The 144,179-nt window shown below is 40.2% G+C and overlaps 2 protein-coding genes across 2 annotated transcripts; both read right to left on the minus strand.

The window, feature by feature from the left end:
* Positions 1–1,744: 1,744 nt before the first annotated feature.
* Positions 1,745–24,081, minus strand: IGSF22 (immunoglobulin superfamily member 22). The gene is given in 25 exon segments (XM_061999674.1): positions 1,745–1,860; positions 2,577–2,733; positions 4,826–4,958; positions 4,960–5,029; positions 5,032–5,064; positions 5,491–5,494; positions 6,170–6,220; positions 8,348–8,388; positions 8,877–8,965; positions 8,967–9,069; positions 11,020–11,045; positions 11,047–11,103; positions 11,105–11,144; positions 12,231–12,383; positions 13,367–13,596; positions 15,197–15,370; positions 16,525–16,616; positions 16,700–16,832; positions 17,368–17,527; positions 18,582–18,652; positions 18,654–18,784; positions 19,128–19,345; positions 22,829–22,870; positions 22,873–22,956; positions 24,060–24,081. Coding segments are annotated over 25 exon segments (2,430 nt in total).
* Positions 24,082–30,196: 6,115 nt separating this feature from the next.
* PTPN5 (protein tyrosine phosphatase non-receptor type 5) lies at positions 30,197–85,453 on the minus strand. Its single transcript, XM_010202133.2, has 14 exons — positions 85,428–85,453; positions 83,049–83,062; positions 63,241–63,407; positions 62,216–62,335; positions 60,887–60,970; positions 56,195–56,433; positions 53,124–53,313; positions 49,167–49,251; positions 45,914–45,993; positions 45,337–45,474; positions 41,891–42,001; positions 37,540–37,700; positions 34,045–34,158; positions 30,197–30,290 (listed from the first exon to the last, which is right to left on the minus strand). The coding sequence occupies exons 1-14, from the start codon at positions 85,436–85,438 to the stop codon at positions 30,197–30,199; spliced, it is 1,608 nt and encodes a 535-aa protein (XP_010200435.2). The 5' UTR covers positions 85,439–85,453.
* Between the last annotated feature and the right edge of the window lie 58,726 nt (positions 85,454–144,179).

Genomic DNA, 144,179 nt, shown 5'->3' on the forward strand with positions numbered 1-144,179 from the left:
CAGCAATCAGATGTCTGAGAGGAAAGGACCAAAAGCTGCTGTGATGCCCCTCAGGCCTGCCCTCACTGAGGCGAGGTGAGCAGTGCTACCAGGGTTCTGCTTGTGTCAGTCTGGCTGGCAGGGATGCAGGCCAGGGAAAACTTCCACTGATTTTAGGGACTAGGAAACTGACCTCCAGCTGTGGCTGGAAACTGTGGCTTCAGGGAGGAGTGCATCAGGGATTCTGGGAAGTGGGAGTCCTAATAACACCGGGTGTTCTTGAAAAATAGTAAAGAATTGTTTTCAGTCTTTTAGAGGGCAGTGGCTGGCTTCAGTGAAAGAAGTGTTGTGTGTACCTGAACAGACAGATGAGTTTGCTTGAAAATCAGAGCAGGAAACCCAGCATGCACATCCCTTCCCTCCCCTGACCCACAGTGAACTACTTCTGCATTAGCAGAGAGAGCCAAACCCAGGGGTGGAGGGGAAGCTCAGCAGTTGTCAGCAGGCTGTCCAGAGGCAATGATCACAGACAAAAATAACCTTAAAAGATCTTTCCAAATATAGACCCTCATTATTGGTGCTGTATCAGTTTCATTTCAAGCTGCGCCTGACAGTGTCTCACTCTTCTTCCTTTTAAAAAGAACACCAGCAGGTCCTGAGGCACCAGGGCCTTTCTCTAGAAAAGGAGAATGGAGGAAATATACTTCAATGACATGACAGACAAAAGGATCAAATGTTTTAACCTTGAAGGCTTCCTAGTTAATCAGTCATGAGCAGGGTGAGCTTACCAAGAGCTGATGAAACTCTTGGGACGCAGCTTTTTCAAGGCACTGATGTGCATGTTGCAAGACCACTCTGCACTAAGTTTGGGCATGGTAACACTGGGAAATCATGTGTGGGTCACACACTACCATCAGTAATAGCTCACCCCATGCACCTGGAAGTGTTCACAGTCTTACAGGATCAATTTAAGCCAGCTGAAACTAAGCTGTGTGTTACAACCTGGTTGAAAGCTTCACTAGGTGGGAGCTTCCAGCAGGGAAAAAAAACAGGGAAAAGAGAATGGGATATTAAATGTCTGATTTTCTTCCTTTTATGTCATGGAAATTTTTACTAGCTTTCATACAATGTTGGCAAAATCCTGCCATTTCAGAGAAAGAGAACATATTTACTCAGTGCAGTGTCTGTGGTATCTGCAAAAAAAGCATAAAGCTTTTGTCAGAATGCCTCAGTTGACTGCTTGGAGGTGCTAAGTATGCCATGGGCGCAGGGCAAGCTGGCACGAAACTGACAAGTGGCCCGATTTGCTTTTGAGCCATCTGGGGGATTCAGAAGACCTGCTAGTCAAAATATGTCATTTTAAGGGACCCAATAATGCCTTCAATCAACTGAAGACAAATCTCAGTCACTTCAGAGGAAGATAAAGTCAGAGTTGGTCTGTTTTTTGGATATGAAGGTAAGTTCTTTCAATGTGGCCTTTGCAACTCCAGTTGCAGTACCTACAGACTGAGCAAGCTCTTCCTCTGGACATGGATGAAAGCCAAACTGTCCCAGAGAAGTGTTATCTACAATGCCAGTCCCAGTGAGTGCACAATAGCTGGGTGTAAACTATACTCAGACATGAAATCTATTGTTGCTCAACCTGGAGAGAATCACCTCAAAACAAATCACAGTGGCGGCAAATCTGACTTAACACAGATAATCAGCTTGCAGCAGCAAGTTGCAGGGATCATAAGCAGACAGATCAAACTTGTTGAACCACAACTTAAGACTTAGATGTGATGCAAATATTACTCTTGTACAGGGTCACTGTTGGGTGGTGGTTGCTGATGAAAGCACAGCTCATGGCATAGTCCTTGCCATGGCTCATGCTTGTGGTTCCTCAGTGGAGTATGAAATGGGAAGCACGGTCCTTCCTGGGATAACTCAAAGTCAAAACACTCTGTTGATGACAATGCTACCACAGGCCGCTCCACACTGCACTGTCTGTTGAACATGCACAGTGCCAACACCGTCAAGACAGAACCTTCTCCTGCATGAGTACAAATCCAAAGAGCTTGGGTATGATGTTTCCTGACCTGGGCCTTCTTTCCCACCGGGGAAAACTCAGGGAGGAGGAAGAATGAACAATAAACCATACTACTCTCAGCATCTAACCAGTATACCTATATCAAACAAACACAAACTGGAAAGCAAAAGAGGAAGGAATCTGAAATCTCACTCTCCCATTAGTCTGCTGTGCAACTGTAAACAAGCAATTAATTTATTTGTTTCTTGCTCTGTAAATAAGGTGTCGGGTTTCTGCTCTGTGGGAATATATTGATGCCTTCTCTCACATTTAATGCCACAAAATTGTAAAGTGCTTTTGGATATTTAGCTCCCAAGGCACTTTAGGAATGTATCATTAAATTACACCCAATTATAAACCAAAGCAGGTGATCTCGTAGAGGAAGGGATATTGCTCTGAGGCATTAATAGTCTATGGAATGCTCTGGGGGAATTAAGGGGAACTGCATGTGCAATTTAATTTCCAGTGTCCACTGAAAATATTCCATTTTTAGCCAGTATTTAAAAACATTTCTTGAAGTCTGTATTACCTCCTTTTGCATTGGCATGAAGTCTCACCAGGTAAATCCCTGCACTATATGGCAAAATTCTCTTATGAGACCTCATTTTCAGAAAACAGCTTATCTCCTTATTCTTCAGAGTTTTTGTACCATCTCTCAGGTTTGTGCAAACAAACCTTGTGACTTGCTGTTTATAATGAAGAATAGGATATCAGTTCACATTTCTTTGTGTCCTGTTGTCCTGCCTGAAGACAGGTAGGCTGTTACTAAAGCAATATTCAAGGGAATGCACTGCAAGCCACAGCCGACTCATCTTTCCTCCATTTCCTACTCTCGTGTGCTCACTGACATACACAGAAGTTACCGAAGTTATTTCAGGCTCTGTAAAATCCATGCCTAGAGTATTTCCATAGAGGAACATGACTACAGCCATGTAACTGGAAGTGCTCTCAGCTGCACATGTAGCCCAAGTAACATACCTATGGTCTAGTTATGTCACTCGAGGAAGGCTGGTTATAAAATACAAATACACAATTTGACACCCGATTACTCATTTCAGTGTACTACTTATTCTGTTATTTTAAGATATTGTCCATTACTATTGACAAGATTAGAAGACTTGTAGCAGCACATGCAGAAGCTCCTAAAGAAATAGATGCAGTCTGGTAATATGTATTAATATATATTTTATATTACTATATTGTTTATTACAACAGGCAAAAAAAAATTACTTTAATCAGAGTAACTGTGTTCTGCATTGACCCAGACTGAACAGAAGGACAACTTACATCACTTTGATTTGATGAGCTGAGGCATGTTCACTTTTGTCTGGGAATATTGCTAATGAGGCATCTTTATTAGTGATTAGGCCTACGCAGGGAGTGACTGAACAAAGGTGTTTACCTGACAGGATGACTTCTGAGTGTTTAATTTCATGTGCCTTTAGGGACTTCTCATAGTCTCTTTCTGGTCCAGAAAGAATGTCATGCAGTCTCCTACATGTGACAGATTTGTTTGCTTTTCATTTATGAAACAAATCCCAGTCAGATTGGAAATATGCTGAAAGACAAATGACTTTGTAATGCCAATCTTCTGTTATGTCAAGACATGATAATATTGCTCTTCCTGCATATGGATGGCCTTTACTGTCTTGTATTTTAACCTAAATGATATCTGTATGAACTGCTATGTAACATGCTACACATACATGTAAGTAAAAGGAAACATGGTCCTGAAGAGATTGCCAACAAACAGATGGGATAGGGCAGGAGGTGTTCTTTTGTCTGTTCCCCAGGTGCAGAACAGATCAGTGATATATCTGTTGGAAGCACAAAACAGTGGGTAAAAATACAAAGCTCAATATGGCTGATAAACATCCTGTGCTCAGAGCAGATGGGGAAACTGGGTGAAGATCCTGTGGTCTGTGTTCTCATGGCCCCGAGGAGGAATGTGAAGTAGGGTGGAGATTGTGAAGTCCCAGTCTTTTTCTTTTCACAGACTACTAGGGGAATGTTTTGTGCCACATACTAAGAAATAATTTGAGCTGCTGCTGATGGAGGGACAGTTGTAACAATTTTGCAAGGAATGACAAGTTTATTTTGCAAAAAGTGACAATATGACCACAGTACCACCCACACACTCTGCACAATAGCAGAAAACACTGGTATATCTCCCTCATTTCATACCCAACTTTGGGGACAAGGCTTCCACATCAAGTCACAAGGATGGAGCAACAGGTTTGTCTTCCTTGCCCTCCTCTATAAGGGTGCCTTTTGGCAAGATTTGTGACCTTGGCCATGCTGAGTGCTTCCCCAGGAAATCCAGCGTGTGGTTGCAAGTGTATTTAGAGCTATAGAGCCATCCTGCAGCTTAGTGCACTTATCATTGGCGATCTTAAAGAACCTATATGTGTTGTATATGGATAACCCATACTATTAATGCACCTGACCATTTCCTTTGAATCCTTTCCTACAGCAGACATGCTGTTTGTGCACCTGGTGTTGGGCCTATAGTCATGGCAATAACTGGCCAACCTATTAGGTGACAAGTCCAACCACCCCTACCCCCTTCTCATCTCTGAGGACTGTCTAGAATACAAAGTGATTCATCTCTTACCAAATATATCTGACACTAAATGTAACACTATCCAAGGCCACAGAAGGAGGTTGAGCTTAGCCCACAGTCTTGTATACAAAAGCACCCATCTTCCTGCCTCCCCACTGTCAAGAATATTTACACTTACCTCTGTCTTTCAAGATGTAGCACTGCAGCTATGAAACCAGAGGGTTGGGGTCCTCAGCGTCATTGCAGGCAATTACTCAGAAGTATTTCCTCCGTGGGGGCAGGCCTATGATAGTGTAGTTATTGCTGTAGACCTCCTCTGCAGCTGTGAACCACACAGTGGTACTGACCATATTTCAGGACATCATAATCATAGTCGTCTTCTACAGCTGAGCTATGATTTAGGCTCACAGTGTTAGGACTTCTTCAACCAGATTAGCAGGTGGTCAGGGGAAATCTAAGAATTAATGAACATATTTAGGTACTGGTTTCTTCTGTTTGGGACCCTCCCTTCATCCTTTCTGGGGAAATGTTTTTTTCACTCCTCTCTTTTTCAGCTCCTCTCTTTCAAAGCCCCCGTGTTTATAGGAAAGTACTTATTTTCTTGATTTCTCCTATCCTGAGCAACCTGAGGATCAATTTGCCCTGTGTGTGTAATTCCCTTCTGATTAAAAAAAATAAGGTTATTAGTTTTAAAAAGCATCCTGAAGAGATGACAAGCACTAATACACGGCAAAGGTCCCTAACTCTCAGTAGATTTTGAAAGTAATAGGAATCTCTAAGGAGAAAGTCTGCCTGCCTTCACTTGGCTGTCATAGTCCTGCTTGCAATGAAAATGATGTCACCAGACTCCTGAAGGGACAGACAGTTGTGTTAGTGCTACCTGCCTGATAAATAATTCAATGAAAAGCAAGGCAATAACTGTTTCACCTTTTCCCTCCACCTTGGAGAGAGTGAGCAATGTCCCAGCAGTACCTTCCTTATCCCTCCTCTCTAAACCATGCTGTTTCCCTGCTTGCCTCAGCTAACAGGCTCTGGCTCTGAGCTAGTATAAATCACTCCTGTGCCATTTTTTTGGATAAGAGGTGTGTATGATGGAGATTGTTTTGTTTGTTTGTTTGTTTTTTTTAAAGAAAAAATTCCAACCTTCTCAACTCTAGTACTGGTGCAGAAATGGTGCGACATCTTCTAGCAGAGGAATACCTCCTGTTGATACCCAGAGGTGACTGAGATGCTCAAGTTTGCCCTATACTGTACCTCCAACTTGCACGTGCTTGTGGTAAAGGTTTTCTCCACAACTATTCTTGAGGATTCTATTTGAAGAGGACACTAAGGGGTGACCTCATTAATGTTTACAAATATGTAAAGGGTGGGTGTCAGGAGGATGGAGCCAGGCTCTTCTCAATGATGGCCAATGATAGGATAAGGGGCAATGGGTATAGACTGGAACATAAGAGGTTCCAAAGAAACACAAGGAAGAATTTCTTCACTGTGAGGGTGCCAGAGCACTGGAACGGGCTGCCCAGGTGGGTTGCTGAGTCTCCTTCTCTGGGGACATTCAAAACCCACCTGGACGAGTTCCTGTGTGACCTACTCTAGGTGGTCCTGCTCTGGGAGGGGAATTGGACTAGATGATCTCTCGAGGTCCCTTCCAACCCTTAAGATTCTGTGAGGATGATCTGGTACAGGTCAGAGCAAATTGCTTGATGCTGTGGATAAGGACTGGAAATGGTTCTTGCTTTCTCTCCTGTTGATATGCTTTCTTCTTGTCATGTCACTGGTAGTGGGAAACCCTGGCCAAGACAAACATGCGGCTTTAATGTTCTGCTTCCTGATTTGGGTGGCAACAGAAACAAACCATGTCTTTGAGCACAGAAGGGATATCAGTGTCTGCAGGAGCCACTTGTACAGGATCAGCCTGATACAAAAAAATATTTCAAGGACAACATGCCTAAAGACTGCTTGAAGCTGCAAAGGCAACAGCAGGCTCTGTCCCCAGCTGGCTTGGCTTGGGAGATACCACATAAACCTTATGCTACAATTCATTAGTTTGATCATCTTGAAAGCTGAGAGAAAACAGCTGGCATGATACAGAAAAACTTGTACAATTTACACTGATACATCCTTACACTGGGGCTGATTCTGCAAAGTACTACAGAGCTTCAGCTTGTGCAGTAGTCCAGGCCTAAAACAAAAGGAAAGCATAGAAGTTGCCCTTAATCTCTACAGAAATTAGCTCAGCATCCATGCTAACAGAACCTGTACCTCAGAAATGACAATGTTGGGACCTCAAGCATTGTCTTTACAATGCAATCACTCCCCTAGGTCACTCAAGGTTTAATCAAGAATGAATTCACTTCAGTTAGCATGAACCGCAGTTGCAGGCTTGTAAAATTCTGCTTGTTGTGATGAATCAGAGAGCTTCCCCAATGTTTTATGGTTTGCTGAACACTATTGCTCCAGCTGCAGAGTGCTGGGATGTGCAGCTGCCAAACTTGCATGCACACAAGTCCCTCTACCCTGACCACCACAGAGAAGCTTATAAAAAGCCTAGCCGTAAAAACAGTGAGCAGTCATGCAGAACGTCATGAACATAAAGCACTGCGTGAGTGTTTTCCAACAGTCAATTTCTTTTAAACCACAGTGACAAGTCGTGATAAAGGCCAAAGGACAACTACAGCCTCTGTAGCCCTGCAGCTGTATTTTACCAGATGCCCAAGAAAACCCTAATTGTAGGATTTCCCCTCTTACAGGCTTCAACATACAACATCTGAATGATGCTGTCCCAGCACAAACCACGATGTGGCTCTTCAGATTTACAGTCAGATAAAACCTATGGGGGGTGGAGGGGATAAAAAAGCAGAGAGAGAAATTAAGAGTGAGAGATTGCACTGAAAAGTAAAGCCATTCTTCAGTTTGTCGAGTCATGCCTGGAGATTGGAAGAAGAAACCTTCAAACCGCTTCAGGCGAAGGCAGTTAGTGTAAGGGATGCAATGTTGCCAGCAATTTTCCTAATACCTATAACCTCCTGAGGTGAAACACCAATGCCTCAGCAATCAACAGCTTAATGATGAGTATTCTATTGAGGACAATTTCAGGTGAGGCAGGTGAAATGAGAACACTTAAGAAGAGGCATCTTTAACGCCTTGATGATTTTACTGTCCACCTTCTGCCACAAGCGATTTTCTATGTCTGTTCCTTACAGGACTTATACTCTTCAGAACAGTACTGCATGTTGCCATTCCCCACCAGAAAGGTTTGTCTGGAGCCTATAGCCTCTCTGGGCTTATTTGGTGTTTCTCTGTGAATGTGGTAACAAAGCTGTGCTGCATGGATGGATGGGTTGTGTAGTTCCAAAGTAGAGACTGAGAACAGAAACAACCATTTTTCCTATTGGCCATCTGGATGTTGCCTTCTGACACTTCCTCAATCAAGCCTGGCTGTCCTACTGCATAGAAATCAGTGCTACAGAACGTGACTCACAAATTATGCAACTTTTCTTGCTGGCATTACTGCTACTGAAGGCAGCCAGGACCATGTGTTGTTACTTGCAAGGATCTTACTACATAAAAAGTCAGCATTTCCTAATTAATAACTGAGCAATCATAAGTCCTAGAAAATATTTTGTTACCTCAAATTGTAAGCTATCTAGGGATTTCATGACAGGTCATGGTACTTTCATTCTCAAGACATAATTAGTGTCTTTGAGCATGACCTCTAATATTATTTCAAACTTTACCATGCTGGTGCCTGACTCTTCATTCCAGTCAAACTGAGCGCCTGAAAGAATTATAATCCTGTGTCAGTATCACCGTGTTTATAACAAACAGGCATTTCAAATACAGTTGTTTATTTGCTGGAGTATCTACCCTCCTAAACCCTGCCTAGACTACAGTATCCATGACAGAAATCAAAGAATCTTCCAACAGTGACCTTTGTAATTGACATGTGAGGTGAGATGTGATGTGAGAGGTCACATAGTAGAAGAAACAAACTGCCATGATACCTGACATACTCATTCAGGAGATGGCTCAGCAAGAAGGATGCAGAATGATTTTAGTTTGGTTCAAGGACCACATAACTTGTGCTGCTCTCTGACTCCTCTCAGCACCTCTGAAAATGCAGCAAAATGAAGCAGACCTGTGATGCTAAACGTTCCTTTTGTGTAAGATGAATTTGCTAGTCCTTTACAAAATATGGTATACGTTAAAAACAAAAGAAAGTAATGGCTGACAGAGTTCTAGCTGGATGGACATGGCAGGTCTTACCTGAAGGTGGCTTTACTAGAATTTTTTGTATCTCCACTGCTTCTCCCATACCAGCTTCATTCACAACTCGCATTCAGATGTAGTATTTGTCTCTCCTGCAAACCTCCTACAGATGAAGTGGTATTAGAGACAGGAATCTTTGTGCATTTTGTTAATTTCTTGGTGTCCTCAGCTCACACCTCTAGCATGGATCCTGACAGCACATGAACTCGGTTTGGCTCTTGCCAGGCTAAGAAATTGCTGAGCTGGAAAACTCCACCACTTTCTGCAGTACTTGAGGCTCTGTGACAGCAGGAGAGCTGTGATTCACTAGTGTACCCACAGGCCTATGCTTGCATATGTGAATACAGAGCTGTTCCTACTTCAAGACGCCAAAACCTGCAAGGTTTTAGGGTAAAAGGAATCTTAATAAACAGAGTAAATTCTGTCCAACAAAACAATGCAGTTCCTAACATGGCACATCCAGGTAGACCCTATTCCAAGGTTGGCCATTTAAGAAAAATCCTCATAATGTTTGACATGAGACCATCTGAGCTCAGCTTGGGAAGGCCACCTTCTATGAGAACTGATCAATACTCGTTCTGCACATGTATTTGAGAGAATGAGTGTCTTACATTGCTTGCTTCTCTCTCTTCCTAGCTGACTGGTGAGCTGTGCAGTACAAGAGCCTGCCTTGTATGGCTTTGAGTAGCTTGTGTCTCTTCTTGTTTAATAAATCCCTCTTACAGTCCTGTGTAAAGTAGTCAGCTGCTATCTGGACTGCATGGATTAGTGAATTTGCTTACAGGTTTGCAAGATCCTGTCAGTGTTCTTAGTTTGACAAAGATTACAGTACACCTAAATGACAGTCATTTTTGAAACTGCAGATCTTGCTTTTCATTCTTTAGTCCACCTTGCAGCAGTCTAGCTCATCTCCACAACCCGTAAGAAGAGCAAAAGATGGAAAATTACAAAATATCTGTATGTTTTTAATCCAATGAGTGGGGAGTTGTGTATCCAAATCCAGGTTCTACTCTGAATGTCTCAGCCAAGATGCAACAACCCTCCACCCGACGCAAACTAAAAAAGTCAACCAGTGCAGCATGCTGTGACAAACTTGATGCCAATGGCTTTTACACAGAACACTCGTAAGCATGTAGGATTGTAAGGAACATGGTGCACATGGACAGTACATATTCTCCTAGGCCTATTGTGAAAAAATGCAAAAAAATTCTTCAAATAGAAGAATCATAGCTTCAGGCTTTAAATTGGTTTTGTGCTTTCTTCTCATGCAAAGGAACCTGAACGCTTTCCTATCTGAGTAACTATTTAACCTTAAGGCTCTCATCTACCACATAGAATTCTCTCACTTTTCAGCTGTACTGACTTCCACACTTGGCCATTTTCTTTTTCTAAATTATGTGCCAGTACTAAGACCAATGCCTGTATCTATTACAAGATTCCATCAATAGTTTAAACTATTTATTGATGGCCTTTTGTTTTTAAAATGCTTTATATAGTTATATAGAGTAAGAATTCTCTATAACTGGCACAAAATTAAATCTGCCCATTTCAGCACGTCTGAGGCTATTGTAACCCTTTGCAGTTTGTCTGTGATTTTGATCAGTCCACAGTTAGGCACAGATTCTTTACTACTAAAAATCCAGTATTAAAATAAAAGAACATAAGCAACTTTCAGGAACTCTGCAAGAGTTTTCTCTCCATTTAAAAGAATTGATGGGGATCTGATGAAAGGAGCATAGTAACATGCATAAGAAATTATTTTGTCATACATTATAGCCTTTGGCAATCTTTATGTGAACAGCAGGTATCTATACCTCAGAGCACTTTTATCATGTTGATCTTTGCTGTTTGCATATACTAAATTTCCCCCAGGTAAGAATATCTTATTGTGTTCTTATCTTAACGGTTACACATTTTAAGTGCATAATATTACATTTTCAGGCTGTTCTAATATAACTACATTTATAGCCAACAGTATTAAGGCCTTCCTTAATCTTTAATTAAGCTGTAAACACATTGAAGCCCAATATATTGAGCCAGGCTGGAATTGCCACATTCCTTCATCTTCATAAATGCATAGATCCGGTCTTTGTCTACATGTTTAGGAAAACTAGACAGCAAACAGTGGGATACTGTTTACTGATAGGCTCCTTTGCAATGAGGAAGTGAGGGCAGGCTGAGAAGACCAGGGCCTACACAATTGACAGCTATCACATGGAACTCATTCTGTATCCTCTGGAAAACCATCCACTTTGAATCCAGTACCTAGAGACACATAAGTTGCAATTACATAACTTTCTGATCACCCAAATCAGTGATTGTTAATTTTTATAATTGCTTTTGGACTGAGATAAAACAAGAAATTTAATCTCTCAGACTGCTGGAGAACAATATCAATTTCAGGGGTTCAGGGAGCCCCTTCACTAGGTCTAACTTCTACTTCTCCAGTGGTCTGTTTCATTTTCACATCTCTCACTAAGGAAGAGATGAAATGTTGATGCATACAGTAACAGAAAAATGCATAATTTGCCTTCCACTAGATGATGGTCTATAACCTGGTACAATCATACATGCTGGGGAAAAATACCTCTGTGTCTGGCTCCACTGACTTCAGTGGGATTTCTCACAATCCAATGAACTCAACTGAGTGTCCAATCCTCCCATACTCTAGCCTTCAAGCAAGGTTAAACCCCCATTGAATTTCGAAAAGATACCTCAGGAAGTGAATAATTTGCCTTAAAAAGGGTTTCCATTATTTACCATGAGTAATGCTGGTGCCTTAAGGAAGACAGTTTTTGATAATGTTATTAATTGTAACTGAATTAATATGGAAGTCCAACATTTTGAATGAAATAGGGGAAAGAATCCAAGAAAGAACCAAAATATTAACAGAAGAGGAAAAGCAAAAATCTCGTTAGTCAGATGCTGCTGCTGATAGAAACACTTCCATGTGTTACACAAGCTGTGTTAAGCATGGATCATATGGTTGCTATCTGATGGATACAACAAAACCAGCCATTTGTTTAATTCAGTTCTGGTCTAAGTCTGGGAAAAGCAGTCAAATTTAGGTAAGGGAGGAATGTAAAATATAGATGCTTGAAATCAGGCATCCAGATCCATAGATGTGACTTTCAGAGGTACTGAGTGTTCTGCCCTCTCATTGGTGCTCATGGATATCAAGCCATTTCTATTTGAATGCTCAATATCTCACTTTGAAGCATATGTCAAAATATGTATCCTGCGAGATATCATGATGAAATTTGCTTTGATTCATCAATACTCCACTCCGTATTCAAAGCTTATCTAACTTTCCCCCTATCTACACAAAATAGATAATAATCTTGAGCTGACCTTGGGCTGGCTCCTTGGTGACAAGAACACAGAGATTGCTACCCCTTTTCCTTTTTTCTAGGATGTGACCCTGCACTGGGGAGTTCCAGGTGATGGTGACAACTTCTTTCCTGACATCTGCAACTTGAGGCTGACATACCTGTCTCAGAGGCTCTACAAAGAAGAAAATCAAATTAGCATAGTACAATCAGAATTCATTGACTCCAAACTGTGTATGTGTGTTATGTGCGTGTATAAATACATACATACATATAGCGAAACTTCAAGGAGCGTAACTGGTAAGTTTAGGTTTATTCATGGCCACGGACATTTTGTAAAGACTCTTTCCTTGCCATTTACTTCCCTTTGCCGCTTCAAATGTTGAAATATTTCAATTTCTGCATTTATGCAGAAAATGAGCTTTGTCTATGATACATTAAAGAGCAGATCAGAAATACCTTCCCTAATCCTTAAGAAGTTTGGACAAAAGTGCAAAGTTTCCTATGAAAAATTATATATATATTACTTCAAGTTGGTAATTTTCTTTCTGAAATGTTTCACTAGGCCAGACTTGCTGTTTACACTCTATCTTTTGTGATACACTCTGGTCTTGGGGAAGGGGACTGCTAAACCCTTTTCACTAAGGATCCCAGTCCACAAAGAGAAAATATAACAAGAGGTACCTAAACTGTAACTCCTAGAAGACAGTTCAGCAATGTTTTCTAACCAAGTTAGTTTTTGGCAGATGTATTTTCTTTTTTGGATGCAAAACAAAATGTTTTTAAGCAGTCCCTTTTAAATTATCTTCTCTCCTCCCCCACAATACTTTCCAGAGAAAGACATTTTTCATTTCTGTCATATCTCACTAAGCTTTCATAAATGACAGCAGAACAGTGTACTAGTCAGTTCTTTCTTGTGGCTAGTCCACATGGAGGGGTTTCTGAGTCCAAAAACACTTGCAGTGAAAGGACTTGGGTATTTGTTTGATCCTGGTTATCAGCATAAGCACAATGAAGTTTCTAAGCTCTGTCCTTGGAATTTGTATCCTGAAGTACAGGGGATAGTGGTTTTTTTTGGGGACCGGCAAAGAGGAAGATAACAAAAACGATGGGAAGTGGGATTGTGAAACTATATTAAAACCAATTGGCTAACAGGGCCCTCAGAAAAAAAAATTTCTTCTGTTTTCAGGGGCTTGATGAGGTCCTCAGAGTTGATGGCACAGATTCTGAATTAATAGGCTTTCCCTTCCTCCACTTTCTCCATAGCAAACGTGGTGTAGTTGCTCTCCACTCTCCCTGCTTTGATCCATGGATTTTTTTCTTCAACCATTCTCTCAATGATCAAGTGAGTCACCTGCTTTCTTCCATTGCCTTTGAGTGCTTTCCATCTCATTTTACAATTTGCTTATGGCAACTCTGCTTTCCCTGTGGAGGTTTTGGTTTGCCTGCAGTGTGAGCAGCTGACTAGAGTGACACCGAGGTCTGGTATTTAGACTCAGAATCATAGAATCGTTTCAGTTGGAAGAGACCTTTAAGATCATTGAGTCCAGCCTTTGTCCCAGCCCTATCAACCACTAGACCATTTCCCCAAGTGCAACATCTACCCGTCTCTAAAACATCTCTAGGGACAGCGACTCCACCACCTCCCTGGGCAGCCCAGTTCCAATGCCTGACAACCCTTCAGTAATGAAATTCCTCCTCATAGCCAGCCTGAACCTCCCGTGGTGCAACTTGAGGCTGTTTCCTCTTGTTCTATTAATTGCTACTAGGGAGAACAGACCAATTCCTGCCTCCCTACAACTTCCTTTCAGGTAGCTGTGGAGAGTGGTAAGGTCTCCTCTGAGTCTTCTTTTCTCGAGGCTTAAACAGCCTCAGATCCCTCAGCCCTTCCTCATCTAAGATGTGCTCCAAATCCATCACTAGCTTGGTAGCCCGTCTCTGAATCCTCTCCAGCATGTCAGTGTCCTTCTTGTAGAGAGGAGCTCAAAACTGGAAACAGTATTTGAGGTACAGCCTCACCAAAGCTGAGTACAAGGGAATGATCACCCCCCTCCTCCTGTTGACAACACTGTTCCTGACACAGGCCAGGATGCCATTGGCCTTCTTGGCCGCCTGGCACACTGCTGGCTCATGTTCAGCCCCTGTCAATCAACACTCCCAGGTCCCTCTGCCTGGCAGCTTCCCATCCATTCCTCCCCAAGCCTGTAGTGCTGCTGGAGGTTGTTGTGGCCCAAGCGCAGGACCCAGCACTTGGCCTTATTGAAACTCATGGCATTGGTCTCGGCCCAGCCATCCAGCCTATCTAGATCTCTCTGTAAAGCTTCCCTACCCTCAAGCAGATTGACACTTCCACTCAGCTTGGTGTCACCTGCAAACTTACTAAGGGTGCACTCTATCCTCTCATCCAGATCATCACTGAGCACTGGGGGACACCACTTGTGACTGGATTTAACTCCACCACCACGCCTCTTTGGACTCGACCACCTAATCAGTTTTTCACCCAGGAAAGTGTCTGCCCATCCAAGCCAAGAACAGCTAACTTCTCTAAGAGAACATTGTTGGAAACAGTGTCAAATGTCTTACTAAAGTCAGGGTAGACAACATCCACAGCCTTTCCTTCATCCAACAAGCATGTCACCCTGTCTCTCACAGTGTAAATCAGTGTAGGTTACAGCAAAACTAAACTGACTTGAATCACTTGACTTGATAAGAGTCTGCCCTACTGCAAGATTTTTAAAGAGAACAGCTGGAGCACAGTGTCTGTAACCAAACATATCTATATCAGTGGTTGTCCTGTTATAAAATGATTAATTCACAACTTATCAATGAAGTTTGAGGTAAGGATTGTCAGAACTCAAGCCACAGAGATTTTTCAGATTCAGCACAGTGGCTCCATTGTCATCTTGACACAGGTTTTAACTGCAATGCAGTCACTGCCTTTCCCCATCACCACTTTCTCTCCCTCAATGCTATCTTTCAATCATTGGCTTTGCCTTGAAAGGCTCCTTGATGCTTGCTGTTTTCTTAGTTTTCATAGTAGTGCTATGTGCAGCAAAAAGCTCAAGGATAGATTGTTCAATAACAAGAGAATTTGCAAAGAAGATATTTGAAAGCTGCAGCTGCAAATACAGCTTGACATCTTTTCTGTGTTGATAACTTTTCCTGAGTTCCCAGAAAAGGTAGTCCAAAGCTTTTATGCTTTCTGTTTTTACTACAAGAATTATGTACTTTGTGAAAGTCTTCAAGGACACTCAAAATCTTTAGTATGTTTTGATTCAGTTAATTTAGTCCTGTCTCTTGAACAACTAAAGGAGGGCAGCTGGCTCCCTGTTCAGCTCAGCAGAAAAAGAGAAACCTCTGGGAAATGGAAAGCCCTAAAACACTTCCCTGGGGCCTAGAGATCTGATTCCAGGGAGCTTCTCAGTTTTGCAAGGCACAAGAAGCAGCCTTTTGTGCTGTTCTTTCCTGAGGCCCCACTGGAATATATATTTATGACTATGATAAATATAGTTGAATCAAAGTTAGGTAATGCTTGTAAAGAAAATGCTCCCTCATTTGTTACAGAATAATACTGAAAAATCATAAGGAGGTCTTGCACACAAAAAAGACAAATAACCAGGTTCCTAAACATATTTGCTGGTTCTGCTTTGAGTTTTGTCACACATGTGTATGTTTAGAAGTAACAATCTGCTGAAAGTCATAAAAAAGCATTCAAAAATATACTTGAATGCAGGAAAACCAACCCTCCCTGTACACCAAAGCTTTGCTGTGAGTAGGTTTTTTACTGCAACACAGGTGTAAGAAGCATTCAGTGTTGCAGCTGCAGCACCCTTCTTGCTGCCGAGCAGCTCCTGGCGAGGGGGGGACAGCTGGGCTCCTTTCCTCCCTGCCCAGTCCACCGGGCGCCATCTGGCTGCCAGGACCCGAGTAAGACCAAGATTCCTGTGTTTTGTTACAGAATTTTAGGAAGAGTGTTTTGCTTGTTGCTCATGACAACAATGTTTGAAGCAAAGGCTCATGCCAAAATTCTTGATCGTTGATTTATAAACACAGAAACCTATGCTTAGGCACTTAAAATCAACCAATACGACTGCTGAGTTTTCATCCCTTGGGATCAAAGCATCAGAATGAAGAGGTTTTTGCTTACACACATAGATGAGCCTGTAAAATGGTACAGGCCTAGGTAAGGAGCCCTAGTGAAGCACTGATTCTGCAAGTGTTTGTGTGCACCTGGTAAAGAGCAGTAAGGAGATGAGATGGTGACCTCCAATGGCAACTGTTGCTTCACTCCCTGCCCCTTGGCTCTGAACATCTACTTCCCTTCACTCTCCTCTCCCATTCTGTTAGTCATGAGTTTGTGGATGGCATCCTGCCTCACTATCCAGATACTCCTCACGTCTGTAATATGACAAGAAGATTGAGGCAGGAAACAACCCACATTGCAAGCACCATCTCCAACCCTGTCCCTGAATTCTCTGGTCATTGTACCTACTTACTGTCCCTAAGCTACATTCCTTCCACCTTTGCATCACTCAGGACAACACAGAGCTTGGCAGGATCTTTAGTTAGAGCATGAACATCACACACATACCCTTCATGGTTGCAAATGTCTCTTGAGGATATCCTGGTGGAAGCATGTGAACAAAAGAACTGGGCAGAATGACTGTCAACTGAGCAATTCAAATGCCAAGAAGGTATGTAATGGCAGGGAGACTGCCTGACAATGGACAGGCCTTCAGAGTCAATGTAGCTTAGTGACTCGACATCTCAGGAAGAAGGGGAGATGGACAAAGGCTCTTCCTAAGTAGTTTTTGCTCTTCTTTATGTGTTCACTGGAGGGAATGTAGCTATAAGAACCCAAAAGCTGAAGTAGAAAACAGCCTCTTGCTATTGATTGGTCCAGCCCCTTGGTTGGACCAGAGGAGCTATTAAACCAGCTAAACACTTCTCTGCTGCCTACATAATATTTGTATCTGAACCTGAACTCTGCATGGGGAAAGATGAATCTGTAACTAAGGCACCAGACTGCAACTGCAGTGTGCATAGGAGTCAGAGGCAGCTCAGTCACGGCTTTCCAGGTTATCTGTGGCATGAGTGGTTTCTGTCCCAGAGGAGTGGTCACAGAAGCCCTCTGCCCCAAACTGTCCCTTTAGGCCAACCTGGCAATGGCCCATAGAGGGCACTCATGTACCAGGCCTGGTATCCATTCTCCAGCAGCCAGGGCTTCCTTGCTCACTGGCAGCCACAGAATCCTCACCAGGCTGCACACCTGGAAAGCCCAGTGTTGGGGATGCCACTGGGAAGCCACTCCCTTCTGGCCTGTTTTGGGCCAACAAAATGACAAATCCCTGGCCAAAATGCAACTAACGGAGTGACCTCATCAGAATGGGGTTTGCAGGGCATTATCTGACACAGAAATAGCAGGAATACTAGCAAGAGATCAGCCTCACAGAGATTGTTAGGGCAGGGGATTGGTGGTGCGGTAGTCACTGGGGCAGATCAACCTTACATCTGAGAAAATCTGTCTGACTTCACAGCTGAGCTTCTTTTGGGCCCTGAAGTTTCCTTCATACCACCCTACCGAGTATTCATTTATTCCTGAATTTGTGAAGGATACACTAGTATTTTACCCTCCTTCCATATAGTTCATTTTAAAATGGTCTTAAAATGCTGCACTTTTCGTTGAAAGCACCTAGGCATAGTTCAAAACTAGTCCACATCTAACAAAAGTCATCCCAAATAATAACAGCCACTAAAATCCACACCCTACCTTTGAAAATCTTCTCCAGTCTATGCTGAGAGCATGAAGCTAAGCTTTCCCACTTGGCTTCCTGCTCTTAACAGCCTTGTGTCTTTCCATAAAGAAGCTTACTGCATCAATAATACTACTGCAAAATTAATTCACAAAACAAATATGATATTAAATATTTACCAGCCTCATGTTGTGCTGCTGGTCCTCAGCAGAGTGCAATCTTCCCATGGGTCACTTTAAAAAATCAGGATAAGAATTCATTAGGAGAACCCTGATTAAAATAAAAAACATGATGGTACTAGTTTAGGTGACATGTACAAGGACTTAAATGGAAGATTTACTGCTTTATGCTTTTACTACTTCATACAGCAAAAAGAAGTCCTTCATGCTACCAAGAGGGGGCACAGACTAACAGCTTATTTCATGTTGAACAATAAACTGCAGAGCAGTGTTACTTCACATCACTTTCCCTGCTGTTATAGCAAAGCAGCACTGCCTCTCTGCAGAGTTCACTGAATAGTAGTGTAAAGACTACTATTCCTTCTTCTCTTGAGCCATTCACACTTACCTGCCAGTTGCACTGACACTACTGTACTGTCCATCAGGGTCATTGTCTTGTGCATCCTGCAATTGCTGTGCAATCTCCTCAGTCACTTAACTCAGCAGCATTAACAATAAACTCTGCTCTCTTCATGTTTCATGATGTACTTAGGAGACCTCTCAATCACTCCTCCATTCTTTATCCCCTTCAAGGTGACGTCTTCAGAAGTCAGCACACACTGCAGGCAGGCTTTTCTCTACTTTTTCACTCTGGTGTTTGGAGTCTGTTCAAAAGGTGATGGGGTTAGCAAGAAAAAATGGCACATACCAGCAAGCATCGAATAAATCAAACAAGTGTCTTGCCTTTGCAGGATAAAACATGAGCTTCTGGAGGGGAGAGTTTCCAGGCTTGGGCCTTTAACCCACAGTGTGAAAACAAGATCTTGACTGCAGCTTCCAGTTTTTTCAGTCCAAGCTCTGTTTTTTTTGTGTTTTAGCTTTATGGATTTTGCAGCTCAAGCCCTGCTATTTTGCATTTGATCCACTCACTATCCAAAGATGCTTACTTTGTCTTATTTATGGATCAATGAAGGGCAGAGTGTTTTCCAGTAGATGTCCACTCTCAACACTGAGTTCTTTAAAGTTACTGGACTGAAGACCCTTAGTTTTCATAGTGTGGGCCAATCCATCACCAGATGCAATAAATTCATACTCATCACCCCCGTTGAACTTCTCTTTCCCATTGAACTTCTAGGTGAAGTTTTGCAGTTTCTTTGGCAGGCGGGTTTCAAACACTGATGTCTCTCTTTCAGTCACCTTCAATGGTTTCAGTTCTGTCAGGAATTAGAGGCCCATCTGTGAAACATCAAAAAGACAAATATTCATTCCATTATTTTTAGTTTTTCATCTCTGATTTCCTACACTAAATAGCAAGTCAGTGAAGTAATTTTGATTTCTTTCTTGAGTGGTGGCAGAAAGATCAATTAATTCAAATTCAGTGGAAATTCATCTAACTACACAGTTCATAATGTTCAGTAAAAGTTGCATGTAAACCCACAAAGCTGATTACCAACCAACACCCTGCTTTTCTGATCAGTTCTTCTGTCTTAGCTCTGCTTTTTTTCTCTCCTTTACTGGAGGTCATTGTAGAGTAAACAGTTTCAGGCAATTGCAGAAGATATACGCAAGCATACCTGGAACCATTTGGCAAGTTGAAGAAGGATTGACATCTTCCTGCATTATCTCTCAAGAGAGCTGCAGTGCCTGGCACGGGCTCACTATTTTGTTTAAGTGAGATAATCTACCACACTACCAAACAGCCTGTGCCTAAGCCCTGCTGAGGGCTTTTTCAAAAAGATAAATATTATACTTAAAAAATAGCACTTATGGCAAAATTATCTTTAAGGGGTGGTCCTACTGCAATAAAAGGTAAGGCAAGTGAGCAGATTCACTTTTACTTACCATTGATTTAAAGCAAGTTGGCTGTACAAAATGTGGTTGGTTTTATTTCAAACAGCAGGCACACATTTGGCTAATTGTAGGAAGCATATGCAGATGAAAAAGAGTGTTCTTATCATGCCAAGGCCCACCCATTCACTCCCAAGTCTTTTAACATTGTTTGAACAAAGTTCACTTCCACTAAAAAGACAGTGACAAGGCACATTTTGTCATTCCCCTCTTTTCCACTAAACTGATCCAAATTCCTTAGTGACTCACACCCCTGCCATGTTGACATGAGCGGAGAATTTGGCTTATTATGTGTCACAGCTAGGCTTCAAACTGAAATCTGCTATCTTATGAGAGGTGTTTTCACATGGGCATTCTGGTAATTGCGGGTTGGGGTTTTTGTACCCTGTTTTTTGGTTTTGGTTTTTACTTTGTACAATTTTTACACTGCTAGATTTCTGTTTGAGCCTAGAAAGATCAGTAAACCGTGAAGGTTGTAAAGGCAGAAAAGAGAGGAGGTCACAGTTTAGACCACCAATTTTGACCCTCAAATGTTTGTCTGCAGATATTGACATTGTACACAGAAACTGATATATCTGAGAACAAAGACTATCCATCACTCTTGGCATAAGAAAGTTTCTTAGCCGTCTGCAAAGAGGGCTGTAGGTGTCTAGGTCTGTCCCATTCACATTGGTGATGAGCAGCACATATTTCATATCCATATGTTGTGTGTCATTTTCTCCTCATGGAATACAAGCAACACAAAGGGTCTTCCTAAGAATAGGAACAATGCTTGCACTTCTGGAAACACATTCTTCTTGTGCAGTGGACACACAGGGCAAGACAAACAGTGCTCAGTCGTGAGTAGATCCTTTCATCCTGCTTCACCCCACTCTATTTGCAGCAAATCTGCCCTGAAAAGACTAACTTTTGCTTAAGTTTAAAATTCTTCCAAGTGTAGTGGTTAGTAACCATTCCAGTCACTAGTCAAGCCAGAACTCCAGAGCTTGCCTTTAGTCATGACCCATCTACCACGTAGATGGATCAGTGTGGGTATTGGACACTACACACCTGTAGTTATCCCCTTGGAAGAAGCATTCATATTAGAAAGAAACAAACAGAGAAAGCAATACGCAAAAGTGTCACATAGGTTGAGGCAGTGGGGAGTGAATATTGCAAATGTATTAGTGAATCACTCTTTCCATTTGTGTTAATCACTAACAGAATCGACCTGTTGAAAATCCACAGTCTCTGAGGGCAGAAATTTTGAGTCCAATGTTCTGTGCTCCCTAAACATCTCCTATAGCCTTCCCAAAACCCCAAAGCCAGACAAAAGTCCTTCCACTGACAGTGATGCGATTTGAATTAGGTCCATTCTTGGCCTAAAGCAGCAAAATGATGCCACATTTCTTCTCAGAGATATACTTTTATTCTGGTGCTGTGCACTGGAAGTGAGTATCACTCCTGAACTACATAAGCAATACAGGCTAGAGGAGGGTGAATGGAAGCTGTCGGACTTTAGACTTCGAAGACCTATAGGAAAAGAAAAAGAGTTTGACCTGCTCTGTCTGTCAGACTTGTAATAAAGGACTGCCTGAGAGAAGATGAGAATTAGAGTGGACTAAGAATTAAGGAAAGAGGAGAGAAGCGGACAGAGCAAGAGAAGCTAGGGAAAGAACAGAAGAGTTAAACCGGGCTGAACTGGGACATGTGTTCTGAATAAACTCATAAATTAAGATTTAGCATTGCTTTTGTGTGAATGACACACGAGGGATTAGGGCCTCACTATGCTACACACAAAACTAAGAAACAAAAATCATCACTCCTGCTCTGATGCTCTTTTTCTCTTCATTAGAAACGCTGCCCTATAAACACACAGTATTCGAAAATAGCACCATTGCAGTAGGCCAGGCTGCAAACATGGACATTTGTATTGCTGCTGAGGAATACTAGAGTGCTTAAGTTTTTCTTTTTTTACAGTTTTTATTGTAGGAATAAAAAAATAATGAGCTAATGGCAAGAAAAATCGGTGTGTTACCTTAACATGTACTTAAAAAATACTGTCACAAAATCTTGATCCTTCTTGTTTTGGTACTCAGTCTCTCTTTTCCATATTACATTTAGCTCAGAATATTGCTTTGTCTCCTAAAATTCAGGAAGAAACATTGGAATGAATGAATGAATGAGTGAAATGGAACAAGCTACTTTTCTGTTTGAGTTTATTTTAAATGCATGGTTTCTTTTCCTGTCTGCTTTATAGAGGAGATGACATTAACCTTGCTTTGCTTTACTTACTGTACTTACTACAACTTTATATCCATCACAGACACCACTGTGGGATTTAAGTTTGTTCATTAGGAGTGCTCTGCACAATGACAGAAATGATTTGTGATATATAATAAAGACTCATATGATCTTTCTGTCACTTTAGACAGTCACAGATCTGTCACAGGCGCGATTATACATGATGGAAAGACTTATTTACTTACACATTAAAGGTCACATTCTTCCAGCCTCAGCCAAGTAATTTGATCACAAGTTTTGCATAAATAAGAACTGCTGTATTTTAATCAATAAAGACAAGGTTCCAGGAGCTGAAATGAACAGCAGCTTTCCTGCTTAATTTGACTGATCCATGACAAATCTCTAAAACCAGTGAGGATAGGCACAGGCAACTGCAGGTTGGACCTATTCTTGTTTACCACTGTTCTAGTTGTAGAAGACAGAGGACCATATTTCCTTGCATTAGGTGGGTGAATATACCTAAGAGCCCCTGAAAATGCAGTCAGTTAATGGCATAGTATTAGTACGAGGTACTAGTTATTATCTAGTATTGGTACTAGGTAAAGAACTGGCTGTCACCAGAATTTTTTGTTACTCACCCTCAGGTGTTGTCAGTAGACAAGGCTTTTCCACAAATTCAGAATGCTTTCTCCAGCAAGGATCTCAATGGAACACATCACCATGCTAGAGGCCTCCAGTAAGACAGAAGACTTCCTAGAAACAAATTCTTCAGTTGTGGAAAAAATATGTTAATCATTCAGAACAGAGAGGCACTGGCTGAAGAATATTTTCCATGAGTGGGAAAGGGTGGATACAACAACAAGCCCTGAAAAAAAGTTACACAGAGAATTGCCCAGTCAGTTAAAGTTCTTGGGAGAGAACAGTTTGTGCAGCAGGAAGAGTGCTAGCTGTCTGTAGGAGATTGCTGATCAATTCCTTGCTTCTTTCCCATCTTTTTGCAGGATTTTGGGCAAGTGTCTGTATTTGTTTTGTTACTTACACAATGGGAAAACTGGGCTGACTTGCTGCATAAGGACGCTACAAGGTGTTTTGATGTCAGGTGTCATTCAAGAAAGGTATCAAAACTGGACATATCAAAAGGCCCATTAGGACTTAGTCTGTTCTGCACAAGCTGTACTAAGCTCCCAAATGCTGCTCATGCCCCGTGTCTAAACAAATGCCCATAGTTTAAGACAAATTCTGCTCCTTTGAAGTGTTTGCTTCAGGAGGCTTCAAAGAGCAGCATTTTTCTATCAGAAATAAGCCATTTACTTTGTTTTTATAAGAACTAGTACTTCAGTACTTTTCAGTACTTTTTTTTTTTCATCCAGGCTGACCAATACGGGGCTGGCCTGGAATACCAACTTCTAACAGCTCCATACAAACGCCTCACTGGGACTGAGATATTTTGCTGTGGTTAACATCAAAAGGTCTCTGTTTTACACCAGGAAAATTCAATATCTCTACTGTCAATTTGGATTATTTCAGTTTATTAATTTAGACTATTTCATTGCACTTCCCTTTAATGAAGGACCTCCCCAGCCCTCCTAAATCTATCACATATAGTGGGATACGTGAACGCTACAAGGGCTTGTGCATGTGTCTGGGAACTGTGTAATTATCTTCACTGCAATGCCTAGACAGTAAGTGGTTGCTTTAAGTCAAGATAATCAAACCAAGACAAAATGCTTCTAATCAAAGGCAATAGTTGGTGCAGGGGCAATACTTGTAGTCTTGCAATAGCAGGTAGACTGTATGTCAGCCTTTGAGAAGAACAAAAATACTTTCTCCTCAGTAGAAGGCAAACTCCACTGCACAGACGCAGCCCACCTTCTGTCAGCTTGGTGTGCATCACCTAAGGAAGCCATGTTCCCATACCATGGGAAAAAAATCTGTTGCTATTTAGCCTGTTTCCAGTGAGGCATTTATTACCTAGAGCTATGCCAAGATTGGTCCCAGTATGGAAGGCAGTTTAGAGAAAAGGGATTATTTGATTCTAGTCCTCAAGGGATAAGTACTATTAATCTAGAATTTGTAGCTCCCGAGTTTTAAGATACCATAACATTGAAATCTAGCCAACTTCCATAGGCTGATAGGAGTAATTCTAGAGGTAAACTTTGGAAAAAAACAATAGACCTCCCCCATCCCACAAATATACTGCCTTTCCTGATGATTTTAAGATGATTTCTGCTAGTCTAGGAAAGAAAGAGCTAGGAAGAAAAAAATAAATTTAAAAAGGCACGTAGAGGTTGGAACATTGTCAACTTTTCTATTGAGCAATACCATAGACAGCCAAAACACACATGTGCTGTACTTTACAGGCTAAAGAAGGATTCCTGCAAGACAAAGGCTCCATGCTCCCTTCTGTAAAGTTAGTATTCGTATTAACAGAGGTGCATTTATCAAACCAGAACTGCACAGAAATGGGATTGGTCATGCTATCAAGTGGGTAAGTTATTAGTTATTTCTTGTTTAATAAATCTAACAAGGAATCAACTTTCACTTACATCTTCAATATTCTAATTCAGAAACAAGATACAGAGAAACCTGGTATCTGGACTGGAAGTCACATTTTCAACAACAAAAACAAACCACTGCCAACCCAATCCAATTCCTCCCACCTATCCAAATTGACTCAAAAAACAGACAGTTCCTTTTCATGCTCATTTTGCAGTGCTTTTGAATCCTCCCTCACGCTTCTGTTCTTACACTAGCTACTGTGGCACGTTGAGAAGGCACGTGTGTACGCACAAACACTGCTGTGGGGGAAAACTAATGCAAATGAATGAGAACATTTTCAGTTTGAATCATTAAGACTGGCCATACTGCCAGACACAGGCATCAAAAAGGAGAAGAATGACTCTGAATGATCTGTTCATTACCCTGACCTTCATGATGCTTGAGTGTTTGCTCTGCATATTCTTCACAACAGTCTAAAGACTAAGAAGAGGACAGTGCATATCATGAAACTGATTATACTTGGTTTTCCTTCTTTTGAGACAAAAGAAATCAAGGTTAATTTAAAACAAGAGGTTTCTGTTGTGCCTTATTAGTTTTGACTTAACTGCTGACAGTCTTTGTTGTGTCCACTTCAGAAGCAAACAACTTAAGCACGCAAAGGAGAAATGGCAAAAGAATTTTTTTTCCCCCACACTTTCCTGGAGAGAATTGCCTTTGCCTTTTCAGAGGAAAGCAGACACTTTGCAGCTGCTACTGGGACTAGGGGAGTTAAGGTCAGACATAATAAGAAAACTTTGACTTGCACAAACAGTACTGTTTCCAAAAGGAGAAATGCCTTTAATAAGATGCACAGTACTGCAGACTTCTCTGTCTCCAGAATTCTGAGATGTGATGAGATCAAAAGGTAGGCAGAAGAAGCTGATTGATCCCTCTGAAGAGTGTTTAGCAAGACAGGCTCTTTCCAAGGGAAGAGATGATGTTCACTAGAAAACACTGGCTATCAACTTACTGGATTAAAACTAATACAATTCAATGACTTATTTAACTCAATTTTAAGTCTAAGAAGCAACAGATAGTTAAGAGATGAAGAAGCAATAGAGGACACAGAAGATCAGTAGCACGGTCCAGTGGAAAGGGGCAGAAATTGCTATAACCAAGTCCTTTTCCAGACTGTTTTTGGTTTATCTTCTTAAATACCCTGAGTCATAATTGCCAGCTCTGGTGCCAACAGGGCTTTTAATTCTGAGCACATAATTTAGCCTTTCTTTGCATTCAGCTTCACTATCAACTAAATAAATGTGACACTGCTGCCCTGGGGACCACATGGTACACAAGCTTGGGCAGGTCTTCTGCACTGAAGTTAACTGTACTTCCTCTGTGACTTTCATACCATGCCACGAGAACGTGCAATCTGTATCAGTACTCAGAGGAGACTGGTTTCTTTTCTTTCCTTGCATGCAACAGAAGGATTTCACCTCTTTGCAAACATGTGTGAATATATCACCTCTTTGTAAAATTTGCTTTGAGACATTAAAAGCAATGATTGTGCTGTCTAGAGCATGAAGTTCTTTGACTACCTGTCCCTTACACACAAAGCTGCAAATGCTGCTTTCGTTCACGTATCTGTGCTTTTGAATGGAGCAATTTCATTTCTGGCAGGACTACAGAGCTGCCCTACATTATCCTAAGTTGACAGTCACTCTTGCAGACATCACCAAATTACACATCTACAGAACTGACAGGAGAAACAAGGTTATTTTCAATTTATCTCAGAAAAAGTGGAATTTTTTTCCTCCCTAGCAAATTTACAAAGCATGCTTCATGTCAAAAAGAGACACTCATAGTTACGATTAACAAACTGTAAATTAACTATTTCCACTCATTTAAAATGGTTTCCAGGGAAAGAATGCATCAAAAATTACAGCACAGATCCACTTCTAAAACCTGCCAACTCACCAAGCAACAGACATACACCTTCTAAGACCATCTGTGTGCAAGACACATGGTTCCTTCACTGCAGAAACAGCAGGGAAGTGACAGGAACCAATGTCCTATTTAGTGATCTCTTCAGTCTCAGGTCCTTTTGCAAATGCAAATTCACAGGTCAAGGATAAGATTTTTCCAAAGTAGACTAATTGTAGAGGAAACATCCCAATTTGTGAGCTACTTTTGAAAGTCTTGCAAGTAAGCATGATACTCTACCGTATACAACTCCTAGGTGGCTGATGTTTCAGAATAATTTCACCAAGTCATCTTTATCTTGATGCTTCAGAGTCAGACATGTGCTTAACCTGGGGATAGCTCTTACTCTCACATGCAATCTCAGCTTTTGGTTTTACATAATGCTGTCTATTTGCTGATCTCAGAGTACCTACAAAAGGACAGAGTGTGTCATTAGTGTGTTACCAAACAGAAACATGAACAGGATAACACTGTTTAAGTGTGATTGCTGGTGACCAAATGACCAGCAAACAAGCAAAGCACTGAGCTAGGCTCTGCTCTGTTTGTGTGAAAAAGCTTCAGAAACATTGGACATCACAATTGGTTCTAAACAAAAATCATCTCAAGTTTGTGATATACTAACCCACCCGTAGAGAGGAAATCACTCCTCTGGGAAACCACTGTGTTGCAGGTACTAATGATATAGTTTCTGGTACAACGAGGTCTGGGCAGTGAGTTGGAAAGAGTGGATGAAGTATGCTAGGAATTTTGTTTTAATACAGAAAGAATCCCTCCTAAAAAGAGAAGTCTATTAAGACACATAGCTTAGCTTAGTTCCTATTGTCAGATCAGTTTCAAACCTGATTACTGATTACAGAAGCAGCAGCCCTACTCATTTCAAGTGCTTCTGCAGGACCTGAGCTGTTTCCTGCTAATCCTAACCACTTGAGACTAACTGCTACCAGAAGAGATCAGAACAATTGATATAAGGTCCTTCAGACTTCATATTATATTTAAAAAAAAAAGAAAAAGATAAATATGTAAACTGTACTAATGGCAAAGAGTAAATAGGAGAATTAGCTCCAAATCTGTTAGACAAAATAATGCTTCAAGAGCATTTGACTGTTTGATCTTTACCAAGTGGCATACTCTTGCCTGGTGTGAGATGGCAGCAGTGCAGCCCTCATAACCAGACTGTGCACCCAGGCTGACATTTGCTTTGTACTAGTGAGCCGATGCTATGCAGCCTGTTTTCATCAACGACCACTCTCTCAGGACATTCCACATATGTAGAATGGGAGTGGACAGCAGGTTAGGCTTCCTTCATCTATTTCTACTCACATCAGTGAAGCACTGCCAACTAATACTTGCTGAGGATCTGCACAAGGACTTCCAAGTCTCTATCTTAGAGCCCTTTATACCTTGTTTGTCATAAAGCAATTCCTCTCTAGAAAGTGTTCTTGCACAAGAAGCAACTTACACATTGCACTTTGCTCCTGTGTGCACACTCCTATCAATCATCAACAAATACTCTTTAGCAGATGCACAGGAAGCTGATGGCACAAGTAATTTTATTCACTGAGTCAGTTTTGACACTGAAGTGCACTGAACAGCTGAAAACATTTATAGGGAGTTCCACTTACAATGTTATTCAGAACATCAGTGGTGCTTTTGTTATTTCTAAGGAGTGCTTAGAAGTAATTCTGTTACCTCTTCTAAAGAAATGGTAGTGGTGGGCAGAATATATCTTGCAAGGTTTACATAAAACTAACAGTCATGTTATGCTCAAAAGCTTAAGTTTATTGCTCTATTTAATGACTACCACCAGTATTTTAGAAAGAATGCCAGTTCTTCCTGCTAGCTTCTCACTGAAGGAAATATTTTAAATACAGCAATAAAATCAAGTGATTTAAAGATAACACATTTTGCCACACATTCATGCAAATCCTGCTGACAGGATTTTTACAAGTTCATGGATACAGAATAAACACAAAGGATGTGTATTGAAATATTGGGAAATTTTCCCCACAGTGATGAAGTTGTAGGCATAACATTTCAGGCCCTACCCTGCACCTACTAACATCAATGGCAAAACCTCAGCAGGAACAGGAGCAGCCTTTATTGTTCAGAGAGCTGCTTTACCTTCTTCTGGTTAGGACGTGCAGTAAATTCTCAGAACCTCCTGCACCAGTGAAAACAGTGGGTTTTGTTCTTGTTAAAGAGAAGCAAAAATATTTTTAGTAGCTCATTACAGCTTCTGTTCACAAAATGCTCATCTTTCATGTTAAAGGTTCTGTGTACTTCCATTTTCCTCTGTTCAATAAAGCTCAACACGTGCTCATGTGCTCACCTCTAAGCATTATGCATAAACTACTGCCTTTGCAGCTTGATTGAGATCTATAAAGAAAACGTAGCAGTCTGTGTTAGTGAAAAGGGAACACTGCTGCCTGGACTAGATTAGATTAGTGATTAGAATGGGCTAAAGATTGTCTAAACTTTGGTTTGAGCGAAAATTTATCCAAAAGCAGCCAACACATTCAGACCTTTTGTTAAAGCTGCCTATGGGGTTTGTGTTAATTTTGATGAGTGCTGGCTACCTGGTAGCCTTCAAAGCTCTGAAACAGGTTTAACTTCATAGAATACAAGTGATTTTATTACTATATTTTAAAATAAAGATGAATTCAAGTCACAAAATTCTTCATCTGATTTCAAACCTCAAATTTCAGGGGAAATAGTATTCAGATTGTGGTCTGACTATATAAAGAGAAAGTGTTTGCAAAAATCAAACCTGGCTGTAGACTGAGATGCTAAAATATTGACAAAGAAAAGGTAAAGTATGAAGAGTTTAGGTTCAGATTAACTTCCACTATCTACCTCGAATTCACTCAGCTGTCACGGTACTGGTGTACATTGCTGGTAAGAATTGGAAGTCTGAATTTGACTCACAGCATTGACATATTTTTCCCTTTAGTTCTGATAACACTGGTGGTGAACTGCTTTAGAAAAGAAGAAGCAAGCAAACATGACGTGTGAAACATCATTTCAACGTGAATCTACTTGAATCTTTCAATGCAGAGGCTCAGAAGGTTTACGATATACACAGTATTCGGTAACTTCATATGTAAAAACAATCAGAAAGAGGCAAAAAGTTACTTTCAAGCTTAGTCAACATATGCACATTTCAGCATGACAATTCAAAAAGTTTCACACTGTAGTTGGATATATTAGCAATGACCTTTTAAAAATAGCAAACTTAAGACAGTGGATTTTTTTTCTGATTTTTTTCCTTGCTTTTGTAACAAATGAAGCTACTGTTATTATTTACAGTATAAATAAGCCTTTTTTGGTGAAGATTATGTCCTGTCACATATGTTTAAGACAAGTTGTACCTCAGCTCTCAAATGTCAATGCAAACAAGAGCATAAAAGCAATATCAAAGTAAAATAATGTATCTTTCTTTCCAGCTAAGACAGCCAGGTTACCATGTGTCTCTTATCAGCTCTGAAATACATCTGAATGCAGGCAAAAGTTCTCTTGGTTTTAGCCTTTAGGGATACCATGAATGCTTATTCTTCTGCTGCTCTAGAAAGCTGTTTTCCGTATAAGCTCATGACATGATGGACAAATTGATACTGTTCACAAGTCTGGATCATTCCTCCCCTAAAAGGAAAGAAAAAAAAAGGGGAGGGAAACACCAGCCTTATTATATGCAAACATATGAGGAAATAGCACAGCTAACATGAAGCTTGTGTTACAAAACTCTATTCCCAAGCTTCCTGAAATGAGTGAAAAGTGACTGATTGCCACCAGCTTACAGTGTGGCTTCAAGCTCCATTTTGAAAGTCTCAGCTAGGCAAGGAACAGAAGGCAGTCGGAACATGAATGTGCTTTACCTTCATTTCTCTTGGCAGAAGGCCTCATCCAGTAACGCAACAGCATCATCATTTACATTTGTATTACCAGAGGACCTATAGTTTAAGTACCAGGAAAAGCAATCCCCACCCCCAAACTCAACACAGACAGGAGCAGATAGATAGAAGCAGGAGAAATAAAGAGGTCAAGTAGCTTATTCAAGGCTTCACAGCTGCTCTAGGGACTGATTTCAGGACTATAATCAGACCAAGTTTGCCCAGACAACTGGTGTAGCACACAACTTTCCCATTGTGGAATTAGAGTTCCTTCCTCTGTGCCATCCCACATTGTACTTTTGGTAGGTTCACCAAGGAACTGGAGAATGACCATCAGGATTTTGGAACAGACAATGGAACTTTAACAGAAGTTTAACAACTTCTGTTAACTTTAACAAATCTCTCTAACTGAGATTTGTAACGGAATTGACCTACATGCACACCTTGACCAGTAAAAGACTCCCAGCGCAAAAATCTGTTTTGGTTCACCTTTTATTTCAGCTTTTGCTGTTCTCTTTAAAACTGCAAACCTGAAAGAAAATGCAAGCAGGAGCAGAACTAGTTTGCTTTTCCATGCATCATTAGCCTGTGTATTTCTCCAAGTAGCATATTAATCAGCACAGGAGTACTACAGGGGGAGACAGAAATGAACAAAAAGAACAAAGATAAAGCTGCCCATTTTAAGCAGATTTTGCTAACATTTAAAAATCTGCTGAGTACCTCATCAACAGTGATATGATATCTTGATAATGATAATCCATTATGAAAATAATTAAACCCCATGGCTCAAATTCATAAAGGCTGTATACAGAATTGTGTCAGCACTGTTGCTGGTGCACAGATCCTGGAAACACAGTGCCAAAAGGAGGCTTAAATGACATGCAGTTAAGGAATCTGAGAACTCATGGGTAGCCAGACCCAACCAGATTCTCTTAGTCTGAGCAAGAGCATGTGCAGTGCTTTCCCTCAGAAACCTTCTACATTAATGGAAAGTTGGTTCCTCTGAGCCAAGTGGAAAGCAGACTACTAGCACTCTCCTTGAGGGCTGTCCTCTGCTGTGGTGTCCAGCTTAACAACTGTGGGTCACAGTAACCATACCAGTAAGAAAACCTCCTCCTTCAGCCTCTTGCAGTTATGTTGTTAAGCGGCTGCTTGAAGTAACAGTTAATGAGCAGAGAATGTCAGGGACCCATGCCTCAGCCTCTCACCAATAAGCAGAGGTGGGAAACGTACTGTGTTTCTAAAGTAACTATTCCCTAGCTGAGCATCTCCCCCCTATCTGCTCTACCTAATACAAGCTCACAGTTGATCTGTTTCCAAGTCCTTCTGTACTGCACACAGCATTGAAATACATTTGTCAGTCCATGCCACGCAAGGAATATTAGTCATATCTGGCAATTACTCCCTATGCAATTCCATCAACAGTGAGGTTGAACCCTGAAGTCGTAGAAACAGAAGAGCTAGGGTGGCCATCAAGTTTCAGACCACAGGAAATGATTTTCCTTTCTATCGATCCCTGCTATATGGTGGCTTCCTCCTCTTCCCACACACATGCACACTGTGACATGCGCTTGTTGTCCAGGCTTTGCCACAGAATACTGAAATTCTGTTTTCACCCCTATTTGCCACAGAAACCTTTCAAATCTGAGTTGCATTGTGGGAAAGGACAGTAAATGTCTCCCACAGTGGTGAGAATGAGGAATGATGACTTCCTCATCTTAGTCATATCAGCTTATTTTAGGACCAATCGTTGGCCACTGGTACAAAAGCCAGTGCACAAGATTTTTAAAGGGATCAGTGAGGGAATGAAGGGAAAGAAACATTTGTTACCTTCACCCCCACCACAACCTCAAAGGTGGTTCTCATGGATAATGTCACCCTCTCTATTGCTGTGAAGCAGTGAGGTGCATTCCTTTACGTGTCTGCTCTGGTTGGCATCCAACCCTCTTTCCCAAAGTCCCTGATAATTCCTTCCCATCCATCCTATTTTCTCTAAGGAAGAACAACCAGACAGGAGGAGACAGACACAGTCTCCCTTCCTATAGCTGCTTGGATGCTGCCTTATCCTCTCATGCTGCTTTTGAAGTCACCCAGAGATTTTTCAGGGGTTTATGAAAATGACAGAGAATGGCAGTATAAGTTCCAAGAGACTACAAGCCGTATTTTTTCAGTCCTTGAAAAATCATGCTCTCTCTTCTGTAACAAGGATGGTGATTTGACTGCTTTCCATCAAGTATTTTCTGCCATGACATTTAATTGGCTTCTTCCTACCCATACTACTCCAAAGAGGTACATAGCAGCTAAGGAGGACCTTGCAGTCTTCCTTTCCTTCTATGGCATCCTTTAAGTGCGATCTCCCTTCTTCAGCCTCTGTAAATGACTCTCAGTTCCTCTCTCCCTGCAAAGCTAGTATTTTTAATTGGCCTTCTGTATCATACACATCTGTAAGGAAGCATCTTCAACTTTCATTTTGTATGGCTATTTTCCTTCATAACATTAGTCACAGACACATTTCAGATACAGACAGATATTTCACTGGGCCATGGATAACAAACACTCACTATTCATATTCTGTTTTTCTGTTTTTCTATTTCTCAAGAAGCCTTTCCTCATCTCTCCTGAAATCCATTGAAATAGCCAAACCTCCAAGCCCCTGCAGGTCCCCGTCTATCAGAGCCTCAGCAGGGCAGCAAGCATTTCATTTTCTGCCTCCCACTGAGCATAATTTCTCCTCTGAAATAAAGTTCAGTGTGGGGTTGAGATTCTTTTTTTTCCTCAGAAAAATCTTTGGTATGTTTTTCGTGACATCTCCTCCCCTGACTACATTTATCATTATCATTAGAGAGAGCACTGAGACATGTTTTGATGGTACTTGAAACCAGTGGGAGAGGAAAAATAACATCTCTGGTGCAAAATTCAAGTCTGTTTACTTCATAATCAAACTCAAGGTGGTGTGTTAAGAAACGCTTAACTGCAAACCATTGAATTTCTGGGGATTTTCATGTCTGAAAACACTCCAGGCTGTGCATACTCTCATTCTCCCTGCAATGTCCCAAGCAGCTATGTTCTCCCAACAGTGCTCACAGCTCCAAGTATGCAATGTCAGTTTTCTTTACTCCTCCTGGGAGCAAAGTGCTGATCTGTGGCTCTGACCTTAAGTACAGCAGACATTTGAGCCTTTGCTTCTGTATGAGCATGGGGACAGCTCCTCAGCTGGTGAAAGGCCATCCCTTGCTGTACTGAGCTGTGCAATTATGCAGATTTTGATGTCAGCTGTGAATCTAACCCAGTTCTAGGGCTGTTCATTGAGGTTTATTGCTTATAGAATTAAATGTAAAGATTACAAGTCAGAATTGCTTAGAACATAACAGTTTCCTTGGAAGAACTTTCTCTTGGTCTCCATTTGCCTTTGTTCCTCCCCTTTTCCCATTTATTTTTCTCCTCAAATGGAGGGAAAGATTACCATTTTTCTTTTATTTTTCTGGAAAGAAAACTGTCTTTCTTACCTGTCTAACCGTAACTGGCAGGCTGTTCGTAATATGTCAACTATGCCCTCGCTCTTCAGCTGTTTACAGCAGACACTAGTTGCAATAAAGCAGCCAGTCCTCCCGATGCCTGCACTAGGGGAGGGAAAAGCAGAGAGAGGCAGTGGAGATGTTAGAATGGCTTTGGAACTTTCCTGTTAAATGAATGCCATTAAACCAGGAATCAAACCCCATTATCCCTTACCTCCCTCTAACCCTTGCCAAGTGAGCGCTTATGAATGTAAAGCCATAACTAGGAAAAGATACTAACTTCAATGGGACAGCGCAATCAGGTGTGAGCCACTTACAGTAAAAGGGTGAAGACTGCTCATACAGTGCTAATAATGGACTATTAGGTACTGTTTGATATAGTATGTCATTGAACCTGTCACTGAACCATTGCAAATAAGCAGTTAAACAGTTTTGTTAGCCAGACTTGGCTTGAGGGCAACCCTTGCTTTGAAGGTAGCCTTTGGTTTGAGATTCTTAATCCTAGTATCTTTTTTGAAAGCTGTTTTCATTCACAAGTACAGTAAAAAAACCTCTTTGTTGAAATAATTAGAGCTAACAGCAGTACGGTAAGTGTGGTGCCATTTGCTGATCAGATCTACAATCTAGCAATTCTCTGAGTTAGTGCAGGATACATAAATCCAGTATTAAAGAAATTTCTTTGTCTTTCTTGAACACCTCTGTAACCCATTCAGTCCTTGCTTAATGACCAGAATAGACTTTATTCTCAAAGGTATGGTGCTATCAAAGCTGTGAATTCTTCTTATCTCCTACTAAAAAACTAGCAGCAAAAGCTGACAGCCTTTCTTATGTGTTAAATAACTAAGTGAACACACTCAGGAATAATTACTTGACACAACTGCAAGAAATTCTGCTTCTATTTAAGTTGCACTGAAGTTGTAATACAAAATCACTGACAATAAATGTACAAGCAACAATGGGGTTTGCAGCTAGCTGCTGCTTGCAAAGTCTCATCACAAAGTCCTTCTACTATTTCTTTGTCTGTATAGACAGTTTTTTCACTCTGAGTTTATGCTTGTTGGAGAAACAGCTATACTGGAATCATTTTAACTTCTATTACAGAATGATCAAGGTAATCCAGTGGAAGCTTGGGGGATAGTCTTACTTACTAAGAACTCATGTCAGTCTTCAAATAATTGCAATGAAGGTACCCACCTGATTTAAATGTTTTGTCCCTGAAGCTCTCAGTACCTTGTGTCCTGACTTGTCTTTACTATACCTAGTTTCTTCATCAAGACTTCAAATATTGCAGGGTCTCAAAGGACTCTTAGCTGCATATGGATTGCATCAGTAGTTAAAAAAAGGCCCTTCATCTTCCAATTAATGCCATAACCACATAGGCCACAGTACATAGCTCCCATATGCTGTTTTCTATCCATAGACCTCAGAGTATTTCACAAAGGGAAGGAACAACCCCCTTTTTAGATAAAGCCAACAGCACTGAGACAGCTCTTGTCCCAGGACAAACTGCAGGTGTCTCAGTGGCCGAGACAAAGTCACATCCCTCCAAGTTTGCCCAAGAGTGCCATGTTAGCCATAGGACCTTGGCAGGACTCCTAGCCTGTCATTAACATGAATCTGCTTTTAAGAATAGCTTCATGATTAGGTTTGTAGTATTTTACATCACCAAAGGGCAAAACCACAGTGATTATGTTTAACTGAGGATCTCCCACAAAGGTCAAAGGAACTACAGTACTCAGTGTAACACAGGTCTTGGCTAACAGCTTGCTGCATATACCACTCTCAAACAGAGGCAACATATTCAATTCCTTCTTCAGATAAAGTGACTGCAATGGTGACTAATTGGATAGGGCTCTGGTACACAGCTATCACATTAAATACTTTGCAATCCTATCACCATGTCTCTTAGTAGTTATTTCAAAGAAAAACGTCCCATTCTCCCCCCCAGTTATTACTGTGTCATGGGGATGACACCATACAAGAGGACAAAACAAGAATGCAAAGCAAGAGTGACATGGCGACTAGAATCTTTACCTGCAGCAAATACCATAATACTTCAAGGAGCTCTTAGAGAGTCACAGATTTCCAAGGACAAAGGGGACCTTCTTACAAACCATTTCTTATTTTTCTTTGAACTCTCCCCAATTGTCAAAATCTGTTTTAAAACACAGGCAGAAAAACTGGACATATGGCATCATACGAACATTTCACTAGTGATTACTCCATATTAGCTTATAGGTGGATCTTTGATGACACCAGGCTACCAGTCATTCATGCTAAGAGTCTCTTTAAATATCCCCATTGTATGATTTGTCATTTATTATTGCTTTTGGATAGCAATCATCTTCCATTTCCTAGAAAATGTTATCCAAAACTAAATAAAATTCCTTACAAAAATCCCAATTTGGTAAATATATTTTATTGAAATCATGGAGGATTATCCTGGCAGGGTTACTGCATCACTTGTCAGGCTCTCTGCTATTTACCTGGAATAACTGTTTTGAGAGCTGACTTACAGTTTTCAAGTATTCACATTGAACCTTTCTAAACACTGGCAAACAGGATTTGCTTTTAGACCTCTGGAACTTCTTCAGTTTTCCAAGAACTAGAATTCAGCTATACTAAACTCTAATGGTTTAGAGCCCACGGACTATTGTTTTATAAACACTCTTGGGTGTATAGCCGATTTAATATTGGTTAGTTGTAGTTGCTTAACATGCTCCCTAGTTGGCAGTGCAAAAGAATGTACTTCATCATGTCTACAAGTCATAAGTACATCATTCTACTTCTTTCTGAAAACAAGAGTGGACTATCTATGGTTTTCTGCTGTGTGATTGACAATTACAATTTTCTCACCAGGTTTTACACCACCGTAAAGATTTTGCTCCTTCCCTATAAGACGTTTTCATCTTTTCCAGGGGCTTTTCACGGATACTTCAGTTTCAACATCAATTGCACACATTTTCTGTCTGTCAATTAGTACTTGCTGCAATCAGCTTTGTCACTGTTTAATTTGTTTTAGACATTATTACACATAAATGTGTAATAATGTGTCCACGGCCCAATGAGGATTTTTTAAAATCAAAGAAGGAATCTACAAAACAGGGGGTGTTGAGGCTTGAAGTTCAACGTTCTCACTTTTCTGCTTGCATGTGTCTTCCTACTCAGTTTCACTCACAGTATGTTAATCTTTGGTAACCTAGTTCTTTTAAGACCATTAAAGGCATATACTACTGGTAAGGCAAATGAAATGAGATTGTTCTTACAAGTAACTGAGCCACCTCCAGCTTCTGTGTTCAGCTCAGCCCGTACCTGAATGCAACACTTGGTAATAGTTACTGTCACTGCATTTTAGAAGTTCTGAGCATATTTGAGAAGCAGTTGGGCAAGATCTCCCATGTCTGACTGATGGCCATTATGACAGTATCTGCACTATGCCACTGAATGTGAAGAAGTCCTTCAAAATAAAATACAACATTTATTCACCTGCAGTGAACAATAACTGGGGCATTCTTCTCTTCTGCGCTCTGCATGGCCTCTTCAACTTCCAGCACTAGCTGTAACAGAGGTGGGGCTTGATCTGGTGTCTTCTGGTCTGGCCAAGATGTGTACCAGTAATGTTTCAGGTTTCTGACTTCTTCTCCTTTCTGCAATCCAGTTAAGACAAACAACACAAAGTTAAAAAAATCCCTTAAGGTTGTAAATTGGTTTTGAAAGCTGGCCTCTCCTTTAAGAATGAGATGAGTAAATCAATGCTAAGTGTAACAGGAGATCCAAATGGCAAGCCACACAACACAGAAATCTGTATTTCAAATATCATGTCTGCACTACAGTAAACTGTCTTAAAAAAAATAAATATCTCCCCTTTGAGTATTCTGCTCTTTTAGTGCCAAGAGCTGTGCGCAAAACACTCCAGGCAGCCTGTTCCCTCTTGACAGATTCATTCAGCAAAGTCAGAGCTGTGCTTGTGACATAATTGCTTTCATAATGTATTTGACAGACAGAGACCCAGGAGCCATATCTCTGTCTCTGATAGCTAGATAGAAAGATGAGAGGGAGAGATGGGAGCTTATTTTTCTCTCTCCTCTGACAGACAGACTCGTATCAGTTTCCTGTCAACTTGCTCTTAGACATGGTGAAAAATTCAGAGACACTATGAAAAGTGGGAATTGTATTTAGCTGCAGTCCAGCACTTTTTGAGAGACACAAATTCCAATTCTCTCTCTGTCTCAGCATGACTATGAATATAGCAAATGTGCCATTACCTTTTCTGAGTGCCAAGTAGCACTATGTGCTTCTGATTTTGTGTGTTCACAGTGACATCCTTCTGCCTGATTTCTCAAGGTGCCAAATAGTAACATGGAGCTCGGGGATCTGGCCTTACCCTTTCAGCCATTACATAAGCCAGATGGTGTAAGGCTAAGCAAATGTCTTCCAAAGGTCTGAGAACAGAAGTGTTAGCTTCCACAATCTTCCCTTAAACACACGGCTGGCTGAGTTTAAGAAGGGAAGAAAAAAGAACAAGTTTTTCTCTTTCTAAAGAATGAGGCACAAAATTATGGAAACAGTTTCTGGCATCATCACAGAAGTTATGAACACTGGATTCTTCAGCAGGGTGTGAAAAATGATAATAAAAATGTTGTCAGTAATACTGAGAGAAAAGTAAAAGACGAGTCACCTGAAGAAAAACACGAATCACGACATAAAGTCACTCATTTGACAGAAACAGAAAACAGCCAAAGTTTTAATGATCAGCTCTGGATGTCTTTACTTTTGTCTATGCTGTTACTAGTTTTACACTTCTGCTTAGAGATACCTGAGTTCTGCAGTTCTTTACACTTCCACAAAATATTCTCTATTGGTGCTTCCTTGAGGCTTAGGACACTTAGGAGGAAGCAAGATTAAATTGATGATTTGAAGCCTATCATCATGTATGCTGTAGCTGGGGTGATGAATCAGTGGCTAGATACTGGCAGATTCCCTTGGGAGAGGAAAACAAGTCTTGCCCTATTGTGTGAGCATTTTCTAAATTCCTAAAGTTTTCCAAATCCTGTCCCCAATTCTGAGAGAAGTATGACAATCCAACCTGTAACACACGCAGTAATCAATCACTGCTGGTAGTGGTATCATACATTTCTGATCACTCCTGTTTAAGGGAAAACCAGAGTCAATTCAAGGCTTCTCTAGTTTTCAATACCAAGTCATTTACATACATATGGTCTGAAGCTGAGACTACAATAGTGATATTAAATGGAAAATGTACCACTCTAGGCAACAGTAACTTCACAAACGACAGCTCTGGAACTCAGCAATTCACCTCCTGACATTTAGGGGTGGGAGAAAAGGGACATAGCTCCACTAGCACTAAAACCAAAAACACTGTTTAAGTGAAAACCAAACTTGGATGAGCTTAAAGAAAATAATCAAAATGATCAAATCATTTAAATAGGGAAGGAACTACATCCTTGGAGATGTGTATGTCCAAGAAAGGCTTTTGTATTGTTAGTGACAGGAAAGCATTTGTCTTTCTCAGCTGTAACTGGGAAAAATATGTGGTATCTATACTTCTTTACTTATGACTGCTGCACTTTGTGATCCTAGCTATTCTTTTTTTCCTGTTAGTGCCTGAATGTACCAGAGCTGATGAATAATCTGGCTTTCAGTTTGCTGGTTGCTTGGGTTTTTTTTCCCCCTGTAGGATCCACAGTTACACATACAGAAAAGATATATTCATATCAGGCTCTAAATTCTGAAGCTCCTTCTCTGACACGGTGAGATTCACCTAAAGAATAACTGAGCAGGGGCAAGGTTGCTGTTGGAAGAAAACATACCACAAGGATGGGTACTAGTGTAAAAAGTACTTGTGAAATGGGAGCATGGCTTATTATCCTTGAATTGTTGTATATAAGCTCTTCAGGACTGTTTCTTTGTTTTGTGCAACACTTGTTAAAGTGAGGTTGGTTTGCGGATATGCTACTCCAATATTGATTTTAAAAAACAGTCCCTTGCAGTTCCCATATGAAAATGAAACTGGCTATTAACTTCCTGAGAAATATTTAAGTGATCCTTCTCCAGGGAAAGAATCACATTTCCTTAAATAAATATAGAAGTGTGGGGCTTTTTAAAATTTGATTTTGAGTTTCTTTTGGAGGGTAAGGGCTGGTGAAGTAGAGAGAACACTTCAATCTAAACCCCTAATATCAAGCTCAAAAAATAGCAACATTCACTAATACTAAAATGCTGTATTTAACAATTTAAAACAATTACGAAAAACTCTTATGGCAGACAAAATTTTGTTTTGTCACCCTAACTAAAAAGTATCCAGTTCTGTTAGATATCAGTATTCCAGTAGAATTAATCTCTATTATTTTTACTGTTGCAGTGTGCAGTGTACTGTTTGGGATGAGCTGTAACATGCTTGTAAATATTCTTTATTTCCCACTTGTCAGGAAGTGTGATTTTCTTCTTGCTTCCTTTGCCAAAAGCATGAGTGACAGACTTTCCACACTCTCAATTCAGACATGGGATTTCATATGGTGGCTTTCTGCCTATTAGCATATGGCTGAAGAGATTTGAAAACGGTTGGATGTAAGGAGAGGTTTTTCATCTTGGAAAGAAATTGTGGTGTTAGACTGAGGTCAGAGGTAGAGATGGTATATAAAAGATGTATGAAGTTTATGCAAACAGAGTGTTCTTCTGAAAACACATAGCATGAGATTCTAGAACCCAGCAATGAAAACAGTAGTAAGACAGGACTTAGATGTTATTTAGTCTAAAGTGCCGAAGCACTTAAAACATTAAACCTGTGTTTAAGGTCTGTATCCAAAAGATGATAGAACAGTTACTACCATGGAAAACTACATATACAGTTAGCTGGAAAGTTACTAATGTCTAGAAATGTAAGCCTCAAGAATGCTGTGGTGAAAGTGCTTTTAAAGATCATCAGCAGTTTTAGTGTCTTGGAGTGGAATGATTCCTTAACGCATTTTCAAAGTTAAGTCATCCAAATTGCTCAAAGAATAATAATAATAGCATGGTACCAATTAAAAGGGGTTCAGCCACAGTGAATAGAAGTGGCAGTGTCACACCAGTGACAAGCACCAAGTGGATTAGCAATCTCACTGCTGTGAGAAACTGAAAACAAGTCGGCAAAAACAAAACAATGTTTTCTTGGTTTTCAGCTCCCCCACTTCATGTTAGTAGCACAAGTTGTCTTAGATACAAACATCTGGTGGGTATCCAGCAGTCTGACAGCATCCTAATAGTGATCACAAAAAGAGAAGCACAAACTAAGGACTTCCTAGGGGTCTCCCATACTACAAAATATGTAAGATGTCTTGAAGGCTAAAGTTCCCTTTTAGCAATCTGTAACCTAAGCCCATGGCCCAAATAATAAATAAGCCTTTGAATTCTACAGAACTTCATCACAGAATTTATCAAGTTATTCCACAAGTGCTGTCTGCAGCATGACTTGCAAAGGCTGGTAAGAAGATATGCGTAAGCTAATATGTCACTCTAAATGACCAACAAACACAGAGGACATAGGCACAGAATAAGTCACTGGTTTCTTCCACTTACTGAACCCCATACTTCTACAACTGGTCTGATAGCTTTCACACTGTACGTGTGTGTAGTCTAAATCTCTGACTGCTTATTTTACTGTAGTCTTTGTAGGTTGTTGAACTGGGCAAAGCTACAGTGACTTCAGTAATGAAAAGTGGTAGCTGAACAGCAATACATTGTGCAGAAGATTTTTACACAACTCTCCATGAAGATCTCCATCTCCATTTGAGGGTTAAGACAGCTAAACTACTGTAGGTATCTTGGAATGATTTACCTTTAGGGTGATGAGCCTTAAACGGTAATCGTCTGCTTGTATGACTCGGTTAACTGTGATTTCTATTCCTTCGTAGGTGACCTGTTCCTCTGGCCAATATTCTGTGCATTTCTGTGTGCAATATAAAATAAACCTAGTTAAGCAGGTACCAAGGGAGGTTCATTTTTACTCCTCTGAAATTGGCTATAGTATTTGCATAAATGAATATGAATAAACTTTGTTTCTATAATAAGTACAAGTTCTCACTTTCTAAACAGGGATCACCCTTCAGGTGCTTTTTGCTGCATTCATAATAGCCTGATTGAGTGATTCAAAATGCATCACTCAAGTAATGACTAAACAATGCTTGAAACACATACATCCTCATTTATCTTCATGCAGTGATGTGCATTCTGAAGGTCCATTAAAAAGGCCAGAAGCAACGCACTTATGTTTTTAGAGAAATAATTTCCTTAAAATTAGTGTAATATACACTAGTTACCAGTATTTCTGTGGTGTGTATACACTGATATCAAAAGACAAAATACATATTTTCTATTCTTCTTAAAGGGTTAGTGCTCTCTGAACATAACTAGATGATCTCTAAAGGTCCCTTCCAAACCCTGCCATTCTATGATTCTATGATTTGCATAGGTTTTTGTATAAAATGACTGGAGATGTTTTGAGAATTATGTTATGTGCCAAAATCAACTTTAAGTGGACACTGAAAATCTTTCAAAGCTAAGGGACTAAAAGGAAGCAATAGCTGTGAGAGCTATTACACTACTACATTTGACTGAAATACGGTCAGAGATGCAGCCAACACAACCTGACAATTAGAGAAGGAGAAACTACAGTCTATTTGCAAATCTATATTGTGGTATTCAGAAGCTGAAGATAAGTAGGTGAGACTTTGTAAGAACTTTCATCTTGGAAGAAGGACTGGAAAAGACTGTGGGTTTTTTTGTGTGCCATTTTTCTTTAATCAACATGCAAAGAAAGGCAGTTCAACGTGGTGCATGAACTAGCTCATGGACAATGACACGAACATGGCAGGGTCTATGAAAAAGGCCCCCTTTGTGATAATGGAAGAACAATCTCATTATCACAGGAGAATAAGATTCTGCTATTAGACAAACTAGTTAAAGATGATGCTTATAAGCTTCGGCTTTTGTATAGCTGTACACAATCTTGAAGGAAGCAAATGAAACCATTTTGCTCTCCCCCACCAAAAATAATTCTGCTTCAGAAGAAAGACTAACAACAGAAAAGTATCTCGCAAAGTTACCGAGTCAAATTTTTTGTGTGGGAGAATCAGTGTTGTTCCATCTGCATAGTGCCTCAGTTAATAACCCACTGGGAGTGTGGCCCACTGTGCCTCTGCAAAATTATTTACGCAGATTGCGTTTTCTCCTCCTCTACTCTCAAACTGCAGAATCCATTGTAAAAATTGTCGAGAGCACTAGCAGCTATCAATAGCACAGACGTTGCTCTGCTTAAAGGAGTGGAGTAAGATTGCCCACTCATTTCTGTGGGCTGTCTGTCAGTTCAGATTAGATGTGACAGAGCACTGAGATACAGAGCTTTTAAAACTCACATTAGCAAAGTCAATGCACCGAGGAGAAACACAAAGCCTCTGTTACTAGCATTACTGCTGAACAAAGGTTTTGGGTTTGAATCTATGTATTTCTGAGTCCTGTTATTCATATACTAATGTGTGTGTTATGGAAGAAAGGGAATGAATACAGAAGACACATTAAATGCCTTACTCTATATTTATGGCTGAGATTCCTGAGACCGTTTAATTTTTGACACAAAATGTATCAGAGAAGACTCAGCAGCTTTGTTAGGGTATATAAGCTGTAGCAAGCCCCAGCTATATAATGCATCAGCACTGCAGTGTGCTGTTTTCCAAGGCTGACATGATGAGTGCAACATTTGGTTAATGTGGATAAGGGGAAATTCAGATATAACTGTTATTTTACATTCCCCTTATATAATCTTGCTCTGAAAACTGTAGTGGAAAAACTTATCACCAAATATGTTACTCCAGACTAATATTTTTCCTGCACCTTCTTCTTTAGACCTTAAAGACTTAGATGACTCTGGTACATTATATCATGACATTTTAATCTTATTTGCCACCAATTGATAACTAATCAATGAGCAACTTATTACCTCAGTGCTGCCTCTCAGAGGCAGAGGTGAGTTTAAAATGTTCAAATAAGACATTTGGATCAGCAACATATCATATTCTGCATCAGCAAGGCCTTGACAGTGTGTCCAGTCAGTTGGCTGTAATAATTGACCATTTATGGCTTGAAAAGCATGACAATTCCATGTCTGTCTTGTTCATATCTTTTTTCAGTGAAGGTAAAGGCTAAACGGATTTATTTCACAACTGGGGAGCGCTAAAAGTTTGTGCACATGCATAATTACGGGCACTATGCTTCCAGCCAGCAGTTAAGCCATTTTAACTGTGTGTACGACAGAGGTATGCCCATATTCTCAGGCTTCTAAGTGCCTAAAGCCCATCTCCAAAGGAAACTATCTCACCTAAATTACTAAAGAGTTCTCAGGCTTTGACAAATACTGCTGCTGCAGCTTAAGAAATACCATTTGGATCTCTCCACTACACCTTGCTGCCAGTTGTGTAGAGGGATGTAGAGCCCAAGGCATGCCCAGATCACTTTCTCACATCTTACACTGCCAGTAAAAGCAGATGTAAGCTCAGCTACTTGTCTGTGAACCGAAGCCCAGGAACACAGTTCTCACAAGTCTTCTATGGAGCAAACACTTTAGCAAGTAATGTTTATTACTTTTAGGTAAGTAATGAACAGCTGGAGGGCAGCAGTATTTTAAACTACAAACTGAAATCAGGCAAAGTGGATTAGCAGAAACCATGGCAGTTTAATTTCTGTTAAGTAGGTGGTGCACAGAAGATGTCATCATCTTAATTTCAATATTTTAAAAGCATTTCATAGATGCATTCAGGAAAAGGTCTTCTATATCCAAGTCAGCCTTAGTTGTAACTAGCATCTTTCACAAGTCAAGGACATCCTCAGTGATGTGTAGATACAGACACCGAATCATAATAAATGCAAGATAAAGCAGCACCACCTCTGTTGATTAAAGATACTCAACTGTAGTAGTTATGGGGTACTGTTGGTTTTGATTCCTTTAGAGAACTTAAAAGTGTCTGCAAACATCTGGGTTTGGAGAAGTTTCAGGTCAGCTGGGGGAATTAAAATGGCAAAACCAGCAGTAGGCTCAGTCAGACAGCAAAACAAGACTTACAGTAAACTGAACTGAGAGAGAAGCCTACAATTTCTCTAAGCATGGAGAATTTAATGCTGTCTCTGACTGCTCAGACCACTGAACTAACTTCTGTTCACTGGCTTAGAATCTATGCCAAAAATATCTGCTAGAGTACAGATAAAAATACAGACTGTATGTAACACCATTACCTCATTCATCTCTTCTATATTGGTAATCATGACAATGATGGGAGAACGTTCCTGCCACACCATTCTCCAGAAATCACTGACAGTATTAACTATCGGTCCCTGAGTAGCAATATATACCTTTTCCTCTCCTCCATAGCCCTGCCAACAAAACAACAAGAGATCAATTTTAACAGGGATGTCCACCACAACCTTGAAGGTTCAAACTTTAAAACAGATAACTACTACTGGTTGAAATAGTGACTCTATGGCATCAGTTCCTCCCTTCTCTATCTCTCTCCTGCACATGTGTATGTGAAGAAAAGGCACAATATGAATTCACATGCCAGCAATGAGTGTCCAACAGCCTTGAGGTGACTGGCTAGGGTCAAGGTTTATTGAAGTGCAGAAGTGTGTTTTTGTCTGGTCTGAACCTGTTCATCTGCACTTTGAGATTTGGTCTCCAATTAATATAAGCAGGAGAGAATAGCAATCAGTTTAGCTAGGATGCCTTTAAAAGCCAGTGGATGCTCTGATTCTGTTTATACTAACAGTGGCTGATAGAGGCTAGGCAGACACATTGGACTATTTGAGCTCTCACCCTGATGTAGTTAGCATTGATGTAAGAGCTGAGGGGGTCGTCCTGATCAGCTGAGGTAAGGCACACTCTGCTGTGAGGATCTGAAAGACACAAAGATGTAAGTAATAGTTTATCAGTTGCTTGAAGGAGACAGAGACACACACAAGATTAGTTTGTACAGTGTGACATTTAGAGGTATTCAAGACCATTACAACAGATGTGAGTAGCCTTGGAGAGCTCCGATATTAAAATGACACCATAAAAAAACGGAAAGGATAGTTGGGGTAATTTGGCTTTTTCTTATAGTTTTACCCACTCTCTGAAGCCTGTTTAATTGTTTCTGTTGCAGAGTCAGTGTCCCAGAGTGACTCTGGAAAAAAGAGTTTTCTGCTCTAGGAAATTTTTTGTTACTGTATCTGTAAATACTAAAACATTCAGCATGCACTTTTACTTTAAATTACAATCCTTTGCTTGCGAATTTTTCGTTAATGTGGTATTTACATTTGTTAAAATTATATGTTCATGAACAGTTTCAACCTTATTTTGTATAAGAGAGGCCTATTAATGCATTGTTGATAGAAGAATACACTCTTTTGCAGAAAGTGTAGCTGAAGCTGAATCACATCTCTTCAAAAAACTTATACAGGAATAACTCCTCCTTTAACAAAGAAAATCATAATAAGACTTTAATGTAAGAGTTTGTAGTATGAATTTCAAATTTTCAGTAGAGAGTTATTTAAACAAAACCAAGTCTTATTCTTAACGAAAACGTTTCTCCCAGGACAAAATCAGTGCACAGGCCAGGTTCAAGATGACACCACACCTTTAAAAAAGCAAGAGCTGTCTCTATCTCCAAGAAACCAAATTATATGTCTTTTTATTTTCCACAGTCTCTTTGTGGTCATTTTGTGTTGATACTATGGTCTGACATTTTTCAATAACTCATTAATCTTAACTGTAATGTTTTGCATAACTTAAAACAGCATAAAAGCAATAGAGGTATGTAGAAATTTAAAAAGTCTGTCTCAACATCACACTTGAGAAAAATACTTAATGAGATTGATATACAACATGCTCTAAGAAGTTCTTGCCACCTCTGGAATTCTCTAACAAAAACATCCTTATATATATATAACTATAACTTCTTTCAAGAAGTTCCTCCAAACATCTTAGAGAAAAGTTATCATTCTCCAGGAAATGCCACAGGACTCATCCCCAGAAGAAGACTGTCTGAAAACAAATTCTTAGCCATGAAATATCCAAATTGACCTCCTCAGCTTGGCATTTTCCCAACATCACCTAAGCCATTTTACTACCAACAGCAAAATCGGAGAAACTGCAAAAAGAACTTACTACAAAAGAAACATAAAGGAGATTAAATTAAGACTACAATCATAGCTCTCCCTTACTACACTCAAATCTTGGGTTGCAAGATTTTATGATATTTTTGATATTTTATGATAATTTTTATGATAACTGCCTAGATTACTTTTGATACAGGTGGTGAGGGAATTTTAATTACTTTTAAAATTCAGATTTTGGGTTTGACTCTAGCTTGGTAATCAAGCATTTGCTGTTCTCTACAATAATCAGTTGTCTGAGTCTGCGGTACTGCAGCTTGACCACCGGTTCCTATCGTTAACTGCTTTCTGCAGCTAGAAGAACGCTAAGTGGATGCTCAAGGCAGCATAGGCTGCATTTGGTCATCTCAGAAATAAAAGTCAAAGCCTGAAAAGCATTAGACTCTCCCTCACCTTGCACTCAGTTCCCTTTCCTACTTTATGCTCAGATAGTTTATGGGGATCCTCAGCTTTGAAGCATGAAGGGGATGCTTAGCTATCCTAGCTAGCTTCTCTAATGCTAGTATGAAGCCCTGTAAAATGGAAGTAGCTGGATAAAAGTGACCAGTCAAGTCCTCCTCTCCTCAGCAATATCAAGCCATCCTTTGATCAGAAGGAGGACAAAGTTGCACAGAGGTTACTAGTTTTGGAATTAATTCAGAAAATATCTAGATCACTATGAGCTTGAAATAAGCTTATTAACCCTTGGAGGAACGGTAGGCTAAAAACTAGCTTTCTTAGCTGGAGTGGCCCAAGTGACAACAGTGACTACTAGCAGATGTCTGAGATGAAGTGTGCAGCAACTAATTAACCCGTTGAGTGATCATTCTTAAAAATATATGGTAGTGGGCCAACTGGCATCTGTTTACAACTCTGAAACAGGGTGGTCAAAATGGCAGCAATTCTGATTATTCAGTTTAAACATCCAATATGAGATATTTAAAATGGATCTGGTTCTCAATGTACACAGTAGATACCAAATTCGGATTATATAGATCACTTTAAAATCTAGCAGTTTGGGTATCTGAAAGCTAGCCACTCTTCCCCTTCCAGCAAAACCAGTGAATTAATACTTGAACGAATCACCTCAGCCATTAGCGCAGCAAGAGTGAAAGGTAGACCAATGTTTTTACACTTCTGGTCTAAGGGGGAGTACGAAGTCATCAGAAGGATTGTGCATATTGGATCATTGGCTGCAGCTGCCGGAGGTGCAGGTTCAGATAAAAAAAAAAATAGATCTCTTTGGAACCCCTTTTAAGTCAGGTTCATTGACTAAAATGATAAGTATAGCTGAGGACATTTTTCACTTCCTTTCTAACCTGAGAGTGAACCTTTCAGGCTTTGCAAATAGAGCTACTGTGGCTAGTGCTGTCACCTTCCAACAATGGCTTAGAGAAAAAAAACAAGAGGCATGACATTTAATTACACCACTTTTCAAAGTAACGTTAAGTGTGACAGAGGGGAAAATTATGACACTTGAGAGACATTTTGGTACAAATTTTTACAAAACTCCTAACCCTGGCCACAAATAAAAACAGTGTAATAGAAAAGAAAAATATTTTGATTTTCTATTTCATCTTACTGCCATTAAGTCAGTTCCCAATAGTATCCATTTGCATGAGGCATGATTCCAAGAAAAACATCAGTCAGGATAATCATATTGCTAGAATTTTGTCCTTAAAAGGGAATTTAATCAAAGAAACCGCTAAGTAACATCAGAATAAATACATCAAGTTCTTGGGTAGAATTTTTGAGCAGAAACAAATGATGAATTTGATTTATGCTTTGAACCTGTGTGGCTGCTTCACACATACGGCCTTTGGACAATATGTCACAGTGACAGAACACTTCATGCATTCTGGAAAGGAAAGTGCAAACTCTATCAGCATGTGGAATTAACCGCTGCCTCAGTGACTTAAAAAGCAGAAACTTACTTGGGAGAATTGTTTTGTAGCGATTCTTACGCACCAGGCCTGGAATATCATATTCCTTTGGATCGACAAAATTCATTGGAATTTCCTGTTAAAAAACCAAACACCGCAAAATACAGTAGGTAGTGTTATTAGATATTCACAAGAGGAATAAAAAGCCTAAACTCATTATGTTCTGCCTGAGAGGTAGGCAAAGTGATGAAGTCACCTGAGAAACATGGTACAGTACTTCTAGCAATTTACCAGCAAAATATGATTGATGTTTCCTTTTACTGTCACTGGCTTTCTTTTCTGAAATCCTTAGTATGGAAACGCTCACAGTGACTAATTCATTGAGTAATATGCGCGATGGCGTTATGTTAACTCCTAATATTATTAGAACTGAATTGAAGTGTAGGCACAGAACTAAGCAAAAGGTGGTACAGAAGACACTCTGCTCCAAGAGTGATGGACCTCAGACACCATCCTTTCTGACTCACTCCTCTTCTTCTTCTCTGAGGGTGGAAGGAAATAATTTGCTAGTGACTCTCACCAGCAACAAATTATGACACACATGACAGACTGGAGTACTGACCTGACTCTGTGGAGCTGGGGGAGCATCACTCATTTTTCTCCCCACATTTTAAAGCTCCATGGGCAAGGAGAGCAAACAGCTGTTCAGGGATTACCTACACTGCTGATGCAAAGAACACACAAAGATGGAGAGGCTTCTTGCTCTCCACTACTCATCTGCTGCATGTAAGTGGTCAACATCAGCCAGGAACAAACACAACCTTCTACCAACTGGAGTCGGCAGGCAGGTGAGGAGTTCAGATGTGTTAAACAGGCTCTACAGAGAAAGGGCTCATAGGAGCTTGGGAGCAGAGCTGATCATCCTAGCTGCTACACATTGGATCTGAGAGGCCAGTACTGGATATACTGGTAACATGAGTCAGGGTTAAGAAACATAAGCCTCACTCCAGGAAGATGAGCAGCACTATGAACTATGTTAAATTCCAGAGCTTTAGAAGACTGGCTGTCTGCATTCTGTCTCTGACACAGCACTGAGCATACTGTGGGGTTTAACCGGAGACAATTAATGATAAAAACATCATGTTTAAGTAGTTTCCTATCAGTTCGGGGAACTGTGTGGGAACAAAACCTCTGAGTTTTCTTCAATTGCTACATAGTATTTAGTCACCCAAAACTCTTTCCAAGACAAGCTCTATGGTTGTTTTTGGGTACTTAGTCATTCACTGCTCAAGTAAATTGTTGGTGAAATCAAAAGGACTTCTGCTCGAGTAAAAACTCCAAATCTTGTAAGAATTTCGTGACTTAGCCCTACAAGTGACATCCCCTCTGACTTTTCTTCCAAAAAGAAACACAGCTGCTTACCTCTTCATGGTTCTGGACTTTAAAACAAAGTAGGTGAGATAAATTGAAAGCTGGTGATATCTGTTTCATAAAAAAACCCCCAACTAATTTATACTTTTTAATTACAGAAACAACATTTTGATTATGTGGCATTTTCATAGACTCATAGAATGGTAGGGGTTGGAAGGGACCTTTAGAGATCACCTAGTCCAATCTCCCTGCAGAAGCAGGTTCACCTAGATCAGGTCGCATAGGAACATGTCCAGGTGGGTCTTGAAGACCTCCAAGGAAGGAGACTCCACAATCCCTCTGGGCAGCCTGTGCCAGGGCTCCCTCACCTGAACAGTGAAATAGTTTTTTCTTATGTTTAAGTGGAACTTTTTGTGAACTGTTGCTAGCTACTATAGAAAAAAAGGGATGCCCCAACCTCCTGACACCCACCCTTTAGATATTTATAGGTGTTAATAAGATCTCTCCTCAATCTCCTCTTCTCCAGACTAAACAGCCCCAGTTCCTGCTGCCTTTAATCATATGAAAGATGTTCCAGTCATTTTTTAGCTATGCTTTTTCAGTTTTCATTAAAGAATGAAAATGGTTTGGAATAGTTTGGCTGCTGAATGATTTTTCTGAACATTAGGAAAATTAATTCAAAATCTCTCAGAGAAATGAAGCGTATTTTTTCCTACCTCTAACTTCACTTGAAAACTACAGGGCACCTCAGGGACTGATGAAATTGTATGTGGACTTGTTCAGCAGTCAATTCAGACACTCATTGAGCAAACAGTTCCTTCCTAGGACAGCAACAGATGCTTTAGAAGAATCTGGGCTGTCTACACAAAAGCTGCTTTTCTTCACCTTGTACAGCACTAAGTGGATTAAGGAACACAGATACCTGGCAGTTGGTCTTAAAACAGAAGTCCAGACTATTTCATTTCCCCCTGTGCTTATACAGTGAAAAACTTCTCGAGTTTGCACAAGGAGAGAAGACAGCAAATGATAATCCAAGTGTTACTCCTGCCCTTTCAGGTCATGCAGAGGACAGGCTGAAAGGGCTGTTATGTTGCAAAACATCATCTTCTTCCTCCTCTGCTGGGATTCCAGGCTTAAGGGACTATTTGACTTGGCAGCACTGACTTCAGTAGCTCTTGTTCACGTGCCCTGAAAAGCCCCAGCATGCAAAGACTGTGCCCTGGTTACCTCCCGTCTTATGCAGGAATTTACGACCCTGCCTAGTGGATGTAACACTCATAATGCAGCATTTTCTGCTTTTTTGCCACATATAATAAACATCATAATGTCTATCACATACACATTCAGGCAATTATGGAAGAGGTTCACAGAATGCAAAGATCTAAAAAGCCAGAGTAAACAATCACTTCACCAAAATGTAGTTGGCCTTTATCATCAACTTTATCCTTATGTCCTTTTAGCCAAGAAGGCCAACAGCATTCTGGGATGCGTCAAGAGTGTGCCCAGCAGGTTGAGGGAGGTTCTCCTCCCCATCTACTCTGTTCTCTGTGAGGCCTCATCTGGAGCCCCGTGTTCAGTTCTGGGCTCCCCAGCTTAAGAGCGATAGAAAACTTCTGAAGAGAGCCCTGTGCAGGGCCACCAAGATGACGAGGGGACTGGAGCATCCTCCTTATGAAGAAAGGCTGCAGAAACTGGGGCTGTGTAGCCTGGAGAAGACTGAAAGCATTCTAAGTATTTAAGTGTTATCAGTGCTTATCAACAGGTAAAGAATGGGTGTCGAGAAGATGGGATGAGTCTTTTTTTCTGTAGTGCCCAGTGACAGGACAAGGGGTAATGGGCACAAGGTGGAACACAGGAAGTTCCACTGGAACACAAAGAGAAACTTCTTTGCTGTGAGGAAGCCCAGGCACAGGATGGCCAAGGAGGGTGTGAAGTCTCCTTCTCTGGAGGTTTCCACACCCATCTGGACATGTTCCTGTGTGACCTGATAAAGATGAACCTGTTTTAGCAGGGGAGTGGGCTGGATGATCTCTAGAGGCCCCTTCCAACTCCAATCATTCTGGGATTCTGTAAACTACTTAGAATTCTTTGTCTCATTTGGGGAAAAGAATGTATACACACAGATAAAACAAGCAGTTGAAAACTGGATTTTTTTCTCCCAAAGCAACTGTGGATACAATGAGACAAGGAAGCATATCTCAGAATCCTAAAAGCAACTGACTGAGAAAAGGCTTGGAAAGTAGCTTCATGCCAACCATTCAACAGCAAAGAGCAAGCACTCTGACTAATTTCATCCCTAGGGCAACTCCAGGCACATTTCAAGAAATTATGCCTATAGTAAACTTGGCCTTTCTTCCGTACTCTTCAGAAAAAGTAGCATGCCAACTTGTGAAAACAAGGCTTTTTCTTTTTTGCCAGAACCAATTGTCTAGTTTTTAATTGACAATATCACTGAAAGGTTTCTGTTGTTGCCATTTCAAGGGATGACAAATTTGGGAATTGCATTAAATGCTTCACTGATGGAAGTGGAGTTTGTATGTACTAATTTTAGACTCTCAGAAAATTAAAGCAAGGCTCATGGAAGAGAGACATCATCCCATTTTTCTGATGCTCCTAGAAGAGAGGTCAAATACTCACAAAGAACTCTGCCTGGAGTATGAAAGGATCCAGTGCTTTCTTGTGCAGTTCCTCTTCAGTAAGGATGTTTGATGCTGTCTGGAGGTATTCTCGGGCTGACTGTTCCCGTGGTGACATAACATAGCCAAATCCTTGCTCAGAACAGCCTGGGGTACACATATCCAGTGTGAGTGAAACATTTGAACCTCTCCTGCAAAACACAGTGATCAAAGTTTTCTTACAACAGAACAGAGCAGAGTGGTTCATCATTGTCAGCAAGGGACACAGTCCCATAGGTAGATAAACAGCAATTTTAGGAAAGCACCCAGCTGTTTCTGCTATGAACATTTTGGTTACTGTAAAAAAGGGAAGATGCTTCTTGTGTAAACAAAACCAGAAGATGATTTTGTATACTGGAATATTTCCATAAGTGTTGTCTGCAGTGAGGTAGCTCTATACTTTGCCACCTAACTTGCATGTCAAAGGTGTTGAGCAGGTGACTTCAGGAATATTTTCATACTTGTGTAAATCACACTATATTTTTGGGTCCCTAAGCATGGATTGACATTTTACACACCACAGAGGAAAATCTTGGTCTTAGTTTTGTTTTTGTCAGGTCAGATCATATTGAATAAGCATTTATTAGTAGGACAGATAACATCAGTGGGGTAAGATCTTGGGGTAAACACTACCAGTTTGACTTTAATGAAGACATCAGAAGCCAATCATTCCAATAAATAATTTTCCTGTCTGAAAAACTTTCTTTCCACAACAGGACATCATAACAAGGGTAAAATGAAGTTCTCAGCATTTTAACAGTTACGTTGAAAACAGGTTGAGTGTAGAATTTTTTATATTTACTAAAATCAGACACACAACAAAATGAAACAGTCAAAATGCCTGCACTGCTTATTGAATGCAGTTTTAAAGCATTTCTGAGCTTCTGTGAATCTTGCATATCACAGACAAAAAATTCAAATGTCATCAGTGAATCTATATTTAATCTATATTTAAACATCTTTAACATAATAATAAAATCAGACAATACAATGACTACTAGGTGTAACGTTCCATGCATCTACACAGTAGATCTATTTTTTGTAACTCTCAACTAGTGAAATCTAGTTAGGAGATGTTTGCAGGAGCTGTTGAAAAACCACATAAACATGCAGGCGTGACCAGCGCATCACAGAAGACAGCAGAAGTTGTTACTTGGATCATAGCCCTTTTCTGGATTCAGATGTTTTTCCAAAGGAATGTGCAGCTAGTCTCCTACTATGATTCACAGTCACTGGGAAATGATGGAAATTATTTGGGGTGAAACATAACCACTAGGTGTAGAGTGAATCTTTAGGGACACCTTTCAAAATATTTTCACCCTATCCTCCCATGTGCTGTTAAATAGCTACTACATTTCTCCCCAGAAACAACTGCATTTGGTAACAAAAGCTTTTGGTTCTTGTATGTATGCGGCCTCTTCTACTTTAAAGATATTAACAGTTCTTCAGCAAGAGGAAGTGAGATTGTTTCTTAAGAGTAACATTCAGTGCTTTTTGAGTTTAGCTGTTAACTATCCTTCTAATGCCTTAGGTAGTTAAAGAATGAGAAGGAAGTAAGATAGAGAATGCAGAATGGATGCAAAAGAGGGATAGGCAGATAAATCAACACAACATCAAAAAAGGCAGAATGACCAATGCTTGACATAAGTGAAATCTGTCACTTGTGTGTGTTGAAAACAAGTCTGTTTTACATCTTAAGTGTACATGTTCTACCTAGTACAAGAACTTCAAGCAATCTCTAGATTTCCTATCTCTACTACTTTGACAGTTTTGAAATTGTAATTCATTATTTGAACCAATGGATATTCCCCAGTTCTCTTGAAATAGTGTGTACCTTCCATGTAGGCTAGTGGTCACCTGAGAAGAAATGTCAGCATCTTTAAAATGAGAGCGATGGAATGAAATCAGGGATAATGAAAAGCAGAAATGACTGATGCATTTCAAGCCAAATCTTGTCCATAATGAAAAACAATGGCAAAACTCAATGATGACAGCATCAGGTTCAAGGACAAGCCCTAGAAGTTACTGCAATCTCCTATTGAAAGTAGCACATAACAAAAAAACTGGGACATTTTAGGACAAAAGTAACCGAGAATCAAGTGAGAAAACTAAGCTCACAGAGTTCATTAACTCTATAACGTTCTATAACATTCCATCTTACTGTGTCACGTGCAGTTTTGGATACTCAGCATTGTACTTAAAAAAAAAAAAAGAATAAAATCTAAATTCTATCCTTTGTTTTAAGTTTTAGATCTCAAAATTAACTATGGTTAGCACTCCAGTTAAGCTTGAAAACCTACAAGTAAAGTGATACTTAGGTACATTGAGCCCTTCAGTAACCTCATTCTTATTCATAACATCATTACCTTTGCAGAATTTCTTGACAGGATTTCTATCATCAAGATCTTTGTTCTCTTTCACTAAGACAACTAAAAGAACACAAAACATAAATAGATCTTCCTTTTATCTTAAAGCTGCCTCTTCACAGCTGTGAATCTCTGAGAAGCTCTGCTGCCCTGACAGTTCAAGCAGTGAATACCAGCCCATCCCAAATTTTCCTTACTGGGTTAATTTCCAAGGAATTCATTTACTTTTGGACCAATCCTTTTTTTTTTTTTTTTTGAGAATTATTGCTGGTTACCAATTATTCTATGACTTGCTTTTGGAGAAATAACTAATCACCCAGCATGACTGACAGAGAAATTTAACAAGATTCACCTCTTTTAAAATAAAAAGCTATGCAGTTGACATCTTGGGGAATGGCAAGAGACTGATCAAACACAAGTGGATACTGCAAAGGAAATAAATTACACTTCTGACACTTGTTGACAGCTGTCTAGAAACTGTATGTTTTTGGCTAATATGTTTATGACTGGACTGAAAACAAAACAGGAAATAAAGCAGGTATTTGGCTTTAAAACCACATTTTGATGTGACATTCATGAAGGCAATAAAGCTTCCTACTAGGCACAGAACTCCTAATACACAAAATCTGGGACCACGACTTTCCCCTATTAGTCACATCTACCCTACCTTTCTTGCAAGCCCACAGATTTAACCGTTAGAGTAGCTGGATCTGTCTCCGCTTTAATGTCCATTACGCAGTCAAAGACCGGAGTCTCTGGTATAGGATCCAAATCTAGGAAGTCATCCTCATTTTTATCCTCTGTCCACTCTGAGTACGTGAATGAAGGCTGCCGGCTCACAGATTGGCGTCTGTCCTCTTGTAGCGGAAAGGAGGGGTCTGGACTGGCTCTTAGTAGATGGCAAAACTGAAGGAAACAAACATTTTTAAAAGCTTTCAGCTTGTTACCAAGCCCTTCCATACAGCCCAGAGGATGGGTCTTTAGGGCAGCATCACAGCTCACTATAATGCATTACAACTGGAGAGTACTGAAGAGGGCTGGAACGTTCCATGCAGGAGTAGCTTTGTGATGCATGTTACAAGGATTCACATGTACCCATTCAAATGTGCTTTCAGCCACAGAGGTTTCCACAGAGCTGGCTAGGCTTAACTCAGAGACACAGTGGAAGTGGAATGTGCTCATGACCATCATATGCAAGCCAATGTGATATCACCGTTCTTTTGTTCAGCTTCTTACCATTCCTAGGCTTGTTTACAAAATAAAAATCTACTATACTATTCTACAAATATATCCCCCTGACTCAAATTCATGTGTAAACCAATATTTTTTATAAAAGAGGCCTTGATTTTGAGGTAACTGGTTTTGAGGTTCAAAATGCCCATATCAGTTTTTGGCCAGGGGTAAAGACTGCTTTGTAATTTTATGATCTGATTTAAACATGGCATAGACATTAGATAACAAATCTTGTGAAGTTCTAAGACATAAATGTAATATTAGATTTTATAAGAGATATTAATGAAAAGTTTGAAATGGCATGAATTTAAAAAATTACTGTATCCTATTGGTTTGCAGAGATATTGTGTCAGACTAGACGATATGGAGACTCCATCAACAGACTGTTCCGTCTTTCTCCCAGCCCTCAGTTAAAAATTTCAATCTACCTCTAAATTCCAGGGTCTGTAACCTTGGGCTAACTTCATACCCCTAGCATTGATTTATCAGCAGTATTACTCAGGTTAGATGTTATAGAGACTATATTGAACTGTCAGGTATCCTTTTGAGACTAAGAAGAATAGGCTGTATTTTCCAAAGCAAAGCCTCTTCTGTCCTTTGCTTATATGGCTTTTAAATGGGCAGTTGGATTTAGAAACTGTGCCAGTAAAAAAAAGGTCAAATTTCTCTTCCTAGGCTACTGAAGCACACTAGCTTGTATAAGATTTGAAACAATAATTTTCTTGTGCCCATGTGTCTTCATGTACTCTCATTTCTCCAAGCCTGAAGAATGAAAGAAGTGAAATAAGTTTTCTGTTTATAGCCAGCTTTAGCAAGTGTTAGACTCACAAAGCAGCAGTATTCATTTGACAGTTATTTCAAACAGAAGAGTTTTCCTTTTTGTTTCAGTTGATTAGAGTACACGATAATTACAAAAGCAAACATAGCAACAGGATTAGTAGACTTTTATTTTACAGAAATTTGGGGACAATTCTGAACTGAGTCTGCCCAGCATGCTTGGCCTGTTGGATGACAAGCAAGAAGCTTGAATATCTGATTCTGTTTTGATTCCCCAAGATGACTTCTAGAGCTTGGCAGTCCCACAGTGCTAGCCACGGCTCTTACACATACTGCAAGACTGTAATAGCTGAGCAGCTCACAGTGCAAAGTATCCACTCAACAACTCTGTACTGCCATTGTCACTGAAATCAACACTTGATGCTGAGGGACAAGTGTAATGCCTAGGTACCAATCATATGTTACAGATTCTAGAGCTGGTACAGGCTTTATTTTACTGGATTTAATGCACTGTAAATCAAAGGAACAAAAGGTTCACCTTAGAAACAGAGTAGTTTTTCTTTAGGTTGAAAGAAGTGTGTGGTAAATAAGGAGCTGCCCAAGATAATGGAAGAAATTAAGTTATACTTAGGAGTGATGGGGTTAAACTAAATAATGGAAAACCAGTCCGCTCTAAAAATCTGTTCAGGAGGACTAGACAGCTCAATGTTGGTTCTCTGAGCTGCCTGGGTCTTAATACACTGTTATGTGAGACAGAAAACAGAGAGCATCACTGACACAAGCATTCTATCCAGCACTTTCTTTTTCACTGTGATTACTATCCTCCCAATACATTATGGTACCTGGGTATTCTCAGAAAAGTGCTGCAAACATTAACTGAGATGTGCTCTCTTGAAAAATTCACTCTACACATATTGGTCACAAATTCCCTAATACAGAAACAAGCGGGACTTTAGCATGTGCACAGACCAGATAGGGTCTCTGTTCTCTCAGTATCACTTCGGAGCATCTGTTTGACTACCATTGCTGTGTCTTGTTACCTAGCCCCACAGTTATTGCATCACATTAAAGGCACAAAGTATCTGTGTAAACAGGCACATTTTCTCCCTTCCCCAGGGAACTGCTAATACTAGTAGTACTTCCTACCTAGTGGTACTAATACTAATAGGTAGGAAGGGAAAAGGCTCATATTCTCTCTCTAAACAGCCTCTGCTTCCTAGTGCCACTGTTAAAACATGTTGGGCAAGATGGATAATTGGTCTGAACTCACTGGATGTTTCTTATACTTTGCAACTTGTCCAGAGAACAGACAGTCACACAGTGACACTCCCGCCTCCACTATAGCTAGAAGACTGCTAGCACAGACCACAGAAATACATCACAAACTAAGCTTGACTACAAGGAAACTGTTATAATACTATTTCTGTACAAAAGTTTTAACTAACAACAAAAAATGGTCCAAGTCTGCTTTCATCTACACTGGTATAACTGTTCAATTGCAAGGAGTTATTACAGATGCAAAGCAGTTCAGAGATCACAATTTTTGTGCACAGAGAGCTCTCATTTAGAGTCACTTTCTGGGCTAACAACGAGTCATCAATAAAATGTTTCCATCCACCAAGAAATCAGTTGGACATGCAGAACAACCACATCCCTGCTATTCTGATTCCCAGCTCAGAATGTTTTGCTGCAACATTACTTGGAATTCACACAGTTCATCACAATTCGCAGGCATCTTATTTTTGTTAGTTCATATTTGCACTTACAAAATCACTGGAAGCTTTTTTTTTTTTTGGACAAAATTCATATTAAGAAATAGCAGCATTAAAAAAGTAGAAAATTTCATAAACACGGCTAACTTCCTTGACTACATCAATGACCACAACAACAGAACCACTAGGTACTTTCCCCACGGTTTTTAAAAGTACATTTACCCAACAAATTAAACAGAAGATTTTCCCACTGTGCTGCCTTTACGTGAACTTAACCACAATATAATAATATAACAAACTTCCTAATAGGGAATGTGACAGCAAATCAAGGGAGGTATTCCCCTCTCCTTGGCACTGATGCAGTTGTACCTTGAATACTGTGTCAAATTTTAGGCCCTCCAGTTTAAGACATATATGGGCTCCACAAACTGGAGTGGGCCCAGTGAAAAGCTACAGAGGGAGTCAGGGGTCTGGTGTATATGACCTTTGAAAAAGGTGAAGGGAATTTGGTTTGTTCAGCCTGACAAAGAGGAGGCTGGGATGATCTAACAGCAGCTTGCAACTACTTGGAGTGAAGCTCCAGAGATGATGCAGCCAGACTCTTCTTAGTAGTGGTAGCCGAAACCACAAGAACAATGGCCACAAGCTGCAGAAATACAGCTCAGACATTGGGAAATTCAGATTGGACATTAGGAAGAAATTCTTCCCCGAGAGCACCATGCAGTCACGGCACAGGTACTCAGAGATAATATACCTCCTTCCACAGAGGTTTTCAAAACTTGTATAGAAAAATGCATGGTTAACCCTACCGAGTTTTGGCAACAGCCTCCTTCAAGCAGTATGTTAGTGATCTCTGCAGATCTCATTACATCAACAGTCTGATGTACTTCATTGCACCATGCATCACTCAAACAGTATGTACATAGCACAGCTTCAGCTTCCTGAGCTACCTGAAGGTGCACTGCTGTAAGGACAAGAGGTGGTTTTCCAGCTACAAGTTTACTAACTGCATTCCCACTATAACAAGAACAGTATACAGGGGCATGAAAAGCCATGTTCAATTTTCCCTAAAAGAAAGATTTCTCCACAGCTTTTCCATCTACCACACAACTTTGTGCCAGTTACACCATCAATGGAGAAGTACAATACACTCCTCCTGCTCTCAAAGAGATGTCATCTAACTAGATTAACTGCAGCCATTCAAGTAATCTTGCTCTGCAGCTAGGGCCTTGGCCTACATCTACAAGGGCACTATATCCACAAGTACACTAGTGCTCTGGAACAGCTCTTTCTGTCATTTAAGTCAATATACGTTCTGCAGGCAATTCATAAGGCAGCAATATTAGACGGTCCCATTGCTGGACCACATCCTTTCTGCTTAAGTGTAAACAGTTTGTCCATCTGTGGATGGAAAGAATAAAAGCCACTGGTGTAATCCCCAATTCATCAAGAGATTGAGTAAGGATAAATGTAGAGATTCCTCTACGTAAAGCAAGTAGGTAATGATATAGAAATAGCCCAAAAGATGTTCCTTTACAAACAATTGGAGCATAAAAACAACTTCAGATAAAATAGCCATCTTATAAAAATTCATTGAAAAAGAATGTGAATGTAGTTTGCACAGTATCATAACTTACCAGAGATCCGACAAATAACAGTCCTAGAGAAGCTAGAGACAACAAGATGTATGATACCACAACATTCCCAATTCTAGTCGGGTCCTGTGAAACAACAGAATTTACAATGATTCATAAAGTATTTAGGGACACAGGTTAATATCAGAAGTTAAGAATTAAGAGCTTTCATTTGTTTATTTTAACATCAGAAGATTTTTTTCCCATTACTGTTTTCAAGTCTAAATTTGCAAGGTAAATAGTGCCACAATAAACAGTCCTCAAATACATGCATGAACATCTGCACAGTCATACTTGGAGTAGTTTTATGGTGCCTTCTAGGAATCACTCTCCTCCACACTGAACACTTATTTTAAGTCTAAGTTTTATAAATCAGGAATTTTCTGTATGGAACAATTTGTTAATGATTGACTCACTGGAAATGAGATACAGGCAATACTCTATGAAGAGCTCTGATTGTGTGTAACAAATCCAACTGAGAAAGGGCAAAGAAAAAGTTCTTTCAAATAAACAAAAGAGCAGGTGACATGCAGCTCATAAACACTGTTAAAAACACAGAAAACAGTCTCCACTGTACTTCAGCCACAAGAGGCATCGAGTTAGATTTCTCATTTGTACTGCATAGCCTCTGCAACAAAGATTATGTACAATGAATCTAAGCATTCTACGAAAAATACATTTCGCCTGATTTTTGAAAGTAGCTCCTCACCATTTAATTAACGTTCTGTCCTCACTAGAGAAGTCAGCACTGGGTGTAATTATCCCAGCAATTTATCAGATGAATCATACTGATATCCATGTTGTTGTTTCATGGTGGGAAGGTAAGCAACTTCACAGGGATAGTTTTGTAGACATGATTGAATCTACACACCTAAAACACTTTTAATGCACATAGATTTGCTTTAAACACTCAAAAATAGAATTTTGTGACCCAAGTATCTTGTGATTTGCACTGTTTATGTGGGTTGACCCATTCTTCCAGAATTTAAGCTTCTATCCATCCTAATAAATCAAGTTCCTGATTTCATTTTACTGTGGACTAAACCTTTGTGGGTCAACTTCTTACTGTTTTGTATCATTTGCACATTGCAAAAAATCTGCTGTGCTGATCTAACATCATATCCAAAAATCAGCCCTATATCTTGAAGAGAAAATATGGATATGCTTTCAGAAAACTCTTCACCATTTCAGGACACACAGACAATACAACAGTCACTATAGTATGTGATATATAATGTACATATAATATCTTTTCACCAGAAGAGATACTAGAAGTATCACCCAAGGCTACTGACATCAGCTATACAATCAGAGAGGAGTACAAGGACTTACCTGCCCTTGATCTGAAAACAACTGTTTAAGTGGAGTAAGCAAGTAAGACAGCAGGTCAAAGGCATTCTGAGCTGCTGGGATGGTCCCGTAAGTGCTGTACCACAGCATCACACAGAGAATCTGTGCAATCAATCAGAAAATACATAATGAGCATCTCTCATTATACAAACATTCATTTTCATTTCAAGACTGCATAATTACCTAATTTAGTTCTCATTGATTTCATGTTGATCATCATTTTTGCTTTAAGAAGTCAGGTATTTTCTAGGTTGCAGCTCAACAAGAATAAAAAGACTGAAATCTAAATGCTCAGCTACCATGAATGAGTATCACAGAGTTAAGTAAGTTTACTCAGATCTGTGCTAGAAATAGGATTGCCCATGGTAGCCTGTACTTTGAAAGAGCTACAGATTCCTCTGACTTCTGAATTTCCAGCATTATTACTTTTAGATCAAAACTTTGCATGTTACTAAAAGACTATTAAAGCCGATTTCAGGTCATGCAAAATTCTCACAAATAGCCATGTTCAGACAGGCATCTCTATAAACAGACACACACACACACACATAAACATAGATACTACAACATTTCATCTGAACCACTTGATGTTGCTGCACACACCAGCTAACATAAAACTACAAAAGCACTGATGCTACATTTAATATCCTCACAGATAGGTACACCCTTTTCCCCAGCCACGAAGAGCAGACTGCAACTTTAAGGAATACATATCTCACTACACTTTTCAACAAGATGGTTATTTACCTTTATTATCAACTTCAGGAAATGGATTTGTTGGGAGATGGGTAATTTCGTAAAAGAAGCATTTGTGGAAGGGCAGGGAATGAGATGGGAATCTGAAACACCCAAAGGCAGGGACTGTTTGCAAAGTAAGGCTGTGAGAGGTGGCTGCAGAAGTCACAGGACTGCAGCTATGTCCACTGTCACATCTACAATGAATGACCATGCCAACAAAGCTTAAAACAAGGGTCGTAGCATTTCAAAGCAATGACAGGCTGCCTTACCAGTATCTGTGAGAGGACAAACAGATACACGCTGTGTCCAGCCATTAATCCATTCCATCGGGCAGCCCAACCAAGTGGTGCTGTTTTCTGGGAGGTTTTCAGGGACTGCTGCTTCCTGTTGAGCTGTCCTTGTTGTCCTTCAGCTTCATCCATTGACTCCATCACAGCTGGATTGGAAAGAGGTTCACGTGGAAATGCCATGTGGAGGGAACGAATAGCATATAACCCCGCAGCCCCTGCGGAGGCTGTGAGGGCTATTGTTTTCCTAGAGATGATGGTTACCTCCCAGTTCTGCATCAGTAAGCGCAGCTCAGGACTCTGAGCGTCACACTCTATTAGCGCAGCTGTATTCACCTGCCTTCGTCAGAAAAAAGTGAGTGTGGGTGGATAAATTATTTTCCCTTTCTTTCCGGAGGTGCAGATTCTGGGTTCTGTTGTTAATATAATTCTCATTTACATCGCTGCACCTTTTTGGTTTTACTTTTTAAAAGGAACCATCTGTGCTATTTCCTAGCTCCATGGTGGCAGAGAACACATTTTGTCCCTCCCTGCCTCAATTTCTCTGTTTCCCCTTACTTGTCTGCTTTGTCTAATTTGATTATAAATTTCTTAGGTAGAGACTTTCATGTTTTGTATCTAAATAGTGCTCAAGGGCTCTGGGTTTTGGCTGAGTGTCCTCAGGCACTAATAAAACAGACTTTATTCTAATAACCTACTACTTGGATGAATTCATACTCAAGAGCTATTTAATAATGTTGTAATGCTATTCCATTCAGTGGAAATACACATTGGAGTGGCTAGTCTCTCATTAACAGCATTTTAAACACAGTTTGTGTGGATATAAATTAATTTACAAGCTACAAGGAGTGAAAGACCAGACCCAACTGATCTTAAGTATTACTGATTTATATCTGTCTACATGAGGAAAGCTCCAAGGTTGCCCTATGTACAACAACTATGTACAACTGCCTTAAGCCTAAGCCAGTGATCTGCACCCCAGTGAAAGGCCACATTGCTGGTCTCTCATCAGACATTTCTCTAAATGTCTCAACAGTAACTCTAAGATGGAGAAGCACCCATGACCTAGCCACAACTCTAATTTGACAAAGGAAACACAGGATCTTTGTATCAGCTGAGGGTCTGGCCACCAGTATGGTAAAGGATTCACAAAAATAAGTATGATGACTAGTGGCCTTAGCAGAGTATGCTAACTGGTTATATATAGCTATATTCATTGTCATTACACAGATACTTCTCATGAGGCATAGAGAATGAGCATATAGATAGACATATATCCGTATATGTCATACCACAGGTATATGCTGAAATTAACTATTTGCCAGGAAGGACTCAGTACAGAAATTTGCATAAACACTATCAAAATTACATATTAAATTCAGGTCAACAGAACATGGAAAAATATGGAGCTAAAGAGGTAAAATCAGAAGTGTTCACAATCCCAGCCTGAGTTTCTCACAATGGTAAAGCTTCCTCATTTTCATCTATACACCTTTAATAGTAGAAAGTAATCATTTGAAAAAAGCATTTTTCAAAGAAAAGCAGAAAGTTTCCAGAATATAGCCTAACAGATCATGAGAGCTCTACCTCTCTGCCCTTCAGGCTCCATCCAGTAAACTACAGGTCATGACAAACTCCTATAAGAAATAGAACTCAGACACTGTCCTTCATGTTCAAGGACACTGACCATGTGGTGATACAATGCTACACAGAGCTGGACTGAAAAGTTCTCCAGAAGGACAATAGTAACCACAGTTAAGGCTGCCTAAATACTTTCAATGCTGACCTCTGTTTTATTTTTCTATAATGTGCTAAAACGTAACAGCTTCCAAACTGCTTCATGTCTTACTGGATTTGGACAAGAATTGAGGGGAAACCCCTTGTCAATGACTGTCATTCTTTTTCCTGCTATTTTTGTAGGACGCTTATGCTCTGTGTTGAGTTTGAAATGTAGCAGGGACAGAATCTCGATGTCAGAAATTATGTTTGCCCTCCATACAAAAAGGCATGCATCCATGGCTTTGAAATAAACCTTCAAAAATATCTTTTTATACAGTTTATTATGGCTTGCTTCTAAAGCCTCTAACTTTCTGTTTTCAATAAGTATGTTTTAAGTTCTGCTTTTCCTTTATCTGCATTAAATAATGCACCTTTGTCCTTAAAAATGGCTAATGAACCTATTTACTTTTTTCCCCAAATCCTAATGACTTCTTTCTTTCTTCTCCTCAAAGCTCAAGATAAAACACACAGAGAGCACAACTAAAACATTTTTGGAAACACAACCAGAACAAGGAGACAAAGAATGAAGACATCAAGCTCAGCTTTCAACTATTTTTCTGTAAGCCATAATATTTCATATTCCAGAAGACCTTTTATTTTTTTTTAAGCTGACCAAAAGCTCACTCACCTGCCTTATGCAGCAGGTAAACACAATTTCTTTGTTTCATATCTTTAACAGCTTGAGATTTGACAAGGTCACTTCTATCTAGGTTGGAAACAGAACCCTCACTCTAATACGATGATGTGAAGGCCACTTAACCACATACCCTCTGGAACAAAGACGTCAAAGTTAGGGGACCGCTCTGCATCTGTAACCATGGGGATCTATGCCTCTACACAGCCCAGAAGCCCAATTCCTGGTATTCCAGTGTTGTCTAGCAACAGCTGTACAATTGTAGGAATCACATTCTCCTCTTATGACTGCCCTGTATGAAGGAGAATAGCCTACTTCTGCTTCAGTTATTTTCACTGCATAAGGTAGAGATCTGTTCTATGGACTTGGGAATCCAGGATTCCAGCCTTGCTGAATTGATACTGTTATCAAAAGGTATTTTTATTAATATGGTAACAGACAATGGTGCCAAGAACTAGAATAATGGCTGTCTGAATTCATACAGACAAATATATAAGATTAAGATCTGGGTCTTGGGTATACAAAGAAAGTGCCTTGGATTAATTAGTTCACTCAAAAATTGTCTACTCCAAATCACAAAAGATGGGATTTTAACAAACATAATGATGCCATCCAAGGTTCCTTATTGATTTAACTATATCAGCTTTAAACAATGCTTCAATTACCATTCGCACTTCATCTTGCAATCCAATATGCCTGTATTGTTTGCCCTAATGGGTTCTGGATTCTTTCAGTGCACAGATTAGGTAATAAGTGAGACACCAATAAAATTCTCTTATATCAAGGTCACTGTGAAGGCCTTGAAACAGCTGACAAAGATGACTACATCCAGGAGAAGTGAGTTAAACCTCTCCTCTGCTACTGATTTGACCAACAGTGAAATTTAACTTCCATATGATAGCCTCTCAAATTCCTGCATCATGGAGATTAGAATTCGAGTACTTCTGCTTCGATGCAGGACTATGTTTGCTAGGAAAAGCCTTTTGGTAGAAGAATTAAAAGGTCTCTGACATCTGTAGCAGCCACATGGCCCATTAAAGCAACTTGAAATTTCAAAAACAACACCATAAACTTAACCTCATCCTTGCTGTTCAGGGAAAAGAAATTTCTGGACCAAGACCGTGATTCATTGATCCTGTATTCTTTCTTTAACCACAGCCACCACAATCTGCCAAAAACATATGGCACAACATTTTGCTATGGAATAATCTATGCAGGGAAATATTTATGTCCACTCATGTGGTAACAGTTGGCTTCCATAACTCAGCAATGCCCATTCTAAAACCTCAGCACCTCCATTTCTTTCTGATTTCGTATGTGGGTACATAAAAGGCAGAAGAATGAAACCATGCCTATACATATTCTCAGAAAAAACACGTGCCGAGTACTAGAATTAACCAAAACACTAAAAGGCATTGTAGTAGTGATAAGTAAGTTAACACTGCCTTGCAGTGACAAACATGTTATGATGGAGTCAAATGCTGCTGTGGGCAAGGCATCAGCAGCTCTGTAACTCAACTGATTCATACTTAAGAGTCTTCAGAGAAATAACCCCCTAGGACCATGTATCCTGGCTCTATTTCCCAACAAAGCAATTTAAAGGGAACTTGAGTCCTCACGCATGGGTGCTAACGCTCAAGGAATTGACACAGTTCCACTGGCAAACTTAACGTATTTTTGAGATGAAAACAGACATGTTTCTTACCAAAAGGATTTTTGTAACAGAAATAAAACATACCCCAGCAATGAATATATAGCATTCACACAGTTATTAGACTTCTACTTACATCCATCACGCTGCCTCTGTGGGAATTACGGTTTTGGGGAATTGGGCGGTATTACCTTTTCACTAGGAAATAGGAATTTTGTTAATGATGGTTTCTTTGTTTGTGGTGGAATCCCCAAATTCTGTGGAACTATCTGCTAGGCACACAAGATGAGGCAAAAAGAGGCATCACCTCTTCTTGCCAACTCTCAAGCTGCAGTAGTTGTTTTACACATGTGGAAATTCCTATCTTTGTGATGGCTGGACATGGCAAGAATTTACAGGAAGGAAATGATGCCTAGGAATTTGTTTTTCCTATAAAGGGCAAACATCATGGGACTGGAAGGAGACTCAGCCATCAAAATCTGTCTCTGGCCAAATGTACAGGAACAGTGTGTAAGCACTCAAAGTATGAACATGCCAGCAATGTTTCGCAACTACGAAGTGTTTAATACCAGAGTCCTAAATCCACATCTAGCCTCTACATTTTCAGATATCAAAATGCAACTGCCTATTGAAATCATTGTGTCTGATTTCCATCTAACTGCTAGGGAGAGCTTCTATTGAGCAAAGAACAGCAGATGAATGTATTCTACTGAATGTGTACTACTTATATGGGTCTGCAAATCAACTGCTTATTGTCACATGCTTTTAAATTACATGTGCAGGACATATCCTTGGCATTGTAGCTCACACATCTGGTCAAGACCTTGTTCAATCTGCACATCATAAGACACACTGATTGCAGCAAGTCCAGATGCTTGCAAGACCCATGAAAGCTGAATAAGCTGCCTCAGAATGTACATGCACATGAGGTAGCTTTTGCTGGAGGGTAAAAAGGCAGCTCATCTAATCAAAGAATGAAGCTTTAGGAGAAAGATACTGGCTGAAAAGACATTCTCCTTTTTTTTTCCCCCCCCCCCCACACTTACCACTCCAGTAGGTGAAGAATGAAAATAGAATAATTACCTTTTGGACCAAAAGCCAATCTTTCTTTTGCACTGCAGTAGTATCAAAGGAAGTGGGTAAGAAGAAGGGGATCTTTCATGCTTGCATGGCAAACACAACTTGTATACTTCCATTCCTGTTTCTGCAAGAAATCAGCTTATGGGTGGCTATTCTACAACTCAGAAACTTTTAAAGAACTTCTTTATAGCCAGCTAATCTCAGATATTAAGGAGGTAAACATTATTACATTCAAGAGTCATGTTGAAAGATGGAAATGTTATTTCTAACACTTGCTGCAATCCTAAGGATGTATTTCTTTCTCTCTGACTTCTCCATTATTAAACTATTTTACCTTCCCAGTCATGATATGGTACTGACAACTACTAGTCTACTTGATTCCCTGACCTGTTCTGTTGAGAAGAGTTCGATACATCTACCTTTTCCAAAAGGTCAAATAAAACACTGACTGGAAGATTAGTATCTTGTCCCTAAAAGTATCCAGGTTAAGAGCTGCAAAGAAAAACATTCCCAAATGCATCCTACAGCTACTTACTGCTGCCTGACTGAAGATATAAGAGATTTGCCACAATGTAATCTTCTCAATACTTCAAATTCCGCTCTGGAAAAAGTCCAAGTTTTAGGTGCCAAGGACTTGTGTTTGGTAGATCTTGTATTTGTAATACAAATCCATACAGGAAGTTACTTTAGAAGATACTAGATAGCTTAATTCAAATACTAGCAACAACTCAGATCCACATACCCCACCAAGTTTACCACTGAACACTGCAAGGCATCAAAATAATTCTACAATCGTTTTGATATCTAACTGGAAGCCAGTCCAGTTCATCCAGTGGTTCTTTGTACCCTGCAGATTCTAACTTGCAGACTTAGTTCTCCTCTGTATAACAGAGCTTGAAGAAATAAGCCTGACATACCATTAATTCAAGTAAGAGGTTCAAGCAACTGTACCATCTCTGACACATTACAGAGGAACGGAAAACTCTTTAACAAGACTCAGTCTACGTACCAGCAACCCTGTTGTCAGTCTCCTGTGTTACTTACTGTGAGAGGAAATTCAACAGGACAGTAAATATTATCTGGGCCAAGCTACAGGTATTCATAGCTGTATGGGGAACAAATGAAATTTATAACACTCAGGGATTCTATTTGGGAAGGTTGGATGGTTTTCCTAAAATAATCACGCTGGAAGTAGCCAAGTATTTGATTATTTTTGATTTCTAGGTTGATACACCCATCAAGAGGAATTCAACTGCTCCATAACTCCCAAGTACTACTGTTTCAGGCTGTCTGAAGATTCAAGAGAACACTACCCTAAGTGTTTGGGGGAAAGCATTGGGTGTTTTTGCATGTGTCTACATCAGGTGAAAGGGAAAAAGTTCAGTTCAGCTGAAAGATGAATCTCTGGAACACAAGTCTTGAAAATTTGGTGACAGCAATGCACAACACAGCTTTAAACTGGAGCTTTTAGTAAGTACAATCATTGATATAAAATGTCTACCTGCTGTTGCTGAGCCTATAGAGAAAAATCTGCTTCAGTCTTCCCTTCCAGAAGAAAAACACAGAAACTGGTAGCACCATAATTTTTTGCATGATTACAAAACTACTTAGAAAGATACTGTAATGGCCCCTCGATAATTCTGAGAAAAAGGTTAATTTACCCTTGTGTAACAGAGGACAACTCTCAAGTATCATCGGTTTTGCTTTGCACTTGCTTGTCTGTGAGTAGCAGATAGCACTTTTAAAGCCAGTAGCCTTGTTCTGAGAAAGGCAAACATTGTGGAGGTTTCAAAACAAAAGCACAGAAAATGGGTGTCATCCACTCGCCAGGAAAAGCACTGGAGACTTGCAGCCTTCAAGCTCAGCTGGTAGAATCTGGTGGCTGCTTAAGCCAACCCTGATCACCAAAATGGAAAGGTGCATCAAGAGAAGCAAGGAGGAAAGTTATGCAGTAGGTCAGTGAACTGAAGGTCTACATATTTCTAGTTCCTCCCCTTTCACTGGCAACATGGAGAAGAAACTTTCTTCTCCATTTTAAATGAGTCTGCTGAAAAGAATATGCATTCCCTTCTCCCTGCTTGGGGGCTGCACAGCTTCATCCGTACATGGCCTATTCTCATCTCTGAGGGAATAAGAACCTCATGCCAGAGTGTGAAAGGAGAATAGTTGCCTTTCCACTCAGTAGCTCCCTGCTGAACTGCTGAGTCACAGATTTTCTCTGCATTCATTTTCACACTGCACCCACTCAGTCCACCTGCCACTTCATCTGGGATGGGTAGGAGGAGAGAAAAAGAGGTAAAATCAGAAAAAATGTTCATGTTGAGCCAGGACCATTATTGTGATACTGCAAGGTCATATATAAAGCAAGCCTGCAAGCTGCTAGGGAAGGATGGAGAAGAGACATATCAGATTGCAAGACAAACTGCCTCCACCTTTTCTTCAACAAGAGAAGACTTGCCAGTGAACAAGTCTCAAACCTCATCTGATTCCCAATCAGTTACTGATGCTATGAGTTTGCTAATATGTTTTGCAAATTTCAAGCTTCAGATCAGGCCTTGAGGTTTTTCAGTGTTTACTGTGATCTACAAAGAGCTTTCAAGCTGCTGCAATTTATTCAACAGTCCGACAGCTACTGTGTAGTAATTGACTGGCTGCCACAGGGAAGTGCCACAATGACAAGTGCCAATACCATCTGCATAGACTCCAGTTCCTAAGGGCATCTTCAGCTGAGTCGCTGCAGTGAAAATGTCCACAAGTCCTAACTTCCATCATTGAAGAAGATGAAGAGAAAAATCTTAGCCATTTTCTTACAGCTTTCATAAAATCCAAGCATAATAAGAGACAACATTTCTTACTAAATATTCAGTTCTTATATAGAAAAGGAACTCTGCAGTGAGTGGTGGGACATCTGTTCATCATGGTTACACATGGCCTAGATTTCTCTTAGGTTGGGTTGTATATATAGAAATGTACATTTAATTATCAAAGTAGTAATTTTTTGTAATTAGACTTCTGTACAGTACAGTTTACAGGTCACTAAAAAAGAAAATGCCAAGAAGCTTCCTAGTTTATTAAATCAACAATCTGAAAAAGCACTTCTGAAACTGACTTTTAGACTAAATCAGGACAACTGTGATCAATTTTCATAGCAATTATTAACCCACTGTTAGCATTCAGTAGAAAAACTGAAGGCTTGTTTATGAAATAAGGATTTTGTTCTATTAAGTAGAAAAGCAATTAAAAATGTAAGCCTGTTATTCACTGTGAGAAAGAGTCTGTTCTTAGGTAACTTTCAACTCTGCTTCTCAGTAATTCTTCTGGTGCAAGTCTGTTTGCTTGAAAATGTGCTTGTGCTCTACAGGCCTGAAGTGCAAAGAAAAATCCCAGTCTCAGAATGTTTTAATGACATCATATTAACACGCTTTTCTCTATCAACTTTCACTCCCCATCCCTCAGAGTGGCTCATCATCATGTTGCTCAAGAAATAGTTCATGTAAAAAGGTAACTGCAGAGGAAATATGGGAAATAGAAAAGCACAACTCAAAACCTTCTCAAGTTTCCCTGGTTTTTTGGGTTGGGTTTTTTTTCCTTCAAATAATCAACAGAATTTGCAATCAGAATCATCAGGCTCTCTGCTCTGGAAAGATAGATATCCTAGTTCAGCAAAGACTAACTGCTAGGAGCCATCAGAAGCAGTAAGGGACTGTCAGATAGGGCAATCACACGGGAAGTATGCGAGAACTACTGCACCATCTGCTGGGGTCTGATTCTCCTCCCATACTCATTTATAAACTGCTATGTCTCTACTAATAACAAGGGAGTTGCTGTTAATTTCAAATGCAAGATTATTTATGCCCTTGTCCATATATAAAGTGTATTCCTGCGACTAAATCAAATACACAAGAGGTTTGCTCTTAATGGGTCTACTAATACTTATAGGTCTGAAACACAAGATGTGTTGTTAAGCACTGTCCTTTTTTCTTTGTTTTTTTTTTTTTTTGTGTGAAACATGTCAAGTTAAATGATATGCTATTTCACATGGCAGCTAGGGCCTCTAGAGCAGTGTTTTCTTCAAAACAATTAAAATATTAAATATGGTGCCAAACTACAGCCACCCTCAGTGGGCAGAGACAGCGAATATTAACTTCTATCACACCCACACATAATTAGCATTTGCCATCTTTCAATCAGGGCTCTATTCAATGCTGCTTTCTTTTCTTGCATAGGGCTTTTTCCTCCTTTCCTCCTGAATCCCTTACAGAAGGTCTGCCTGATTCCTGCTTAATTTTTTTATAAAGAATACATTTGTTTATTATGCCACCTGGTGATAATTTTGGAGGCGCCCTGAGCTTTTGTAAACAGACTGGAAGTTGACTTTCAGTGGAGTTGGTTGTCCGAAATTACTTCCCAGCCTACAAACTCCCTTTAACACAGAAAAATAGAAACCCACAAAGCACCTCTGTAATTCCACAGTTAAAGAGCTACAGCTTTGACCGCTCATCAATCAGCCTTGCACAGACAAGGTAGCCAGGGAGAACTGTCAACAGCACAAAATCAGTGCAGATTGAGATGTACAGGGTTGAATTCTCTTTCTGAAACAGGCTAACCATCTCTGCCCTCCCAAACTCAAATGACAATCTTTCTGCCTGTAGCCTTTAACAACAGGATATACTCAAATGTGTCTGAATGCATAATCAAAAAATGACAGTAATAATCTTAAACCAGTCAAATGGCCTCTGCTATACAGGAGAGAATCCGACAATTCAAAGAAACATGCACATTTTGATTTCATGTGCTTGTGAATGAATTTACTATTCATAACCCTATCATCTGAATTGGTGTTAGCATACCTGTATTCCTTGGGAAAAAAGCATATTTCTCCTTATAAATCAGTAACTTCTACAGTTCTAATGCTAATACCATTGTGTTTCTAATTCCTCTTCAGTGACTTACCAGCCCGTTTCTCTGTAGGTATTAAATCTTCCTTTTGTTCTGGGGAGTGAGAGCGTTTGCACCTTGAAGCAGATGGGTGATATGCTGGCTTCCTGCCAGGTTCAAATGTGAACATTTTGATGTCATTCATTCAGGGACAGCCTGCATTACTAAGTGACTAAAATCTTATGCCCTGGAGCCTTCAGCAAAAATAGTTAGGAAAGCTACTATCACATTCGATGCTTATTTCAAAGACATTCTCTTTCCCGAGCAAAGTAAATTGTATCACGTCCAGTCTCAACAATCATCTTCAGCCACAAACCTGATACATGCCTCAAGGGTACTATCCCAAGTATAAGCATTTCACTTTCTTGAATTTAAAAAGGCTATGTTTTCACTGCTTGGCTTTCTCAGAAAGCAACAGTAACATTCAGATACTGTAACTTAGGCTCCAGAATAAGCACTTGTACAGAGAACGGTGCGCACATCTAGAAAAAGGATGTCTCAACTCAATTTTATCTCTGTACTGGATTGCCATTTCTACCTAGGGCTACTACATTATGGGCCCAAATGCAACGCCTGCACAATTAAATATTATTGCTCCCAGTTCAGTGCTCTGCTACCTCTGTGGCTGCAGCCCCTTCAAGTTAAGGGCACGATCAGACTATTGAAATGTGATAAGTCTTATTAATGGCTCCTTCTCCCTGGCCAATAACAAGGCAGCATAAAACGTGAAGAGTGTACACAGAGGAAGGTAACAGTTCACTTTGCTTAATTCTGTCTAGTCTATATGAGTTCCTATATTGGGCTTATCAAGATGGATACACAGCCTTAAGTAGTGAACTAAAAAAGCAAAACAGCTTGCCTTCTCATCCTCTTCCCAGTCAGGGAATACGCACAGAGCAATGTTTTGTCTAGACAGATAAGCAGACATGCACAAGTTGATAGAAATGTATGTCGGAGAAGGTGAGATGAAAAAAGCATGTGTATGTGATGAGCTTAGCTTATTCTGGGAGGATTTTGCACCATTTGCCTGCAGTCATGAGCTTCACTCCACAAAACAATTCAAAGAAACAAATCTCTCATGGATGTCTGCATCTCAAGGCTCCACTTGATCTAAGGTGACTGCACCTCACACCACAAAGCCTCATGCAGAGTTACTTAGCAAGAGGTGACATTAATCAGAAGGTCTGCAAGGTGGTATGCAAAATTCTGTGGAGACATCATTTTGCATCCTTGATCAGCACAGCATTTCTACCTCTAGCTCTCAGCTAGCCTAGGGATTTTAATTCTGTTCTCCAGCAAACAGTGCAGAAATGCTTTTCAAGACCTTAGACTGAGACCAGTCTGGTCAGGGCTTGAATATGACCTGCAGTTACATGGAAGCAGGTGGTAGGTATGCTGTATTTGTGGGAGGCATAGCTACCGAGGAGGTACACTTAAAACCTCTAATTGCTACAGGCATAAAAGGTCTTCCAGTATCTCCTATTCAGAGGATGAAAATGCAGTAAGTTATTTTATCTCACATCTATGTGACAAAAATGGAGGCTATTCTAAAACATTGTTTTCTCAAGCATTGATTAAAGCATTTCCTCCTTTTCAGGAGCTCCTGATTTCAGAACATTTATTATGCAGGTCACCACAAAGGCACTAAACATATCCTTATGGTCTCCTAGATGCCCCACTGTTCTGTCTCCATGTTGAATCACTGCTGCATATATATTTTCAAATATGGGTAGTCAACTGCCTTCCATAGTGTGTTCCTTATGAAGTGTGGGTAACAGTATATGTTAGTGTGGGTAACAGTATGTGTCAATGGGAAGCAAGATCTCATCCACACAGCTATATTCCTGCTATGCTGTCCAGAACACTTCATCTGCATTAACAGGAGATGCCAAATGCCTCATACCAAGTTTCTTCCCACACTAAGGCATACACTTGACTTCAATATGACAAAGTTAAACCTCCACTGAGTAATCTTGTAAATATCATTCTCAGCTTCAAAGGACCAATGTAGAGCTTTTGACCTCACCTCTTTCTTCTGCTATACCAGCCAGATTTTACTAGAAAGTACTTACCTTGCACCTCTCACCTCCCAGTGACAACTATGTGCAATGCATTGTCTTGGTCCTTTTTCCTGAAGATAGCAATAATTATGCTGGGAATATCATAAGTGGAACGGACAAAAAAGAGCTATGTTTTATTCATGGCCCAGGTAGAAGCACCTGCAATCATGCTGAGTGGAGACACAAAAAATGAATCAAGGAAATATAGTTATCCCCCAAAAGTAAGACTTGATAACATTATAGTCCCTCCTTTCATATTTACAGATCTTGAAGTTGTCTTGCCAACTGAAAAGACCAGAAGTATCACTGAATCTCTATGTGCGTGCAATAGGAGTAGCACTTTTAGGAGCATGCAGAAAAACCTCAAGAACAAAGGAAGTCTCATCTAAGAGCTATCGCACAAGTGTTTTCCCCTATGGAAAATAGCATAGGCTCTTCACGGTCCTGACAGTGGACATTGAGAACCTGCCAGTACCTGTGAATACATAGGGTGCTATAAGGGGCTGTTTTTAGAGCCCCTGAATGAACATGACAGAATGAAAAATGATCTATTCTGAAAAAGCTTTCTGTATTTATCTTTGTCTCCACAGAAGGTATAAAAAACAGAGAGCATTTAGTGTCTTTCAGGAATGCCATCCCTCTTTCTGAAAGCGTGCAAAACTGGTCAGATGAAACTTTTACCTATTTCAGCAGCAATGTTTGTGCAAGGAAGTTGGGACCAAGACTTGCAACCTAACTACTTCCCTTTTTATTTCTGGGCTCAGAAGTAAGAGACCTTTATAACATACATATAGGGAAGACAAAGGCATTCAAACTGCTAAAGACTTGGCAAAGCTGCAACTTCAGACTGTCATTTGAAGGTCAGTCTTACATATATAGTATTTATCTGCCTATTGTCAAACAACTGCTGAAGCAGAAAGTAGTTAAATAGAGTATGTTAGTTAATTAAATCTGGAACGTTAATGGGTTTTTCATAACACTGTGGCATTGTATCTATGAAAAGCAATGAAAAAATGGTTCTATTTAAAAGTGGTAATAGCTGTAGTCTTTGAACATATGCTTAATGAATAAATCTGTTAGGAAAAAAGGCCTGTGTGTATTGGAGGGGGGTAGGATGTTTGTTCTCACTTAAAGTGTGCCATGACGGCAATCATCAACAGCAAATGGCCCCTATTGTCGGGACTAAATAAAATTCCATTTGGCCATTTACTTTCAGGTGAAATTGCTTTTTTTCTGTTAAATAAAACATTCTTTTATCTAAACAGCTGAATTGATAATAAGGCAATGCCAGATTCACATTATTAAGGACACCTCATAAGTGTTCACACTCATTGGTAGGTGCAAAGAACCACAATACAGTAATATCCAGGCAGCTTGCTACCGCAGCATGGGGTGCAGCACGCAAGAAGCCAGCTAGACTACAGTGAAGAGGCATTCAGATCCCATGGTGAGAACCGGCTAACAACCCAGTGCACATATTGCAGTGGTGGGCGCAACTTCAGGAATGAAATTATACAGAATACAGTGCAACACAAAACCAACTATGTAAAGCTTACATGACAACCAGAAAGCTATGACGGTGAAGCATATGAGAACAAACTCTGTCTACTGGGTTTCCATTTCCACGAGCAGGCTGATGAATCTAATAACCTGGTAGATTTGTTTGTGAAATTAAAATGCCAATTCCTTACGCTAGGAAGTAAGTATGGAAAATATCTCCAGTTAAGCCATAGTTGGCTGCACATTTTTAAAGGAAGCTTGACAGATGATACTAAAATGCATATGGAGAAGTCAAACATATTACTATTTACTCAATAACTCTTCTCTCTTGCCAAAAGCTCTTCTTACAGAATACCCAAATCTCTCCTTTCACTGCTAAATTTGAGAGCTCAAGCTCCTCAGTTCCACTCTGAATGCTCCTAAGGAAGGTTCACCAACCATACTCCCTTTGCTGTTACTTCCTACAATAACATGCTTGAATACAGCTATTATTTGCAAGATAGCCAGATCTCAATTGGAAGGTGCACTATGTAGTGAAAGGGCCACAGGAAACTCCCAGGTCGCATTCAAACAGATCTCCCTAGTGCAACACACTGCAACTGGGAACCTAACAACCAGGTAAGATCATGCCACAGATCACCTCTGCTTTGAATGCTCTTCTCAGGCAGCAGCATTAGGAGACTGCTCCTAACTGCTTTTGGCCAGCTGAGCACAACCCAATGCTTGCTCTCCATCAGCTTTGCTAGCTTCTCAGTCTTGATAGTCCCCCCTTTTTCCTCTGAGAACTTTTCCTTGTGAGCAGGCAGGGCAGATACAGATTAACAAAGATCAGAGATCACGAGTAGGTGGAAAGAGATAAGAAGATGCACGAAGATAAAGCAAGTCTCAGGTTCCCAAGACTTCTTTTTCAGAGAGAGAATCATGATACAGTAAAGAAAATATTCCATCATTAAAACCTCTAATTCTTGGGCACGGTAGTCCCCCTCCTACTCTCTTTTTAATGCTATCCTTATTGAACTACTTTTCTCATTGAGGTTTCTTGAATTTTCCCATGGTGACAGAGACATCACCAGCAGAAGTAAGGAAAGCATGAAACCTCAGTCTCCAAACTGCTAAGGAAGAGGTCTAGAAAGCATGATTTCCAATAGCAGAAGTTTGACAACAGATATTAGACTTCCAAAGAGTGGTTTGCTATAGCTAAAATAATAGTTTATATGACTGCTGCAGACACACAGTCAGCAAGGTTCTGCTCTCAAAAATGACCAGCATTTTTATGAGGCTGATTTTCAGCTCATTTCAGCACAGTTACGTGATTAGTTTATCCTTTAATCAACCAGCCCACCAATCCAAACAGTGACCATAAGGCACGCCCAAAATTTGGTATGTAACAATGTGCCCAATTCAAAACATTACACCCTTTTGGATCCCATACTCCTGAAACAGTCACTTTGGTGTTTTTGACCTCCTAAATACCTGTTCTATGACATTAAACCAGGTCCTACAAAAACACTCTCATCAGGTAACATGAAAAATGAAAGCTAAGTTAGAAAATGGATTGGCAGCAAGAAGCAGAGAATGGAGAAGATAAAATAAAGATGACAAAAATGATAGAAGAAGGTGTGAGGATGTTTGAGAATAATGGAAATGATAATATCTGTTGAGAGAAGACATGAAAAAAGAAAAATAAATACAAGGCCATAGAAGAGAAGCCTACAGCAGGGAGAGTGTGAAAGCCTGGCAGAAGGACCGAGTGGAGACTAAAAACAGCATCTGGCAGTAGCTCAAATCAAACAAATCAGCATATGCAAGAAGTGCAGTACACTGAAAACTTCCTCTTGGGTATTAAGTAACCTCAGAGTCAGAATAGAAAGTCTTCCTTCTCTTTTTCTTTGGACTACCTTGCTCTAAACCTCGAGGCAGAAAAAAAAATCTACTTAAAGTTTTCTGTGACTGTCATTTCCTTATTGCCACTGTCAGCTCTTCAATGGAAATCTCAAAGGCAAAGCTACAGAAATCAGACTTTGATTTTTATTCATTTTTCTAGTGGGAAAGGTGGTGGTGGGTGCCTCCTTCCTGAATGATTTGGGGCATCGAGAGACCAGATTTTCAAAAGGTCTAGGGAAATTTTAAAAATCTCCAATCTAAACAGACAGGACTCTAGTTCTGTTGTAACAATTTTATTCATTTTTCAAAAGATGGGCCAAAGCTCCATTTTCAAAAGCAGATTTAAAACACGGAGTGCACCACACATTGAAAGCCAATGTGACAATACTACACTTGCTTTCAGACTGCTGTCTGCCATATGACTTTGCTTCCTTTAATCATGTATCTGTAAATGCAGCACACAGATCTGTCTATTTGTCACTCCCAATTAAGAAAATACAGGTGTAGCTGTGAGACCATCAAATACCATAAACTGGGTAGTCTGAGGACAGCCCAACATTCCAGATCTTAAACTGCAGTGATATTTATTATATTTACCCCTGAACAAAATCTGAAGAAGTCCCGTGTGGGGAAGTATTACAGCATTCACCAAAGCCTAGTATAAACTCAGTCTTGTCAGCATTCACAGAGGGAGACCTGCCAAGCCAAGCAATCCCATTTCAGTGAATATCCCACCATGCCCCACCTGTGTGTACATAGGCTGCTACATCTAACTGCACAGCTGGAGCAAACTACAACCACGATTCTTCCCGCACTACAACCATCTGGAGCAGGGTCTTAACTTGAGTTTGCTGTTGTTCTCCTCGGGTCCATGTGTCTGCATTTCCTTCATCAGAAATCAGGAAAAGGGAATGATGATGGCACCAAAATCTCACTCTAACACAGAAAAAGCACGTGATCAGATTTATCTTCTGTGACAGTCTCTGTTGTTGGAGATCAAGCTTAAAAGACAGGAACTACAGACAAAGAGACAAGAACACATAGGGTGAAGACTGTCCTAATATCAATGGCAGCAGGAGGACCGACAGAACATTCCCGAATAATCCCTGGAGGACAGTGGCAGACTAGAGACACTATTTTGCTGCCTGTATAGTAGTTGGGACACAGTGGAATGCACTTTTACCTTGGACTTGGGACCCCAACCTCCACAGCAACTGTCAGAAGCTCTTTTGAAAAACAATCTCTGTAATCCATCTTTGAGATACAGTTGCCTATCTCTTCTAGCACTCCTGGGTCATGAAATACTAAGTATGCCTCAACATCCTGTCAAGATATGTTTGTGCTTCTCGATAATCTTTAAACTTTTCAAGTTTATTACGGTCCAAAGACTTAAACCAAAACAAGTAATTGATGTGGTCAAATAAATATGAATTTGAGCCTGAACTCATGTGCATTCTACTTTCATTTGGTTATTTTTTCATTGCAATCACAGTATAGCATTAACAAGAGGCAGTTTCACCTTACCAATTTGGGAAAAAAAAATTCAAAAGATTTTCTCACTGCAACTGGAAATGCAGTGTTTGCTTAGGAAAGAAAGAAGCAAGGTGGAATGCACCTGGAGGAAAACAGATGTATGTCCTTGTGAAAATTAAGGAAAACCTCACAGCTTCTGTGAAAACAGCAGCATAGCTCTTAGAATATCTTGCTATGGAAACCTGAACACTGGAGCTTTGCACCAAAACATTATGCTAGATCAGCCTGTGTATATCTTTTACCTGGGCTGGCAGGTTGAAGACAGCAACACATATCACTTCACAGCATATCACTATGAACTGTCTGCAAAAATATGTACGCTCCGATCCAGATCAAGTGGCATGCTAGACCTTTTGAAGTCCATGATAAACCTTTGTAGCAGTTCAGAATCATCAGCATGGCCAGACACCAGCCAGGTTCACAGTCTTCAAGTTGGATGACAATCTCTCCATGGGGACCTAATAAGTCACTTAGTGATACAAGAGACCCCGTGTCATACCAGCAAATGGATTCTGTTGTGTTTTCGTTCAGGGTGCCCAAGACATGACCAAAGGACTCAGACTGCCATTGGAACTTCAGCAGAAAATAAATAATGAGTTTCCTTAAATGCCTCATAAAATCCAAGTCTGAATAACAGAGTATTTAAACATATACCAGAGGACTGTGCCAAGAGGTTCAGGTCTCTAAGTTACACATACCAGTTTATCAGTTATACTTCTTACTTGGTACAAGGCAAGGAAACTATTTTATGCACAGGACAGAAGAGGAAGGAAGATAATCAAGTCAGCTCACTTGCCACCTGTCCAGCTTAAGAAAGGATTAAGTACAAGAAGGGTTAAAGAAAAATACCTTTGTCCAGCCCTTCCTCAAGGTATGCCACACAAAAAATGTCTTACAGACGTTACCTTCCAAGTCATTGCTTTTTCTTTAAGATCTTGACAAAGACAAAATTTTGCTATAAGTATTTGCCCAAATATTTAATTCATTACTAAATGCTAAACTTTCCAATAATGGTTACATTTCTTTTGATTCAACTTGTTGTTGCAATTGACATTTTCATTCCTTTTACCTACTGTGCTGTGAATGCCACTTCCTGTTCCATTACAAATCATGAAGAAAAATAACCTTACAAGAAAATGGGTGGAATTTTTTTTTTCATGCCAAAGTCAGAGTGGCTTTTTTCATGGTTCTATTTGCATTCCACATGCAAGCATATGGTGAGCCAAACTCTGCTCATGTTACAACACAAACATTTCATAAGCAAAAATCTTTCTGAATGAACCACTCGTTAGAAATGCTGACTACTGTTTATAAATACTACAGTGAAACCACAGAATGTCCATGTAATGAAAGCTCGGCATTATATGAACAGCCCCTCAAATTGTATTTGTCAAATCATTAAGTAAAGAAAACAATCTCTTCTTTCACTATGTTCCCAGAGAAGCATTCTCTTCACTCAGTATATTGCTGTATCTTATTTCTCTAACAGAAACAGTGTAAACCCCACAGAGCCAGATTAAAGCTTCCTTATTCACTTCTTCACTTTTTTTTTTTTGGTAGGAAATCTCCCCTAAATCATCAGGATTATTTCTGCAACACCATCAAATGAAACAGGGATTACAATCTGACCCACGAGAAACAACAATTACACTCTCATGTACTGCAGATAGCCAATACCGTTCTTGAAGTTCCTTGAAGGCAAACTTATATAATCCTGAAAGAAACTGTACTAAAGCAATAAGGACCGTAGAACTAAAACTGGCACATGATAATTTACCAAATAGATACTTGTCAAAAAGAATAGACTGATTTTAAATTTAACTCATTGTAGAAATCAGAGTCTCTGGAGACACAAATCTTTAGATGCAGGGCCCCTTGGTACCACAAACTGCCTCATTTTCATCATCTGATTCTTAAGATGCTGTTTAGAGATGGACTGAGATTTTCATCAGTTTAATTTTCTACAGTTTTGTGTATGCACTGCAGAAGAAACTTGCTTTAACAAAGATTTAATTGAAAGACTAAAACTTCAAACTGTCAGCCCCAGTGCACACTCCTTCAAAAATAGCATGTTAATTTTGCTCATCCCCAGACTCATGTGACCTCTTTTATCTGTACTCTTTTCCACCTGCACCACAGCAGCTCATGGCTATGTCACACAGCTAGAACAAAACTTTTCAAGCCTCCAGGTACGCCATCCAGCTTTACTTCATTCTGTACATTTTTTTGCTTCATGCACTATGCTGGATGCCAGCAAACGCAAAATTGAACACACAGCAGTTTTGCGAAATAAATAGCCTTCTGGTTACTTGAAATGACCATGTTTCAATCTAATCCATCATTTTATGGTTTCACTATGCTTTTTAATTGGCTGGCATAAACACATCCTAACAGTTTCTCAAGGCATTTTTCAGAATTTGAAAGTGAACGCTGGTTAAAGTTTTCCCTCCAGTCGATCTTAACCCAGCAATGCATTGTAAGTTTCTCATTAGCTGACATGCCCTGCAATGAGAATGCCAATACTATCTTTGTATGTGTTTTATTGATTGCTCAACTTAGACACTAAAGTACCAGAAGCTTTTGGCCACATACTATGTAGCATTTTCTGCAATACTGAAGTTTATTAGTGATTGTGATAGCTAAAAAGAATGGTACCCTTTTCTTAGCCAGATTTGAAACAAAGGCCAGTCCACAGCCTTATGACATGTGGACAATTACTTTTACATCAAACATTTATTAGAGCATCTTCTGTCAACTTTAAATATACAGATTTGCATTTCATACACCCTTTCCTCTATCTTCACTCAAATTAGCATCACTGATAACTTCATTTTCAAGTTGTTCTTCCCTCTTGTGCCAAAATTGCCTTAGACTCCTCAGACTGAGGCCTTTTCAGGCTGCCTTTTCAGCAAGCATGCTTGCAGGAGGCAGCCTATACAAACAGACTATCTTCCATGGTACTTTACCAATGCTTCCACAGTGGCACTGTTACATTAACATGAAGGCAAGTGCATGACCTTCAGCTCACATTCAGCTGAAAAGCTTTACCACAAGTTTTTTTTTTGGAACTATTCCTCCTTGATGTCACATCATAAATGATTGTCGATCTTTTCTTTTGTGCCCTCCCACATCAGGTTTTCCCAGGCTAGGCTTTTCTGCAAGGCAGAACTACTCATGCCTCATTCTGCAATAAAACAAAACTATTTGAAAAGCTTCCCTTTGTATTGCCCACATATAAAAAGTAAGCTAGGATCATTGCTGAATTAAGGATCTTTTTTATGAACAGCCTGGAGGCTATATGCAAGAAAACGTGATATTTTGGCCATGTAGACCTCAATAGAGGTGAGGAGAAGCAAAGCAAGAGGAGAATGCTTCTGTTAGGGCAGTGTCAAAACTTAAGTGAAAACACAAGGGGAAAAAATGAGGTCCTACATGAAGCAGAAAAAAACAAAGGTAAAAAAAGTGCATTACGAGAACCATTCAAACATTTCCCCTCAAAGTAGCCATACTGGTAGATGTGAAATAGAAAGTATCCACAAGAATGTAATTTCTATGTTGGTAGATAGACCATATTCATTCATGGTTTGACCCCACACTTTTAATTACATTTTACTAAAAATTTCAGTGCACGGATAAATTTGACCAACTGTGTAAAGTGATTTCTGAATTCATAATTTTGTATAACCAGTAGAATTACATTTATATCTTGCTTTGAAATTAATATATGACTACAAAGATGAGGTAACATACAATATCACATTTCTACCTATGCTAAACCATCAAAAGTAAGTGCTTTGAGGCAAAAAGTGCACTTTTTTCATTTATAGCATGTTTGTACATGTCTTAACAAAATGATGCTTCCAATTTGGCTCACCTACACACCATCTCAATATAAAAGTAAATAATACTGATGTTTTCTGGCCTAGGTTTAACACTGGCCTCAATGGATCTGGACAAGACTGTATAACACAAAGGCTCTAAAGAACACTAGCATGACTCGCTGAGCTTATGGAAAGGAAGATGCATCCTTTCCACCATCTAATTAGTGGCAAGCATTGGCAACCAGCTGGACAAAGCTTACCATTTATATACAAACTGTGAAGAGAATGTGAACACCCAGGAGAAATATTTGTAGGTTACTATACGATTCTCAGGATTCTTATCTAAGTAATAAAAGGTCACAGCTCATAAAGGGCTTTTCAAAAGTGAAGTACACAGCAGGTGGAATGGATCCATTCACCTTGCAGCTTTTTCACATACAGAACATGTTTTGTTCCTCCAAATATACCCTAATAAAGGTTTCAGCACCCTTTTTCCATAAGCTGGGCCTCCTTCACAGCATAGAGTTGATTCCAAAGACATACTTGCATCAGCTCAGCTGGCTTCTGTACCATAAAAATCACCACAGACTGCAATAGTCTGCAAGATGTCTGTACCTGCATGATGGTATGAAAGGCTGGTCCACTGCAGCATTAAGGCTGCAACCAGAGGGGAAATAGATCAGCTAACTGATAAAAAGAAAATTTATCTACTCCAGATGAATGACTAGAAGTCCAAAGCCCAGTAGCTTTGGATCCCTTGTTGCACAGACAGGGAACACTTTCTGGTAAGAGACAGAATATGCTTAGGAACAAGTCCAGAATGACTTGAAAACACCCACTTCCTTGATGATTAAACAAAAATTATTTATTTACTACTTACCACAAACAAATAAAAATGTTTGAAACAGATATGGACTGGATTTAAAAGGGCTTTCTAAGGACCTTTCAGGACAGAAAAGCTCAATCCTTTAGGCCTCCTTAGAAGTCCTAGTTAAAACAAACTTCATTGACAATACATAGGTAATGGAGGTAATGACATGAGAACCACAGCTAGATTAAAAGACATGGTCCACTACAAAGAGATCTATCAAAAAGTATCTTCGATGCTAACTGAGCTTTGCAAAACATTTACAACTGACAATGAATTTTCCTTTCCTTTATTTTTTGCATTCCTTGTTCCTTTCACTCTCCAGGAAGGTTAGGACAAGTTCTGAAAGTGTGTATGACTGTATTTTTCATCTGCACTGAAGAGATAGTATGACGTATCTGATGTTCCTTGTCTTACTTACCCATCTGACATGCACTCAGGCCTTTCAGTCACATAGTAGCTCAGCTCCAATGCCTGCTTCGGGACAGATGGTCATCTGGCATTATCATTTATGTTCTTTATGCACTACAATCCTAAAAAAATAAGTGAAAAATCTAAGCTTTAATACTATCAGATGTCCAAGAATCATTCAAGGCTTTCACACATAATTTTCTTGAAGAGAAATTCTAAAAGACCATGATGTGACATTCATCCATAAAGGAAGTACCAGGCCACTGATCTATGGCATGCAGTGAAGCATGGAAAGGAGATGAAGCATATTCTTGCTTTGTTACTGACCCACTTGCTTTTGCTTATTGCCTGTGTACAGGAACTGCGATCTACCTGAAGCCCTCCAGGGATCCAAAGGGTTTGTACCATAAACTGTTAAGGAAAAAGGGGTGATCCATAAGCTAAGCTCCCTTAGGAGCCATCTACTCCATATGGAAAGAGCCTTCTGCTAAAATCATAATGGCCAATTCCATTAAAATCTCAGAGAGTTCTTAAAAGGCTGTGAGCACAGGGCAGAAAATCTTACAATGTATTTATGAAGGACTGTTGTATGCATCATACCTACCACATAGTGCAGCTAACTGAATACATAATTTGGAAACACATGGTCCACAACAGCCTCAGAGACTGTCCCCAGTATGCCACTCCAAGCATTCAAAAACATGGGTAAAGAGAGTCATGTAGGCATGTGTAAATAAATTCACCTCTAAAAGAGCAAGGACTTTTTTCTTCTGAATAAATTCTGCTAAGGGAAGGGTCAGATATGCATTCTGTGTCCAGATTACAAAGGCTGTGTCTCCAAAGCTTATATGATTTGTCATCTACTTATAAAGCACCTCACACTGTGAGCATCAGGCCAGTTCATTCAGAGTTTCATCCAACGCTCACAGAAATCAATGTAACTTCTTTTGCTGATGCCAATACACATTGTATTGCAAACCAAAACAAGGGGTGCTCTGAACAACAAAAGGATAAAGGGATAAACGCTGAAAGTGCCATCTCCTACAGAGGTCTCATTGAAATCACAAACAGTTCATTTCATTAGAAACTCATCAGATATCCAAACTTCACCTCTGACACTTCGACACAAAGTGACCACTGCATACAGATAAGCACACCTGCACGTTAAACATATTTAAAAGCAAGTCACATTCTTAGAAGACCCCAGGATACAAAAAGACAGCATCCAGGTGAAAGTAAATCAGCAGTCACGGGGGATGCACTCAAAAGAAAAATTTATCTCCAACAATACAGCACACCTTAGCATTAAGAAATCCTCTGCTATCCAGGACAAGGGACTACAAAGTCAAGGGAGGAAACCTGCTGTAAAGGCCTCGATACATGCTGTGTCTTTCATTTGCAATACAAACATAACATGGAGAAACTAGGCAGGTCCAAGAATAAGGAATACTGTCTGTGTACATAGTGTGGGCCAAAACATAATCCAAAAGTTCTTCTTAAAACTAGAAACATGAGACATAAAGCATAGAGATGGTATTTATACTTTTATAGACATTTAGAAATGTCTCTCCCTCCCTCACAGGAAAATATGACAACCGATTATTTTCAGCTACAAGTTTTTATTTTGTTTCCTGATGTGTTGTCTTAAGTCAAGCTCAATATAGAAAAGATGTCTTTCAGGCAAGTCCCAAGAAAAGTCAAACTTCTTTTACAGCGCACCATAAAAAGGTGTGGATAGTTTCAAGTCCACAAGCAGCACTTCCTTGCTCCTTTGAAATTTCTGTTGCTGACATAATCACAGCTCTGTGCAACAGCTCACAGAATCAGGCTTTGCAATGCACTCATTCCATTCCAGCAGAATACCCATGAAGTGCAGAAACAAGAAGTAACTGGGTTTCATAAATGACTGCCACTGGAAGAAAGGAATTTGGCCTCTTGGCCCGCTACTGAAGGCTATATTATATCCCCAAGCTACAACAACTGGTCTAATAAAAGATGCTCTGCCTCTCTATACAGCTCTCCTTAATGATACCTTGTCTTGACATGAAGGGCTCAGGTATTTGAACAGATTGCCCCATTATATAAAGTTATTTCTTCTGTTAAGTGGAATTGTAATTGATTCTGCATGCTCTCAGTCTAATGCAAACAGAAGACAAGATTGCTAAAATTCAAGCAAGTGCTTAGTATTTTTACAAAGGCAGACTGAGTACACATAGTTCTGTGGTTCAGCTGACACAAGGCAACTTGATCACATACCCTAGTAATGCTGTTCTTTGACCTTCCTTAGTGCCTGCAGTCCACTACAATATTCAAATGCAGTTTTCTTCACACACACTGCTGTGCAAGGAACTTGCTATCATGACATTTCCAGAGAGGCCAAATAACTAAGAATTATTGCTGAAATTGTAGGCACAAGGTCTGTATCTATAGGTCTTTGTAGCTCCTAGAAACAAGTTACCTCTTCTTATGCTATATGCAACTGTTATAATCTGTCTTCAGTATACATGCCTTGCCAGACTCCACACTTAATTCCTTTCTCTACACTGACTCTAAATTCAAGCATTCCTACTCTGCTTCCTCCTTCCCCCACAATGTAACTCATGGACAAGTATAGTTTTAAAGTGCAGAAAGAAATAAGGCCCCATCTTTCTGTCTCTCCAACAGCATGTGAATGATAGGAAAGTACCACTAAAGCAAGGACAGTTAAGAATTACTTCTGTCTCTGAAAACACATACAACCCTATTCTCAATTACCTTACATCTTGCAGTTAGTAACATAATAGTGATGTGAAAATACTGGTCAGATTTGGCAGCATTTTACACTTACTTTACATTAATGTAGAAGAAATATGCTGCCATGTGCACATGACTATGAGGAAAACCTTGAAGGTAGAATAGCTTTACAGAAGGCCAGTCACCATAAACAATAAAGGCAGTACAACTGCATGACCTTGCTTTTCAAATTCTTCGTCCTTCATCCTTCTGACATAAGCAGCTAAAACTAGTCACAGAAGCACTTACTCATGTTCATAAGTGCCAGCAAAATCAGGTGTCAAATTAAGAGAAGATTTCAGCACTTCATTTTGCTCTGTGTGAAACCTCTAGAGGATGTGTCACAGAGGACTGCTAAGCAATTGCAAAACTTCTGGTAGCAAGTACCGACAGCACATTCAGACTGCTTCATGGAAGCAAAAGTGACTTGATCTTGCGTGTTTTAAGCCACCAGGTCAATTTTTGCTGAAAACACTGGCATAGTCTGCCCATATGCAAGCAAAAATTGTGCACACAATTATCTGGATATATATCCTGGCACTGACAGTGCAGCAAAGCAGGTTAATGTGTAGGAGCATCATCCCAGAACAGTAACACAAATCTAAAGGGTGGAACACAAAACAATAAAATAGTTTATTGCTACTTCTCATTTTTCCCTCTTCAGGGAAGGACATAGACTCTATTCCAAAGAACACATCATTCAGGCAATCTGTAGCAATGTTGTGTTGTAAAATGTTCCCTCACTCCATCTACAACCCCAAATCAGACAAAAGTATTTGCCTGAAATGGGCTACACAGAACTACACACTCTCCTTTTGTCCTTATGTTCCCTTTTCTCCATTTTAAGAACAGACAAACCTGAAGACAAGGCCAAGTCTCCTGGGGCAGAGGAACAGAAACATGTTATTAAATAACGCGTGTACATAAGTGGCTATTGTCTTGGGATCTGAAAACCAAGTTTAATTAACCAGATGAGTGGAAAGCAGTTTATATAATGCAGACTATCTGTGGATTCTCACCTCAGTCATTTCACAGAACCCTTTGTAATTGTTGGTCCACATAATAGCATTTTTTATTGGTAAAAATAATTAGCATAAGCAATCTTTCTTAATGTCTGTGAATGTTGGCATCTAGAAGAAGCAGGTGTTTAAAATAGAGGAAAAGAGACCAATCCATATTACACAGGATACGAAAATGGTTCTGTGAGGAAAATATGGCTTCATTGCTTCTTGAATTCCTATAAATTAATTTCTTGGACTGAAAATTATTCAGTGCTAAAAGGATATTGACTGATTCTGTCACTGTCAATGAAAGGGAGTCCTGGAAAGAGTCTAAAGGCTTACGCCTTACTCTACATGTATTCTGTAAGTTTGATTTCTGAAATGTTGTATGCTTATGAGAAAAGCATGATAAACTTGTAAAAATTTTAGCTTTGAGAACAACCAAGGTCTGTCCATTGAGTACTTAATCATCTGTTTGTCAGGCCACAGAACCCGAACTTGGCAGTTTGGGGCTCTGTCTTTGGTTTCCAGTGTCTCCATTTTTAAAGATTCAAGCTCAAGAGACTGTCACCCATTCTGTGCTTGAAGAGTTGTTTACTCAGTGGGTCCTTAATATTTCTCAGATAATTTAAATGAGACTACCATCCAAACAACCATGACACTTAAGGTTAGCTTGATGTTACATTTAGGATGATGTAACCTTACAATGCTGCAGAAAATGAGGGGTTTGTTTCATACCATTCACTCCCCTCTATTGCATCCTATCCGTATATCTTATCCATCTATGCAGCAATAAGGCTGCTACTTCAGCTTGCAGAATTGATGGAAACCTAATTAATTTGAGAGGTGGATTAGTCATCATTGGAGGAGTGAAAAGGGGACCATCTTCAGTGGAAGCTCACTGCTAGATTAAATATGAAGTTGAACTGTACTCTGTTTACAGGGATTTACAGATCTTCCCTGAATGTTCAGCTCAGTAGTATCTGCATTTTAAAACTATGGCAAAGCAAGTATAAAATGCAATTCAACTCATTACAACATACTAGTGTTTATGAAAACCTTACATCAATTTTATCAGAGACCAAACCTCAGTCAGGGCAGTTAAATACAAACCCTTCCAACAACATTCCCACTGGAAAAAAACAAAAGGGTTTTCCCAGCCATTAAAAAAGGTGAACTCGGATAATTATGTATGAAAACCACTGTTATCCTAGTGAACATTTATACCCACTACTTGATGTTCTATAGTGACTCAAAACAGATCTATCAGCTCATAGTTTTAAAAGCTTTCATATATAAAACCATATATTAAAGACTATGACCGATATTGTTTGCTGTGCATAGAGATAAACATCCTGCTCAAAAACTCTATTTAAAAACAAAACCAAACATTAAGAAGAAAAAGCATTCAGTATGGCTCAGAGACGCTTATGTGGCTGCATTGCATATTCCCTGCCTACACTGGCAGTGTGGGAGCTCTGTTAGTCATCTAATGCGCATATTTGCTTGGCACCATGCCTTTACTTTCTTATGCAGGCAAGAAAGATGATCACAGGTTTATTGTATTCTTACATCTTCATTGCATGTTCATCAGTCAGCACGACTAGACCTTCCCAATTCAACCTATAAGCTGTTAGGAGACAGAACAGTTCACAAGGACTGGAAGGTTAAGCACATCTGTAAAGACAAGGCTGACGTTTAGATTCATGCTGCTTAGACACTTTGTTTGGTGGGACTAACAAACTATTCAAGATTAAGGATCTATTATTGAATAGAAGCCTAATTTAGCTTTACTTTCAACCCCATCCCAGATCCTTTTACCAGCTTCAAGGGCATTCATGGTTCTCAGTTGGCTTGCTTTCATTATCTTTGCCTCCATTCTGACAGAAGCTGGAACAGAACCTGAATTTAGTTTTCAAGTAACACTGTGTAAGACCTTCTTGCCCAGACTAGAGCAGGATCATATGGATCCCATCCTTCTGGCATCCTGACTTCATTTAAAGCATACTAAACAAACCCTATGATTCTATGAAAACACATACATGAAAGGTGTGCCTTTCTAGTCTAATGTTGATAATGAAGTCTGAAGAGGAAGAGAGGGAGGCAGAATTTCCAGGTGCCTCACTGTTGCCAGTCCTTGAAGGAGTGACTCTGGTCATTTCCCTCCCAATGGCCATGGATGCTGCAAATCAGTATTTTTATTATGAGGTATTTCATGTTACAACCTACTTTGTATAGAATTAACAAAGCACTGATCCAATTGCTTTCTGACACAGAAGATGTGATGTCTTTCTGTGGAGCTGCTTTTGCTTGGTAACAGGGAGAGGGGGCTGCAGAACTGATCTGTAAACCTTCACAAAACTCCTCCTGAGTTGGGCCCACCTCCGGTCTGGCTGGGCCAATCTGGCCCCTCTGTCATCACTGTTTAAAGAAGGGGAATGAGTAGTGTGTAGGAGGAGGTGGAAGGGTGGTGCAAGATGGAGGCACCCATGAGGACCCTGCAGTCAGTGAGAGAAGAAGAGAGGAGGAGCGCTGGACTGGAGATCCTTCTGCAGTGCACAGCAAGAGAGTAGCTGTGCCCCTGTGACCCATGTAGAGCAATGGAGGGACTGACAATCACCTGCAGGTCCAGGAGGTCAGAGGGGGTGATTGTTATGGACCTAGTGCCACAGGAGGTGGACTGAAGCTGCAGCCCTCAGGATGAAAACCTGTCAGAGCAGCTCATGCAGGACTGTTCAGCGTGTGAGGGATCCCACACTGGAGCAGGGGAATGGTGAGGAGTCCTCCTCACCAGAGGTAAGATAAGTGGCAGGAGCCATCAGAACAGGACTGACTGCACCTCCCCTTGCCTGCCCCCCTGCACTGCTCATGGGAGGAAGAGGCAAAGATCCCAGGATAATGTGCCTGAGCCCAGGAAGAGGGGAGAAGTTTGGGGAAGGGGATCTTAACAGGCTGGTCATATCATTCACCATACTACTCTGTATTGCTTTTGGTTATGTTTTCTGTTTGTTATGGTTTTGGTAGGTAGCAGACTAAATTCAGTTTCATTTTCTTCCCCAAGTTGAGTAGTCTTGTCTGTTTTGGCCAGGACCATAAAAGGCAAGTGAGGCCTCCCTGTCCTTCCGGAGTTCCAAAGGCCCTCGAAACTTTTCTTTTCCCTGTCTAGGTGGAAGGGGGGGGAGAGTGGCTGATGTTTTTTTCATTCCTGGCTGGACTTAAACCACAACATAAGGGAAGCAGTGCTTTGAGGGGAGGTAGCTGACACTGTTTCTTAGATATCTTGGTGGCAAACCCACTTAATATTGACTATGTATTTATGTCAAGAAGCAGTGTCACCCTGCCCCACTCCACCATGGAAGCTAGCAAGGCCAACCTTCAAGGGCAGCCTCAAACTGCCTTGCAACTGTCTTCTAACCCCTTCCTTAAGTGCTTTCAGCAATACAGGCTGCTATGTAGTAGCTGGTTTTGCCCTAGATGTGTCCAAGTCTGGATTCCTGAGGACTGCAGCACTTTGGTGCAATGTCTGCTGACTGTGCTCAGTGTGTTAGTCTCCAGCTGAAGGGAACAGTTTTTGACAAGCTGGAGTTCAGAAAGGTAAGATCTGGTCTAATCTAGCAGGGTTTTCTTTAACTTCTGTGCTGATATGACAGAAGTAGTATGTGGGAAGCATCCACAATAATCAACCACCTTTAATTAGCAATTAATTTAGTGAGCTGCTAAAGTCTAGCAAAGATGAATCCTGAGAGACTCTGGTCTCAGATACTCTGATGTAAATCTAGATTAACTCCTAGAGAGAACATCAGTCTCCATGACAGTTACTTCAGATTTACACCCAGCTACTCTGAATTTGTGCATTTGTTTTCACAGTTGTGTGGGAGACCTGTCTCAACAAAAATCAGCCCTGCTTTCCTGCACATTCTGCAAGGTACACAGTTACATTTCTGTAAAAATCCAACCTCAGTGAAATGAGGAAATTCAATTCTCCTCTCTGATGAAACCTAAACCTCCTACATAACACACAAAACCTCTGCTACAGAGCCAGCCACTATAAGCAGCCACAGTATCTTTCTCAGCTCTCAGTCTTCAGGCAGTAACGGTAATTCCCTCTCACTGGATTTCATGAAGCACAACAGCAAACATCAAAATTACTGCACTCTTCTGCCTAGGCATTAAGTATTAGAGAATATCAGATCCATAGAGTACAGTTTTGAGTCTAGCACGACAGCCCTACCAAAATCCACATCAGTCTTTACTCTCTTAGAAAGACATCCTTGCAAGGAGAGGAGTAAACATCTTCTGGCCATTAGGATTGCCTCATGGGATAAACACCTCAGCAGCAGCAAAGAAATTTGATCTTGGGAAAAAAAAAAAAAAACAAACTTTTGTCCTGCCACACAGCCCCTCACCCTTCTACCAACTCTAATCAGCTCTGCATCCCTATCACTTTGCCTTCCTTTACCCCTTATGCCAACCATTGGATTAAATGCCCCTTCCCACCTATGCGTGAACCTCAGTCCAAGTAGTGCAGCACTGCTCATGAAATTCTAAGTTGATTCAGGTAAGGAGATGTCTGTATGCTTATGGGTGAGCCAGAGTACAGATCCTAAGTAAAAAAGTGAAGAAAGAGATCCTAGTCAATATACAAATACAAGTGCTCTAACTCCATATCCAATGTATTGTCCAGAGAGCTTGGCAAATGGTTTGTGGAAATGTTATTGGGGAGATACTTTAAGCCACTTTTGCTTAAGAACTGCATAAAACTCATTCATGTGGAGTGGATTTTTTTTGAGCAAATTATAAATCTCCCCAAACCAGCCTCGATTTCACTCATGATTACGTTCACACTGCAGATCCTAACTGCTTTGGCTAGTTTTATCCTTTAGAGGAACAAACTATCCGAACGAACCCAGAATTTGCTTGCTATTCCCTTGTTTCGTGACATAAGTGGGGTTGAATGGGTTACTTGAGATGATCCAGTAAGCTCAAAGCACAGTCGTCATGAATCTGTAAGTAGGTTTCAGAGTCTTATTTCATTTTTCTGCTTTCACATGCAGTGAAGTTTTCACTCTGAAGACTGTTTTGCCAATAAATATTAGTGTGAATTCATGGTCTCTCAGCATTGGGTCTCCATCAAAACAGCCTGATCAGCTTATAAGCAAGCATCATACTAGCAAAGCATATGGCATGAGTAGAGGTAGCCAAAATTTTTGTGGTTCCCATCATTTGTAGAGTTCAAACAGCATTAGTCATGTACCTCCACAATTCAGTCAACCCACAGTAGAATACACAAAAGGATATATGTTAGTACTAAATAAGCTTTTGTTGTCACTAGTACTCAAAATGTTTAAGTCTATTTTCATGGTTAATGATAGATTGGGGTGGGGGAGAGTACATTATGAATCTATAAAATTGCTTGGAAACAGGTGGTTGTTTTAGGGTGAAGCATTTTAAAGGGCTCACTAATTTATTCTTTAAAAAAAAAAATAAAAAGAAGACATGTGTAACCAGCTAGGTTTCTACAGGAATGATTAGTTGTTGCTTAAGTATTTAAATGAAGTGCCTGGAAAATATTTGGCAACCAACAGCTTGAAAAGAAAATTATAATTTTTAGGGTGTATGTAACAGCTAAATAAATGCTGCTCTTCATAAAATACGACATTTTAGCTGGGCAAATATACACAAGGATTTCTTCTACACAGACCAGTTTGGTTCTTAGGCCTCCCAAAAACTATTAAACTTTTATAAACTTGTCTACAGATACAAGTTATTTTCCAGTACAGTAGGAAGAACATTTTAAGAATAGCTATTCCAGAATGAATATGTCTGCACAGGAAGTCGTTTAGAAAGTTATTGCACAGTGATGTTATATGCCTAACCTGTAATTAGTACAAAATATTACAGCCTGCCACAAATAAAAACAATTCAATGTTTTTCTGAGATTAAGCAAAATAATCTATTCTCCAGATGTACCAAGAACAAAGCAAATCTCACAACACCCTATAATATTTATCGCAACCTCCATAAAATTACTGTGCATAAATAAAGCTAGAATTACACATAAATCTCAGGTGCCTTTTCTGAACTTAGCTGAGCTTCACCAACAGGTGAGATTCGAATTAACTGGTTACTGAGGGCTGGACATGAACATCCTGCTTAGTTTCTAGAAGACTAACTGGACGCAAAGCAATCTGTCTTTGCAGTGTTTCTCCAGGATCTCCCCAGCTGACTCATCCTCCTGCCTAAAATACAGCACGTAAGTAAAACAAAGCAAAATAGATTCTCTCGTATTATCAGAATCAAAAATACTTCGTATAGTAGCAAGAGACAGACTAAAACCAAAGCAGATGCCAATTTGCAAACTGCCATTAAATTTCCAGGAAGCTAATCCACCAAGGAGCATACTACACCCTAGAGAGTCTTTAATGAACAGTGTCACATTTGCAATAGGGTAGTTAAGATTGTGTCAGCAAATACATTATGAATCTCTAATTATATGTTAGCAAAACAATCCTGAAACTTACTGAAACATGATATACAGGGTCACAGTCCAGGAAGACAGACAGGGTTAAAGTGTTAGTATCAAGGTAGATTGGATTTCACATTTTAAGTGGGAGGGGGTGGTGGGCAGTGGGCAGGAAGAGAAATAAAAGAAAAAAAAAAGAAAAAAGCTTGGAACCGTTTCAGGTTCCAAAAGTAGAGGACATTTTTGCAGGCATTTCAGGCCAAATCCTAGAGATGATAAACACCCTTGACTCTAATCTCAGTAGGACATACGGGTGGTTAGCATCCCCCCAAAGAATGAGGGATTACCAGTGTCCAAGTACTCATTTGTATTAGCGAGCATTAATGCATGTAGCTGTTTGTAGGGTCTGGATCACAGTCCATGTGTACTCATCCTGTTATTCTTCGTTTGAGCACTTGATCCTGCTTCCATCACCGGGTCGATGATGTCCATAGTCCAAGGTCAGGAAGATAAGGACTATGAACTTCCAAACATGATGAAATAGCATAAGTGCTTTATGCAAAAACTACACTTTGCATTAGATGCAGCATTACTCTCCCCTTGATGTTTAGATGTGGTGTATTTTACACTTTCTTGGCATTGTTCCTTTAATTAGAAAATACATAGTATCAAATTTGGAGTTCCTACAGCTTCCAACCCCATCAGCAGAAGCAGAGTGCATGTCTCTGAGTTCTAGTTCTTGGAAATAGATTGCAATAGTGGGGCAGGGAAGCAGTATTAGACACTGTTAAGAGAGTGGATGGAGCAAACAGAGGCACTTTGTGATCATCCAAGTCTGCAGTAAGTGGTCTCAGCACTAAAGTAAGCCCAGTAAGGTTTAAACTAAAGATGGCAAGGTCAAAGTAAAGTCAGTGATGTTTTAATACCAAATGAAGGCTCATCTGCTGACTGCTTCCATTCCTCCTTGTCCTGAAGTCTAGGCACTGGCGCACCACAATGTCCTGTGATATCCCACTCTCTATCCTTTAGTATTTCTGTTACCTTCACAGATGGGCACATGTGCCCAAGAACAGCCTTCAAAGTGCCTTAGGCTTTGGCTGCAGCCAAGTCTGTTCCACCTGTGAACTCCAACCAACTGGCAGTGGGGCATGGGAGGACTTCCCTTTTATCCTGTCCCACACCTTGCAGGTGTATATCTAGGTGACAGTAAAATGGCAGAGTCACGCTACATCCTCCCCTGCCTGGGCTTTGCTGACTCAGCATTGATTATTGCCCCTCTGAAGAACCTACTCAGGGAAAAAACAGTATGTTTCTTCTAGAGTCCAGGGATGTTGCTCTGAAGGCAGGGGCAATCTAATGAGCTTTCTTTAAAAGAAAACTTGGTAGAACAACTCAAGTCCCAGCTCAGGACTCAGGAGCTCCCCACTCTGCCTCATATAAGACTTATCACATTAAGACAGCATTATCTTAATTTTACCTAATTGTATTAAGTATTTGGACACTACAGGCTACAAAAGTGCCGTATATACATGTACATGAAATATGACCACCTTTAATGTACTCAGGTTTGAAAAGCTTATCCATTCACATTAAGACCCTGTAAGTTAACAATCCTAACTAGAAACTTTGATTAGTAATCATACTGTAACTCAGAACCTTGCCTTTCACCCAGCTGTCTCCCTTCCCAGCATAAATCATGGTGAGCCTGACCTTCTTGCCTAATTCCTCTTTCTACAAACAGGCTGAGTTTACTAGTATGGTAAGTCAATCCTAAGAAGGATTGAATCAGAAAGCAGACTATGCTCTAGAAAGAGAACAGTTTGGTATGGCATTTTGCTGTTTGCTAAATAGACTTCTCAGGTTAAATTGCCCCTTAGGTCTTGGGGTGCCACACATCACTGAAGAGAGCAGAAATGGTTATCCCAAAGGGATAAATGCAACACCTCAAGCCATCAGTGTATCACTACTGTATCCATTTAGCCTATTGCTGCCACAGCCTTAAAAATTAATGAGCTCTCTTGGGAGTACACAAACATAATGCTCAAAGCAAAAAAAGCTACTGCCAATACTCTTTTCCTATCCCTAGACACCACTTCAATACAAAACAGAACAGCAGCTTTTGCCCCCAAGGAGAGCATCAGTACCCTTTCGGACAGGAAAAAATACCTATGCTTGTGTGGACAGGCCTTGAAATTTCACAACCTGAAAGCCATCACCATGTAGTCTGATCTTGTTCCCTCCCCACTCTAGGGGATTTCTGTCATCAACACAAAGCAAAATTAAGCTTCATTTTGGGGTAGCTTCTGAAGTCATCTTGGTCCAAGTTCTGTGAAAATGCTAAACCTTGCTTCAAAATAATAACGTGCTTACAACTGAAGAGAGTGCTTAGTTTTTCCAGCTCTAGCTCTGACTTGATTTCTCACTTTTCCTTTTCTATGCAGCAGTTAATACACCCACAGATATGATGTAGCATATAAACAGAAACACAGATCAGCAAGGTCATTTATGCAAGGACTCTTCTTTAAGGAAATCTCTAACACAAAGGCAAACATCAGTAGATGAGGCTCTGCTTCTGCATCATATTCTTCAAATGTGAAAACCTGACAGGTGCAGGTGGGGATAGGAACAATCACACTCTCACCCTTTCCAGCCCTGGCTTTTCATGGCATCACTGTACACAAAAGACACAGGAGAGAAATTGTTTCTTTTGCCTTTCAATTCCTTTACTTCCCAAAAAACACATCAAACAATGTCACTGAAAAAAATCATAGAATCATAGAATGGTAGGGGTTGGAAGGGACCTTTAGAGATCATCTAGTCCAATCCTCCTGCAGAAGCAGGTTCACCTAGATCAGAAATAGTTTTCCAGAAAAAGATTTAGAAATCCTCAAACAAAATGGGCTAAGCATTTAGAATTATTAACAGCTCCAAAATGACAAAATAAAGAGATTAGCACAATATAGGTGCCTTCAAATTTATACTGAGCTAAGTTCTGAGACTCATTCTTGAACAAAGGAGGAAAAAAAGCTTCTCTAGAACAAATTACCAATAACATGTAAATGACTAACAAACAAGGCTTTGTGTAGCCTGACATACTAGCGGGATCACAGATTTTGGCTCTTCTCCAGCTCTGGTAACATCAGCTCACAAAATCATGCAGCAACTGAAGAAGAAAGTTGGCAGCCACAAGTGGGTAGATGCCATGCTTAAGTTCAACATTGCAGGCATTGGCCTAGAAACAGCTGGATGGATTAATGTGGCATTTTCCAGGACCACTACTGGCTTCAAGATGATATTCCCAAACACCCACTGTGTTCCCACAGTCAGACGATATGATATCCACAGCAATCAGTTGCAAAAAAAAACAACAAAAATCAGAAGCTAATGACTCTCTTGTATATCCTGTAGTGGGGGACATCAGCTCACTTCAGAATAAAGTCCCTTACAAATAAAGGATTCTATAGCTTCAGGGAAAAGCTGTTCCTTTCATACTTGGACAACATCAAACCAAAGCTACTAATCTGAGAGGATGTAGTGGACAAAGAGGGCAGTTTGTACTTCCTTGGTCTGAATCCTTTGTGGCAGAAGGTTACTCAGTTCTTTATGATTGAAGAAGAGATAAACACATAGCTAGAGGAGCTAGACACTTGGTCTGGAGAGGTGACAGACAAAAACTAAAAGGATGAAAGCCATGCACAGAGCAGCAGAGATTGGTATTGGTTGAAAAAAATGAAGGAAGAAAAGCGCGTAGACACAGATAGGAAACTCTATATTCCAAACTGGAATAAACATTCGGTTTCAAGGTCAGTAAATCAGCTCAGAGATCTAGTCTCAATTTCTACTTCTGTTCAGTATGACAACCCGAGGAAGTAGCGGAATGCCTTAAGAAACCAAATTCCCAACTGATAGTAAGACACCATTCCAGTTAGTTTTGTACTGTCTTCTCTTCCCAGTGTAATCACCATCTCATAGGCACAGTTTTACAAATCCCAGGCCACCAGATAAATGCTGGCAGGCTGCTAGAGAACACAGTAATGCCAGAGACAGTGTTAACAGGATCTGACTTTTAAACAAGCTTGCCAAGCAGAAAAGAATCTTTTTCTAAATCCTCAGTACATAGGTAACGATCTCCTCTGTCCAAACACAGGAGTTGGCCTCTTACAACTGGCACATTTTTTTTAGGTTAACAAAACCTTTGTGTAACATTAAAGTTATGCCCAGGACTAACACAAAACAACAGTTCTCAATTTAATCTAATGCGAACTAATATAATTTAATCCACTCCAAGATAACAGACTGAAAACTGATGTTCTGAGCTGCACAGAATACACTGCAGACAAAATACACTGTTGCTTAATTGCTGGTTCTCCCATTATACAGTATCACTACAAAACTTCAGAGCACTGAATCTCCATTTGTGATTTGCTGCCCGCTGGCAACACAGAATTGTGGCAAATAGCCAAAACTGTATCTACGCTGTTTCCAATCAGAGGTTTGAGCAGTTAGGGAGCCAGAGAGCACATACAAAATTCAAAGGGACAATGTTTTTTACTAAAAAATTCAGGATGTACACTGTTGCACACAATGCTTAAAGCTCAAAGAGGTGGAACTTAAGAACAAAAGCAGTGCCTGCTTCAGGGTAGAACTACATAATTTAGAAACTAGAGATATTATAAAATGTACATAGCATGTAGAACATTACACATGCTTGTGGTAATTTACCACAAAGAACAGATCTCTTAAGGGTCAGAAAACATGGTTTAAGACAATAAATAACAGGCTCAACTACGTACAGCATTTGGGAATTCAACTCCTTATCTGTGTCAGTGAAAGTTACATATCATATAAATATATGAGAAATCCCCCTCCATTTAAAAGTGTATATTAACTATTTTAACTATGTGACCACTCTAAACAGGCTCTGAAGTGCAAAAGCAATCACCAGCAAAGTAAAATAGTCATTACATGCTTTTTAGTCACAGGATTTATTACAATGGTTCATGAAGCTCCCAGCAGTTTCATAACAAAGTAGGTACATCTACCAGTTTCACAGAAACGATCATGTCTGCACCAATGTTTCATCTTATGGATGTTTGCAGGCTCAGACACCCATGTTTAGAAGAGGACTGAAACAAGCCAACTACTTAAATTATTACACCCCTCTTGGCTTGCCATTCTCAAACTTAAGGAGCAAATGCTTCAGTCAATGTAATGCAATGGTAGCAGTGATCTGTACTGGCAAGGGAGGCTGCTCCTGAAGGAGACAGCTACAGCCAAGCCCCAGGCTGGTAATATGCACTGAGACTGAAAATGAGGGAACAGATGCTGTTGGAGTACCAAACGGAAGATGTTCTGGAAAAGAAAATAGACAAATCTAGCCATACTCAACAAGTCCAAGTACAGTAAGGAAGCAGCAAGTGTCTGTCCCTAAAAGTAAAAAGGGCTCTGCAGAACCATCGGAAAAAAAAAAAAATAAAAAGTGCTCCTTGATGAATAAAATGGATTCCCTTTCCCAGAATCCATGGGCGATGCCAGAAGAAATACTAAGCATATTTACCTGTATTAAAAAACATAAACAAAAGTCCCCAAAAACCAAGCAGGCAACTGTTATTGTGAACTGACAGCAAGTACAGAAGTGACATCATATATCCAAGGGAATGTTTCAATTAACATCTCTGGCAAAACAAGCACTCTCCTAAAGAGGCTGAATAGATAGCTTTCTTCTAGGAGTCCTGACCTAAACAGGATGATCTCAATCTTGCAAGAGTAGAGAAACTGAAGCCTCAAGTTCATAAAAATTCTCGCTGCCATTAGCAGACCTGCAATAGTCTGCTTTCCTTATTATTTTATGGGAGTATATCCCTGTATTTTGAATAGCCCACATTTTGGTCGAGTCCAAGAAACCACTATAAGATGCAAATTCATTACCAATTGAGAAAGATGTGGAATGCATCCAGGGAGATCCAGCTGCCCGTCTTTTGAGTAGGTAGCTACTCAATTCCAGAATGGTAAGAATAGGACTCCAGAGTGGCTTCTGGTGTTTATGCTGTCACACATCTGTGCAAGACAACTGTCAAACTACCATCCACAGACTGCTTCTGACAACCCAATTTTCAAAGAGCAGTTGGGATCAGTGAGAAGGTTCAATAGGCTGTTCTGCTGTCTCATCAAGAAGGAACTTAACTTCTCCTCTACCCATCTCCTTAGCATTCACTTAAAACTGTCAGTCTACACATATGAAGTAGAGCTGTGGTCCTGGCAAGCTGGTGGGAGGCAGGAACAGGTCTACAAAAACAATCCTTTTTAATGACTGAAATTAGGCAAGTATTGGCCCACCTGAAAAAAACAGCAAGGCTAAAAAAATTTTAAAAGCACACCTCAGCTTTTTGAATCCTGCCTTCCAAAAGGATCTAAACTTGTTGTACTCCAATGTAGTCTTCCCCTTATCTCACATCCATGAAGTATTCACCTTCACCTAAAAGTCTGCAGTGTTGTTGGTTGCTAAAAATCTCCTGCCACTGAAGCAGTAGGAAGAGAATGAAGGTAGTAATTGGAATGACCTGCTTTTACAGACTGCAAGTCATCAATTATGAAAATAGTTATTATTTATAGCACCTAAGAGATACAGTTCAGAACAAATATCCTCTCCATGCAAAATTCTGAGCTTTTTTCAGTAGTTTTGGTTTTCAATGAAGTCTGAAAAAGCTCTCTGCACCTCTGCCAAATGCCACCATTTGTATTTCCCAACAAACTCTAAGATACAATTAGAGGCTCACGATATCTCTGGTGTTAAAAATAGAATATATTCTCCCACTGAAGGGGAGTAGCAACTATCTGGAGGGAAATAGGAAATGTTTGTCTCAGGGTAGAAACCGCATGGTTTGCAACTTTCTCAGGTGTGGAATTATGGGAACAATAAGATATAACATCATTTTGAAAGTGAGGTATACTTTCATCCAAATTAATTCATCATCTAAATTCATCTAAGTTGCCCCTGCTAAGAGGTGAAATCAGCAGAGAAATTATACATTAAATAGTAATGCAAGTAGTATGCTGCAGTTTCAGTAATGAAAGAAGTTATCCAGAAGCTTAGTAAATACAAATCACCTTGTAAGCTTTGTTTGAGTCTTTAAGAATGTGAAAGGTTCAAGTTTGTGCTTCTAAATATGTCAGAAACAATACAGGTAACTTATGGGAAAAAAAACAACTGAAAAGGAAATATAGATGAAATAACTGAAGGTAATCATAACATCCCAAATTAATACTCTTTTCTAAAAGAATTTGAATTCACATTCAATCACAATTTCAGAATATGTTTAAACTCATAGGCCAACACTGCACTTGTAAATATTCTTGCAATGATTTCATAGGCTGATGTGGTCCCACAGGCAAAATAATCCACTGTCAGATGCTTGGGAGCTTGACATAAAAACCATAATTTACAACTTGTGTATTACAAAGAAAATCTAAATTACTGACTTTTGCCAAATTCCTACAAATAACTCACTACTTTTTTTGGAAGGGCAATTTCCTTCAAGCATCAGCAGTCTCACTGTCCCATGTCTGCTCCATTTACTTAAAACTATTTTATACTTTATTGACTTCAGCTTGCAGGGTAGTGCTACTATTACACCAATATTCAACATCTAATTCTAAATGATGCATAATGCAAATTACTTTTACATGTACCCCCTTGCAAGGGGTATACATCTCCAGACACACCAAACTCACAGGATCTAGGGAGATCGTGATTTATAAGTATAGTTCTGATGCTAGTAAACATGCATTTTGAGAAGTAACAAATGTCACAGAGTCACCTCTCTGCTGCACTGGTAATACAAGATTCATCATTACCTGAATAAACAGCTATAACTGTAAATAGAAAGTATTTTTTGCACTATACAGATATAAGAAAAAAGGGGTGGATATCTAAGAGGACATTTAACCTTAACTTCTCATATTAGGTTTACAGATGAAAATACAGATCTTTACCAAGGCATATGTACTTGGAAGATGTTTGTACTATGCTTCAGCTTGCATCGTCACCGGTCTCCTCTTTCACTGCTTTAGGTTTAGTTTAATCAACCTATGCAACAGCAATTTAGACCTGAGTCTGTATTCACAGGGCTGCCTAGCAAAATAGCCATTTGGAATATTTAGAGGTATATATTTCCATATTCACAGTCTGCTTCTGTAAAATGTGTGCACGTGTGGAAAATCTTGGTACTTTAGTCTCAGCAAATGAAAACTGGGCCTCCATTTCCCAATGAAATACATCCCTCTCCTGCATTTATCAGGGTCATATCAAAATGAACAACAGGATTTTATCATTGCCTGATTACAAATAGAAACCTACTTTGCAAGATTGTTTTCTGCATTCAGTGTTTCTTACAAGTCCCGTGCAATGAAGGTGAAAGGAAATGGAAAAAATCTAAATGTAAGGTATATACCCATTAAAATATCCACTAACAGTATTCCCACCCCACCCAGAGCAGCTACCACTCTTATATCCTTATATCTGACAAGTATTGTGTTAGTTTTGTATTTAATATTGGATTTACAACTGTGTAACACAGTTCAAGGCATAATATGCAGCGTTAAGTGTCCTAGTCTCCTGACCTGTAACCTGTTTCCTACTGACAGAGCCACATCCTGCTAAAATCCTCAGCGATAAAAAAGAAATTTGTCAACTGGAGGTTTCAAACAGCCTTCTGCAAACAAATTAACATCTTCAGAATGCACAGCTTTCAAAATCGAGCCTGCTTTGGAACCAGTAGTTTCAGTCATGCTGTAAAGATTACACCATCCATTTCCTAGATTTCCTAGCAGTTCTAGAAACAAAGTAGTTAGAAAAAAATTGGGGCAGATCTCAAGCTCACCAGGGTAAATAAAATAACATCCTCTAATGTAGAGAGGTTCAAGACATACTCATGTGCAGAGAAAACCTAGTTCCTCCATAGCCATATCAGTGTAACTGAATAGGAGCAAATGCATCTACAACAGGTCCTGAATGCAGACTCTAGCCCATTATTAAGTTTCTTCAGTGCAATAATCTCTTGTAAAGTCAAGGACATTCAGTCCTCCTTAAGACTTACAATTTCAGACTAGACTAAGGTGCCATCTTACGCTGTCAGTGTCAGCCAGGAACTCTGGAGCTCTATCCTCCATCAGTTTCTTCAAGGAACACTCTTATCTTGCACTAAACTGCTGTCTTCAGAGTCCTAGGTGCTCATAGAACTTTTAACGAAACATGATCTGTGGACAAATGAGTGGCAGAACAAGTCTACTGATATATGAACTACAACATTTGAATGATTTAAAAAAGCAGTGTAATTAAGACTAGCTGTGTTGCAGCTTATGCAGTTTGATGAAGTGCTCCATGCAAAGAGACATCAGTTTGGATAGAGATATGTTAGCTATGTGTGACAGGGCAAAACTAGTGAGCAGGCCTGGCACACTGCAGGTACTCGTAACTTTCCATTTAAGCTTTCAAAATCAGTTTGAACTTCTGGCATATCTGGAAGTACAAAGTTTGCACACAGAGGATTATGAAGATAAGTATCATCCTAAATAGAAGATGCTACATGCAGTTATCATTCCTTCTAGCACTCATTGCTACTTGAGCCCAGCATCACGTATTCAATTCTTTCAGAAAACATGGTTTTTATAAATGGCTTTATTATACTGCAGTGATTGACAAGGCTGGTCTGAAGATGTTTGTTTGACAGCAGATAAGGGAGATCACCATCTCCTTGTAAATTGAGTTGCTTATACCTAAAAGACAAGTTTGTGTCAAAGACTAGAGTTCAAATTAACAGACGCCAAGTTGTGTCCATAGGTCTGCATTGCTATAAAGATGCACTATTTGTTATAGCCATAAGCACAGTAGTAAAATAGAATGAAATTAGTCATGATACAGAATCACAAAGAAAATAAGAAACATTTTTTTTTGTTATGCTAGATGTCAATGCTTTCAAAAATATCCAATATTTTGGGCAGCTACCCTTGACCTTAACCCAGGGGCAGACTGTTACTTTGCTCTACACCAGTCTTAGAGTTGTAAACAGGGATTTGAGCCTCACTGAAACAAGTTACAAAAGGCTAGCTGCTCCTGTCCCAAACAGGTTAGGAGTTAGGTTGCATGCAGCAGATCACTAAGCAAGGCAGGACTAAGAGGAAAAAAGACACAAATCAAGAACATACAGGACCACTTACTGTAATACTAGCTGGTCACAAAACAGGAGTCTTACATTGCAGGAGCTTGAATATGACTTCTAACCTGTAAATTATTATTGTACTAGCTCTTTAAAATGTTGCTCAAAATCACAGGTCAAGTTGGTTCCATACCATTAAGGGAGGAGTCTGAAGAGAGTCAAAAATAATTACTGTGCCCGAGTTCCATAGAGAGATAAAAATCTTGTCATTTTTCAAAGACATTCAAGACCTTTGCCTTTCTTGAATATCACATCTTGTTCATTATGCAGTAGCACACATACATACAGCATATACATACTCTGAAATTCTTCTGGTCTTATTCTGCTAAAGATGCCATAGTACAAATAAGCTCTTAACTTTCACTTGCATGTTTTATTTGCAAGGAGTCTCAAATATCCTCCGAAGTATAAACACTTAATATCTAAAAGCTAAAACTCTTTTAAGCATCAGCTTAAAGCAGGAACTCATGTCCTATCATATGTTGAATCTTGGGTCCCATCCATCACACTTTGCTGTGATCTACACAGGACAAGTCAACTGAAGGAGAAACGATAGCAAAATTGGCAGTGATTTTACAGAAGATGGGATTCTGTCACACACCTTTTAAAAGGCAACAATTCAGAAAGCTTCTACAAAAGCCTATATGGCTCTAGTCTCTGCTGCCTGTTCTGCTTTCTGACTCAACATCCCACAGGACAGTAATCTGGTTAAGCAACTGAAACCTAAGAAAATTCCCTGACTTCTGGCAAGGGTTGGTTTATGGCTGACCATGAGGTAAAGTCAAGTAAGAGGAATTCTTTAACAGTCTGTCAAATTATTAATTTTATTCTGGAAATAAAAATTTCCTAATTTGTACATTAATGTCACTCCCTTTCTTGAGTAAACTTCCATCTCTCATCTCTTCTGTTGACAAACCCAAACCAGAGCTAAATGGCTGATCTTTTTAGGCTGAGGCAGAAAGTCAGAATAGAATTTCTTTTTTTTCTCCTATGCTGCAAATCCATGTAATTGCTCCTACTGCAGCAGCATTTGCCTTTCCAGATACTGGAAAGCATCCTGCTACATAATGGAATTTTGAGGTCTAGAAAACAAAATAAATGCTCATAAATACCTTCTCTGCTCTCCCTCTCACCTCCCCCCACTCCATAAACTGCCTAACAGAAACCAGCTCTTCCAATTCAAACCAATTCAGGTACTTAAAAGTTGAATGTGTTTATTTGCCTTCCTGCCTTGTACTTTATCAATATTAATATCAAAAGGTGCATGGTATAATCATTCTGATTTGCATTCCTGTTGTGATTCTACCATTTATCACACTAAATTGTTACTAAATTAATCATCTTACTATTTAAAGACTCTTGTTCTAGTTTTATATGCATGACATCCAGTTGGCAATTCTCTGCAGTTAAGTGACAAACACTTTAAAGCTTAGCCCTTAAATCACAACTACAATGCTAAATTAGATGAAAAACCAAAAACCCAACAGAATACTACAAAGAATAATGCCTATTCAATTATCACAAAATGAATTAAACAAGTAGACATGTTGTGCTTACCTTCCTGCACATACCTACTGAAAACACTGGTACTCAATATATGCCAATGTGTCCATTTTATTAGCATCCAAGTCAACAGGCTAAATTTTCTGTCTCTCACTGTGTGCATATTAAGCGCCTGAACAATCCTTGGCTTCAGATAGACAACCCTAATTCAAATATATCAATGAAAACATTGGCAAAAGCACTACACTATGCTACTCCAAAGGGATGAATTGGAAAACAAGTGTGGCACAAGCACAGAGAATATTTTTTACTTCAGATATTCCCCATAGTAAAATTCATCAGTCACATATCACATAAATTCTGCTGAAACCGGCACAAGCTCTCCGTCTAGCCAAGATCCAAATTTTAGTAGGAGTTTTACAACAAAGAAGTTATCTCAAACTGCCAACAAAACACTGTGATTAGACAAAAAAACACCCCAAACTTCCTCAGTATATACAACACTTGAGAAATAAAAACAGGGTACTGCAGTCACTTTTTTTTTTTTTTTAAATCAGTAATTTATTGCTCTGACAGAAGCACAGAATCTGATCCTCAGCTGTAGATCTTTGCCTGTCAGGTGGCTGCCAGTGGAACTGGATCCAAACCTCATAAACTTTGTAAATAACACTGTAATGCAAAGATTTAGCCTACTAAATTTTTAGTTTGCAAGTATAATAATCACAGTCTCACTAAAACGAAATTGCATAACAAGATAACCCTACGGAAAGTCTGAAAAATCCTCTTAATTGCAAATAAGCTCACAGGGCACATGTGAAATCTCTCCTGTTCCAGCCGTAGTTCCACCAAAATCCAGCTGCACATAAATCTCCAGCTTCCCAACACTTTGTTACCTCCAACGCCAACTATCCTGCTCTCAGTACTGCCATCTAGTAGAGAGGGGTAGCGTACCACGGGCTGCCTGTCATATCAGTTCCAAGGCACCAATATTCCCGGAAAGCCTCGCAAAGCTGTTGCTGCTAAAATTTTAAAGGCTGCCGGTAGTTAACTACTGACTATACCGGTTTAAAAGCAGCATCCCTCAAATCCCCCAGCCCTTCCCAAGCGAGATCCGCCAAGCGCATACATCAGCACCTGCTTCACATATCTTGGTGTGCTCTTTGGCGAGGGAAAAAGCCCATTGAGAGCACCCAGCCTTTTGCGCGCCGCCACCACGCCCCAGGCCCTGCGGGCGGCGGCGGGGGCGGGGGGAGCAGCGAGGAGCGGGCGCCTCGGGAGTGTGAGCGGCGCCGGAGGAACGCACAGGTTCACCGCCGGCTGCTGCCCGCTGCCCCCTCCCCAGCCCTGAGACCAGCAACTCCTCCGCGCGTCGGCCGGGCTAATGCCGGCTTGCCCACCTCCGAGCCCCGTCCTTCCCTGGGGAACCGGGCTGCTGCTGTTGCATCTCTTTTTATGCAGCAGGACGAAGTAGAAAGCGGCTTGTAGAAGCCAAGGCAGGGACCTGCCCTGCCTTGCCCGCCGCCTCTGGCGCGCAGCCGCCCCCCACAGCCACGGGAACGGCCGCCGCCGCAGCACGGCGCAGCCTTACCTCCCCTCCCCGGCTCCGAGGATCCGCTGCCACTGCTTGCCGTGCCCGCCCCCACCTGCGCCGTCCCTCCCAGCCTCGCACTCAGGTGCGGAGAGAGCACAAAGGCAGAGGCGGCCGCTGCGGCACGGCGAAGCGCAGCGAGGGGCAGCGGGCCCTCGCACGCCGCGCCTCTCCCCCGCCGAGCCCCCAGCCCGCGCCCCGCACCGGCGCCCCCGCTCCCGCCGCCGGCAGCCGTCCGCTCCCCAGCGCCCTGCCCGCCTCAGCCCGCTGCGCGGCGCGCGCCGGCCGCCCCCCTTCCCCCCGAACCGTTACAAACCATTACAACTTGCCCGCGCCTCTCCTCAAAGCCCCCTGACGCACACTCCCTCCCCCCCATTGACACACACACCAGCGAGCGGCGGGGGCACGCGGCCTCCCTCCGCCTGCGCGCCGCCCCCGCAGCCCCCGGCAGACACGTACACCAGACCGCCACTGCGCCCTGCCTCCCCTCCGCCGGAGCCACGGGCCCCTCCGCTCGGCGCTCTCGCCAGACAGAGCGGGAGCCAGACTCCCTCCCACCCCGCGCCGCTGAGTGGGTGTGTGTGGAGAGGGAACGGACAGGTGATGAGCGGGAAGGAGAAGAGCCGCCCCTTCCCGCTTCCCACTGAGGCGGGAAGGGCTGTGGTGCAAAATCGCTCCCGCTTCTTCCCCCACCCCCCATCGCTGCAGATGCCCCTGAGAAGGGCTGCGAGGCTGGCAGCGACAACAGCCGCCCCCTCCCCCAGGAAAGCTGTTCTCCCTCCTTCTCCTCCGCTCCGCCGCCTTTTCAGCTTGGCCGCTTGACTGACAAGGAGCCTTCCAGCGGCCGCCCACACGCGCTCCCGTTTCCCCTCAATCGGAGAGGGAGATAGGGAAGTAGAAAGCATGAATGAAACAGCCAGGCAGCGAGCGGGAGCGCCCGGCGGCGGCCGAAGAGCAGCCGCCTCAGCCCCTGGGAGAGCTGCAGCCGCTGCTACCGCAGTGAGCTCCCGGGGGGCAGTGGAGCCGTGCCGGTGGGCCCAGATGGGTAGGACGATGTGCCCTGCGCAGCTCTGTGGCGGGTGTTGTGCCCACAGCATCTTCTGTGGGCTGCTGGTTCCCGAGGGGAAGAGAGAGCTGGCGGCTTTAGAGTGCCAACTACCCGACCCCACAGTTTAGTCTGAGAGGGGTCCAAGAGGCTATTTTATGACACAGCTACCCCTGCTCAGGGCTTTGTTCCAGCCCTTCAGCTGTCAAATTCCCAGGGTGGCATCTGAATGGTGGTTATGGTGCATGGTTCTCTATAGCTTAGTGCCAAAGCTTTAGCTAATGTGGTTGACTATGTGCTGAATGGATTATGAGTGTGACTCTCATCAGTTCAAGTTTGTGTGAAAAAACTCAGGCCAGGAGGTGGAAAGCTGATGCCTTCTCAAACCAGAGCCATGGTCATGGCCTTGTATGTAAGCAATGTATTGGATTCCTCATCTCCAACAAACCTGCTTTGCTCCACCAAAAGCAAACCATATTATACTGATTAAAAACCTAGCACGTAATACCTGAACTAGGACTCTTCCCCAGAAGTAACAGGAGAGAGGAAAAGCCTCAAAGATTGCTTTAAAACCACTTGTTTTTTCCAGTGGTTACTTGATACTATGGGGTAGCCTTGTGATCTTTTTGTTCCTCAGATGGGTTGTCTCTAAAAAGTTTGAAACTTGTTAAAACTTGTATTTCACAGCCTTTGGCTGTAGACCAGAGATTTTCCTAGCACCTTGTCATTAATATCATTGAGTTTGATTTGTGATATTAGTTTGACTAGCCTATGTTACTGGAGAGTCCGAGGATTAAATGTTTAGGCAGTGGGGGCCTACTAAGTCAAATTACCTCAGTATCCATTCACTGAAGGTCAGTAAGTCCTTGAAGTTACTAAATATTTTATGTATTTTCTTGATTTTATTTATTGGAATCCTTGATTGAAAAACCCAATAGCATTTATCTAAGCCTCCCCTACAGTTTAAACTGATCGTGGCATTTTCCACTTCTGAATATGCATAGAATATTTTGTTAGATGCTGTTGGATACATTGCATGCTGCGCTTGAGACATATCTGCATTTGCAGTTACATAATAAATAAACATGGGTTTTAGTCCCATGAATCTAGAATCAGATTCTGAGCTGTTTTAAATCACTATGCCTCCACACATTTAATGCCTGCCAGAAAACTTTTATCAGCTGAAATTTTAGCCTCAGAATTTAAGACGCTACTTGGGATTCATATGACGAGAAATGGCTTAGTAAATTTATTTTTTTACATCTTGCATTCCTGAAAACTGAGTGCACAATAAAACACTAAGTCTTTTACTATATAATAACAAATGTAAGATTATAATTTAGATGGGACAGTGCAATTCTTTATGTATTTGTTTTATAAGGTTCTTATGGTAGTGCTAATAGTTCAACATGACTCACCTACAGTACATATCACTGTCACAGCTGTTGCAAAGCTTCTTCTGAGTCAGAGAATGACTTTATGACCCAGAATTCTGGCAGTGAGTACTATCCAAGTGATTTTCCCAATTAAGAGAGAATTGCAAGTTGCTATCAGTGCAGGGTGAGTCAGAGTTTGATGCAAGAGGCAAAACCGGCCTCAGTTACTACTGGACTAGCTCTGTATCATCTTCTCTTCCAAAAGTCAGTGGTGTGAAAACCTGGAATGAGCCTGTGTTGAGAACTCCTCTTAGAGTTCAGAAAGACTGCAGTGGACCAGGGAATTAGCTATCCTCAGTCCCAAATGCCATTGTACTAGCCATCTGCTCCTCATTGCTGTGTGGTTCACAGTAGCTTTGCAAGGGGATGGGGCCAGCAGCAGTAAATAGTTGAGAGGCAGGAGGGTTTCTCTGTTTTACTCTGAGAAACCATTTTGTTTCTCGGGCTTCCCAAAGTGCAGGAGGTATGATGTTAAAAGCACATGTGCTGCTGCATGTAGTTATCTGCATTTTTTTTCCAGAAAAACAGCCCAACTACTGGTACATGCCAACTACTCACTGCAGGGGACACATTGGAACCAGTCAACCAGCCACTCTGCTATATGTCAGAAGAAAAGGGGCCAGCATTTAGGGTTGGGTATATGTCTGAGTCATGAGGGCATGAGGAGCTTTAATTTAGGCTGGTTGCAACCTGGCATTAGAGTTTCTTCTGGTATTTGTCACCCTACCAGTCAAGGTCTAGCAGGATTAAGGCTGGCTTGAATCTGTGGAGGGCAGTGAGAGGAATCATTGCTGGGGAAGGCAGAAATCACTAACCTGCCTTAGAGATTCAGTGACCATTCAGCTCGGTTAATTGCCAGCTATGCTAGGGACTTCAGTGCTGACTCAGGCAGCATCTTTCTGCTAGGCAGGCATAGCTTGCTGACTAAGGGTTACAGCTGGGATCAATGTTGAACTCTGAATGAAGCACAGCTGATGGGCCAGATTTGAAGTAGTGTTCAGAAGGTCCTGCCCAAATAATTTTGTGGCATCCACTGATCTGGTTGTGAAACTGAGGTTATGGCTCCAAATCCAAAAGCTTAACCTTGCTGAGAGTGGAGCACTTACACTAAACTAGGTATGGGACAGCTGTTGGAGCAGGTGAAGGATTGTGGGCAAAGGTTATAGTGGGGAATAGCTGAGAATTTGTAATGTTCAAAGTTGGTACACTACTGTATTTCTGTCCTTGTTACTCCTATGTATCCATTTAGTTTTATGGTTGAGGTAGTAATTAAAAATCTTGTCTGGGTGGTTTCTAAATAATGCTGTGTTTAATTTCCCTTTTGACCTTCCAACTGCTTGCAGGAAAGAGCAGTCAGGCTCCCATAACATGCGCCTTTTGGTGAAATTCCTGTTGGTGGATGGGGAATGTGGGTTGAGACTGCTCTCTGGGACTGCCTTTGATACAGATTATATATGTATATACATATAAACCTCAGGTTCATAAATGCAGATCAGCCTTCTGGAAGTAAAAAGTCAGTGAAGGTTTTAGTTTTATGACAAGATAAGCATACTGAGGTCAAAATGTTACCTGGGATGCACTGGTGAGGTTGCTTTCTTTCCCTGCTGCAGCAAAGCAGCTGACCTGCACTAGCAACTGTGACTTAACACCAGCCCAGTTTTCCTTAGATGTAAGAGCAAGCCTTGTGGAATCGTTTGGAATGGTGAGTTTATTCACCATTGTGAGTAAACTTTGTGGGATGTTTTGAACATCTGTGGCCGAGAAAGTAGGAGCAGCTTTCTCCACTGAAAGCCCTCTTCAGACACCAAGATGATCCTTGGGGATCCTTCAGACCCCCTAAAAATGATGAACTCTTCAGCTATAGCTCTCACACTTCTTGTTGCTGAGTTGTTCTTTAAAAAAGAGAAGGAGGATCCCATTGACAACACAGCAGATAAAACAGCAGAGTCCTTAGTGGACTTGCCTTGTCTTGGAGGAAAGTAGCAGAGTAGCAATTAATAAATGATGTAGCAACTCTGGGCCTCACTCCCAAATGGCCCAGTTCTTTCAAGTTAGCCAGACCTGGTGCGTTTATCTGGCCATATTGCTACATATAGGCCACATCCTTCTCTCTTTTTTAGATTTTTTTCCCCTCTCACTTTGCAATGTAAGGAAGGGATTAATCCTGTTTCCAACAGGAGAAGTTCAGTGTAACCAGGCAGTCTTTCATATTTTTTTTCTCTCTCTCAGTTACTTCAGCCTATGTCTTTTGAACACAACAGATCTCATGCAGAGATGGTGGAATAAAAGAGTCAGAAAGCTAATCAGAGGTGGCGGAGAGGGCCAATGAAGTCGATTGTACACTGATGGAAGAAATGTTTCCAGCCCAGCTCAGTAGTTCTGCATCAGGTATGTGAGGTCATGCAAAATGAACATACCCAGATTTTCTAAAAGGTTTCTCCAAACTGTATTAGAGCCAGCTTACATTTGGCCTTGAAGTAAGGTCATATTTCCCCATCTCTTTCTTGTCCCAAGGTAAGGGAAGGAAGAAATGACAGAGGTGTACTTTTGTAAAAATATCCTCCAACTACCAAGAGCAGGTTCTTCAGTAATGGAGGGTTAGATATTTTGGGGTTTTTTTTCTACAAAATGTTATTCCAAAAATTCTGAACTATTGCATATATAGCCTATTTTGGCTTTGAGACATGTCTTATTGTGTCCGTGGTATTCTTACAAGTTTGCTTCTCATATTGATTTATCTATCAATAAATTTCCTTGGGACCAGACATGATGCTGAGGGAATGGTTTATGTCAGTACAAAGCTGCTTTCTTCTGTCTTTGAAAGGTTGTGGCAAGTGGGGGAGGTCCTTCGTGACTGGAGAAAAGTAAACACAGTGACCATTCAGAAAGGGCAAGGAGGAAGATTTGTGTTACTCCAGGCTAGCTGGTCCCACCTCAGTCCCTGGGAAAGTTGTGAAGATTTGCCTGGAATTTCTAGGCGCATGAGGAGAACATGGTGATTGGGAACATTAAGAGTGGGCTTACCAAAGGCAAATCATCCCTGACTAGTCTGATTGTCTTGACCAACAAGTTTAGTTCAGGGGACATGAGAAAAGCAGTAGATGTTGTTTATTGCGACATCAACAAGGCTTTTGACTTAGTGTCCTGAAGCATCCCTGTAACAGCTGGGGAAGTCAAACCCACAGTTGAGTGGCCCCACTGCAAAGTGGGTGAAAAATTAACTGAGTCCCAGGGCTTGAAGGATAGCGGACAATCTATTGACCAATGGATTGAAATTCAAAATGTGTCTGGTGACTGGATGTTAGTGATGTTCCTCTGGAGCTGTTGCTGTTTAACATAGTTGACAATGATACTATCATTGAGAGGACAGACTATACCTTCATTTCACAAATGAAACCAGACTGGGGCTGCTGTTCAGAGAGACATCAAGAAGCTGAGAAAAAGGCCAACAAGAACTTGGTGTTCTGAGGTGAATGTAAAGTTTCATATTTTTGTACTGTATCTTTTGTATTGATGGAGTAATTCCACGTGACACTACAAGCTGGGGACCATTTGGCCAGAGAGACCTTTGCAGAAAAAGACATGGGAGTTCCAGTGTACAACCAATTGAACCCGAATCAGTCATGTGCCCGTGCAGCAATGAAGGCAAACTACATGCCAGATCATATTAGCAAAAGCAGAGGTAGCAGTTGAGTGAAGTGATTTCTCTCTCCTCTGTGAGGTACTTGTATTGGCTGCATGTGGAGTTCTAAGCCTCCCTATACATGAGAGAGATTAAGAAGCTGGAGAGAGTCCAGTGGAGGGATCTGTAAGATGGTTTGGAGCTGTAGTGCACTACTGCAAAAAGAGATTGAGAGCTGACGTTTGTGGGGTTTTAACCTGAGTAGAAGGGAAAGAGAGGATCATAGTGTTGTCTCCACCTACCTAACAGTGAGTAATAAAGATGGAATCAGACTCTCTGTAGCAACAGAACAGGAGGCAAGCTCTCTTAAGTTGTAGCAAGAGCTACATTCTGACCAGATACAAGAAAATTCTGAGTGCTTTCACAGTGAACCATGATTAAAAGCTGGCACAGGCTGCCCAGAGACTGCGGTATCTCTGTACTTGATGATACTCAGAACTCCGCTGGACAACACACTGAGTAACTTCATTTAACCTCCAAATTGGTCTTACTTTTAGTAAGTGTGACTACAGATGACCTCCAGAGGTCCCTTCCAACCTGCATTATTCTGTGGTTTTAGAAGGAATCTTTGCAGTTAGCTTTTGACAATGACTCTGGGTCTTAAATTTCCAAGAAGAGAGTGTAAGGTTAAGGCAAGGAAACAGGAAGAACTGTGTGAAACAGTAGGATAAGAAAGTCATTAGGTATTAAAAAGGGGCTGCATTAGAAACTTGATGGCCAGAAGCTTTAGGAAGAGTCTGTGCAATAGATTCTGGTTAGAGGAAGGAAACGTATGGTGAACGATCTTCAGCAACTGTCTTGGGTTGGAGTGGAAACATTCTGTTGAGGAAAGAATGCAGGGAGATTTGTATGAAGCGCTACCTGCTTAGTTGGCCCTTTTATTTTGTAGTACCCTCCATGTCTTCCCTTCTGACTATTTTTCTTACATCTGCATGCATATAAATCCAGATAGCTTTACTGAAGTGAGCAGAGCCATGCCACATTTGTTTCAGTTAAATATGAAATTAAAATTAGAGAGTTGTTTTCATGCAGTAAACTTGGTAGGAGCATAAGGGAGAAATGTGATTAAAATAGCATTTGGGAAGTATATATAGCAAAATGAACAAACAATATGCAGTGAGTCATGTCCAGTGGTTCTTGCAATAAACAAAACAGAAGCTTCTCTGTGGAAACTGACTGGGAATAGCTTTTGCATCTGGAGTTACCCTTTGGGTACAGCATTTTGGCAGTGCCTGTTTGCTCTGGAGCAATGGGGTATGCTGGCCCCAGGGAAGGGTAGCACTTGGTGTTTGCAGCAGTCAAGCTGATGGTAACAGAGAATCTGAAGCTATTTCTGAATTGCCAGAACTCAGGAGCACTCATAAAGACAAATTGTGTGCAACTTGAATGATAGTGTTGTCTTGAGTCTTGGTGCCTAATTCAGCATTCTTTGTCCTATAACAAGCCAGATGTGATGCACCTCTGTACTCAGCTAGTACACCCTGAAGCCTGTGGATCCTTTTGTGGAAAAAAAGCACTTCCTGGGCAGAGGTTATTGCAGGACTGGGCCACAGAAAATCATGCATTGAAGGACCCTGCATAGGTAAGCAAAGAAATCTTCTAGCACAGTTAATGAAACATAATTTCAAATATGATTTGTCTGGCAAGCAAAGACCAAGAACTGGCATTTTGCACATGGCCAAAGACTGTACTGGAGTATGTCCTAGACAGATAATAAATGCCACTGTCTTAGGGAAATCTGCTACAATACCTACAATGTCTTCTTACCTGGCTGCTAGGAATACTTTTCTTATAAGCTAGTGGCACTGCTACCCTGAAGCAAAACTAACTGTGCTAAGATGGAAGGCAGCAGTGCAGGGCAGCTTTGCTTTTATAAGCTTTGAAACCCAAGTGAAACAGGATAGAATTGGCCAGGCTGAGTGACTGCAGTTTGGCCATCTCTATTAAATATAAAACTCCACACACAGCAGAGGCTCTGATGACACTATTTCAGTTTGGTTCTCATGGTAACCATTATGTCATCAGGATACCATGGTTACTATAATACTCTGTATATTTCAAATGGTAAAAGAGGCAGGAGGAGGAAAACGCCAAACTTTTCCCTAAGTTGAGAAAGAGATGTGTTCGTTCAGAATTAAGCAGTCATAAGAAAGAATTAACCAACAGTTGTTAATACTTTGTGGAAAAGCCATTTTGAAACCGTGAAGAACTGTTTTAGTTAGTAATTGCTGTTTCTGCTGCTTGCTGTCCCTATCACCATATGGTGCATGTCCTGCAGCTTGTGTCACCAGCAGCTATATTGATAAATACACACTGCAGAAGGCTAACATTGTCATATTCAAAACTTTGGAAACATAATTTCTGCTTGAGGTAAAAACCCCAAGTTCCACAAAAGTCAGAAATAAAAAATCCAAAAGTTTAATTTTGGGATTGTGAGGATTTCCTCACTTTAAAGGTTCAAGAAAAGCAAAAGAAGTCTTGGCTTGGATGCTTTCAAGATGCCAAAGCATATGTCTCAGAGGAAATCAGAATGGCAGCTTGCTATGACTTGTTTGAGGACAAAAAGTACACAGATGGCAACGTGCTTTCAGGGGATCATGCCTGCAGACATCTATAGCTATAGCGATAAAGATACCTTTGCTGAAGGAGAGAACACATGCTCTGTTATGGTGAGAATGTACAACTGAGAAAATCATCTAATGTTGAGAAGTGAGAGAGCTTTGAACCATTTTATTTATGAATATGAGAAAAAACAAAACACATAAAGCAAATCTTTTGAAAAAGAGCTGGTGTTGATGAGTTGTTTGGTATTAGAAACTGTTCAACTTCAGATTGCTTACTGAAATTGGGGGGCGTTCTGCTCTTTGTCAGGATCACATCCTGGGAGATAGTTCAAGGCAGAATCCACAAACACAATGCTTTTAAAATTTCAAATTCCCTTTTAGAATTCTTGTGATTTGAGGATCACTCAGTTGGTGCAGCGCTGATTTTGAAATGGTAGAAAAAATTATTAAGGAAATATTAGGCGATAAATTTTGATGGGGAAATTGTAAAATCAAAATAATTTTGTTAGCTTCTGTAATTGCTTGATCTTATCATCTGTATTGTTCTTCCTTCATTTCTTACTGATATTTGTTATCACTGGCTAAAGTATTTATTTTCTAAATTGACTAGTAAATTCCTCAGGCCAGGGTTATGTTTTTCTACACCAACTCAATAGAAACCATAGCAAAGTGGATGAGACTCTTACAAAAGCATGAAACTACACGAGCTGTGTTTTAGGGACTAGAAGGCATTTTCTTTGCAAACAGAAGTGCAGTCCATTTAGAATTACAGTATGTCACACATATATATATTCACAGCCCATGAAAGTTTATTACATTAGCCAACAAGAAAAAGAAATAATGGCTGCTGCAGAAACCTAACCATAAAAAATTGAGTGAATTGTGTACAGTTGACTCTAAAATGTTGACCTTTAATACATGTCAAGCTTCTCAAAGCATAAAAGTACCCTGGTTATCTCTAGATTCATTTGACTTCTGCAGGATCCCTTCTGTCCACATCTAGCATTCAAATCATTGGCTCTGCATGTTTGTTGCATTCTTGCTGTTGCATATTTTACATAAAAATAGTGAAATCAGAAAAGTTTTTTGCAAAACCAACAGCAATCACCAGCCAGATCTCTCTAAATGTAAAAATCCGTAGTCTGTTTTCAGCTGCCATGATTTTAGGGGGAATGAAGGGAGAAAAAGCACAAATCTGAAAGGAAGGGCTATCACTATAGAGAATATTGCCTCTTTACTATAAAAATTTCCATGCCAGCAAACAGTTAGTGGTGTTGCTAACAAATTCTCTCTCTCTGAATTAAACAATCAGATGCCCTTTCTTAATGTTCACTGTAGCCTAGCTGATGTTGTACATCTGTTGTAGTCTTGCAAATATTGGTAAACAAGCATTTTACAGCAACATTGCTGCTAAGCAGAAATGATAGACACTTGATATAGTCCTCTGCTCCAGACTGAGGAAAATTGAATGTCAAAAATAGTCTTTGGGAACAGAAATACAAGCTCCAGTAGCAAGCATGCTCCAGTAGTATGCACATTTGGTTCAAGGGTCCCACAGAAAAATGTTTCATAGAAAGTATCTTGCGATGTGAAGTACTCCTACCAAAGTCAGAAATATTTGGAAACACAGTATTTCAGAAAACCCATTCAGAAAAGAATCATTTCAGTGATACTTCCTAAGCTTTCCATGTGTCTGGGATACAGGAATATTCTTTCTTTGCTACTGAAGTTCATTCATTGCCAGTACATACCAGCAATTATGGCTGTACAGACATGTGCATGAAAAGGTATATAAATAATGGTGGTCCCAAGGAATCACACTTGGCAAGCCAAAATATTACACCAGGGGAGTGAAACTGATTAAGATCTTATCAGTATCTTGAACAGAGTTAAGTTCAGTATTGTATTTCTGAGAGATCACCACCATAGAAAATGGTTTTTTTGGTTGTAATAGTACCTTGATGCCTTAAAAATGCCTTCAGTATATTGGAACAAGTGGACATTTTTCTCAAGTTTAATTAGATTTTGGGACATATAATCAGCTAAGAATTGTAATAAATGTCACGACAGGTAATGTAAAGACAAGACATATATCCCTTTGCTGAAATTAACTTGATTAAGAAATCAAAGACCTACATATTGTATGCAGTCATCAGAAGTTGGCATGTGCTCTGCGAGACTGCTTTGTCTGGCACCTGAAGCTGTTTTCAAGCTTTTTCTTTGAATTCTTCTAGTTGGTATTCATTCCCAGTCTCGTTGTCACTTAGCATTACTGAACTGCCAGGAGCAGCAGCACCCTTTCTTTCTGCCTGTTGTCACAAAGCCTCGTTCATCAGGCAGTGCTCAAAAGTTACTCCAAATTATGACATATGGGATCTTCTTAATTAAGTTTTCCCCATTTGAAAAATATTAATAATGAAGAATAACAATTAAAGAACCCTGACAATTCCCTATGTCAGGTGAAAGTTTTCTAGTTCATCTTTGGCATTTTTCTTGCGTAGATAGTCCTTTTGCAGTAGATTAAACTAATCATTCTTTCTAGAACGCTATATACAGAATATATGCAGGAACCCATTGTTAGTGTCATCAGTCTTAATGCATACTTGTGTCTCTAATTCTTAGCCTGTTTTTGCTGTTACACAAACTATTTCCTCACAAATAATCACCATAGAGCCTGATTTACTTTTGGTTGGTGAAAAAAAAAAGTATAAATATACAATTTCAAGAATACTTGATTTGATCCTCCTTTCCTAAAACTAACCTATTGGGAGTAACTGTCTTTGAAAAGCCTTATTACTATTGCTTAACAATGCTGTCTGCCATATAATTTAACCATAGAATCACTAATACCTCTCTATATGCAAAAAGTGAATGTTGTTAAGGTTTATATAGTGCAAGAAAGACAGAATTTTAGTTTTCTGTAATAACCATTTGAGAAAATAACAAGCAATTTCCATTATTTAGTGCTTGAGTAATGCACGCCAGTTGGTGTGTATGATACTTGCAGTAGGAGTAACTGACACAGGATCCATATGGTACTCGAGCATAGAATTCAGCAAGAGAAATGGAAAGGTTATCCAAGCTGAAACTGAGGGGTGAGCTTCATCTTAAGAAAAAAAAAATAGTTACCTGTGGCCAACTGTTACATCACTAGCTATAGTGATATAGCATCTATATCCCTACCCTGCACCTATATTCCTACCCTGTTGCTGTATCTTCCTGAAACAAATCACGGGGTTGGCTGCCACAGGCCTTTGGAGGAGGAGGGTAGAAGTAAACAGGTATTATTAAAGAAAATAAGTGCACTTACTGCACGCCATACATCTCTGACAGTTACTGGTTGTGCTGATTTTGGCTGGGATAGAGTTAATGTAAGACCAAAGCTGAGACAGGACAGAAAAATATAACATTAGATGAGACTCTCATTGATTTAGCAGAAATTAAGCTAACTCTTATTTTAATTGAGTGCTTCCAATCCTTCTAACTTCAGTAGGGTCTCACAGCTGTAACAAACAGCAGCATTTACCCATGGATTCTCTAGTCTTGGTAAGGTGTAATAGCAGAAGCAAGAGGAGGTCTATGAGGTAGTCAACGGTAAATGGTGGGAATTCAATATACTGAATCTAAGTGTATGTCATTAAAAACAGTACCAAAAGGACAAGGTGATGACAGCACTTCTTAAGTACTGCAATATCTTTGTACTATGTTCTGCGTGACCCAGACTTATCCTACTCTTCCTGAACCTCTTTCACTTTCCCACAATTCCTTCTCTCCAGAGCTTAGGTTGTGCTCTGGAGCACTCAAGAGAGTCATTTGGCTTCTCAGCTCTAGCAACAAGGTGGTGAAGGAACTGCGAGTGGCTCTTACTCTTCTAATGTGCCTTCATCTTCTCAGTGAAGTTTCAGAGCTACCATATGTATTGGGGCAGTGACTGCCTGTGGATGACACAGCACCTAAGGAAGCAGGAGCTCCAATGTGGTCCTTGTCCTGAAGTCCTAGATAAGGAGATTTTAGCTTCCAGCAAGATCAATTCTCTATGGAGTAGATGGTATATGAGGGAAGAAGTCTTCCTCACAGCCTGGAAACTGTCTTATTCCTGGTCTGAAGGGTCAAGATAGGGCTTTATGTGATGAGGCTGCAGTATTATTTTGTGTATTATAGTCTCTCAAGATTAAAAGATATCAGAAATTCTAATGGAAGTATTGGGAAAATCACTTCTACACCTAAATGATGGGACAAAACTAATAAGTACTGGAATTTCTTTCCTGAATTCTTCAGAACTTACTTTTAACTTCTGTAATTTCTTAAGATGGCATGGCTGTGGACAAAGCCTGCCCTACAGGCTCTTTAGCCTCTTGCCCCCCAGGCCCTAACTTAAAAGGTGCTATTCTGAGCTCATACCTGCATATATTTAGTATATAAACCAAATATGATCTAAGGTCACACTCAGCCATGGCATAAGCCAGGTCAATTCTTTTCAAAGCTGGTGTAAGTTCTATCTGCATTTGTCCAGAGAGGACTAGGTCTTAAAAGGCTTAAAGCTTGATATTTCTCTTCCCATGTTCTTCATGTGACTGACTAGAGCTGTTTCAATTCAAATAGCTGTTGGAACAGTTCAACAACTGAGAAAGAAAAGAGTCAAGAATAAGTTTTTGTTTCTTTACAAAAGTGTCAACAGAAAGGTCCCTTCATAGTTTTCATTGCAATGTAGTAGTGAGACACTCACCTAAAGCAGTACTGAGGTATGTCTAGATCCATATTTCAAAGTAAATTCTATCTGAGATTCATTTTGCTTGTTAAATTTACAGCATTTTAATCCATTCATTTAAATATCAGTTCTTTGGACCTTAACTTTTTTACAATGTGGAAGTCCTGTTTATATTTATTGATGTAATGTCCCTGAGAGCAGATGAGCAACAAAAGAGTGACCTTTGGTTTCACTTTAATGCCACACAGTAATCAAGCAATCTAGTATCTCTCTTGCTGATTCAGTGTGACATGTATCAGTAATATGTTGCAAGCACACACAAAAGTAAACACAAGAGATGCTCTTGCATTATTACTCACTTCCTATTTCTAACTTAACAATATGTAAGTAAGAGTGTTACACAAACTGTTGATACAGTTTTAACAAGAAGAAATCCAGTACAATGCATGGTAGGAGTATGGAGTGATACAGTTTTCTTGTGTGGAGAAAGCATTTTTTTAAAATATTCAGATTACACAGACAATAAATGATTACCTAGTTTTCGCCAACTACAGGTGTTCTAACATCCACCTTCTCTTGTTACATGGCTTTTGTCATGACTGGCATAATAATTTAATCATTGCAGCAATGGACAAAGAGTCAGAATTCCTGGCTCCTGAAGTAGTTTGGGTGATTTACTGTTTCTTGTGGTCCTTGGATCACATGCCTCCATCTTTCCATCTAAAAGCAGGAATAATCTCAAGGTTGATGTATTTATGCTTAGGATTCTTTCCCACTCTCTGCAGTAAAAGAGCAAATAAATGCAAGCATTTTGTTTCACATGAAATTTTTGTATTTGAAAACTGGAGTTTGTCAGGAATTAGGCCAAATATGATAATATTGATGTTTTCCTTTCTGTGCTTTGAAAAATTCCGGTAAGCTCTGGTTGGGAAATGGAGTCCTCGCATATTTCTGTAGTCCCAAAGTGAATTGCTTGTATTATGTTCCCTGAACAGAGAAGGAATATTTTGATTTAAATTCAGTTTGACTTGTCTTTGTGTCACTTAAAAATTTGGGATAGTCATGCCCAAATTGTCATCCCACTGGGTTTATCTAAGTTGCCTAGGGTCAAGTGAATCCCAGGGCATACTGTGTTAGTTGTCCTACCTCGTGCCCATTCAGTGTCAACAAGAGATCTCAGATAGCCGAGACTGAAGGGAAAAGAAGCACAAGGCAGCTGTACTGCCCTTCACATGAGGCACCACAGCAGTGGTCACATGTGCAGATAACATTGATGTGGCTTGGAACCATTCCAGTTTGGCTCAACAACCTGAAGTTTATTGGTGAGAGGGAATGAAGGCCAGAGCCTGCAATTCTGTCACATGTGTAGTGTAAGTGGTTCGTGAAGCCTTAAGCTAGTCTTTCTGAGAGAATACCTTTTAAAACCTAAATAATTGAATTCAGTAAACTGTTCCCATTCTCCCAAGAGGGAGTTGGTCATCAGCTGAGAGATACTTATATAGGTCTAATAAGACTACATCCAGTAAACTTTTTTGCTGTTTCGATATTTTCCCACATGTTAAATGCACAGACATTTCAAAAAGCTTGCTTAGAGTACACAGGATCTAAATAAACCAATCTGGACACCCTAGAAAATGAACATCTAAGAAGATTATGAACTAAGACACGATTCTTGAAGAAAACAGCATATTGTCTTGCAGTACAAGGTTTCGTCTTTGATGGACAACTCAGCCCAGGAATGGAGTGGCTGGGATTTTACTGGGATGTATTTGAAAATGAGTTCTCAGTTCCTGACTCCTATCTGAGGAGGGCTGCAATTCTGTGTCCTGAGGCACTCTGTGTATGCTAATCTGCTAGTGGGGTGTTCCAAACCTCTTGGCTTGTTCTGCCTGCATCTAAATGCCACAGCTGCCTCTGAAAGCCACTTAAGGTACTTTAGGAATACTCTCTCAAGGCAGCTGTCACCTCCTGGGAGAAAACAACATCCAATGAATGACACTGAATGATCAGAAAAGCCTCAGAAGAAAAGGGAGAGGGGAAAGACATTTGTCATTTAAAAAATTATTTTTTCTTCCCTGCCCAAAGTAACATTCTAGCAAATGGTTGCCTCCTGTGTTTGAATACTGTTGTACTGGATCAGATCAGGAACTGTGAAGTTGCTGTATTTATCTCTGGTACCTTTAGGAACATGAGTAAGAGAGAGGGGACAGAGAGGAAATTTTATACACAGTGGTCAACAGTCATGACCAACCATGTGCAAATTGCTTGAGCTTTCCAGGTCACAGTATCTGAGAAGAAAACTTTAGTGGCCAAGAAAAATTACAGTTATTTTTTTGTTTATTTGCATAGGTAAACCACATTCTGGATGTTCTAGGGACCTGCTCTGTGATGATTGTACTGCTTAGTTTGGGTACTTTTACCCTGTCTCTGTCCAGAGTTCCGTAAGCAGTTGTGATTCAGTCTCAAATTAGGAGTTGACAAATTCTAGAGCTTTTGGAAACATGGCTGTTTCTTAGCATGTGGGTTTTTCACCCTGGAGGTATGGATATTCTTCGTCTTTCATATTGCTGTCTCACTTTTGATGTAGGCTCTAAACAAAGGTCACTGCTGTGTGTGTCTACTGAGTTTGTCTCTCTGTTAAGCTGTGCTTTTAAAATAATTATAAGATTGTACCTAGGGCACAGGATAGGCACCTTTCCCACCTGGTTTTATAAGCATAAATAAATACTTATAGAAAAGACAGCTGTGGCAGTTCCCCCTCTTTTCTGATAGATCTCTCTTCAAAGCTGTGGATCAAAAGAGCATGGCAAATATTCAGCAGTGAGGACTGTTTGCTCCGAGGACTGGCACAGAAGAGTCACGTGTGAACTTGTAAGCCTGCATAAGTAACCTTCCAAAACACAGGTGGAGAAAATAATAAACACACTTGTCTTGCCAGCAGGGAAAGAAGTGTCTCCTGTCACTCAGAGCAACTCTCTGAGGCATTGCATTCATGTATGAAAGCTGAAAAGAGGCCTGTCTGAGGCCTGCTGCCTTCAGAAATGTGACAGAAATTCGAGTTTGAGACATGAGAAATGGCACCGCAGAGACTCAAGAGATCTAAATTAAAATTCCATCTCTGACACAGACTTTTGGAGTGTATGAGCAAGTTATCATGTGCCTCAGTTCCTACTGGTAAAGAAAAAAAAAAAAAAGAAAAAAAAAAGGATGATAATATTTTTTTCTTTCTGACTTTTTTTTTGTATCAGAGCATCAGACTGAGGCTATTTCTCACCAAATATAAATGCATTTGAACCCCATCCCTCCTGGGGCGGCTAAGCAATAAAAGTAAGGATAGTGGTAAGTAATTAAGTGATCTCTAACTCCTTTTGCATTAATGTGGGATATGCTGGTATTGGCTTTATATACTGAATAAGTAAGATTTATCTGTTTGTGAAGACAAGTGAGCTTTTATTAAGTGCTATAAAACTTACCTGAGAGACAAGCAAGTAAACAGATTTTACTGTAGACAACTATTTTCTTCATATAAAACCAATGAGGCAAGAAAGAATTTTATAACTGCATATGCTCTCAAAACAGCTCATCCACACTCCTCTTTAAGCCTAGTGGAAGATTGGTAAGGATTGATTGATTTTACTGTTGTGCTCCAAATTTTCTTCTTTTTCTTTACGTAGCTCATTCCAACCTAACTTTGGATGTCAAAGGTTCAGGGCAAGAAGACATCTGCTGCTGTCCTGAAACTACTACTCTGGTAATATTAACTTTGTTTCCATAAATTTGTTTATTCAAACTGATATTTTACAGTGGAGAATCTGTCTCATTCCCAACCAATAGTCACCACTGATTTTGACTATATAAGCCTGATTCTTCACTGTCTGGCTATCCACCTGCAAAAAGCATTTCTGTTTTTAAAAACATTAATCTGGTTGGGCAGGATTTTGCAATGACATAAATAAACGTGAGGCAGTACAGCACAACAACCAATCAGACTGCTGTTTTAAATGTGGAATTCCACACTTAGTAAAGGGTTGTCGTTTCTTATCCTGAATGGCTGGGGAAAGTGAAGGGCAAAGGAAACTGCAGTAACTCCATAGCTCTGTAGATGTCACCAGCATTTCACTCCAGCTCCAGAGCCATTTTCTGGTTGGTACCTATCTCCCTCCAGCCAATTATTTTGCAGCCCCAGAGGAGCTGTTGTTTGGACGATGAAATACTGCATAGAACAAATAAAGAGCTGCCGGCAGTGAGCTGTCTGGACAGGAGATCCAAAATGGAAAATGTAAACGGTAACACAGTACTTTTTCTATTACATCTTAAGCAAACATACTTACTTAGCAGTAGTCAGAGAACAGTGTGAACTTCTTTTTAGATATTGCCAGCTAAATCATTATGGCATTTCCTGAGCTTTGTTTAAAATGATTTATGGAGGTTATTTGCAACATTTCACCTTCTTCTGGAATTCTCACATAAAAACACAACCACATGATTTCCGCTCACATAACACCCGCAGCAGGCGTGTGCTGTTCTCTTGGAGCTGGGAACTTGTCTGCAAAATGGCAAGGGCAGTTCCAAAAAGGAAAACAAAAAAAACAGAAGGAAATGAATGAGTATGACTTAGGTGCTAAGTTCACAAAAGCAACCAAAGGTGTGAATGTGAACAGAGACCAAAGAAATGGGTTTGCTTGTTGAAGTGAGGAGTTTGGAGCATAAACACAACCTCTTTAATTAACACCTCAATTTGGATGTTCTCCAGCAACACCTCAGAAATTGCAGGTTTGAGCCCCAAGTGGAGCAACTGGATTGGTACTGGAGAGGGTGGCTGTGCATTGGCGGTATCACTGTCTAACCCCACATACCTGTCCTCGGTGGTACTGGGGGTCTATTGCCTCCTATAATCATAGCCCCGCTTAAGGTGCTGAGCACAACTGATGTCTGTTACATCAGTGGAGGAAAGCTGTAACCACTGTTGTTTTCACAGGAAGAAGCAGAAAGACTGAGGTCAGGTTTATACTAAAGTGTTTGAATAGAGCAGTTGCTAGCTGGAGGTGTGGGGAGGAGGGGAGGAAGGCACCCCAAAGTACCAGTGCTTTCAGAGAAACTCCTTTAGTCATTGTATGATAAGAATCTGCAAGGCACTTTGCCAGCACAGCCAGAGCTTGGCTATGACTTCTGGAGACAAGTCCTGGCCAGACTTTGCTCAGAAAACACACACTCATCAGTCCCAGGAAAGTGTTTTGACACAGGCTTCATTCAATCCCTACTTGAGATTTATTTTCAATACTACCCCAAGCAGTGGTAGTTTAAGTAAGGCACAAGGAGCTGGATGGAGAGATGAGAGAATGAGGTTAGGAGAGGGGTGGTTCATGGTGGGAGGGACCAGCGGGGTCTGGCTGCTGGGATCCTCAGGCTAGTGGTTTGTCTGTGAGATCACACAGTTGGCTAGCCCTTAGTAGTGCATGTGGGGGGATACAGAGGAGGGCAATGTGTTTCTCTTGGATTTTGAGCAAATTTCTTGGAATGGTGAGGAGAAATACTAAAAAACAGTACATGTTTTCTTCAGGATTTCCTTTTTTTTAAAAAAAACCCCCTCGTATATTAAAATATTAAGTTTAAAATCTTTTGCTAGTAAATGATCCTTAAAAATTTGAAAGTATAGAGTAGCTCAACTGGCAGTGACACTGCAGCCACTCCACTGTTAGTAAGTAATTGGCATTTTTCATACCATGCCTTTCACCTTTGGACGGAGTGCCATACCCTAATTTGATCTACAAGGGTGTATTTCAGGGCAAGACCACTAATGTCAGTGCTATTGCTATGAATTTATGGTGTAATATGAAGTAGAATTCATCCTTAAAAGAGAGGCAGTGAAAAATGAACACAGAATAGAATTCTCTGAGTGGCATATTTTCATATTATCTATGTTCATTCAGGATTTGAATCTTGGCGATTGAATTAATTTCAGATCTCATTCCACCTGACCCAAAACAAAAAATCAGACAGCTGTGTTTGTTACTGCTTGGTAATGTATTTTTCCAGGAAAACAAAGCTTAAGCTGGGCTTTACTGAAATAACTGGCTGTTGTTTATGCTTATCAAGTGCACCACTAACTGAAAAGCGAACAAGTACCCGCCTACCTCAGGGAATGCACCATTTAACTTTGTTGCAGTGCAAATATGGGTTTGAAACAATGTTTTAAAATTCTGTTCAATGGAAAGGAGAAGAAAACTAGAAGAGTACTCTGAGGAAGCACTTAATTTGGTTTAATGTTTGATGCTGAACAAAACACACTGTTCAGGAGACTGCAAATGTACAGACTAGATTAGAAACTGGAACAGAAGAAGAGTCAATTTTCTGGAGCACTATGTAAAATAGAGACCCCAAAAATTAAACTCATTGACCATATTGACTGTGACATGTGACTTAATCCCTGAAAGACATCTATTATGCAGTTTTGTGTCTGATTTCAAAATTTGAGAATGCACTATAGTTTGAGGAGGAACCAGCTTGCCTGAACAGCAATACTGACCAGCTGGGCCCTGTGGTGGCAGGGGGAAGGTTTTTGGCCCTCTCCACTACAATCAGTACTTTTAGGATTCAGGCTTTTCTGCCTGGGAGCAGCAAATAAGTTATCTTTTGTGCTTAACTCTGAAGATTGAAGGCAGCAGAAATCTCAAATAGTTCCAGTGGTTTTACACAGAGGGCTGAATGGCACAGTGACAGAAAATGGAGCTTGATGATAGATTAGGTTGTTTGTTTTCTCTTGCATACAGTCTGGTGAGGTGTCTTGGAACTGTTCTGGACTACTGCTTTCTGAACAGGTTAATTCCTTTTTTTAACTGCATTGGTGCTTGGAGATGGGCACATATGTGTGCAGGAAATTCACAAGCTATTCATAGAATAGTTGCAGAAAAAAGACTCAACCCAACTTTTCATCTCCTTTATCTCAAGGAACAGAGTTCTGGTGTGGTATTTTTTTTTTTAAATGCAAGTTACTCATATACTTTTGTAATGTGTAGATTCTGTGGTTGAAAAAGGAAGCATTATTTCCATTAGTTACATCAATTATAACACAGTTTTAATTGAAGTAAAGGGAGATCCACATGAATATCCACTGCATTAGTCAAGATGAGATGCATTGCAATGAATACTGAATGAATGATAATGAAACACCAAGAATAAAATGTTGCTATTTAGAGATATTATATCTTAGCTCTTCGACATACTAGACTATCAGAATTAACTGAACCAGTGTAAAACTTTATGACTGGTGTCATGTTCATTGTTGCTTAAAAGGAATGAAAGTATAGGCACAATCTAGCCCATTTATCAAAAGCTGGTTCATCTGGAACTTGTTACAAAACTTGGCTGATGAAGTTTTCCAAGTTGGTTTCACCACTTACAGTAGCGTGGATCCATCTTCATTGGGTACTCTTGCACCACAGCTCATTAGAGGCAAATGTGTGTGCCTGAGGACACATAGACAAACATTTACAAGCTATATTAGCTATGCAAAGAGAAATGTATGTCTTTTCTATGAGAAATCATTTAAAGCTATCTCACAGGCTTTGCTGTCTTGAAGAGAATGTGCACAAATGAATCTTTGGTATGGCTACAACTTGTTTTGAACTTCCAAGCTCATACTTTATTTCACAGAGAGGGAGATTCTGCCTGAATTATTGGTATCTATCTCTTGCAAATTAGCTGGAATCTTAAGTGGGATTAACTGTCAGAAATGCAGTGGTAAAACCAATGTTTTGAGGTCACAGATTTTGCCTGTAAATTAGGCTTGATCTTGGTTATCCAAAATCACGATGTAGAATTAATTTGCTTGTATTGTAACTAGTTTAGATGAGCTAATGTGAACTTTAAACGATGTGATTATACCAGCAGACGAGTTACCAAAAAAAATGAACTTTGAATGCTGCATTACAAGTATTTACACCAGAAGCTTGGTTCATGCACTCACATGAGAAACAATAACGCAGGGCCCAGTTCTTACTTCCTTTGCTCTGACTGTGACGGATTAACAAAATTAAGACCCAGATTTAGTAGTATGTTCTCTAATCACAGCCCATAGACTGCTGTCCTTGGAGCAAGCTTTGTGTGTCTCACTAAAACCCAGGCAGCACAAAGCAGGCATCCAGTTTGGGCTCAGAAAAATGGAGAATCTGTTGCTTCCCTTGCTAGTCTGTTCCAATGGTTAGTCACTCTCACTCTTAAAAATGTGTTACTTATTTCCCATCTGGCATCCAAATATGGGAATGCATGTCAGAATAGCTCTGCTGACTTTAATTTGCTACTCCTGATGAGAGGAGAAACGGGCCTGAGATCTTTTTGGTCCTGATCCTGAATGGGAGAGCCCATTAGTGCTACAGCTTTGAGCACTTGATGCCAGCTATTCCAGTCAGCAAACTGGGATGTTTGTTGCCGTGTTATTACTTTATTCTGTTTTTTCCACTAAATGAACATTTGTTCACTGAGTCAGCCCTTTCATGTCTGTTCTATCCACTCCTGTTTCCCCCTTCTCTCCCAATGGAGAATGGTTGCAAAGTCCAGTGATGCACAATGTCTACCATTTCCATGATCAGGGCTGGAGCTCATTCTGCCCATTCACAAGTTATTCCTGCTCTTTGAAACACATTTGCACATGCGCACACAAAAACGTGAACAAACCCACTCAGAATCTGCCTCAAAATCTCCTGCTGAAAGCTGTCAATTATCCCACACAGAGGTAACCTTCCTTTTAGTCTTTTAAAGGTCAAATCTGTCTTGTTACAGAGGATCAGAAAATCAGTGTATGTCAGATCAGGCAGTTGCTCGAGAGTGATAACATTTTCATTTTCCATCAGTAATGATATCTGAAAGCGTCAAGATAATAATTTTAACACTTCTACTGCGACAAGATTTGGAGATATCACTACTAATCTTGTAATTACATCGCCACCTGGTGCCTGCCGCCATCACAGACCAAGCTGTAGAAAACACCGTTTCTATGACGATTTCTGTAGCACATGCTGTGGGTTTGACGTAAATCATTGGGCTTGAAAGGTTCTTTTATGAGAGGGGTAGGACGGGGATAGTTGATAGCAAAATGCTGGATGATGGTGATTTTGGAATTTACTAGTTGCCACAGTCCTCAATGCCATTTGCAAACCCAGTATAACCCCGTAGATTGCTGCAGTGGAGGGTCTCCTAAGGGATACTGAGGTGGTGGCTGTTAGCACTGTGCAGTACAGCATGTGCAGATCAGTTCATTGGCAGTACCTCTTTGCCCTCTTCGTCTCAGTTCTCTTCCAAGAGAACTCCTCATTTTTTTCATATTCTTTGAATGCAGAAGAGTTTTTTTTTTTCCTTTCTTTTATGTTGAAAGGAAATTGAGTTAAGAGCCAGTTTCTGCTTCCCTTAAAGTGGATTTGTTCTCGATTGTGGGAGAAGTTGCACAAGGGTCCAGAACTAGAATTTAACCTTTGCTATACTGCACATGTAAAGAAGGAAACAGGAGATAGACCTTAAGTACAGCAGGTAATAGAGCGTTGTCACTCTCTAGATCACACCTATAGATCTGATCTGATTCTATAAATTCATTTCATGGTTTAGGATCACCTTCTTGTAGGCTCAATACAGAGAAGACTCCATTTCCATGCCCTAATATTCTGTGAAGCCTTTATCCACACCAACTTGGCTGAAGGGACAAGCAGCTCTGTTCCCTCTGAGTCAAGAGTGTCCTGGCCTTTTCCTCACATCCTCTCTGCACATTGTCTTGAAGGGAATACTTTTGGACAACACCCAGACACCATCCCATGCTGTGCTGTGCTACAGAGAATTTCACAATTGCCTTACTGTGCAGAAGGGAACCGGGAACTTGGCCACAACCATTTCCTAAGTTCCTTATTCTGTGCTGTGGTTTTCAAGAGCTTTTGTGTCCTGGGCCAAGCTGAGGTGCCAGCTCACCCTTCTACCCTCAAATGCATGCTTCAGGCAAGAGAAGCATTCACATGTGTCCTCTGTGCTTCCAGCTGCCACCAGCAAAAGCACGGGTAGGATGAGGTCATATGATGTCATGAGAGGGTTGAGCAGAGCAGCAGGGTGTGTTGGTTGCTAGTGCAGGGAAAGGTGAATCATCTACAAAACCTGTTAGAACAGTAAGTCTTGAAGCCCTATGACTTTTTCTAATGGGCTTTCTTCTGTCAGAGAATGAGTCAAATAAAAATGTAGAAGGAAGAAGGCAGATCAGAGCAGTGAGGCTTGCAGCAGAGGAATTAAGCTGGGGCAGATACAAAATTCATTGCTCAGAAATCACTGCAGAAAGGATCTGCTCCTGAAAACAGTGCTTGGTTCTTCACATCCTGCATTCCCCTTTCCCTCCCAGAGTACGCCATGGGGAAGGCAAGTAGCACCATCTACGCTCACCAGGATCTCCATTGTCTGGCTGTCATACTGTCTATCCATGGATACTGGCAGATCTTAATTCCAGATACTGATTGCCAACTTCATAGAGATTTCTCTTCCTATTCCCCAGCACACTCCAGGTGGAAGAACTTCACTCCTGGTTCTTCCTATGCTGGGTCCTGCAGACACACTCTTACCTGCATAGGTGGCCCCCTCCAAATACTGAGTTGAGGTGAGGAGTCACACTGGGACTCACCTCGGATTATTTATTTATGCTTTATCCCAGGTAAAGATCAGTGCTCAGCTGTTTCCTGCAGCCTTTCTTCCTCAGCAATCTGCTAGCAACAATTTCCCACCTATGTTTAACCTGGAGCACATTTCTAGCCAGTTAGGGTGCTAAGTAAGAATCAATGGCTATATCTGATCCCCAGAACCGCATTTCACAAGTACAAATACTTGGAGATTTGATTGACATTGTTCAGCTCTGTGATGGTTCAGTAGTTTGGCCACCAGTCTTCCAAAGAATAATCCAACATATCCAGCCAAACTTGAGCTTACATTCATCAGCCAAGTGAAGGGAATTAGGCATATCGACATCAGATGAGAATCCAACTCTAAAATATCTGTAAGGCAAGGAATGGAAAACACAGAAAGGTTTAATAGATATTCCATTCAATGTTTTGTAAACTTTCCTGCTATGTTGTTAGGGGGGTTTTAATACATCAACACATTTAAAATAGATCTTAGTGAGATGTTTGAAATTTGAGCCAATTCTCCCCCAACCCTGAGCTTCCTTATTGTTCCTGTCACCATTTCAACTCTACCCTGTCTGGAAAAGACCCTTTTGCTGACCCACTTCCTGCCCCTGGAGCAGTACTAGGAACTGCACAAGGAATCCTTGTTTTACTACACTTCAGACGCTGACATTGCATTTTGCAGCTAGCCAGGTTTCATCTGGAGAATATAGTTCTTGTGTTTCCTGATGTGAGTCAGTTGTGAGGAAAGTGTTTAACCTTTCTGTCAAAGGTTAAACATATAAAAGGGGAATGTGAAGCTCTTGTGTTCCTGTTGTTGCCACATTAAAGAGAGCAGCTTTCACGGCTGAGCTAAATCTGACTTTTCAGGGGAGATGTTTCTTTTGGTATCTGAATCAAAGATGCAGTTTACTGCACTTGTTAAGGAAAGTGTATGTTTGAACAGGGGTATATGACAAGGATAATTCATTGACTGTTTCCATTGATTTTTTCTTCTTAATAGTCCTCTCTCTGAATTTGAAGAGGCTTGGATGGGCATTTGTATTGTAAGCCAATTAGAATTGTTCAAAATGATATGTTTCTATACAATATAAAGAACTTAAGAGGAAAATAAATAGCAAGCATTATTTTGTTTGAAAGCAAAAGAATTTGTCCCAACCTGTACTTATTGACACCACATTATTTTAATCCATCTTTCTCCACTGCTTGGCTGAGTATACTGTTTTCACACCTGTAATTACCAAGGCTAATGTCTTGGTAATGTTAACTACAATCACATGCCTCTTGCCACTCACTAAATACTTAATGACATTCTCTTGTCATGCCATGCCATCGTGATTCTGCCATGGTCCAGATGACTCTGTAGAGAGCTCATTCCAGTTTTATTCTGTGTGTGGGCTACTTCTGTCCTTTGTGAAGCATAGGAACACATCTATTTTTGTTTTGAGACAATTCCACAAGTGACTTGCTGGTTGTTCTGCACCATTTGCACCACTGGTGATTTGATTCGTGCCTGGGTCTGATATCTGATTGCAATCAATCTGCAATGGTCGTCCAATGAGCCGATGAGTGAGCCAGGAACAGAGTCTACAGGAACCACTAACTGCCTATTTGCCCTTGAATCTCAGTTGCTTAAGACCACCATTCTAGCAGATAATTAGATTGTTCTTCCTTGATCTGGGTTCCTCTCCAGCTCTAGATTGTGTTGTTAAGTAGCTTCACACAGTTTCACCAGACTGGAAAGATACAGTCTTGAAAGGGAAAAAAGATAAACAAAAGACAAAGAATAAAGAAAAATGTGAATCATCATTTGCAAGGGAGTGTTCCTGAGACTCTGTTAACTTTTCTTTGGCATATTCATAACTACTTCCAAAAAAATGCCACAAACTCTTAGCAGAGCAGCTTGAACCTCTGCTGATGAATTGAAGGAAATTTGTTCTAAAGAAAATACATCACATGAAGTTAACCCACAATACTGGATCAGCCAAAAACAACACCATGGAACAGGAATTCCTTCAGTTTAACAATACCATAATCTCATTGCAGGCTGAGCAGTAATATTAGAAACTGCCCATATAACACTTTCCCTTACAGCTGGAATTTGGCAGTAGTGACTTTTTTAAAAAAAAAAAAAAAAGAATCCTAGAAATGACTTAATCTTCAGCCTGGATACATTTGTTTTATCAGAGGATTTATGAGTTAACCACTTACAAAGTCAAATCAATGTAGTGTTAACATTCCTATATTTTATTCCAGGCGTATAAGTAATGTGTTATTCAAAATACACCGCAGAATAGTTCAAAGCTGACACTGTGAGTGCTTCATTGCATGAACTGTGGAGGAGTGCTGATTTTCCACCGCTCTGTTATGTGCTTCAGTCACTGTATTTCTTTCACCTTCTGCAAGGCAAAGTCAATCTGACTGTGCTTTCCTTAATTACATCACTTTCACTGAAAGGACAAAAGTAACCGCTGTGAATCATGCCGTCAAAAACCTAGACACCACCTTCCATGCTTCTTCATTTACAATAAAATTCAATGCCTTTTGGACCAAAACCTGATTCCTTACAAAGCTAGGGAAAAAGAGCTCTGTGTGAGTACCTCAAGGCCTCAGGAATTGGTGGTGATCAAGGACAGGGAAAGCATAGAAACAGCTGCATGGTCATCATTGCAGCTTCTGCCCTGCAGTAGTAGCTGTGACATCCTCTGTGTTCCCATATGGAGATGCTTTGAGAAACAGATGTGGCTGCAGATCAGTAGGACAAACAGAGATGTATCTCATTGGGCACACAACAGCTCTTCCCATTTGCCTGCTACAGAAGGAATCGTTGCACCAATATGTGCAGATTCTGCACACTGTTTCTCTGAACCTTCTGCACCTTTCTGGCTCTCAAGCTCTAATATGATAGTAATCCAGGTATATACTTGGACTGAGATTTGTTCCATCTGACTGAATCCTTCAGTTGGGAGTGCAGTGACACCAGGCACTGTAGGTTAATATCTGAAGTCTGTGAGAAACAAAGTGATTACTTCTGCTGCTATCACTCTGAAAACTGCTGGCTGTAGCAGAGCCTCCACTTTCATTCAGCTTCAATAATCATTTAGCCTTTCCATTCACAGCACCTGTACATCCTCTGTGTTTAGCCACAGACTACTAAATCCCTGTGAGTATTAGTCAGTGGGATCTTTTCCCCTAAAGACATAGAACAATTTCCATTCCATTTCAGAAAGAAAGATGAATTGGAATTACATTTTAAATGAGACAAGCTGGGCTCATTTCCAAGCTCTGCCATGTACATCTTACAGTCTTGGGTAAATCTTAGCTCAATCTATGGAGAGCTATTTGGGGCAGGCACTTTCTCATTTGCTATGCATACATGCAGTGCTTAGCACAAATGGGAGTGCAACCACTCATGAGAAGCCAGTGAACAGATGGTAGTAAACTGTCAGTGTGACTAGGTATTCCCACTCTGGTAGTTTTTGTAGCAAATTTTGTTTTTAAAAAATCCTGCCAACAGGCCAAAACTGGAGATATTTAAAACAAAAATTAAACAGAGGAGTCTATTTTCAAATTGTCTCTTTCCCAGCTCTAAAATATGGAAAGGATTTTCCACTATAGAAATGAGACATGGTGGAAATACTGGCAAAGTCCTCATAAGGTCAAATATCAGTGCTGTGCTTAGGTAAACCTATGGTAAGCTTGTCTTTTTGACCTCCAGAAATGGAATAACTGAAATGGAATAACTCTTTTGAGCCAGATATTTCCTTAATCTCTCACTTGCATTCACTCAGATGAGCTTTTTACAATTAGGAGTTTCCCCATTTGGCAATACTTCTGCATTGTCACAGGCAGAGATGACATAATGAACTACTCTTACGCATATTCTTGAGCTCTTCTGAGTAAAAATAGTGACCCTCAGCTTTAATCTTCAGAACTTCGCGTTTCGGTGCAGCTATTCCGATGACAAGGGTGAGCAGATCTGGCTAAGGCAGGAAACAGATGTATCCTCTTATTCTTAACATAAATTTGGGGGGTTTATTTTTTTGGTTAGTTGCAGTCCTAATCTCACTTTTGATCAAGTGCAGAGGAAAAGAGTAATTAGTGAAGTATTAGTGTTATTATTATTTCCTGACATTAACTCTCCTGCTACTTGTGCATCCTCTTCTCAGGCCCAGCAAAGTGGTGTGTGGGTTTAACAGCCGAAGTGCATGTTTTTATTGCTGGTCCCACTCTGAAGTCATACTGTGTTCCCTCTACTGAGGTAGTAAAAAAAGAAACATCTACGGGACGTGGCCACAGTTAGGTGGGTGGTAAGTGCCTTATAACAGTACAGCTTATGCAGAGAGGGGAGTCCATTTTATTAGTGTACTTTTTGTAGTTGAAAAACTGTTTTCCAAATGCATTGTTTATCTGCAAAGTAGATAAAAATACAGTTTATAACAACTATACTGTTGTATAGTGACATATAATAACTAATATCTATTAGTATGACTGATTTTAAAATTAATGATTCTTATTTTTAGCATGGCTCTGAATGATAAAATTGTCATTTGGCTGAAGCCATCATACTGGTGGCCAAGGCACAAAAAGAAATGAGTTAATTTACCAAACATCACAGCCAGGAAGTGGCCTCTCATCTTCTCAAGATGAGTCCTACAGAAAAGTACAGGAGTTTCTTCCTCCCTGTCGCCATCCACAAGCATGAGTTCCTCAGCATTTTTGACACATCTTTATTTACCGTATTGCAAGAAGCATAATCCCTGTGTCATTTGTTTTACAGCAGGCTGTACAAGCATGTCCTTCCCTCCCAACATCTGGTCAGGATAGATACCCCAGGGAACATGAAGAGATACAGAGTGGTTTCTTTTTCCTCTCTCTCTTTTCTTCTATTTTTTTCCCCAGCTATTGTATAATAGTTGGTTCTTGGCTGCTGTAGTTATCCCTGGTGAAATGTTTTAGTTCCTTAAGCAGTAATGATAATACTTTGGACCGTATTACAAACATTTATGTAACCTTTTTTATACAAACCTGCTGTATGTGTACCTTTTCAGTCACTGTGGTCATTGTTCTCAGTATATCATAACCTTATAGCATAAGGTAGTTAAGAAAAGATGTCCCTCCTATATATTTTATTCTAAGAACTAAACCTCCAAGGATATATTTTGAAGGTAAGGTTTTCTAAGAAAGACAGGTTTTTATTTAAAGTATCTGTGTCTTCAAGCAGAGACAAAACTTCACGAGACAATCTAGTCCATTTCCATAAAACTCCTTTGAACTGTCTTTAGACTTCTTGAACTTTCAATTGGTTTTCATTGTGATCAGCTGCTTTTAATATATTTTCTCATTTAATTTAAGACCTACAGTTATAGGTTAGAATCATTGCGGCCACTAAATCAAGTTCAGTTCTGAGGCAAGTTGGTGAAAGTCAATGTAACCGAGCGATCACAAATGCCTGACACATTTCTGAAATTTTACCTCCCAGCTTCAGGTCCAGACATGAGTAGCAGCTCTACAAACAGGTTGGGGGATCTAGGCTACATGTGACAAAGTGGAAAATGCACAGCTGTACAGCTCTCTGTGTACACTGCAGCAACAGCTGCCCCTGGGAGGGACTGTGACTACCAGGGTATTTCTTTCATAGAGTAAGTGGGTATTCCTCTCTTTTGGGAATCTGGATGAGCAGTGATGAAATATGGAAGCTGAGGAGTAGCTGAAAAATAGTTACACACTACTGGATCACTGTCATTTCTTAGCATGTTGAACGGGAAGGGAAACCACCCTCTTCCACACTTGAATGCATTTTGTTATGTTCATTGCTCAGAGATGTACTGCAATTCACAGTTAATCTTTTCAATCTCTTCCGTACCCATGGAAACTTTGGAAGGCAGAAAATGATGGCACAATATGATATAAGTTGCTATATTTGCTAGCAAGGCCAGCAGGTTAGTTCTGCGCAGCTTCTGCATTTTTCTTCCTATTCTCCCTCCTTTTCAACAGGACAATTGAATAGGATGAACAATGATGATCTCAAACTGAAGCTTTTACAAGAAGATTCTATGCAAATTAGTGTGTTTAAAAACAAATCTAAAATAGTTCTCAGCAGAAACTGTTCAACTAATCCAAGTATTTTTGTTTAGATTACTGAACCAAATCCATCTGAACTGATTCAGGGGACTCATCCAAAGGATTTTCCCTACTGCTACAGCCATATTTTTGTAGTGGTGTTCTGATCTTTCAGATGAGACACCTCTAAGAGAGGCAGAATTCTGGGGATCGGAATGTGCTGTTATGTTTTTTACAAGCTTGTAACACTCACTGTATGCACAGCACTTTGGGGGTGTAATAACAGGGTGATGCAGATTGGAAAGGCCTCATCTTGCATCATCTTTGGTGACTGAAAGTAAAAATTCTTGAAATGGGTGGAGCAAGAATTGTTACGATTCTCTGCCACCCCGAAACAATGAATGCTTAGAAAACTCCCAGAATGTTATTCAAGTGCCTAAAAAGTAAATATTTATTCTGCACACAAATCTTTTAGATCTGTCAGTAGCTGAATTTGATTATTCCTGTGTTGGTTTCTATTATTTGACTGGGTATTTGTAGACAGATGGCCTCTTATAGTGTTAATAAAAACAACTTATGTAGAGTGATAGGGCTGTGTAGTAATTGGGGAAATACTGAGGGATTAGGAAAGAGGATAAAAACCTGCCAAAACCTAGTTTCTGTTTATACACATTGAATTCCTTCTTATAGCAAATTAAGCTTTTCTTCTTTGGACAAGGTTCATTTACTCTATCAAACAAGACTAGAGTTTGGGATACTGAGAAATTGAGGTTTGTAGGTCAAACTCGTCTTCCTGTGACATTTCACTGGTAGAACAAAGTGTATTTTGGGTTGATTTTAATAGCTAAACCCCCTATACTTCTGAACCTCTGCCAGCAAATCTCTAAAGTGCTATGAACTGCAGATGATGCAAGACAAGCTAGGAAGGGGCTGAAGTGAAGCTGAAGTGAGCTGACCAAAAGACAACTGAATTTCTGTCCCCTGACATTTTTTTTTCAGTGTGTATTGTTCCCCTGATCTGCCTTTGCTTTATACTGTAGTATCTGTAGAACTTTTGTTTCTTTAAAATCTCCCTAATCACAACTGCCACACACTCTTATTTAGTGAATATCTAAACAAGGAAAGTTTAACAAAGAATTGAAACAGTTAAAACTTTGTTTACAAAATCAGCACAAGTATTTGGCAAACTTTACCAAGATGCAATGTTTGAAACTTGCTGAGAATTTAAGATGTGAAAAAAATCTTTGCATTTTAAAATAATGCTAGATATGGTTTACTAGTGGACTTGTTAACAGTGGGACTTGATGATCTTAAAGGTATTTTCCAACTAAAATGATTCTATGATCAGTTGCTCCCTCACTTCTCTTCCCTTGAAAGAAAAACAGGACCAGTTTTCTCTGCTTCACTTTTTTTTCTAGGTGACTCCTGAACAAATAAGCAAAATTTAGCCTATAAATATGAGGCATTTTGAAACACAGTTGTAGATGAGTGAGTTGCACCAGGAGGAATAGAGAAGCCTCTCAAACCTCCTGTGGCAAAGACTTCTGTTAGCACAAAACTGGGAGAGAACTGAACATCAGATTCTTCCTGTCTGGCCATAGCAATTTGCTATGTGGCTGTCTACACGTGAGCTACTTGCACAGAGAAAGAGACAATTTTAGGATGCAGTCTGCCCTGCTGCTTGCATCAGATGAGGTGCACTGTGCCAGTCAAGTAGCTTTTTATCTCTGTGGATGGTTAAAGGAGCCTGCATTGACTAGTTCACACATAGTTGCTCCCACTGCAGGTACCTCTGCTCGGTCATCTCTGTCCCACCCCAGCTGCTTGCTGTTTAATGATGGTTCTGAATACCACAGCTTACCGACTGCAGTACATGGATACTTGTGCTAAAGCAGACCTAGCTCCCTGGCCTAAATGGTGTTTCTCTTCTTGGCTGTTGATGTGGAGACAAAATGCATCCTGTGATGAAAGGGAAGCATGCACAATGCAGTTCAAAGTATCAAAACTGTTTGCTGAGCTGGCAGGAAATTTAATTTAGCACATGGGACTTAATGCTGCAAAGATTAAATGTTCTTACTCATATGAGAATGAAAGCCTTCTGATTGCCTTATCAACTGAAACATGTGGAGGGCTTCCAGTCACCAGGCCATAAAAGCACTGATATACTTGTGCACATTACAAAGGTCTTCTTAGTCCTTCCTCTTCCTCCTCTGAAAATGGTTTTAGTGAGACAGGGTGATTGACTGAACCACTGGCATAACCTCACCTAGTTTGCTGTTTACCACATCACTGCTACCAATTTAGCTCAACAAGGTCAAAAGGGTGGGGTGCAGACAAGGGTGTATGACACTAGGACAGGCTGGGAAGTTCCCCATTTCTTGCTTTTTATTTTTCCATAAAAATTCTCCAGGCTTTCATCAAATGTTTCTGGTATTTATAAGTTTGAAATGACATTTGAAGAAAGAAACACCTGTACTTTGATTCCTGATGAATTGTGTTCTTTCCCAAAGGAAGCTTCAGTGTCAAGATCTAAGCACATAGATATGCTACAGAGCCCTATATCTTTACATCCCAGAGCTGCAGATTGTTGAATGCTGGAGAAAACCTGATGGAGAGACCCCGGTTAAGCATTGCTACCTGCTCAGCATGCTGTTATTCTCTTCTCTTTTTCCTTAGGCTTCTGCTATTGGCCACTATCATTTACAGGATAGTAGACTAACAGGAGATTTGATATCACCTGTCACGTCTCACTTCCTGCATAGCACAAGCACCTGCCACAGTAGCAGAACTATAAATAGAGTCTCACTCAGAACGGCCAGTCCTACTGAACTTCTCAAATACCAAGCAAGACAGCACTGAGGTGGGACAATGTGGTGCCTGGGCTAGCAAGGCAATGTGGCTTGATGCTTAAATGGAGGAAGTCAACTGGTGGACAGTTTACTTAAGCAAAGCCAACACTAGCAATGCTCATCAGACTAAAAGCAGCAGAGTTGGCCCTTGGGCAGGAACAAAGTTCCCACTCATTGATGCCCTCTCAGGGTCCTGTGACAAGTGGTGTAGGTATCTGTGTGTGAGGCCTCATCTGGAGTACTGTGTCCAGTTCTGGGCTCCTCAGCTCAAGAGGGACAGGGAAGTGCTGGAGAGAGTCCAGCACAGGGCCACCAAAATGATCAGGGGACTGGAGCATCTTTCATAGGAGGAAAGGCTGCGGGAACTGGGGCTGTTTAGTCTGGAGAAGAGGAGATTGAGGGGTGATGTTATTAACATTTATAAATATCTACAGGGTGGGTGTCAGGAAGTTGGGTCATCCCTTTTTTCTATAGTAGCTAGCAACAGGACAAGGGGTGATGGGATGAAGCTGGAACACAAAAAGTTCCACCTAAACATAAGAAAAAACTATTTCACTGTTCAGGTGAGGGAGCCCTGGCACAGGCTGCCCAGAGGGGTTGTGGAGTCTCCTTCCTTGGAGGTCTTCAAGACCCACCTGGACATGTTCCTATGCGACCTGATCTAGGTGAACCTGCTTCTGCAGAGGAGTTGGACTAGATGATCTCTAAAGGTCCCTTCCAACCCCCATCATTCTATGATTCTATGAAAATCCTGTTCCTGCCGTTGCCACAGCGTGCTTATGTAGTAGTATGCATGAGTATAATGTTACTTCAGGAAGCAAAAACTCATAAAGGAAGATAATGCAGAATATTCTTAACAGAATATTAATAATGTTTATAAAAATATTAAGAATGGCCATGGAATTTCTAATTTTCATACAAGCTCAAACCTTTTTCAGGGTGCTTTATGAAGTCAGCCTGGCATCATTTTACTGGTGAGAACTTAGAGCAGCTTTTGTAGACTATATACAGAAAGCTGAGTGCTCTGCTCTGTAGTCTAGAAGATCAATAGATGACTTTGTTTAGGGATCCTGATGTTACAAGAAAAAAATCTGTTGTTTATGTGCTGCCTTGGCCTATTAGCCTTGGTTGTTACTAATAAAAGTTCTTTCAGAGCACTCTGAGTGATCAATCTCTTGAACAACTTTCCATAACTAGCAAAAGCTTTAGATAGGAAAAAATAGACAAGAAAAAAAGTCTCCTAAAATTTGCCTTTCTGCAGGCAGTGTGTCTTTGGGTATGAATTTCAGAGTGGGTAGAGAACACACTCTGCTTGGCATGAAAATATATACCAAGTGGAAATTAAAATAAAAAAGATTCAGGAAATATTCTTAGCTTATCAGTTCTATGGGTGTAATAGCAATTCAGATGAGAATAGTTTTCATGATGAAAAGTTAACTGTGCCTGCTTCTGAACTGTTATTGCAAAATAGGAGGAAAGGGGAAGTTTAATAAGTAATGGTTTGGGTTGGGCTTTTTTCTGTGCTTTTACATATCTTTTAACAGCTGTGGGTGGGGAGCATGGAGTGGACATGTTTGTGTTCTGAAATGGAAAAAAATAAGCTTCAGAAATTTTCATTGGACAACATTCAAAAAGAGCGAGCATTTAAATTTTTTCCCCAGGCAAAAGAGGCCATTTTATGAAAAGACAAATTGCAGGAACCACCCAAACAGATCCAAATTTTCAAGATTTTTTTTTCCTAGGCTTGCTTTAACACAGTCTTAATTTTCACAGCCAATCTACTGGTGAAGTTAGAAAGCATTACATGTACAACTTCTAGATAGTGAGAAAATTCAGTTAGTAAAACCATATTTTAGAAGATGATCAACATTTTATAAATGTTAATGTCTAAAATGTTAATAAATGTTTAGGTTTAGCATGCTACAGAGGAATATATTGATTTTTTCATAAGTTCTGGACCTGTGCAAATCCCAATGGAGATGACAACAGGTGATAATTTGACAGTTACTTTCCTAGAAACTGATATATGGATTCTGACGTGCAGATTTTCTTTCTATGATGCGCAAAATCAATGCTGTCTGATCTCCTAATGCCTTCTAAAAATCCTCCTTTATGGACTTAGACCTTTAATGTTCAAGTTGAAAGTCTTGTTTTGCTCAAGAGTCCACATTGTTGCTATCTCCCCATTAGAACTGATATGGACTGGTGGGAAAAATCTATCCTGGCCAATG

This window comes from Colius striatus, chromosome 7 (genome assembly GCF_028858725.1).
Source record: "Colius striatus isolate bColStr4 chromosome 7, bColStr4.1.hap1, whole genome shotgun sequence".
Taxonomy (NCBI): Eukaryota; Metazoa; Chordata; class Aves; order Coliiformes; family Coliidae; genus Colius; species Colius striatus.

Bases quoted from the DNA above. Each gene is read 5' to 3' on its own strand.
- PTPN5 (XM_010202133.2), bottom strand. The intron at 62,336-63,240 runs GTAAGGCAGCCT...TTGATTGCACAG, and splicing joins TTGTCCTCTCACAGATACTG to ATTCTCTGTGTGATGCTGTG. The intron at 37,701-41,890 runs GTAAATCATTCC...ACTGGATTGCAG, and splicing joins TAAGGCTCATCACCCTAAAG to AAAGGAGAAGAAGTCAGAAA.